This window comes from Scyliorhinus canicula, chromosome 6, assembly GCF_902713615.1.
Source record: "Scyliorhinus canicula chromosome 6, sScyCan1.1, whole genome shotgun sequence".
Classification (NCBI taxonomy): Eukaryota; Metazoa; Chordata; class Chondrichthyes; order Carcharhiniformes; family Scyliorhinidae; genus Scyliorhinus; species Scyliorhinus canicula.
Genome location: NC_052151.1, coordinates 222464110 through 222608288, shown reverse-complemented (window position 1 = coordinate 222608288; position 144179 = coordinate 222464110). Strand labels below are relative to the sequence as shown.

Sequence of the window (144179 nt, the reverse complement as noted above, 5' to 3'; positions counted from 1 at the left end):
TTATAGGACGGACGTGGAAGCTTTGGAACGGGTGCAGAGGAGATTCACCAGGAAGTTGCCTGGTATGGAGGGAAAATCATATGAGGAAAGGCTGATGGACTTGATGTTGTTCTCGTTAGAGAGAAGAAGGTTAAGAGGTGACTTAATAGAGGTATACAAAATGATCAGAGGGTTAGATAGGGTGGACAGTGAGAGCCTTCTCCCGAGGATGGAGGTGGCTAGCACGAGGGAACATAGCCTTAAATTGAGGGGTAATAGATATAGGACAGACGTCAGAGGTAGGTTTTTACGCAACGAGTGGTGAGGCCGTGGAATGCCCTACCTGCAACAGTAGTGAACTCGCCAACATTGACGGCATTTAAAAGTTTATTGGATAAGCATATGGATGATAATGGCATAGTGTAGGTTAGATGGCCTTTAGTTTTTGACTTCCCATGTCGGTGCAACATCGTGGGCCGAAGGGCCTGTACTGCGCTGTATCGTTCTTGTTCTATGTTCTATGTTCTGTGTCTGTGAGTGTGAGTATCTGTGTCTGGGAGTGGGCTAATCTGTCACCGTGTGTGGCAGTGTGTGTATCTGTGTATGTGTCTGGGAGTGTGTGTCTCTGTGTCTGGGAGTGTACGTTTCTGTGTCTTTCTCTGGGAGTGTGTGCATCTGTGTATGTGTCTGGAACTGTGTACATCTGTGTTTCTGTATCTGGGAGAATGCGTATCTGTGTCTCTCTGTCTGGGAGTTGTTTATCTGTGTCTGTACCTGGGAGTGTGTGTATCTGTGTCTGGGTGTGTGTATCTGTGTCTTGACTCTGTGTCTGGGAGTATGTGTTCCTATGTCTGTGACTGTGTGTATCTGTATCTGTGTGCCTGGCCGTGTTTGTATCTGTATCTCTTTTTCTGCGAGTGTGTGTATCTGTGTCCGGCAGTGTGTCTGTGTCTAGGTGTGTGTATCTCTGTATCTGTGTCTGGGAAGGTGAGTGTGTGTGTCTGGGATTGTATGAATCTGTGTCTGGAAGTGTGTGTATCTGTGGCTGTGTCGTGGGGTATGTGTATCTGTGTCTGTTTCTGGATCTATGTCCATCAGTGTCTGTGTCTGGGAGTGTGTCTGTCTGTGCCTGGGAGTGTGTATATCTGTGTCTGTGCGTCTGTGAGTGTGTGTTTCTGTGTCTGTGCCTGGGAGCGTGTGCATCTGTGTTTGGGAGTGTGTGTGCCTGTGTCTGCATCTGGGCGTGTTTGTATCTGTGTCTATGTCTCGGAGTGTGTCTATCTGTGTCTATGTCTGGGAGAGTGGGAACCTGTACCTGTGTCTGGGAGTGTGTGTCTCTGTGTCTGTGCGTCTGTGAGTGTGTGTTTCTGTGTCTGTGTCTGGCAGCGTGTGTATCTGTGTCTAGGAGTGTGTGTGCCTCTGTCTTTATCTGGGTGTGTTTGTATCTGTGTCTGTGTCTATGAGTGTGTGTATCTGTGGCTCTGTGGCTGAGAGTATATGTACCTGTATCTGTGAGTGTTAGTATCTGTGTCTGTGTCTGCGAGTGTGTGAATCTGTGGTGTGTCTGGAAGTGTGTGTATGTATGACTGTGTCTGGGAGTGTGCGAATTTGTCTCTGTGTCTGGGAATGTGTGCATCTCTGTCTAGACGTCTAGGTACCTGTGTCTGGGTGTTTGTGTCACTGAGACTATGCGTCTGTCAATGTGTGTTTCTGTGCCTGTGTCGTGGAATATGTGTATCTGTGTCTGTGTCTGGGACTGTGTGTGTCTGCATCTGTGAGTGTGTGTCTCTGTCTCTGTGTCTCGGAGTGTGTCTATCTGTGTCTGTGTCTAGGAATGTGTGCATCTGTGTCTGAGAGTGTGTGTACCTCTGTCTGGGAGTGTGTGTCTCTGTGTCTGTGTCTTGGAGTGTGTGTATCTGTGCCTACAGCTGGGTGTGTTTGTGTCTGTGTCTGGAGTGTGTGCATCTGGGTCTGTGCCTGGGAGTGTGCCTGTGAGTCTGGGAGTGGGTGTGGGTGTATCTCCGTCTGTGTCTGGGAATGTTAGTATCTCTCTCTGCATCTGGGAGTGTGTGTATCTGTGTCTGTGTGCCTGGGGATGTTTTTATCTGTATCTCTGTTTCTGGGAGTGTGTCTATCTGTGTCCTGGAGTGTGTGTATCTGTGTCTGTGTCTGGCTATGTGTGTATCTGTGTCTGTGTCTGGCTATGTGTGTATCTGTGTCTGTGTCTGGGAGGGAATGTATCTGCGTCTGTGTCAGGGAGAGTATGAATTGTGCCTGTGCCTGGGAGTGTGTGTGTCTGGGACAGTGTGTATCTTTGTAAGGCACACTCCCAGAAAGAGAGACACAGATACAAATACTCCCAGGCACAAAAACACAGATACACACACTCCCAGATACAAGAACTAGCATTCCCAGACCAGACGCAGATACACACACTCCCAGACACATAGTGTTTGTTTCATTGTCTGTGTATGGGAATGTCTGTATCTGTGCCTGTATCTGGTAGTGTGTGTAAATGTGGTTCTGTGTTCGATTGTATGTGTATCTGTGTCTCTGTGTCCGGAAGAGTGTGAATGCGTCTCTGTTTCTGGGTGTGTGTGTATTTCTCCCTGTGTCTGGGAGTGTGTGTATCTGTGTCTGGGAATGAGTGTAGCTGTGTCTGGGAGTCTGTGTATCTGAGTATCTGTGTATGGCAGTGTTTCAATCTACGCCTGTGTCTATCTGTGCCTGGGAGTGTGTTTAACTATGTCTGTGTTTGGCAGTGTGTGTATGTGTCTGGGAGTGTGTCTATTTGTGTCTCATTTTCTGGGAGTGTGTGTATCTCATTCTCTGTGATTCGGAGTGTGTGTAGCTGTGTCTGGGAGTGTGTGCAGCTGTGTCTGGGTGTGTCTTATCTGTGTCTGTCTGTTAGTGTTTGTTTGTGTGTCTGGGTGTGTGTGTATCTGCGTCTGGTCTGGGAATGTTAGTATCTGTTTTTGTATCTGGGAGTGTGTGTATCTGTGTTTTTGTGCCAGGGAGTATTTGTATCTGTATCTCTCTTTCTGGGAGTGTGCCTATCTGTGACCTGGTGTGTGCGTCTCTGTGTCTTTATCTGGGATTGTGTGCATCTTTGTTTCTGTGTCTGGGGGTGTGTGCATCTTTGTGTCTGGGAGTGTGTGTATGTGTCTGGGAGTGTGTCTATTTGTGTCTCTTTTTCTGGTAGTGTGTGTATCTCATTCTCTGTGATTCGGAGTGTGTGTAACTGTGTCTGGGAGTGTGCATCTGTGCCTGTGTCTGGGTGTGTTTGTATCTGTGTCTGTGTCTGGGAGTGTGTGTCTGTGTGTCTGGGAGTGTGTGTATCTGCGTCTGTGTCTGGGAATGTTAGTATCTGTTTTTGTATCTGGGAGTGTGTTTATCTGTGTTTTTGTGCCTAGGAGTGTTTGTATCTGTTTCTCTCTTTCTGGGAGTGTGCCTATCTGTGACCTGGTGTGTGCGTCTCTGTGTCTTAATCTGGGATTGTGTGCATTTTTGTTTCTGTGTCTGGGGGTGTGTGTATCTTTGACTGTGCCTGGGCGTGTGTGTATCTGTTTGTTTGTGTCTGGGATTGTGTTTATATATGTCTATGTCTTGGAGTGTGTGTATGTGTCTGGAGTATGTCTATTTGTTGTCTCTGTTCCTGGGAGTGTGTGTATCTGTACCTCTGTGTCTGGGAGTGTGTGTAACTGTGTCTGGGAGTGTGTGTACTTGTGTCTGGGTGTGTTTGTATCTATGTATATGTCTGGAGTGTGTGTATCTGTGTCAGTGCCTGGCAGTGTGTGTTTCAGTGTCTGTGTATGGGACTGTGTGCATCTGTGTCCGGCAGAGTGTGCATATGTGCCTGTGTCTGGTAGTGTGTATCCGTGTTTCTGTTTCTGAGTGTGTGTGTATCTGTGTCTCTGTGTCCGGGAGAGTGTGTAACTGGGTCTCTGTGTCAGGGAGAGTGTGTATCTGTGTCATTGTGCCTGGGAGTGTGTTTATCTATGTCTGTGTCTGGGAGTGTGTGTATGTGTCTCGGAGTGTGTTCATCTGTGTCTGTGCCTGAGAGTGTGTATCTGTGCCTGGGTGTGTGTGCATCTGTGGCTGTGTCTGGGAGTCTGTTTATCTATGCCTGTGTCTGGGAGTGGGTGTATGTGTCTGGGAGTGTGTCTATTTGTGTCTCTTTTTCTGGGAGTGTTTGTATCTCTGTCTCTGTCTGGGTGTGTTTGTATCTGTGTCCGGGTCTGGTGTGTGTGCATCTGTGTCTGTGTCTGGGAGTGTGTGTCTGTGTGTTTGATAGTGTGTATCTGTCTATTTGTGTCTCTGATTCTGGGGGTGTGTGCATCTGTACCTCTGTGTCAGTGAGTGTGTGTAACTGTGTCTGGGAGTGTGTGTATCTGTGTATGTGTCTGGGTGTGTTTGTATCTGTATCACTGTTTCTGGGATTGTGTCTGTGAGTATGTGTATCTGTGTCTTGTCTGGGTATCTGTTTATCTGTGTCTGTGTCTGGGAGTGTGCGTATCTGCGTCTGTGCCTGGCAGTGTGTGTTTCAGTGTCTGTGTCTGCGAGTGTGTGTGTCTGGGAGTGTGTGCATATGTGTCAGTGCCTGGCAGTGTGTGTTTCAGTGTCTGTGTGTAGGAGTGTATGTGTCTGTTTCTGGTAGTGTATGTATCTGTGTCTCTGTGTCCAGGAGGGTGTGTATCAGTCTCTGAGTCTCGGAGTGTGTGTAATCGGTGCCTGGGAGTGTCTGTATCTGTGACTGTGTCTGGGAGTGTGTTTATCTGCATCTGTGCCTGGGAGTGTGTCTCTGTGTCTGGGATTGTGTGAACCTGCGTCTGTGTCTGGGAGTGTGTGTATCTGTGTCTGGCAGTATGTGTATCTTTGCGTGTGTCTCGGACTGTGTGTCACTGTCTTTTTCTGGGAGTGTGTGCATCTTTGTTTCTGTGTCTGGGGGTGTGTGTATCTTTGACTGTGTCTGCGAGTGTGTGTATTTGTGTCTTTGTGTCTGGGAGTGCCTTTATCTATGTCTGTGTCTGGGAATGTGTGTATCTGTGTCTTTGTGCCTGGGAGTGTGTTTATCTATGTCTGTGCCTGGGAGTGTGTATATGTGTCTGGGAGTATGTCTATTTGGGTCTCTTTTTCTGGGAGTGTGTGTATCTCTGTCTCTGTCTGTGTGTGTTTGTATATGTGTCTGTGTCTGTTGTGTGTGCATCTGTGTCTGTGTCTGGGAGTGTGTTCATCTGCGTCTGTGCCTGAGAGTGTGTATCTGTGACTGGGAGTGTGTGCATCTGTGACTGTGTCTGGGAGTCTGTTTTTCTATGCCTCTGGCTGGGAGTGTGTGTATGTGTCTGGGAGTGTGTCTATTTGTGTCTCTTTTTCTGGGAGTGTGTGTATCTCTGTCTCTGTCTGGGTGTGATTCTATCTGTGTCTGTGTCTGGTGTGTGTGCATCTGTGTCTGTGTCTGGGAGTGTGTGTCTGTGTGTCTGGTAGTGTGTATCTGTTTATTTGTGTCTCTGTTTCTGGGAGTGTGTGTATCTGTACCTCTGTGTCTGTGAGTGTGTGTAACTGTTTCTGGGAGTGTGTGCATATGTGTCAGTGCCTGGCAGTGTGTGTTTCAGTGTCTGTGTATAGGAGTGTGTGTGTGTCTGTGTCTGGGAGTGTGTGTATCTGTGTTTCTGTGTCTGGTTGTGTGTGTATCTGTGTCTCTGTGTCCGGGAGGGTGTGTGTCAGTCTCTGTGACTCGGAGTGTGTGTAATCTGTGCCTGGGAGTGTGTGTATCTGTGACTGTGTCTGGGAGTGTATTTATCTGCGTCTGTGCCTGGGATTGTGTGTCTCTGTGTCTGGGATTGTGTGAACCTGCGTCTGTGTCTGGGAGTGCGTGTATCAATCAGTGTGTCTGGGAGTGTGTGAATCTGTGTCTGGCAGTATGTGTATCTTTGCGTGTGTCTCGGACTGTGTGTCTCTGTGTCTTTGTCTGGGAGTGTGCGCATCTTTGTATCTGTGTCTGGGAGTGTGTTTATCTGCGTCTGTGCCCGAGAGTGCGTATCTGTGCCTGGGAGTGTGTGTATCTGTGACTGTGTCTGGGAGTCTGTTTATCTATGCCTGTGTCTGGGAGTGTGTGTATGTGTCTGGGAGTGTGTCTATTTGTGTCTCTGAGTCTGGGAGTGTGTGTATCTGTGTCTGTACCTGCGAGCGTGTGTACCTGTGTCTGGGCTTGTGTGTATCTGTGTCTGCGTCTGTGAGTAGGTGTACCTGTGCCTGTGTCTGGCAGTGTGTATTTGTAGCTCTGCGTCTCGGAGTGTGTGTATGTATTTTGGTTGGGCACCACAATTTTTGGGTGGTCCCCGCATGTGTTGGGGCCATCTCGTTCCTCCAAATAAGACATGATATTCTGATACCGGCATTGGATTGGTGTGAGCACAGTTAGGAGTTTTACAACGCCAGGTTACAGTCCAACAGGTTTGTTTCAAATCACTAGCTTTTGGAGTACAGCTCCTTCCTCAGCAGTTTAGGTGTCGCTGTGTTGGTAATTAAGTCTGATTGACAGGAGAGTTCAATTATTCCTGGGATGGCCTGTGATTGGCTTTTTGCCGATGTTATTTGCATCAACCTATGAAATATGTTTATATCTGGAAAGCCAATTTTTGTAACTGTTCTGCAGCCTGCTTGTTCATAAAACCTGGCCACTTCTTCCAGCATTCCTTGATGGACACCATTACATGTGGTCACATATCCCTCCTTTTGATCCTGAACGCAAACTGTGATGTATCACATAGTGGAGGTCAATGTGTGCAGCACAGTAGCACAGTGGTTAGCACTGTGACTTCACAGCACCAGGGTCCCAGGTTCGAGTCCCGGCTTGGGCCACTGTCTGTGTGGAGTCTGCACGTTCTCCCCGTGTCTGCGTGGGTTTCTTCCGGGTGCTCCGGTTTCCTCCCACAGTCCAAATATATGCAGGTTAAGTGGAATGGCCATGATATAATTGCCCTTAATGACCAAAACGTTTAGCTGGTGTTACTGGGTTATGGGGTTACGGGGTTAGGGTGGAGGCGTAGGCTTGTGTGGTGCGCTTTCCAAGGGCGGGTGCAAACTCGATTAGCCGAATGGCCGCCTTCTTCACGGTAGATTTTATGTATGTGTATTTTACAGTCTTTGTCGACACTGCCTCAATCAATCTGATTTCGTCTTCCCCAGCCTGATATATAATGCCATTGTTTATTTCCCTTCCTCACAGTGAACCTCGTCACAATTGTGGTCCTGAAGAGAAAAAACTGTGGATTATCCAAATGTGTCACTTGTTACCTGGTGGCCATGGCAGTGGGGGATCTACTGGTCATTATTCTCGACCTGATATTGAGACAAATTCCGATTGTTTTTTATGAACAGTTTTATTTCCTGCAGTCCATCCCTGTGTGTAATATTCATGCCATCCTGCTTTTTTCAGCCACTGACTGTTCTGTCTGGTTCACAGTCACTTTCACCTTTGATCGATTTGTGGCCATTTGTTGCCCGAAGCTGAAAAGTAAATATTGCAGCGAGAAAACGGCGGCGGTGGTTCTGGGAACAGTGACGGTGCTGAGCTGTTTGAAGAACATTTCCTGGTATTTTATGTTCACAGGTGGATATCGGCTGTGGAACGCACCCTGGTTTTGTGAACTCAAAGTGGCTATTATGATGTCTCCGGTCTGGGGAACTATCGAGTTCCTCCACAACATTATAACCCCGTGTGTCCCATTTATCCTGATTCTGCTGCTCAATGTTTTCACCGTCAGACACATTGTCGTGAGCAGCAGGGCCCGCAGGAGACTCCGGGCTCATAGCAGTGCGGAGAGTCCCAGAGACCCAGAAATGGAGAGTCGAAGAAAATCCATCATTTTACTGTTTATTATCTCAGCAAATTTCATCCTGTTATGGTCAATATTAATGTTTTATTCTATATGGTATCGAATGTCATTTCTGGGTTATTACTCTGTTTTTTTGCATAAATTTGTTCTGGAATTAGGGTTCATGCTGCAGTTGCTGAGCTGTTGCACAAACACTGCGATTTACGCCGTGACACAGACTCAGTTCAGACAGCAGTTGAGGAATGTGTTGGCCTGCCGATGGCAGCCATGAGGTGAGCGAGCAGGAATACAATACAGTGTTAATGTAAGCCTACTTTTGACAATTAAAGATTATTATTATCAAACAAGTACAAAAATATGTACCACACTGTCACCACCCCAGCCGAACCCCTGCAAAGAGCATCGACGGGAAATAGAAAACATCAAAATAAAAAAGATTAGGGAAGGGGAAACTGCCCAGTAGAAAAGCCAGCCATCCTGAGGGGAGGGAAACCTCAGCTTCGGAGCCGGCGGCCACACGGGGTGACACGGAACCGGGAAGCAGTCATTCCGCAGAGTTACCAGCACAGAGCCAAGCGCTAATGGACAGAGGTATGGGCTTCACCATCACGGATGAGCTGGAAGAAGACCTCTTGCCGCTCTAAGGACTGGAGTGCAGGCCGAAACGGCGCCCATGAGGGACGCTCGACCACAATGCAGCAGCAGCTTATGGCCTAATTGTCGATGGCGAGAGACCACTTGAAGGCCGCCACGGACCAAGGTGACCACATCGCGGCACTCTAAGCCGATGTGGCGAGCCTAATCAAGGCCCAGAAGTGCATAGAAGACAAAGTTGACGATCAGTAGAGCAGGTCTCGAAGTAAACATCTCAGAATCGTGGGGCTGCCGGAAGGTATGGTGATGAGGATCCATAAGGAATTGGTATCGGCGATGCGCGGGAAACTGGTGGCCAAGGAGGTAGACGGCGCCCACAGGTCACCGCGGCAGCGGCCCAGAGCAGATGAACCTCCACAGGATATAATTGTAAAGTTCCCCAAGTTTCAGACAAATAGCAGATCCTAAGGTGTAGGAACGGAGCCCACCGCTGCTGAGAAACTGGGCCAGATCTGGCCCAGCGCTTGGCCGAAGTTAACAGCGCCAAAGCAGCCCTATACAAAAGCAAGGTGAGATTTGTCATACTTTACCCTGCCAAGTTATGGGTCACATACCAAGGGAAAGCGGAGCATTTCCACAACCTGAAGGAGGTCAACAAATTTGTCCATAAGAATGGACTGCGCCGGCGGTGATAGCTCACATGGCGAGAAGGCGAGTTGCGAGCGCCACGAGGGGCAGAAATAAATTTGGGCAGAGATGCGGTGTTGACGGGGGCGGGATGGGGAGTCGTGGGTGGGGGGAGGGGGTAAAAAGAGGAAAATGACCAAGAATGGAGCCACTGCACTGGCGAGTAAGCGGGGGTGTGGGTGAAATGAAGCAAGCGGCGGCGGTGCACCTACCGGGAGTTTAGGAAAGACAGAATTTCAGGGGAAACAATGGGAAAAAGAGGGTGGTATTTCTCGGGGGGATGTTGAGCTGGGAGGAGGGGGCAGGGAGGGAAAGAATGAGGATAATAGGAGGAAGGGAGGGAGGCAGATGGGCAGGAGGGGGTGGAGTGCTGGTTACAACAGACAACATGTGGAGATGATGCTAAATAGGAAGTATTCGGTGGCTAATATGAGAGGCCCGAAGCAATGGCAGGGACGATAGGACAGGGCCGGGCCCACGAGGTGAATATGGTTCACACCACAGGAGAGACGAGAGTACACGGCCCCCCGACCCCCTCCCCCCAAATCAGGACTGTCACATGGAACGTGAGGGAACTCAATTTGCCGGTGATGATATCCAGTGACCTCGCCCATCACAAGAGTCTGAGAATGGACGGAGCCGTCCTACAGAAAGCACACCTGAGGGAGAGAGGGATTGGCAGAGGGTAAGGAAGGGCTGGGAGGGACAGACGTTTTATTCGTTTTTCGACACTACATCAAGCGGGTGGGCATATTAGTTAGCAGCACCATTTAATTTCTGGGAACGTGTACAGTGACGGATCCAGGGAGGCGGTCGATGATTATCAGCGGGAACCTGGGTGGGCCCCTGGTAGTTCTGGTCAATATAAACGCCCCAAAGGCTTCTTCAAGGAAACAATTGTCAAAATCCAGGACTTGGACCTCCACCGTCTAATTATGGGAGCGACTTTAAATGTGTACATGACCCAACTTCAGACAAATCCAAAATCAGGACCGGACAGGGAGCATCTCAGGCATGGGGCGAGAATTGAACGCCTTTATGGATCATATGTGTTGGGTTGTCCCATCGAGGTTTCAGCACCAGAGAGAAAAATAATTCTCCTTCTTTCCCCACCTGCACAAGGCCATATTGATTATATCATTCCATATCTTTAACATGAATAATCTCATGCTTGGTGTACAGGATACAATTTGAAAGTTTGTGGATTGTATGAAACTTGGAAGTATTGTGAACTCTGAGGATGGTAGTGGAGAACTTCACAAGGACATTGTCCTTCCGAATCTTCTACCTGGAGAAAAGATAGCAGAGAGGAGAATAGGTCGAAGATTACAAGATCACTGTGTGGGTTGTGTGGCACACTGTGGAATGACCCAATCTCTGGGCCAGTAGCTCCGTGTTCAAGTCCACTTTCAGAACACGATGGCCTTGGAAGGTATCTTCAGAACGTGGCCAAACAAGTTAATTATTAATTGGTCGATCCTGCCAGTGTGTCTAGCGGCCGGTGGCGAGCGACGACTGCAAAGGCAGAACCACCAGAAGGGGACAGCAAACCACTCCAGTGTCTCGTAAAGCACAAACGTGTTGAACAAAATGCAAGTCCAAGGTTAGGACACGGTGCCCGCAGAGAGAGAGAGATTCAGGATCATGGATCTGGATTCTCCACTACCGGGTGACGGAGGATCCCGGCGTAGAGGAGTGCCGCCAACCACTCAGGGGTCGGGCATCCCCAAAGGTGGGTAATTCTCCCCACCTTTGGGGGCCAGTCCCACGCCGGAGCGTTTGGCACCAGAAGACTGGCGGAAAAAACCGGCGCCCCCGGCAGCGTGGTTGGCCGAAAGGCTTTCGCCGGTCGGCGCATGCGGTGAAGTCAGCGACCAGCTGCCGCTGACGTCACAACCGGCGCATGCGCGCTGTGGGTTTCTCTTCCGTTTCCACCATGGTGGAGGCCGTGGCGGCCGCGGAAGGAGAAAGAGTGCACCCAGGGCACTGGCACCGAGTCTGAGCGGGGTGCCCCGATTGCGGGCCTAGCCACCGTGGGGGCACCTCCTGGGATCCGATCGCCCCCGCCCCCCTCAGGACCCTGGGGGCCCGCTGATTCCGCCATTACACACCACCGCCACTTCCCGGGTGGCGGAGAATCTCTGCCACGTCGGGGGCCGGATTTTCGGCGACCCCAGGCGATTCTCCGACCCTGCTGGTGGTCGGAGAATTTCGCCCCAGATTGAAGCCGTCCTGCCCGCGGTTCGTCCTCTCCCCGGACTGAGTACACAGCCGCGATGTGTGGATCACAGTCGGCTATGACCATGAGGGGCGAAATTCCCCGCACCCGCGGAAAGTCGTAAAACCGTCGTAAAAATCGGGAGCGTTTTACGACGGTCGCGAAGGCTTCATTTCCCGACGGATTCACTTCCTGGAAATGGGCTAGTAGCGCGGCCGCGTCAATTACGTGCGTGATGACGACGGAACGCGACGACGACACGATCACGCCCACGTGACGCCGCCCGACGCCGTAAAAATGCGCGGGCGACCACAGAATCTGTCGGGCAGGATGTCGGAGCCGAGGAGAGCTGCTCCTCGCTTTGTAGATGCTGACGTCGAGGCGCTGCTCGATGCCGTGGAGCAGAGGAGGGGCATCATCCGCCCGCGGAGAGGGCATCGCCAACCTGCCAGCGCGGTACGCCAGGCCTGGCGTGACGTGGCTGCTGCCGTCAGTGCTGTGGGGCAACCCCTCGCTCAGCAGAGCAATGTAGGAAGAAGCTACACGACCTCACCAGGTCTGCCAGGGTAAGTGCCATGAGGGTGCCCCCTAGTCACAACCATCCCTCCCCCTTAACTTAAGCACCCCCCCCCCCGGCACGGGAGGGGGGGGGGAGAGGGATTGGGGCAGAGTTATTTGAGGGTGGTTCACAAAGTTGTCACAGACCCAGCGCTCTGGCCCCGAGGAGAGATGCAATCGTCTTATGACAACTTGCCCCCCCAAACTGTGCCAGTATCTGAACGGACTGCTGATACCTACCGTTTTGTAATGATCTACATATGTTCCCTCCCCCAACATGCCAAGGCCGCTCATAACCACCGTGAGCGGCACAAGACTGGAGGGGGTTCGCCCAACCTGCACCCCCTCAGCACCTTTGAACAGAGGGCCCTGGACCTTGTTGGGGGGTCTGCCACCCGCGATATCGCGCAATGCGAGGTTGGCGGAACTGCAGCAAGTGAGACAACCCTCCCTGACAAACACTCACCCCTCCCCCATCCTCTGTCCCTTCACACACCCTGCCCACTGGGATACCTTCCCCATCCTCTGTCCCTTCACACACCCTGCCCACTGGGACACCTCCCCCATCCTCTGTCCCTTCACACCCTGCCCACTGGGACACCTCCCCCATCCTCTGTCCCTTAACAAACCCTGCCCACTGGAACCGTCCAGCGGCCTGCCGAGCAAATCGAAATAACCCGTCTCATTCTCTTCCCTAGGACGTGATGCCGAACGACCAGGGCCGTCTGCCTCCAGACGGAGACAGGAATCTGCCGCCACCTCACCCGGGGCCTCACAACAGAGGGTGCCCGATCAGCGGGCAGCCCTATCCGCCCCAACCCAATCTGCGGACCAGGACGCACAGAGGGTTCGAAGTCCACCACCACCACCAGAAATGGCCAGGGACAACCCTCCTGTCGCTGAGCAGCCCCACACCCTGGAGGAGGCCCTAAACATTGAGAGCGTCGGGCTTGCGGCACTGCTTTCTCCCACAACATCCATCATCCCAGAGACACACACCCCGGCGGGCCTATTTAGTGATGAGTCTCCTGGGGCACAGTCTGGTTGGCACATCACAGCTGAGCAGGTACAGCAGGTGGAGGTCGGAGCAACAGAAGGCCCGGACTCGTGGAGGCCAGACCAGGCCCAGGATGCAGCTGGCTCCCAGACGTTTTCTGAGTTCCTGGAGTTTATCAACCCACCCGCACAGCCGATGCCTCAGGAAACCCAGGGAAACAATGGCGGGAGGAGGGCAGCCTTCCTGGCTCTGCAGACGCTGTTAGAGGAGTCGAACCGCGTCCAAGAGCAGGGAGTGGTGCCGCTCATGGCAGAGACCCAGTCCGACACCGCACGGGTGGCATCCGCGGTGGAGGCAACGGGTCAGGTTATGCAAGACGTTGGGGTTAATGTGCACGCGTCATCCTCGGCCCTGGACAGGGTTGCCCTCTCACAGGCAGCAATGTGCCAGAGCCAAAACGACATTGCCGGCGCCCTGCGGGCCATGGCCGAGTCTCAGCAGGTCATGGCCCAGTCGCAGCAGTCGGCCGCGGAGACCATCAACCGCCAGACACATGTGCTGGATGGCGTCGTGCACACACAGGTTGAGATCGCACAGTCCCTGGCAGGAATGTCTAACTCCCTGGACTCCGTCTCTGCAAACATTCGGATCCTGGTGGATACCGTTGCAGGCCTCCAGGACTGGCAGCGCCAGGTGTCGGTGGTGCGACGGGGCACTTCCCCGCTCGCACCTCTGTCCCAAAGTGAGGCCTGGGGGTCACCGGGCTCCCCGAGGGAGGAGGAGGTTTCGGGGCCCGTCCTATTAACTCCATCACGGGACGTCCCGGAATTCTCGGCCTCCCCCCGTCCCATCCCTGGTGCATCGGGTGGGCAGCAGGCAGAGCAGGGTGGCACAATGTCACCCGAGACGCCCGCAGAGCAGCCTGGCCCATCAAGGCCTGGTCGCCCCAGGAAACGCTTAGCCAAGGAGAAACGAGTCGAGGGGGGCGATTCGCAGCAATCCTCCTCCACTCCTGCTGTATCATCTGGGGAGTCACTTAGACGTAGTGGTAGGGCCCGTAAGGCAACTAAGATAGACACTGAGTAAGTTGGCACGGGTGAAGGGCACAGTTTAGTTGTAGGGGCTAGGGCACCTGTAAATAATTGTTAATATTAAACGCACTGTTCCACCTTACTTGTAATACCGTGTGATTGTTCCACAGCCACAGGAATCGTGATGGTGACCGAGTGTCGCTGGGGGTGACGGGTGAAACCTCGGTGCCGGGTGTGCAGTCCCTGCCCCTACCCCCACCCCCTCCCACAATTAGCCCACGCGGGCACGTGATGGAGTGTCAGTGACGAACTCAGCGGCCACCAAGGTGGATGGTTCAGCTATTGCCATGGGTCAGACTCTCTCTAACGATTCTGAGCTTACAGCTCTTCGCAGAGCGGGCTGTCATCATTCCACATGGCACTGATCACACCCGCTGACACAGCCATCAATGTTGTGCCATTCCGTCTGCACCCAGTGATAAGGGTCATGTCGAAGTGGAGCAGTGTACACTGAGGGGGGGGGGTTGTGGTGGTGGCAGTTGTGTGGTGACCCTCTGCATGACTAGCGATGCAGGTGGTGGTTTGGTGTTCATCGGGGACGTCACATGCGATGCGTGAACCGTGCTGCCACCAGGGCGTCGCGTGCCCGCCGACCTTGCCGGGTCCGTCGTGCCGCCTCCTGGACATCACCAGCACCTGGGTCGTGTCTGCGTTCTGCGCCCGCCACTCCGCCAGCCTCCTCCTCCTCCTCCTCCTCCTCCCTCGCCTCCTCCTCCTCCTCCTCCTCTGTGCTGGCACCACTGCCACTAGCTTCTCCCTCCTCCTCCTGCAACAGGTCATCTCCCCTCTGCATCGCGATGTTGTGCAGCGCACAGCAGACCACTACAATGCGAGCGACCCTGTCGGCCTGGTACTGCAGGGCCCCTCCGGAGCGGTCCAGGCACCTGAATCTCATCTTCAGGAGGCCAAGGCAGCGCTCCACTACACCCCTGGTTGCTGCATGGGCCTCGTTGTATCGTGTTTCCGCATTGGTCTGAGGCCTCCGTATAGGCGTCATCAGCCAAGACCTCAGCGGATAACCCCTGTCGCCTAGCAACCAGCCCCTCAGCCGGGGGGGGATGTCCCTCAAACATCGCAGGGATGAACGACTGCGCTAGTATGTAGGAGTCATGCACACTCCCTGGGAACCTTGCACAGACGTTCATGAACCTCATGTGGGGGTCGCATACCACCTGGACATTAATGGAGTATGTCCCCCTCCTGTTTGTGAACACTTCCTTGTCCACAGCAGGCGGGCGCATGGGGACGTGAACACAGTCGATTGACCCCTGAACCCTCGGTATCCCGGCCACACTGGCAAATCCACGGGCTCGTGAGTCTTGACTTGCTTGGTCCTCGGGAAAGGTGATGTAGCGGTCCGCGATGGCATAGAGGGCGTCGGTCACATCTCGGATGAACCTGTGCACCAATGACTGGGAGATCCCGGAGACGTCCCCGCTCGGAGACTGGAAGGAGCCGGTAGCATAGAAGTTCAGAGCGACCGTCACCTTGATGGCAACCGGGATCGCGTGTCCTCCCCCCGTTCCACGTGGGGCGAGGTGCGACAGGAGTTGGCAGATATGTATCACCGTCTGCCTACTCAGCCGGAGTCTTCTCCTGCAGGTGATGTCCGGCATTGTTAGGAAAGAGACCCGGACACGGTACACCCTCGGCTTTGGTCGTCGCCTCTGGCGCCGTGGCTGCACCCTCACTCTCTCCTCTTCCTCTTCCTCCTCCTCCTCCCCCCCATGCTGCTCGACGACTGGCAACTCCTCAGCCCTTCCCCTTGCTGCTGCAGCTGGCCCTGCAGCCACTGCGGGTTGTGGGTGTGGATGCTGCTGCATCTCCAAATCCAGTAGTGCGGCCCCAACCACTGCGCAGAACATCGCCGTTCTGTTCCCATACATCGTGCTAACCTACAGAAGGGTGGTGGGAGGCAAAGAAACGGGACATGTTAGACGGAGGTTAGTCGACACCTCGGCAGCCGCCAGCCATGGGATACCAGTGTGTCCCGGTGGCCTGGTCGCGCTGCTGACACGCGGTCAGCCTAACCCCTGGTCACTTTCTGCATCCAACGGCCAGTAAACTATGGCCTCCTCACGGGTGCGTCAGTGGCCTGTGTCCGGAAGCCACAGGGGAACCAGCGGCCGTGTCCTCGTCACCGGCACACCATGGCATGCTGGCAGACATATTGTTACGGGGTTGGACGGCTCACTCTCTACCTAACCCCCCCCCCCTCCGTCGCCCCCCACTGCCTCCCCCGTCTCCCCCACTGCCTCCCCCGTCGCCCCCCACTGCCTGCCCGTCTCCCCCCACTGCCTCCCCCGTCTCCCCCACTGCCTCCCCCGTCGCCCCCCACTGCCTCCCCCGTCGCCCCCCACTGCCTCCCCCGTCGCCCCACACTCCCCCCGCTCTGGACCCCCTCCCGTTCTCAGGGATGCCTTCCCCGTTGTGGCCAGACTCGAGCGGTGCGCTGAGCGGTGCGCTGAGTGGTGCCCTGACCTCCTCCAAGCTGTCATCAGCCAGGCCGACTGGTTGACGAATTTAAAAAGCAGGTGTGTTTCACGACGTGCAAACAGGGCGCCATGACGTCGGGACTTCGGCCCATCCGGGCCGGTGAATAGCGGGGGGGGGGGGGGGGGCTATCAGTGGCGATTCTGGTCGTGTCAGGGGCGGGAAGGAGGCGTTTGTCAGGAATGGCGACTCCGACATTTTGCGGGGTTCGGAGAATAGCGGGAGGGCGTCGGAACAGCGTCGCCGTAAAAATTTCCGACGCCCGCTATTCTCCGACCCGTCGTGAGTCCGGAGAATCTCGCCCACTATTTCTGCAGGTTGGAGAATCTCGGACTGGGTGCTTTAGTTTAGAAATTCCCGCAGGACATTTAGGAAGTGAAGTTTGGATTCACGAACATATGCAACGTGTCGTACAGATTGATTAATGTTTCAATGTTAAATTGCCTGATTTTATGTCTTTCAGAACTCATTTTATTATTTTGTCCCTCGGTCACTTTGTTTAAACCTGTGGGTCAATCTGTTTTTCTCTCCTCACAAACTCTGTAAACCCACATGCACTGGGCACCATTTTAATTGCTTCATGGTGGCTGATTTTCTTGCTCTCTCTCTCCCTCTATGGCTCGCTCTCTATTTCTCTCTCTCTGTGCATCTCTCTTTATCTCGCTCTCTCCCCCTCGCTACCCCTCTCCCTCCATCTCTGTCTCTGCTTCTCTCTCTCATTCTCTCTCCGCATCTCTCTGTCTCACTCCGTCTCTCACTCTTTAACTCTCGCTCTCGCTTTGTCACTCTCTCTTTCTCTCTCTCTCAAAATTGGCCAGGGCTTTCAAAGAGACCGTTAACAATGAATTGCCAGACATGCCCCGTCACGTTCTCCTCATCTCTCTCTGCATCTTTCCCCGTACCCCCTTCTGTCCCACACGCTCTCTCTCTCCCTCCCTTTCCTGCCTCGCTCTCTCGCTCTCAGTCTCTCTCGCTCAGTCTCTCCCTCTTTCTTGCAAAATTCATCAGCCTATCGAAACGGACCTTACGCAGTGTTCCGTGTTAGATGAACGATTCAGGTTGGGGAACGTGGAGACCGGGGCATATTGTCTTGATAAATGTTTAAAACCTGTGGCACCTTATCTCGATCCTTTCAGGGGTCGAAACAGGTCTGCGACGCTGGAGTGTGTTGGGGGAGAATGTTTTTCAGCTGCTGCAGCGTCGCGTCAATGACGCCGTCGTGTATCGGCGGCCGATCGGCGGCAGCTCCCTCGGGCACTTCCCATTGGGGACCCACGTGGCAATTTATATCTGGAACCTAAAGATATAAGAGACGTTTTAAATGAATATTTTGTATCTGTGTTCAGTGGGGATAACGATGACCAGTTATATAAATCAGCAGGGCGCACTGTGAGTTATTTGAACGATTTCACATTGATAGGGAGTAGGTATTAACAGTTTCACCACGTCTAAAAATTGAAAATCCCTGGGGCCAGATGAGATATTTCCCAGGTTGCTGAGGGAGTCAAGGGAGAAGATTCTGGTATCTCTGACAATAAAGTAATTTTGTTTCTGGCCACAGTTGAGGCGGCAGAGGGCTGGACAACTGCAAATACGGTTGGAATACTCAAGACGGGAAAGAGGAAGAAACAGTGATACTTCAATGCAAGGGAAACTACTAGAAAACATTCTGGAGACAGGATTAATCTCCACTCGGGGATGAAGGCATGAATAGCGTACATCCAGCATGGTTTTTTTAAATGGGGATGATGGCTTTCAAATTTGAATGCTTTTTTGAGGAGGTGATTGGCTGTGTAGATGAGGGTAGTGCTGTTGATGCAGTCTGCACCTTCCCCCGTGTCTGCGTGGGTTTCATCGGGGTGCTCCGGTTTCCTCCAACAGTCCAAAGATGTGCAGGATAGGTGGATTGTTCGTGATAAATCGCCCTGAGTGACCAAAAAAGACTAGGTGGGTTTACCGGGTTATGGGGATAGGGTGGAGATAGGGTGGAGCCGTGGCCTCAAGTAGATTGCTCTTTCCAAGTCCCGGTGCAGCCTCAATGGGCCGAATGGCCTCTTTCTGCACTGTAAATTGAATGATTCTAGGGCCCAATAGCTGCTTAGTAGTATGATTTGGAGATGCCGGTTACTAGTAAGAGGCAGAGGTTAACGCTTGAAAGTTGCTTTTGTGACTAGAAGCTTGCGTCATGCAATGTTTCGCAGGATCAATACTGAGTCCCATATTGTTTGCCGTATACATTAATGATCTGCATGTGAATATAGGAGGTATGACAGCTGACTCAAAAATTGGTGGTGTGGGAAACTATTAAATGCAAGACCTTAGGCTACAGGGCGTAATGGAAATTCTGGTTGGAAGGGCAGTGTAGTGACAAATGCAATTGAACCATGAAAGTATGAGGTAATGAATTTTGGGAGGACTAACAAAACAAGGGAATATACAATGAATTCGGACCCTAACATCAAAGAGGTCTTGGTTTCCATGCCCACAGAGGTTATCTTGGAGCTGAATTAAACGTTGTCAAGCCCCAGCTCAAATACTGTGTGCAAATCTGGTCACCACGTTAGAGGAAGGTACTGAGTGCACTGGGGAGAATGCAGAGGATATTCACCAGGTTGTGGCCTGGCCAGGACTGTCTCAGTATCAGGAGTGTCGGGATAGAATGGTTTCCCCTCCTTGGGTTGGTTTAGCTGAGTTGACTGGACAGTTAGTTTAGTTTATGATGCAGAGCGAGGCTAACAGCGCGTGTTCCATTCTCGTATTGGCTGAGGTTATTCATGGAGACATCGCCTTCTCAGCCTTCCCCTAACTGACGTGCGGTGATGGCCAGGTTAAATCACCACCTGTCAGATCTCCCCCTCAATGCAGAAGGCAGCCTATGGTCATCTGGGATTATTGCGACTTTATTCTTGCGTTTCCTTGGTCAGAAAAGGCTCGTGGTGTGGGGGGGGGGGGGGAATAATTGTGTTGTTTTAAATTACGGGGGACACAGATGAGATTGATAGGAAGGTTTATTTCTCCTTAGTGGAGGGATTAATAACGAGGGGACTAGGATTTAAGATAATGGGCAGGAGGTTAGAGGCGATCTTAGGGAAAGCATTTTAACCCACAGGGTTCGTCAAATATGGATGCCTAAAATCAACTTTTAAGAAGTATTTAGATGAGTACTTCAAATATCACAGTCTGCAAGGCGACAAAGAAATGGGATTCGATTCGGTGCTTGATCGGCGGCGCCAACACAACGGACCAAAGTGCTTTTTTTCGTGTTGAAAACACTCGATAACTCTTAATATTTCCATTTGCAGATGATACTAAGATTGGTGGAGTTGCAGATAGCGAGGAGGACTGTCAGAGAATACAACGAAATATAGGTAGATTGGAGAGTTGAGCAGAGAAATGGCAGATGGAGATCAATCCAGGCAAATGCGAGGTGATGCATTTTGGAAGATCAAATTCAAGAGCGGACTATATGGTCAATGAAAGGGTCTTGGGGAAAATTGATGTACAGAGAGATATGGGAGTTCAGGTCCATTGTACTCTGAAGGTGGCAATGCAGGTTGATAGAGTGGTCTAGAAGGCAGACAGCATGCTTGCCTTCATCGGATCGGACGGGGTATTGAGTACAAGAGTTGGCAGGTCATGTTACAGTTGTATAGAACTTTGGTTCGGCCACATTTGGAATACTGCGTGCAGTTCTGGTCGCCACATTACCAGAAGGATGTGGATGCCTTGGTGAGGGTGCAGAGGAGGTTCACCAGGATGTTGCCTGGTATGGAGGGTGCTAGCTATGAAGAACGGTTGAGTAGATTAGGATTGTTTTCGTTGGAAAGACGGAGGTTGAAGGGGGACCTGATTGAGGTCTACAAAATTATGAGAGGTATTTAAGAGGTTTATGAGAGGTTTAAGACATGGCAGGAGATCCCAGACCCGTGTCATGCTCCTCGTGTGCGACGTGGAAGCTCAGGGACACGTTCACTGTCCCTGGCTCTTTCACGTGCAAGAAGTTTGTTCAGTTGCAGCTCTTGTTAGACCGCTTGATGGCTCTGGAGCTGCGGATGGACTCACTTTGGAGCATCCGCGATGCTGAAGAGGTCGGGGATAACACGTTTAGCGAGTTGGTCACACCGCAGGTGAAAATTAATGAGGGAGATAGAAAATGGGTGACCAAAAGAAAGAGCAAGAGTAGGACGGCAGTGCAGGTGTCTCCTGCGGTCATCTCCCTGCAAAACAGATATACCGCTTTGGATACTGTTGAGGGAGATGGCTCACCAGGGGAAGGCAGCAGAGGCCAGGTTCATGGCACCGTGGCTGGCTCTGCTGTACAGCAGGGCAGGAAGAAAAATGGCAGGGCTATAGTGATAGGGGACTCGATCGTAAGGGGAATAGATAGGCGTTTCTGTGGACGACGCAATCGAGACTCCAGGATGGTATGTTGCCTCCCTGGTGCAAGGGCCAAGGATGTCTCGGAGCGGCTGCAGGACATTCTGGGGGGGGGGGGGGGATGAACAGCCAGCTGTCGTGGTGCACAGAGGCATCAACGATATAGGTAAAAATAAAACGGGATGAGATCCTACAAGCGGAATTCAGGGAGTTAGGAGTTAAACTAAAAAGTAGGACCTCAAAGGTAGTAATCTCAGGATTGCTACCAGTGCCACGAGGTAGTCAGAGTAGGAATGTCAGGATAGATAGGATGAATGCGTGGCTCGAGAGATGGTGCAAGAGGGAGGGATTCAAATTCCTGGGACATTGGGACCGGTTCTGGGGGAGGTGGGACCAGTACAAACCGGACGGTCTGCACCTGGGCAGGACTGGAACAGATGTCCTAGGGGGGGGGGGGGGGGTTTTCTAGAGCTGTTGGGGAGGGTTTAAACTAATGTGGCAGGGGGATGGGAACCGATGCAGGAAGTTGGAAGGTAGCAAAACAGGGACAGAAGCAAAAGGAAGTAAGGGGAAAAGTGCTCGGCAGAGAAGACATAGTCAAAAATATAAAAGGGCGACAGAACAAGGTACAGTGGCTGAGGGGAGCTCAGTGAATAGGCCCAGTAATAAAAAAATGAATAAAACTGGAGATGTTAAGATTCAAAACAGAGGTAAAAAAAACCCAACATAAGTGTACTTTACCTGAATGCTCGTAGTATTTGGAATAAAGGAAATGAGTTGATGGCACAAATCATCGTAAATGACTATGATTTAGTGGCCATTACTGAAACATGGTTAAAGGATGGTCACGACTGGGAGTTAAATATCCGAGGATATCAAACTATTCGGAAGGACAGAGTGGATGGTAAGGGAGGTGGTGTTGCTCTGTTATTTAAGGATGACATCCGGGCAATAGTAAGGGATGACATCGGTGCTATGGAGGGTAAGGTTGAATCCATTTGGGTGGAAATCAGGAATAGTAAGGCGAAAAAGTCACTGATAGGAGTAGTCTATCGGCCACCAAATAGTAAAGTTATGGTGGGGCAGGTAATAAACAAAGAAATAACTGATGCATGTAGAAATGGTACAGCAGTTCTCATGGGGGATTTTAATCTACATGTCGATTGGTTTAACCAGGTCGGTCAAGGCAACCTTGAGGAGGAGTTTATAGAATGTGCCGCGATAGTTTCCTAGAACAGTATGTAATGGAACCTCCGAGGGAACAAGCGGTCCCAGATCTTGTCCTGTGTAATGAGACAGGATTGATTCATGATCTCATAGTTAGGATCCTCTCGGAAGGAGCGATAACATTATGGTGGAATTTAAAATACAGATGGAGGGTGAGAAAGTAAAATCAAATACTAGTGTTTTGTGTTTGAACAAAGGAGATTACAAGGGGATGAGAGAAGAACTAGCTAAGGTAGACTGGGAGCTAAGACTTTATGGTGGAACAGTTGAGGAACAGTGGAGAATCTTCCAAGCGATTTTTCACTGTGCTCAGCAAAGGTTTATACCAACAAAAAGGAAGGACCGTAGAAATAAGGAAAATCGACCTTGGATATCTAAGGAAATAAGGGAGAGTATCAAATTGAAGGAAAAAGCATATCAAGTGGCAAAGAGTGCTGGGAGATTAGAGGACTGGGACATCTTTAGGGGGCAACAGAAAGCTACTATAAAAGCTATAAAGAAGAGTAAGATAGAGCATGAAAGTAAACTTTCTCAGAATATAAAAACAGACAGTAAAAGTTTTTACAAATATATAAAACAAAAAAGAGTGGCTAAGGTAAATATTGGTCCTTTAGAGGATGAGAAGGGAGTTTTAATAATGGGAAATGAGGAAATGGCTGAGGATCTGAACAGGTTTTTTGGGTCGGTCTTCACAGTGGAAGATACAAATAACATACCAGCGACTGATTGAAATGAGACTATGATAGGTGAGGACATTGAGAGGATTGTTATCACTACGGAGGGAGTGATGGGCAAGCTAATGGGGCTAAAGGTAGACATGCCTCCTGGCCCTGATGGAATGCATCCCAGAGTGCTAAAAGAGATGGCTAGGGAAATTGCAGATGCACTAGTGATAATTTGCCGAAATTCACTAGACTCTGGGGTGGTCCAGGTGGATTGAAAATTAGCAAACGTGACACCACTGTTTAAAAAAGGAGATAGGCAGAGCGCACGAAATTATAGGCCAGTGAGCATAACTTCGTTAGTAGGGAAGATGCTGGAATATATCATCAAGGAAGAAATAGCGAGGCATCTGGATAGAAATTGTCCCATTGGGCAGACGCAGCATGGGTTCATAAAGGGCAGGTCATGCCTAACTAATTTAGTGGAATTTTTTGAGGACATTACCAGTGCAGTAGATAACGGGGAGCCGATAGATGTGGTATGTCTGGATTTCCAGAAAGCCTTTGACAAGGTGCCACACAAAAGGTTGCTGCATTAGATAAAGATGCATGGCATTAAGTGTAAAGTAGTAGCATAGATAGATGATTGGTTAATTAATAGAAAGAAAAGAGTTGGGATTAAAGGCTGTTTCTCTGGTTGGCAATCAGTAGCTAGTGGTGTCCCTCAGGGATCCGTGTTGGGCCCACAATTGTTCACAATTTACATAGATGATTTGGAGTTGGGGACCAAGGGCAATGTGTCCAAGTTTGCAGATGACACTAAGATGAGTGGTAAAGCGAAAAGTGCAGAGGATACTGGAAGTCTGCAGAGGGATTTGGATAGGTTAAGTGAATGGGCTCGGGTCTGGCAGATGGAATACAATGTTGACAAATGTGAGGTTATGCATTTTGGTAGGAATAACAGCAAACGGGATAATTATTTAAACGATAAAATATTAAAGCATGCCGCTGTGCAGAGAGACTTGGGTGTGCTAATGCATGAGTCATAAAAGGTTGGTTTACAGGTGCAACAGGTGATTAAGAAGGCAAATGGAATGTTGTCCTTCATTGTTAGAGGGATGGAGTTTAAGACTAGGGAGGTTATGTTGCAATTGTATAAGGTGTTAGTGAGGCCACCTGGAGTATTGTGTTCAGCTTTCGTCTCCTTAATCGAGAAAGGACGTACTGGCACTGGAGGGTGTGCAGAGGAGATTCACTAGGTTAATCCCAGAGCTGAAGGGGTTGGATTATGAGGAGAGGTTGAGTACTGTACTCGTTGGAATTTAGAAGGATGAGGGGGGATCTTATAGAAACATTTAAAATTATGAAGGGAATAGATAGGATAGATGCTGTCAGGTTGTTTCCTCTGGCGAGTGAAAGCAGAACAAGGGGACATAGCCTCAAAATAAGGGGAAGTTGATTTAGGACTGAGTTTAGGAGGAACTTCTTCACCCAAAGGGTTGTGAATCTATGGAATTCCTTGCCCAGTGAAGCAGTTGAGGCTCCTTCATTACATGTTTTTAAGGTAAAGATAGATAGTTTTTTGAAGAATAAAGGGATTAAGGGTTATGGTGTTCGGGCCGGAAAGTGGAGCTGAGTCCACAAAAGATCAGCCATGATCTCATTGAATGTCGGAGCAGGCTCGAGGGGCCAGATGGCCTACTCCTGCTCCTAGTTCTTATGTATGGACAGGGTGGATACCAACAAGCTTTTCCCAAGAGTGGGGGTGTCAGTTACAAGGGGTCACGATTTCATAGTGAAAGGGGGAAAGTTTGAGGGAGATGTGCCTGGAAAGTTTTTTACGCAGAGGGTGGTGGGTGCCTGGAACGCTATACCAGCGGAGGTGGTAGAGGCGGGCACGATAGCATCATTTAAGAAGCATCTAGACAGGTATTTGAATGGGCGGGAACAGAGGGAAGTAGACCTTGGAAAATAGGAGACAGGTTTAGATAAAGGATCTGGATCGGCGCAGGCTGGGAGGGCCGAAGGGTCTGTTGCTGTGCTGTAATTTTCTTTGTTCTTGTTCCCTCAAATATGAACGTTTACTTCACCCTCTTTCTGTCTTTGCTCTGAAGGACTCCCGCCAACTCCGCGTTGCATCTCCCCACCCCCATTTATTTTGGCTGCAAATCAGTCTTCCCATTTCTGAAAAGCTTTACCTCTCCATCAGACATTCTGTCTGCCTCTATTACTCATTCTCACCGCTTAATATTTTACTCTCTCAATCACTTACTTGCTCTCTCCGCACACACGTATTGGCGTTTTATCTCACCCTCTCCCTTGATTGTGGTGCGTTTTGTGGGGCTGGTTTAGCACACAGGGCTAAATCGCTGGCTTTGTAAAGCAGACAGGCCAGCAGCACGGTTCAGCTACTATACCAGCCTCCCTGAACAGGCGCCGGAATGTGGCGACCAGCGACTTTTCACAGTAACTTCATTTGAAGACTACTCGTGACAATAAGTGATTTTCATTTCATTATATCCCTCTGAAACAGGATGTTGACAGAAATGTGTGATACTTTAATGCAATGTGTGCAAGACGTTTGGTGGATTGGCCACCCTAAATTACCCCTTAATTGGGAATGAAAAAGATTTGGGTACTCTAAATTTAAAAAAAAATCTCCCTGTATTAGAACTCAGCATCACTTTAGAAACATAGATCAGAATCAGCCAAATCACTGAGACAGGGGTGGGGGAATGCGCTATCTACTTGGGAACTCGACTTTAAGCGGAAATACGTTAACTCTGAGGGGTGGAGCCGCAAATTGCAAAACGTAGTGCGACTAATAAAACCAAAACTAATTTTGAGAGAGTTTTAAAACTCCTTGTGAATTATTCAGCGCTCATAAGTGATCAAGAGCGTGGAGCAGGGTATTTTATCAGATCGATTTGCATATTTGTGGGGAAGCGATGGCATCGCGGCATTATCTCTGAAGCAGTAATCCAGAGACTCAGGGTAATGATCTGGGGACACGGGTTCGATTCCCACCACGGCAGGTAATGAATTGTAAACACAATAATATATCTAATGCAGAATGATGACCATTAGTCGATGGGCATAAAAACCCTTCTGCGTCACAGACGTAACGATTCTTACCCGGTCTGGCGTACATATAGTTCGAGACATACACCAATGTGGTTGACTCTTAACTGCCCCTTCAAGGGGAAAGAGGTGGACAATAAACTCTGGACAGACTGCGAAGCTCACGTACCATTATGTTTTTAAGCTGAATCACTGGCTCACCCTCGCAATAGCAGATAAACCATATCGCCTGACATAATTACAAAAAGAGCAGGAAAGCAATTCCCGGGTTCCTGCCACACAATCTTCATTCCTCAAGCAACGTCACAAAAAAAGGAACCCAGACCTTCTGATCGCTGTTGTTTGACGGACTTTTCTGTGTTTCCCAAATTTGCATCTTTGGATCGGATCCTCATTTTCCTAGCAATTGATTCATTCAATAATAGACATTAATGTGTTTGATAAAGTACTGCCTTTGTTATCAACAAAAGAGGCAGCTGAAACAGCGACAACAACCAGGTATTTACTTTAACTGTCTTTAAACTATAAATATATTTCTCAACACATTATCAAACGAAATCTTAATCCGTTTGAAACAATCCAATAGTAATCACAGTCTCCCTGATTAACTAAACCCGGCTGTGTCTCCTTCATAGTGACAGGTATTAATGGAAATTTGTGTGTTCTTCAGGAAGGGCTGCTTGGCTTCTGTCGATTCCGCCCATGTATCCCGCAATAAAAATCTTAATGTCTCAACTTGGTAAACAGTGCAACTCTACTCCCAACTACAAGGGAGCGTCTGGAGCTTTAAAATGGAATTACACTCCAGCCAGACTTTTCAACACCCGAGAAACTCCATCGACCGCCGTTTGTCAATGTTGAACTGAGGTGCGCAGAACAACCACATTGCTTTGACGATCCCTGATCATGCAAAATTCAGAGTTACAATTAGATCCAGCAGGAGATTGCCAGGCGGATGGAGAAAAATGGAGTGCGAGAGAGAGTGAGAGAAAATGAGATTACAAGAGCATGAGGAAGAGAGAGAACAGAGTGGCGGAGAGAAATTGGAATGGGTTAATAGTGAGTGAATGAGTGACGGAGTGAATGGAGCAGGGAGACAATGCATGGGTGAGTGAATGGGGATCAAATGTGAATGGAAGAGAGACTTTGGGGCAGGACAGGAGAAAGGGAGGGAAGGAAAAGGGAGCGGGGCACTTGGTGAATGAATGATAGAAGTAGAGAGAAGATTAGAAAAGTGTTGACATTGAAATGGAAGGAAGGAGGAGAGAGGGATAACATGCGGAAATTAAGTAAAGAAATGTGGAAGAAGAGACAATGATTAAGAATGCGGAGATCATGGGAACAAGAGCAAATTAGAATTATAGAGTGGTTAGGAGAGAAGGAACAAACTTTAAAGGAAGTGAGAAAACCTGCACAAAGAAACTGATGCAGAGTTGGATAGACTCAGCAGGTGACAATTAGAGAGTATAAAAAGAACAAGGAGATCGAAGTGGAGGAGAATTCGAGCAAAGGCAGGAAAAGGTAGTGTGGGATAGAAAGGAAAAAGAAGGTGACATATAAAAGGCGTTCGAAGTGGAAGAGAAAGATAAGTGAGAAAATTATGCATAAAGCGTTTGATTAATTCAAGAGAACTGCGAAAGAAGAATTAGTTCAGTTTGCAGTGAACTCTTTAAACAGGCCTACAGAAATAAACGATAGGTGCGGCACGGTAGCACAGTGGTTATCACTATGCTTAATAGCTCCAGGGTCCGGGGTTCGATTCCCAGCTTGGGTCTGTGTGCGGAGCCTGCACGTTCTCCTCGTGTCTGCGTGGGTTTCCTCATGGTCCTCCAGTTTCCTCCCACAGTCCAAGGATGTGCAGGTTAGGTCGGTTGGCCATGATAAATTGAAGATAGTGTCCAAAAAAATTAGGTGGTGCTACTGGGTTTGGGGGAGGGGGGGGGGGTGCTGGGATTATGGTGGAGGTGTGGGCTTAGAAAAGGTGCTCTTTCCAAGGGCCGGTGGAGACTCGATGGGCCGAACGATCTGTCCTGTAAATTCTATGACGAAGAGCAGGGCACAGCTTTGGATTTCCTGGGAAACAGGAATAATAAACGTGATAGTGATTACCAATATTATAATATTAAAATGTACTATAGTAAAATAATTAATATAGTACTTCTAATTGTTATTTATAAGATAATAATAGTCTTTATTGTCACAAGTAAGCTGACATTAACACCGCAATTAAGTTACTGTGAAAATGCCCTCGTCGTCACACTCTGGCGCCTGTTCGGGTACACTGATGGAGAATTTTGAATGCTCAAGTTTCCTAATAGCACCTCTTTCGGGACTTGTGGGTGGAAACCGGAGCACCAGGAGGAAACACATGCAGACACAGGGAGAAGAGAACCACAGTAAGTACTACCCCAAAGAGTCAAGCGTATCAGGGAACTTCACTAAATTCGGAGAGTGGAATGTGCAATGGGATCGATATGTCGTGCGCACAGTCGCTGAAGGTAAGCATGTAGATACAGGAGGCGGAAACAATGGGATCTGGTATACTCACCTCTGTAGCGAGATGGTTCGAGCAAACGAGCCGGGATGTTTTGCTGCAATTTGGTGAGACCACAACTGGACTATTGTGTGCAGTTCCGGTCCACTTATATGAGGAAGGATGTTTGTGCGCTAGCGGGAATGCAGAGAAGAGTAATCAGGCTTATTTCTGGGTTGGCAAGAAAATAGCCGATGACTAAATTCCTCCTTCCAAATACAAGAAGGCTGCATTCGATGGTTGGGGTGTCTCGAACCAGCAGTACCGGTAATTTGGGACAGAGATGAGGAGCAATGCAATGTGTTCGGCCTGTGGAAACCGCTGCTACAGCAATCAGTTGAGTCTAAAACACTATGTTTTCAAGAAGCAGTAAGATGTCGCATTTGGGAACGTCAATAAAGCATATAGGGGAAGGCGGGGTCTGCCATGATCATAATGCATGACGGAGTAGGCTAGACATGCAGAATGGTCTAATCTTGTTCCTATTTTATTTGTTTCAATAGTATTACAGTCCCACTCACCACTGTGCTCCACAGGTATGTCATATCGACCAATCGTACTAATCCTCCAGATCTGACACTTCGACTTGGGAGGGATTTACCACAACTCTCTTTCCCATTTCCCGTCGGCAGTGAAGATAGACGTTGATCGGATGGGCGTAGGTCAGAGTTACCAGGACGATTAAACCGATTTTTAACTATATCAAAAGGGATCAAAAGTAAAGTGAAAGCTGCAATGCACGCAAAATCTTTCTTGAAAATCTTCTCATCGAATCAATGAAGGGACAGCGCAGAATCACTCGCACAGTCCATATGTCCAGTAGATTAATTTCCAAGATCTACTTAAGACCATAAGACATAGGAGCAGAATTAGGCGAGCGGCCCATCAAGTCTGCTCTGCCATTCAATCATGGCTGATAATTTTCTCATCACCATTCTCCTACCTTCTCCCTATAACGCCTGGCCCTCCGATTTAGGGACTGGTTTAGCACAGTGGGCTAAACAGCTGGCTTGTAATGCAGGACAAGACCAACAGCGAGGGTTGAATTACCGTACCAGCCTCCCCGAACAGGCGCCGGAATGTGGCGACATGGGGCTTTTCACAGTAAATTCATTGAAGTCTACTTGTTACAATAAGCTATTATTATTATTAGTAATAAAGAAGCTATCTCTGTTTAAAGAAACTCATATCTGACCCCCACAGATTCACCACCCTCTGGCTGAATAAAGTCCTCCTTTGCTCTGTCTCAAAGGATCGTCCCTTTAGTCTGAGATTGTGTCCTATGGTTCTGTTTTTTTTTCCGCAAGTGAAAACATCCTCTCCATGTCCACTCTATCCAGACCTCACAGCATCCTGTAAGTTTCAATAACATCCCCCGTTATCCTTCTAAACTCCAACGAGTACAGGCCCTGAGTCCTCAAACGTTCCTCATACAAAAAGCTCTTCATTCCTGGGATCATTCTTGTGAACCTCCTCTGGACCCTTCCCAAGGCCAGCACATCCTTCCTTTGATACGGGGCCCATAACTGCTCACAATACTCCAAATGGAGTCTGACCAGAGCCTTATACAACCTCATAAGTACATCCTGGTCTTGTACTTTAACCCTCTCGACCTGAATGCAAACATTATATTTGCCTTCTTAACTGTCAACTGAACCTGCACGTTAACCTTAAGAGAACCGTGAACAAGGACTCCGAAGTCCCTTCGTGCTTTTGATTTCCTAAGCATTTCCCTGTAGAGAAAATAGCCTCTGCCTAAAGTCCTCTTCCAAAGTGCATGACCTTACACTTTTATTCCATCTGCAATGTCTTTTCCCACACTCCTACCCTGTTCAAGTCCTTCTCGAATACTACTTCCTCAGTTTCGCTTCCTCAATACTATCTGTCCCTCTTCAGATCTTTGTATCATCTGCAAATACGCAACAGTACATTCAGTTCCTTCTTTTAGATCATTAATGTGGTGGCAACTGCCATCCTGAAAAAGACCACTTTATCCCACACTTTACCGTCTGCCATCAGCAAATCCTCTATCCATGCCAGGACCTGCCTTTACACGATGGGCTCTTAACCGAATGAACAGTCTCGTATGTGGCACCTTGTCAAATGCATTCTGAAAATCTAAATAAATCACTTCCACTGATTCTGCTTTGTCCAATTTACAAAGAACAAATAAATGTACAGCACAGGAACAGGCTATTCGGCCTTCCAAGCCTGCGACGACCATGCTGCCAGTCTAAACTAAAACATTCTACACTCCGTATCACTCTATTCCTAACCACATATTCCTAATATTTGTCAGGATGCCCCTTAAAACATCACTTTCGTCCATGCTTCCCCACCTCCTCCGGCAGCGAGTTCTTGGCACCCACTACTCATTCTGTAAAAAAAACCTGCCTCGTACATCTACTCTAAACCGTGCCCCTCGCACCTTAAACCTATGCTCCCAGTTATTGGTAGAGTGATTGAGTTCCGGAGCCATGAGGCCATGTTGCAGCTGAACAAAACTCTGGTACGGCCGCATTTGGAGTATTGCGGACAGTTCTGGTCGCCTCATTATAGGAAGGACGTGGAAGCTTTGGAACGTGTGCAGAGGAGATTTACCAGGATGTTGCCTGGTATGGAGGGAAAATCTTATGAGGAAAGGCTGATTGACTTCAGGTTCTTTTCGTTAGAGAGAAGAAGGTTAAGAGGTGACTTAATAGAGGCATACAAAATGATCAGAGGGTTAGATAGGGTGGACAGTGAGAGCCTTCTCCCGCGGACGGAGGTGGCTAGCACGAGGGGACATAGCCTTAAATTGAGGGGTAATAGATATAGGACAGACGTCAGAGGTAGGTTTTTTTACGCAAAGAGTGGTGAGGCCGTGGAATGCCCTACCTGCAATAGTAGTGACCTCGCCAACATTGAGGGCATTTAAAAGTTTATTGGATAAGCATATGGATGATAATGGCATAGTGTCGGTTAGATGGCCTTTAGTTTTTGACTTCCCATGTCGGTGCAACATCGTGGGCCGAAGGGCCTGTACTGCGCTGTACCGTTCTATGTTCTATGTTCTATGTATCAGGTCGCCCCTCAACCTCCGTCGTTCCAGTGAGAATAAACAGAGATTATTCAACCGCTCCTCATAGCTAATGCCCTCCATACCAGTCAACATCCTGTTAAATCTCGTCTGCCCCATTTCTAAAGCCTCCACCTCCTTCTGGTAGTGTGGCGGCCAGAGTTGAACACTGTAAGTGTGGCCTAACTAAGGTTCTATACAGCTGCAACATGACTTGCCAATTTTTATGCTCAATGCCCCGGCCAATGAAGGCAAGCAAGCCGTATGCGTTTGTGACGACCTTCTCCACCTGTGTTGCCCCTTTCAGTGACCCGTGGACCTGTACACCGAGATCTCTCCGACTGTCAATTGTCTTAAGGGTTCTACCATTCACTGTCCATTCACTGTACATTCCCTACCTGCATTAAACCTTCCAAAATGCATTACCTCATGTTTGTCCGGATTAAACTTCATATGCCATCTCTCTGCCTAAGTCTCCAAACGATCGAAATCCTGCTGTATCGTCTGACAGTACTCATCGCAATCTGCAATTTCATCAACCTATGTGTCGTCCACAAACTTACTGATCAGACCAGTTACATTTTCTTCCAAATAATTTATATATACTATGAATAGCAAAGGTCCCAGCACTGATTCCTGCGGAACACCACGTCACAGTCGTCCAATCAAAAGGCACCCTTCCATTGCTACTGCCTTCTATCGCCTAGCCAGTTCTGTATCCATCTTGCCAGATCACCTCTGATCCCGTGCGACTTCACCTTTTGTATCAGTCTACCATGAGAGACCTTGTCAAAGCCCTTACTGAGTATTTTGCATCGGTATTGGCAAAGGAGAGGGACACGTTGATCGGTGGTGCTTCAGTTGGATGTGTAAACACTTTAGCACAGATCATTATTGCGAGGGAGGAAGTGTTAGGTGCGTTAAAAAGCATTAAGGTAGAAAAATCCCCAGGTGCAGATGGCATCTATCCCAGATTACTGAGGGAGGCAAGAGATGAAATCGCTGGGCCTCTGACAGAAATATTTGTGTACTTTTTGTGAGGCCATGAAGAACCAGCACAAGTTTGTAGAATCAAAATAAATAACATTATTTACAATTACATATATACAACAGCAGCAGTACTCCCTCATTGCTCTCCTCTCTAGCTGGTTCCACACTGCCCAGCTCTATTTATGCAGGTGACTCTGATAATAATTTCTCCGGCCCCCTCTTTGGGGAAGCTCATCCTCACTATGGATTGTCGGATGGTCAATAGTCCCTAGGCAGTAATAATCAGGCAGATTATAACATCCCTTCCCCATCCCCAAAGTCCAAGGAATCCACCGCAGATCCTTGCAAAGGAGGGCATCGGACTGGTTTTGCCACAGGCCAGACACTACTTGCATGAGGCGCTGGATTGAGCGACGTGTAACGAGAAGGAAGAACGACGCTTCTGGGATGAACGGTGTAATGGTTGCACATCCACGGGTCGTGGAACCGAGGACTCCCCCTCGGAGGCGTCCTACATCTCCATCTCGGAGCCAGAGAACACTGCCTCAGTCATCTCGGCGTCCCTATCTCCACGTGGTTCTGCAACTTCCTACGCAAGTATTGAGTGTGGCGCCAGACGAAGATCGTGAGGAACAACCTTTACTCTGTCTCGTCTATGTGGCTGTAAAAGTGAGCTCTGGGGGAGAGGAATCTTTGGAGGACGTAGCCTTCTGTACCGAACGTCCTCTCCATGCTTGCACTGGAGACGACCCTGGAATTGTACCTTGTCAGAGATAGGGCCTGTTCGGCGAAAGATAACACCAGGGACCTACTGGGCAAAGTTCTGAATGAACAGCGGGTCACCAGGCGCAAACTGCCGAATGGACCGATGCCGAGAAAGGCCATGCCCCTTCCGTTCTTGAGTGTGGCGTACTTTTGCGCCAATGTCTGGGAAAACCCTGCTGAGGCGAGTGCAAAGTGTCCGGGCCATTAGTAGTTCCGCCGGAGTTACCAGAGTCACTGCATGTGGAGTGGTCCTGTGTGCAAAAAAAAATAATCAGTCTTTTCTCCATCGACCCGGATGGCTGTTTCTTTAGGCTTTGCTTGAATGTCTGCAATGCGCACTCCACCAACCCATTGGAAGCGGTGTGGATATGGCGTATGCTGCTTATCTTCTTGAAACTCGCACTCTCTTCATTTGTGAACGGAGTGCAGTTGTCTGTGACCACCACCTCGGGGAGGGCATGCATACTGAAAAATAAATGCATCTTCTCTTGTTGCGAAGGACGTTGTGCCATCATTCCTCCTTTTTACGAATTCAGTCTGGTACCCCATCCCCATCAGCCCAGGATGTTGTGCCTACAATCTTATGTACCTCTATCTATTTAGACTGGGCCTCGATTAATAGAAGGAACATGGATCCCTGAAAGGGGCCGCTGAAATCCGCATGCATGCGTTCGCCCAAGGCCGCCCTGACCATTCCCAGTGATGTTTGGTCTATAAGAAGGTGAATTTTGAATCAGCTTTAAACAAGGTTCTACTTGTACTTACTTGCAGCTGGAGCTTGTTAATTGGTGAATTGGATTAGGCCAGTTTTCAGAGGCTAGAGTCACAGTATAAATAGGAGCTAGTTACAGTGCAGACTTTGTTTGCGCTGAGTGCTGATCTTGTTGCATTTGACTGCTACAGTGAGAGTTTGATGACTGAGGGAGTATAAGGGTTCATTTATATTTAAAGTATAGTATTTCTTTTATTTAGTTAATTAACTTAAAAGTTGCTGTTTGGTCTATAAGAAGGTGAATTTTGAATCAGCTTTAAACAAGGTTCTACTTGTACTTACTTGCAGCTGGAGCTTGTTAATTAGTGAATTGGATTAGGCCAGTTTTCAGAGGCTAGAGTCACAGTATAAATAGGAGCTAGTTACAGTGCAGCCTTTGTTTGCACTGAGTGCTGATCTTGTTGCATTTGAGCGCTACAGGGAGAGTTTGGTGACTGAGGGAGCATAAGGGTTAATTTTTATTTAAAGTCTAGTATTTCTTTCATCTAGTTAATTAACTTAAAAGTTGCTGTTTGGTCTATAAGAAGGTGAATTTTGAATCAGCTTTATACAAGGTTCTACTTGTACTTACTTGCAGCTGGAGCTTGTTAATTATTAATTGGATTAGGCTAGTTTTCAGAGGCTAGAGTCACAGTATAAATAGGAGCTAGTTACAGTGCAGACTTTGTTTGCACTGAGTGCTGAGTTTGTTGCATTTGAGTGCTTCAGTGAGAGTTTGGTTACTGAGGGAGTATAAGGGTTCATTTTTATTTAAAATCTAGTATTTCTTTTATCTAGCTAATTAACTTAAAAGTTGCTGTTTGGTCTATAAAAAGGTGAATTTTGAACTAGCTTTAAACAAGGTTCTACTTGCACTTATTTGCAGCTGGAGCTTGTTAATTAGTTAATTGGATGAGGCCAGTTTTTCAGAGGCTAGAGTCACAGTATAAATAGGAGCTAGTTACAGTGCAGACTTTGTTTGCACTGAGTGCTGAGCTTGTTGCATTTGAGCGCGACAGTGAGAGTTTGGTGACTGAGGGAGTTAGGTGAGGAGGGAGTAAGGTGCTCCTTACATTTCATTTCCGATATTTATCAAAGAGCGTGAAGTGAGCCAGGAGTTTAGAGTACAGCTGACTGGAAGCAGAGTCGGAGGGCGGAGGTCCAGTTGGTCGACGGGACAGCTAATTCTGAAAAGTAAGAGGGGATGGCGGCTAGGGCAGTTGCATGCTCCTCCTGTAGAATGTGGGTGGTGAGGGATACCACTGGTGTCCCCGCTGACTATACCTGCGGGAAGTGCACCCAACACCGGCTCCTCAGAGATCGTGTTAAGGATCTGGAGCTGGAGCTGGATGAACTTCGGATCATCCGGGAGGCAGAGTGGGTTATCGAGATGAGTTACAGGGAGGTAGCCACACCCAAGGTACTGGGCAAGAGTAGCTGGGTTACAGTCAGGGGAAAGAAAACTAACAGGCAGACAGTGCAGGGATCCTTCGTGGCCGTTCCCATTCCAAACCGTTTTGGATGCTGTTGGGGGGATGACCTACCTGGGGAAGGCCCCAGCGGCCAGCTCTCTGGCACTGGTTCTGGCTCTGGGGCTCAGAAGGGAAAGTGGTAGCATAGAAAAGGAATAATAATAGGAGATTCAATGGTTAGGGGAATAGATAGGAGATTCTGTGGTCGCGAGCGAGACTCCCTAAAGGTACGTTGCCTCCCGGGTTCCAGGGTCAGGGATGTTTCGGATCGTGCCTTCAGGATCCTGAAGGGGGAGGGGGAGCAGCCAGAAGTCGTGGTGCACATTGGTACCAACGACGTAGGTAGGAAAAAGGGTGTGGAGGTAATAAACAAGTTTAGGGAGTTAGGCTGGAAGTTAAAGGCCAGGACAGACAGAGTTGTCATCTCTGGTTTGTTGCCGGTGCCACGTGAGAGCGAGGCGAGGAATAGGGAGAGAGTGCAGTTGAACACGTGTTTGCAGGAATGGTGTAGGAGGGAGGGCTTCAGATATTTGGATAATTAGAGCGCATTCTGGGAAAGGTGGAACCTGTACAAGCAGGACGGGTTGCATCTTAACCAGAGGGGCACCAATATCCTGGGAGGGGGGAGAGGTTTACTAGTACTCTTCGGGAGGGTTTAAACTAATTTGGCAGGGGAATAGGAACCGGACTTGTAGTCCAGCAACTAAGGAAGCCGATATTCAGGACGCCAAAGCAAGTAATGATGCAGTAGGGAAGGTAACCAGACAAAGGAGAGTACTTGCAGGCAAGGAGATGGGTTGGTGTGTATACTTTAATGCAAGAAGCATCAGGAATAATGTGGGTGAACTTAAGGCATGGATCGGTACTTGGGACTACGATGTGGTGGCCACCACGGAAACTTGGAGAGAAGAGGGGCAGAAATGGTTGTTGGAGGTCCCTGGTTATAGATGTTTCAACAAGATTAGGGAGGATGCTTAAAGAGGTGGGGTGGGGGGGGGGGGTGGCATTGGTAATTGGTGATAGTATAACAGCTGCAGAAAGTCAGAAATAGGAAAGTAGCAGTCACCTTGTTGGGAGTTTTCTATAGCCCCCCCCCCCCCCAATAGCAGCAGAGATGTGGAGGAACAGATTGGGAAACATATTTTGGAAAGGTGCAGAAGTCACAGGGTAGTCGTCATGGGTGACTTCAACTTCCCAAACATTGAGTGGAAACTCTTTAGATCAAATAGTTTGGATGGGGTAGTGTTTGTGCAGTGTGTCCATGAAGCTTTTCTAACACAGTATGTAGATTGTCCGACCAGAGGGGAGGCCATATTGGATTTAGTACTTGGTAATGAACAACGGCAGGTGATAGATTTGTTCGTGGGGGAGCATTTTGCAGGTAGGCACCACAATTCTGTGACTTTCACTTTAGTTATGGAGAGGGAGACCTGCGTGCAACAGGGCAAATTTATAATTGGGGAAGGGTAAATACAATGCTGTCAGACAAGAATTGAAGTGCAGAAGTTGGGAACATAGGCTATCTGGGAAGGACACAAGAGAAATATGGACTTGTGCAAGGAACAGGTACTGCGTGTCTTTGATATGTATGTCCCTGTCAGGCAGGGAAGAGATGGTCGAGTGAGGGAACCATGGTTGACAAGAGAGGTTGAATGTCTTGTTAAGAGGAAGAAGGAGACTTATGTAAGGCTGAAGGAACAAGGTTCAGACAGGGCGCTGGAGGATACACGATAGCCAGGAGGGAACTGAAGAAAGGAACTGTACTTTTGGGGTGCGAGAGATTGAGAGTAGAGAGGTCAGGAGCACAGATTTGACTTCGCAGGAGGGCGGCAGTGTTCAGGTAGGTGGTTTGAAGTGTGTCTATTTCAATGCCAGGAGTATACGAAATAAGGTAGGGGAACTGGCAGCATGGGTTGGAACCTGGGACTTCGATGTTGTGGCCATTTCAGAGACATGGATAGAGCAGGGACAGGAATGGTTGTTGCAGGTTCCGGGGTTTAGGTGCTTTAGTAAAGTCAGAGAAGGGGGCAAAAGAGGGGGAGGTGTGGCGCTGCTAGTCAAGGACAGTATTACGGTGGCAGAAAGGGTGCAAGATGGGGACTCTTCTTCCGAGGTAGTATGGGCTGAGGTTAGAAACAGGAAAGGAGAGGTCACCCTGCTGGGAGTTTTCTATAGGCCACCTAATAGTTCTAGAGATGTAGAGGAAAGGATGGCGAAGATGATTCTGGAAAAGAGCGAAAGTAACAGGGTAGTTGTTATGGGAGACTTTAACTTTCCTAATATTGACTGGAAAAGATATAGTTCGAGTACATTGGATGGGTCGTTCTTTGTACAATGTGTGCAGGAGGGTTTTCTGACACAATATGTTGACAGGCCAACAAGAAGTGAGGCCACTTCGGATTTGGTTTTGGGTAATGAACCAGGCCAGGTGTTAGATCTGGAGGTAAGTGAACACTTTGGAGACAGTGACCACAATTCGGTGACCTTTACATTAGTGATGGAAAGGGATATGTATACCCCGCAGGGCAAGAGTTATAGCTGGGGGAAGGGCAATTATGATGCCATTAGACATGACTTAGGATGTGTAGGTTGGAGAAGTAGGCTGCAAGGGTTGGGCACACTGGATATGTGGAGCTTGTTCAAGGAACAGCTATTGCGTGTTCTTGATCAGTACGTACCAGTCAGACAGGGAGGAAAGGGTAGAGCGAGGGAACCGTGGTTTACCAAAGAAGTGGAATCTCTTGTTAAGAGGAAGAAGGAGGCCTATGTGAAGATGAGGCGTGAAGTTTCAGTTGGGGCACTTGATAGTTACAGGGAAGCGAGGAAGGATCTAAAGAGAGAGCTAAGACGAGCAAGGAGGGGACATGAGAAGTCTTTGGCAGGTAGGATCAAGGAAAACCCAAAAGCTTTCTATAGGTATGTCAGGAGTAAAGGAATGACTAGGGTAAGAGTAGGGCCAGTCAAGGACAGTGGTGGGAAGTTGTGTGTGGAGGCTGAGGAGATAAGCGAGATACTAAATGAATACTTTTTGTCAGTATTCACTCAGGAAAAAGATAATATTGTGGAGGAGAATGCTGAGACCCAGGCTATTAGAATAGATGGCATTGAGGTGAGTAGGGAACAAGTGTTGGCAATTCTGGACAAGGTGAAAATAGATAAGTCCCCGGGGCCTGATGGGATTTATCCTAGGATTCTCTGGGAAGCCAGGGAAGAGAGTGCTGAGCCTTTGGCTTTGATTTTTAGGTCATCATTGGCTACATATATAGTGCCAGAGGACTGGAGGATAGCAAATGTGGTCCCTTTGTTCAAGAAGGGGAGTAGAGATAACCCCGGTAACTATAGGCCGGTGAGCCCAACATCTGTGGTGGGTAAAGTCTTGGAGAGGATTATAAAAGATACGATTTATAATAATCTAGATAGGAATAATATGATTAGGGATAGTCAGCATGGTTTTGTGAAGGGTAGGTCATGCCTCACAAACCTTATCGAGTTCTTTGAGAAGGTGACTGAACAGGTGGACGAGGGAAAAGCAGTTGATGTGGTGTATATGGATTTCAGTAAAGCGTTTGATAAGGTTCTCCACGGTCGGCTATTGCAGAAAATACGGAGGCTGGAGATTGAGAGTGATTTAGAGATGTGGATCAGAAATTGGCTAGTTGAAAGAAGACAGAGAGTGGTGGTTGATGGGAAATGTTCAGAATGGAGTTCAGTTACGAGTGGCGTACAAGGATCTGTTCTGGGGCCGTTGCTGTTTGTCATTTTTATAAATGACCTAGAGGAGGGAGCAGAAGGATGGGTAAGTAAATTTGCAGACGACACTAAAGTTGGTGGAGTTGTAGACAGTGCGGAAGGATGTTGCAGGTTACATAGGGACATGGATAAGCTGCAGAGCTGGGCTGAGAGGTGGCAAATGGAGTTTAATGTGGAGAAGTGTGAGGTGATTCACTTTGGAAAGAATAACAGGAATGCGGAATATTTGGCTAATGGTAAAATTCTTGGTAGTGTGGATGAGCAGAGGGATCTCGGTGTCCATGTACATAGATCCCTGAAAGTTGCCACCCAGGTTGATCGGGTTGTGAAGAAGGCCTATGGCGTGATGGCCTTTATTGGTAGAGGGATTGAGTTCCGGAGCCATGAGGTCATGTTGCAGTTGTACAAAACTCTCGTACGGCCGCATTTGGAGTATTGCGTCCAGTTCTCGTCGCCTCATTATAGGAAGGACGTGGAAGCTTTGGAACGGGTGCAGAGGAGATTTACCAGGATGTTGCCTGGTATGGAGGGAAAATCTTATGAGGAAAGGCTGATGGACTTGAGGTTGTTTTCGTTAGAGAGAAGAAGGTTAAGAGGTGACCTAATAGAGGCATACAAAATGATCAGAGGGTTAGATAGGGTGGACAGCGAGAGCCTTCTCCCGCGGATGGAGGTGGCTAGCACGAGGGGACATAGCCTTAAATTGAGGGGTAATAGATATAGGACAGAGGTCAGAGGTGGGTTTTTTACGTAAAGAGTGGTGAGGCCGTGGAATGCCCTACCTGCAACAGTAGTGAACTCGCCAACATTGAGGGCATTTAAACGTTTATTGGATAAGCATATGGATGATAAGGGCATAGTGTAGGTTAGATGGCCTTTAGTTTTTTTTTCCATGTCGGTGCAACATTGAGGGCCGAAGGGCCTGTACTGCGCTGTATCGTTCTATGTTCTATGTTCTAAAGGGTTTAGGAGAACTAATTGAGGGCATGAAAAATCTTCGGCAGGTAGGATCATGGAAAACCCCAAGGCCTTTTACACATATGTGAGAAATATGAGAATGACTAGAACGAGGGTAGGTCCGATCAAGGACAGTAGCGGGAGATTGTGTATTGAGTCTGAAGAGATAGGAGAGGTCTTGAACAAGTATTTTTCTTCAGTAGTTACAAACGAGAGGGGCCATATTGTTGGAGAGGACAGTGTGAAACAGACTGATAAGCCCGAGGAGATACTTGTCCGGAAGGAAGATGTGTTGCACGTATTGAAAAACTTGAGGATAGACAAGTCCCCCGGGCCTGACGGGATATATCCAAGGATTCTATGGGAAGCAAGAAATGAAATTGCAGAGCCGTTGGCAATGATCTTTTCGTCCTCGCTTTCAACAGGGGTGGTACCAGAGGATTGGAGAGTGGCAAATGTCGTGCCCCTTTCAAAAAAGTGAATAGGGATAACACTGGGAATTACAGGCCAGTTAATCTTAATTCGGTGGTAGGCAAAGTAATGGAAAGGGTACTGAGGGATAGGATTTCTGAGCACCTGGAAAGACAATGCTTTATTAGGGATAGTCAGCACGGATTTGTGAGGGATAGGTCTTGCCTTACAAGTCTTATTGACTTCTTTGAGGAGGTGACCAAGCATGTGGATGAAGGTAAAGCAGTGGATGTAGTGTACATGGATTTTAGTAAGGCATTTGATAATGTTCCCCACGTAGGCTTGTGCAGAAAGTAAGGAGGCATGGGATAGTGGGAAATTTGGCCAGTTGGATAACAAACTGGCTAACCGATGGAAGACAGAGAGTGGTGTTGGATGGCAAATATTCAGCCTGGAGCCCAGTTATCAGTGGCGTACCGCAGGGATTAGTTCTGGGTCCTCCGCTGTTTGTGATTTTCATTAACGACTTGGATGAAGGAGTTGAAGGGTTGGTCAGTCAATTTGCAGATGATACGAAGATTGGTGAAGTTGTGGATAGTGAGGAGGGCTGTTGTCGGCATCAAAGACATAGATCGGATGCAGAGCTGGGCTGAGAAGTGGCAGATGGAGTTTAACCCTGACAAGTGTGAGGTTGTCCATTTTGGAAGGACAAATCTGAATGCGGAATACAGGGTTAACGGTAGGGTTCTTGGCAATGTGGAGGAGCAGAGAGATCTTGGGGTCTATGTTCATAGATCTTTGAAAGTTGCCGCTCAAGTGGATAGAGCTGTGATAAAGGTCTATGGTGTGCTAGGGTTCATTAGCAGAGGGATTGAATTTAAGAGCCGTGTGATGATGATGCAGCTGTACAAAACCTTGGTCAGGCCACATTAGGAGTACTGTGTGCAGTTCTGGTCGCCTCATTTTAGGAAGGATGTGGAAGCTTTGGAAAAGGTGCAAAGGAGATTTACCAGGATGTTGCCTGGAATGGAGAGTCTGTCATACGAGGAAAGGTTGAGGGTGCTAGGCATTTTCTCATTAGAACGGAGAAGGATCGGGGCGACTTGATAGAGGTTTGTCAGATGATCAGGGGAATAGATAGAGTAGACAGTCAGAGGCTTTTCCCCCGGGTGGAACACACCATTACAAGGGGACATAAACTTAAGATAAACGGTGGAAGATATAGAGGGGATGTCCGAGGTAGGTTCTTTACACAGAGAAAAGTGGCGGCATGGAATGCGCTGCCTGTGGAAGTAGTTGACTCGGAATCGTTAGGGACCTTCAAGCGGCTATTGGATAGGTACATAATGGAGTGTAGATTAACTTATTCTTAAAGGCAGCACGGTAGCATTGTGGATAGCAAAATTGCTTCACAGCTCCAGGGACGCAAGTTCGATTTCGACTTGTGTCACTGTCTGTGTGGAGTCTGCACAACCTCCCCGTGTGTGCGTGGGTTTCCTCCCGGTGCTCTGGTTTCCTCCCTCAGTCCAAATATGTGCAGGTTGGGTGGATTGGCCATGAAAAATTGCCCTTATTGTCCAAAATGCTATGATTAACCTCGGACAAAAGTTCTGCACAACATCGTGGGCCGAAGGGCCTGTTCTGTGCTGTATTTCTCTATCTCTATCTATACCTCCAGGCCAACATTTTCATTTTGGCCATACCCGGATGCCCATGTACAAGTCCTTTCATACCAGCTCATGTCCTTTTTCCGGTGCAATCACATGCATCTCCCACAAGAGAATGACCTGTTCTGCGCTGTTCTAACGGCTTAGAGGAAAAGACCCGCAACTCGCCTGGGCCCTATCTATTATGCCCACCATACAGGACTATGTGCCGAACCTTTGACAGGACCGGCTTCGTCTGGGTCTATTCACGGATCTGCGATGCCATGACATTCAAGGAGTCCATAAGATTTAGGGTTACAACCACCTCACCGGTCGTGGGGGGTCGACATTGGGCCGGTTGACAAAGGCAATCGGCTCAGTGCATCGGCATTCGCTATCTGGGTCCCTGCTTTATGCTCCAGAGAATACTAATAGGCAGCGAGCAACAAAGTCCAGCGCTGGATCCGTGCAAAAGCAATGGACTGTATTGGTTTATCCTCCTGGAAAAGTTCAATCAGAGGCTTATGATCAATCGCGATAGCGAAGTGGCGGCAATACACATACTGGCGGGAGCGTTTGACTACAATGACCACTGTCATGCCCTACTTATCGATCTGCGAGTACCTCTTTTCTGCTGCAGTCAATGTGCGGGAGGCCAAAGCTATCGACCGCTTTCCTTCGATCTACATCTTGTGGGACAGGACGACCCCAGTACCATGCAGGGGTGCGGCACACGTGATGAGCAAAGGGTTTTCCGGATCATAGTGGGTTAGTAATCCAGATGATGACAATTGTTGTTTCACCCGCCGCAAAGCGGTTTCTTGCGGCAGACCCCAAAACCAGGTGTGATTCTTCTTTTGCAGAAGGTGCAACGGTGCGAGCGTAGTTGTCAGATTGGGGAGCAATTTCCTGCAATAATTTACGAGGCTGATAAAAGAATGAAGATGCAAAGTGTCAGTTGGGGCCTGAGCCTGGTGAATTGCGTGCACCTTCTCTGCGATAGGGTTCAAACCTTCGCGGTCCACCTGATAACCTAGGTAGACCACTTCCTTCGCCTGAAAGACACACTTTGTACAACGTAACTGGACTCCAGCGTTTGAGAGGCATCTAAGGACAGCCTCCAAATTTTCCAAATGCTCCTGCTCCGATGTCCCCATAATCAAAACCTTGACTAAGTAGACAGCGACACTGGTAAACCTCTCAAGATGCCATCCATGATACATTGAAACTTAGCGCAGGCAGAGGATACACAAAGGGCAACCATGTATATTCATACAGGCCCTTATGTGTATTAATAGTCACATATGGCCGGGAGGCAAAGTCCAGCTCCAACTGTTGGTAGGCGTGACATATCTAATTTCGTGAACGAGAGCCCACCTGCAAGCTTCGTGTAGAGATCTTTTATGCGAGGCATTGGATATGGGTCGAGTCAGGAAGCCAATTCACTGTAGGTTTATAGTCGCCACACAAGCGAGCCGCAGCATCCGGCTTCATTAAAAGGTACAATTGAAGCTGCCGAGTCAGCGAAATGGACGGCCTGATAATACCCAAGGACTCCAAACGAGTGAGCTCTGCTTCTACATTTTCGAGCAAGGCATAAGGCACCAGGCGATCCCGGAAGTTGCGCGATATGGCTCCTTGTTTCGACTTGGATACGGTGTACGGCCCCTTTAATTTTTCTCCAAACGAGGCAGGAATAAATCTGGGTATCGTCCGAGTACCTCTGTCAACCCTCCAGAACCTGTTTGAAGGATGTGCTGCCACTGCAGCCGCAAATGCCGCAACCAGTCCCGACCCAACATCCTGGGCCCGTGGCCACGCACCACGATCAGCAGGAAACACCCCTCCTGGCGTCCATAAACAAAAGGGGTCATCGTAGTTCCAGCAATATGCAATGGTTCCCCCGTTTTAGGTGTCCAACCTGGCATGTGTATCGGTTAATGAAAAGGTCTGTATACCCCGCTTAACGTGTTCGAATGTCCTCTGGCCGATCACGGAGACAGCTGCACCAGTGTCTACCACCATCTCAAGCAGGTGACCATTGACCCGTACTGTCACCTTAATGGGGGCCACATGGGAAGCTGCCCCACAATACAGCTGCAGGCAGTTTTCCTCCGTCTCCAAGTCCTCGGGAGTAGTCGCGGCAGGTTCATCCAAATGAAAGGTACGGCCCCTGGGCTGGACCCAGTTTCTGTTGGAACGACAGGGTCTCTAGCGTCCCCAGGACCAGCGTCCACGACGGGGTCGGCACAAATCCGACACTGACATGTCCCCTCATCCATTGGTTCTTCGGGGAGGAACGTCCGGCGGCCACTGACGTCGATCTAGATGCCGCTCCACCCCAGTACGGCATGGGTGCGGGGAGATGCTTTTGGACGGGAACTGGCATATTCTTGCGCATGTGCAGGGGTTTCCATAGCGGAGCACTACAAAGGGCAGCGAGGAGGAAAAGAGTGACCCTACTGCACAGGCCCGTCCGCAGAAAGATGTGCCCGGATCGCGGGCCAGGCCACCGTGGGGGCCCCCACCGAGGCCTGATCCACACATGCCCCCCCCCCCCCGAGGATTCCGGTAGATGGCCATTTAACCAGGTCCTGCTGGAGTGGATCATGTCGAATCCACGCCGGCGGGACTTGCACCTGCTACCGCCCCCGACCGGTGCGGCGTGATTCCCGCCCCGTCCGAATACTGGCGCCGGATGATTCTGCAGCTGGCATCGGAGCGGCGGGGCGGGATTCACGACACCCCCGATGATTCTCCGAACCGGCGGGGAAGTGTCGAAGAATCGCGCCCCGGATGGTTTTGTAAGAGGGAGGTCTGTCGCACTAAGTTAATTGAATGTTTTGAGGAGGTGACATAAATGATTGACGAGGGAAGGGTTGCGGATTTTGTCTGCATGGAGTTTAGTAAAGCATTTGATAATGTTCCTCATGGCAGGCTGGTACAAAAGATTAGATCACATGGGCTCAGGGCTGAACTAGCGGGATGGATTCAGAACTGGCTTGGCCACAGAAGATAGTGTATTAGTGGAAGGCTGTTTTTCCGAATGGGGGTCGGGAACTATTGGTATTCCGCAGGAATCTGTACTGGGACATCTGCTCTTTGTAAAATATATAAATGACTTGTAAGAAAACGTAGCGGCTGTGATTAGCAAGATTAGCAGATGATACTAAGATTGCAGGAGTTGATGAAGTTGTCAGAGAATACAACAGGATATAAATAGGCTGCAAAATTGGCCAGTGAAATGGCAGATAGAGTTTAACCCGGCCAAATGCGAAGTGATGCATTTTGATCGATCCAATTCATGTGGGAGCTATGAAATAAATAGCAGAACCATCAGGAGAATAGATACACAGATAGATCGGGGCGTGCAGGTCCACAGATTCTAAAAAGTGGCAGCAGAGGTGGAAATGTTGGTAAAGAAAGCATATGGGTGCTTAACTTCATAGGACGGGGTATCGAGTATAAAAGCTCGAATATTACCTTACAATTATATAGAACGGTTCTTAGGCCACATTTGGAATACTGTCTCCAATTCTAGTCACCGCCCTACCAGAAGCACCATGAAATCATAAGACACAGGAGCAGTATTAGGCCACTCGTCAGATCGAGTCTGCTCCGCCATTCAATCATTTTTTAAAAATGAAATTAGAGTACCCAATTCATTTTTTCCAATTGAAGGAAAGTTTAGCGTGGCAAATCCACCAACCCTGCACATCTTTGTATCCTGGGGGCGAAACCCACGCAAACACAGGCGAATGTGCAAACTCCACACGGACAGTGACCCAGAGCTGGGATTGAACCTGGGACCTCGGCGCCGTGAGACTGTAGTGCTTACCAATGCGCCACGGTGCTGCTCCCGTCATTCAATTATGGCTGATATTTTTTTCATGCCCATACTCCTGCCTTCTCCCCATAACCCCTGATCCCCTTATTAATCAAGAACCTATCTATCTCTGTCTTAAAGACACTCAATGGTTTGGCCTCCACAGCCTTCTGCGGGAAAGTGTAACACAGATTCACCACCTTCTGGCTGAATACATTCCTCCACATCTCTGTTGTAAAGGATCGTTCCTTTCGTCTAAGATTGTGACCTGTGCTGCTAGTTGTTCTGACAAGTGGAAACATCCTCTCCACGACCACTCTATCCAGGCCTCGCTGCATCCTGTAAGTTTCAATAATATCCTATCTCCTTCTAAACAACGAGCATAGACACAGAGTCCTCAACCGTTCCTCATACGACAAGCTCTTCGTTCTAGGTAGCCTGTACGTGGAGGCTTTGGAAAGACAGTAAAGAAAAGGTGTACCTGGATGCTGCCTGGTAAGAAGGGTATTATCTATAAGGAGTATGTGATTGTTCTGTCTGGTGAGACGGAGGCTCAGGGGCGATCTGATTGAAGCGTCTAAAATTATTAGGGGTATAGATAGGGTGAACAGTTGTAGCCTTTTTCCGAGGGCAGGAATGACAATTACAAGGGGGCACAGGGTCTAGGTGAGGGGGGAATGGATTCAGTGGATATGTGCGGGGGAAGTTTTTTACACAGAGGGTGGTTGCCTGGAATAAACTGCCAAGTGAGGTGGTCGAGGCAGATATGTTCGCGACCTTTAAGACTTACCTGGATGGGCACATGAACAGACGGGTTATAGAAGGATACAGGTGGTTGGTCTAGATAGTGCACGTGATCGTCGCAGGCTTGCAGGGCCGAAGGGCCCCTTCCATTGCTCTATTGTTCTTTCTACCCTCAGAGATCCTGTGCCTTCTGATCCTGTATGGGTCCTTGCTATCGATTTAACTTAATTTCTTACTAAGAATGCAACCCGCCGCCTTTGCCCATCTCTCTCCTTTCGATTGGACACATATCCTTGTATACTTAGATACCGGCCCTGATTTCCTTGCAGCTACGTCTCTATGATTCCCACAACATCATACCGAACCAATTTCAATGTGTGCACCAATCTCACTTACCTTGTTCAGTATTCTGCGCACATTGTGGCACAACACCCTCAGTCCTGCATTGACCACCTCCATTCTCACACTCGTCACCTTATTTGCTCTGCCTAAATGTGATGTTTTTCACTTATTGTTGTCCTCTATTTCCCCTTCGGTTATTACGCCTCCTTAGCGGCAGCACGGTGGCGCAATGGTTGCCACTGCTGCCTCATGGCACGGAGGTCCCAGGTTCGATCCCGGCTCTGGGTCGCTGTCCACGAGGAGTTTGCTCATTCTCCCCGTGTCTGCGTAGGCCTCACCACCACAACCCAAAGATGTGCAGGGTAGGTGGATTGGCCACACTAAATTGCCCCTTCATTGGACAAAATGAATTGGGTACTCTAAATTTAAAAAAAATACATGAACCCTTCTCAGCTAACGCTCTGTTTCTGAGCTAACGCTCTGATTCTAATCTAACGCACTGCATCCCTGATCCGAGCGCGTTCCTAATATACCTGCATTTTCCACATTCAATATTCAGCCTAATGTAACAGAGGAATCTGTAACAATGATGCAGTAGAATGTTCTTTCTTCACGTTAACTCTGGCGCTTTTCTACTTTATTAAATAATTACCTCTTGGTAATTGGCCTTTCTGTCAACAAAAATACTCTCTTTCCTATCTCTATCTGAAACCCTTCTCGTTTAGAACCGCTCTATCAGACCTTTTTTTATCCCTCTCGCTGCCTTGAGGAGAACTACCTCCAAATTATTGAAATCAAAGAACGACTCCAAATGTTGCCGCAGTGATATACTATTTAGGATTGGTAATAACTTCCTTCATTGTATGAAATGCATTTATTTATCAAGAGCAGTATGCACATCTGTGGTCTGCGTGACTGTGGATTTTGGTATTTTTGCAGTTGCAGACACTGAGAGGTTCATCGTTACAGACTTCATCTCGTTTACACGTGGGATGATCTGAACTGAACCTCAAGCCCAGAAAATGGTACCTCTTTCTCTCTGTATGTGACCCTCTATATCTCCCTGTCTCACTCTATTTGCGACTATCAGAAAGGCATAATCCTCCCAGCTAATACTCACATATAAAGGATGGTTTTGTAGAGGTCCCTGGATTAGAGCCAAGCAGGGGTACTGTAGTAGAGTGACACACGCCGAAATAGCAAAAGTCAGACCAAGAATCTTTCCAAAGTAGCATGCAGGGAACCTGCAGAAAACAATTCAACAAACAAGATGTTTCACCGAATTGCAGAGTCGGCAGCACAGCTGACCATTGAGAAAACAGGCACAGCTGGTTTTCATATTCATATATTAACATTTCCCCCAAGCTTCCCTCCATCGGGTATTCAATTTTACAAAATTGATCTATGATCATCTTTCCACAGATTTTTGTGGCGTGAGTTCCAAATTATCACCACTTGTGACGGCATCAGCGTGTATTTGGAAATACCAAATGACGCTGTGTCCCACAATCCCGGATCCAATAGTCTCCAACGGTTCAAGTGGGTCAACCGAATTCCTTCACGGGATAGTTGAGTTTTGATAAATGTTTCTGAAATCCAAACCTTCTGCCTGCGATTGACTTACGCGATGGTGATGAAGGCGGAAGCTCCACCAAACAGGAAAGAGCGCGTGATGACTTGCAGGGCGAAGGTTACATACTGCACTTCCAGCACCGGAATTGCAGCGAAGATTGAGAACAAGACACCCAGAGTCACCGTGATGGCGAGAGACAATACGGCAGATGCCATGTCAGCCAATCTCTGGGAACTGGCAGTAACTGAGGATGAAGGAGAAATAACCTGATTTAAAACAGTCAATCTGAATTGTTGGGCAAAATTCACTGGCCCAATAAATGCACAGAGAGAGCTGCGGGACGGGAGGGGGAGTGGCAGGTGTGGCGGATGGTGTGGGGATGGGGAAATGTAATCAACCATCTCAACTCCAGAGAGCAAAGCATCCATCCAATGATGTGGTCGATTACCCACGTCTGACGGTAGCACAAAAATTATACCAGATTTGCTAAAAGTGGAAGGAATTTGAGCGCTCACACTGTAAAACCAGGATCAGGAGTGAGTTTACTGCCATTAATTTAGCTTGAGCAGCCTCTGAGGTCTCACACTGGATTTCCTGATATTGGGAAATGGTTGAATATTCACACGTCGGGCAGTACGGTGGCACAATGGTTAGCACTGCTGCCTCACGGTGCTGAGGACCCGGGTTCGATCCCGGCTCTAGGTCACTGTCCGTGTGGAGTTTGCACATTTTCCCCGTGTTTCCGTGGATTTCGCACCACATCGAAAGATGTGCAGGGCAGATGGATTGGCCACGCTAAATTGCCCCTTAATTGGAAACAAATGAATTGGGTACTTTAACATTTATTTTAAAAAGGGACGAATTGTGACAGGGAGGAAGCTGACTATTAATAGCTGGGCTACATGTGGTTGTGTGCTTAACTCGGCTCGCTGTGACGGATCGTGATCGAGTGTTCATGCGTCTTCATCTCTGGATTACATATGACTGGGCGGTAGATTAGTGTTCACATCCATAGTTCATGTGCCTGTGAGGGAGCTGGTCAATAAGCTCCAGATTACCAGTGACTGGAAGATAGATTAATTTACTACCATGAGTTAATTGGGATTGGGATAGAGCTTCGTGTTGACACCTGTACAGAAAATGAGTGGGAGTGAACTGAGCCTTCACAATTGGTTAACTGGTTGCGAGGAGGGAGTTCACCACTGGATTACCTGTTACTAGATGGAATAAACTTCGCGAATGGATTACTTGTAACACGTTGGGAACATTTCTTTCACAGCAAGATTACATATGACGATGAGGGAACCGAATGTTCATAATATGATTATCTATAATTTGGTATTCACAAGTAGATTATATGTCACTGGGATGAAGCTGCTTGTTCGGAGTTAAGAGGGAGGTAAAAATTACATCTAGCTACGAGATAACTGAGTCTTCATACTGGAGTTTCTGAGAGCGGGAACAGACGAGTGCTTGAAAGAGAGCTGAATGAGCACATTTGGATTACCTTTGAAACTGGATGACGATATTGTTCTGCGTCTGTGCCGGTCCAGAATCAAACCGTTCCAAGGTGCAATAAAAATGCCAAAGAACTGAGTGAAAGCAAAGGCGTTTGTCAACCTGCTAACTAAGAGAGAGAGAGGGAGGGAGAGAGAGAGAGAGGGAGAGAGAGAACATTCAAAACAAATAACATTTTTATTTTTTCGATTCAGTTCTCCTATGGGGCTTCTTTATTTGCGAAATTAATTTTGAGATCGTGTTTAGTCATTCTTTCAAGCTGTTTGTGATTGGGATATGTAGTTAGATGTGGATTGAGCTATCAGGCTCTGTGTGGACAGCTCTGTGAGCCTCGCCGTGACCTACTGCATGGGTCTCGCTGTTGGGTGGAGTATGTGTCTCATTCTTGACTAGGCTACGAACCTCCATGTTGACTAGGTTGTGAGTAAAGATGTAATTTGAGATATGTGTCTCCGTACGGAACAGTCTCGCTGTGGGCTGCTGTATGGGTATCGGTATTGGGTGGAGTACGTACCTCAGTGTGGATTGGTGTATGAGCCTCGCTGTGGGCTGCTGTATGGGTATCGGTATTGGGTGGAGTACGTACCTCAGTGTGGATTGGTGTATGAGTCTCGATGAGGCCGGAATATGAGTCTTGGCGTTGTGTGGGGTACATTTCTTTTTGTGTACAGCTACATGCATCCACGGGCTCTCTCTGTCTATTCTCTCTCCACCTTTCCTCTTAATCAGCATTCGCTGTCCCTCCTCAATCCCGTCTCTTCAGCTTGCATCTCACTTTTTTCTCTTTTGCCCTCTTTGCAAGCACTCTATATTATCGTGCGATCATTCCCAGCACTCGCACTCTCTACTCGCTCATTCACCTTTTCCTGGGAACTTGTTCATCTCTTTATCTGTACTTTCACTTCCCACTTAAAGTCTCAAAAGATGTGTCCTCGCTCCCAACTGACTCTTCCCTCCCGTATCGTCTGCTTCGCCAGTGAAATCTTTCCACAGCGAAAGGCTGTCCCATCATTCAGTTCTGTTGGACACTACCTATTTCATCTTCATTGTCTCACTCTAACCTTCACCCGTTCTTCACTCTCTGCTCACGTCGATCACTCATATTGTTCTCCTCTGCGCCAAATTTATCTGCCTGCCCTTCATATCTCCCCTCCATTCCCTTTCTATCTCATTCCTCTCTCCTTTCCCTAAATCCCTTAGCATCACTCCTGTCATCGCTCTCTTTGCTTTTCTTCCCACACCAAGGAACGATTAATTTCCATCTTCACCCTCTGTCTCTCTTCCACTCATCGAAATGCCATTACATTTCTCCCCCCTACCCGCAGTTTCCAGGCGGCAAACTATTTTCCTTAATTATTCCCTGATTTGTCACTTTTCCCACACATTATCCAGCTGATATCTACCCCTCGCTGAGACCTATTCACATCCAGCTTCCTTTTCACACGGCCCATTGCTGTCTATCCCCTCTGTCTCCATGTCTCGCTGTCTCGCAAACATCTACCTTGCTGTTTCTCATGCAGGAATTCCCTTACCTTTCCCTCATGTAATGTTTGGCCCGCTGCCTCTCCCTAAGCAACCGACATTTATTATTTTATCAGGTCTCCTTCGATACCCATATATCTTTCCGCCACGGTATCTGCCCTGATGCCTTTCATCCAAACTCTTCATCAATCGATCCCCTATCGCCCGCTCCATCGCTCTGTCCTTCCCCAGCTCAACCCCTTCATCACCATCTGTTTCTTCTGTCTCAAAATCTCACTGACCTCTCGCTCTCACTACCTTCCATTCGCTCACACTTCCTCTGCCCATTCTCTTCACTCTGTTGGTCACCCGTATTGGTACCCCCTCCACCCTCAGCAAATGTCATTTACTTCTCAGTGCTCAGTACCTTGCACAGAGTCACCGCCGGTGGCCTGGGTGAGCATGGGGTTTAGGGTACCAATGAATAAAGCCATTTGCAGCTGCATGATGGAGAGCCAGAACAGCTGGGTGAGGAATATTGTGGAGAAGATGCAGCTTCTGAAGGTAGGAATCTGTTCCTCATGTCCTGCTGAACCTGCAGCGGTGGGGCAGAAGAAACAAAGAAGACAGGGTTGTGACCAAAAGACCCCCACTATCAACATGCTGCGTGTTACCAATGTTCTGATACTGAATTGCTTCAGCCATATGAGAAATGTTGCTACACCAGCAGATCAGAGACTGGGGTTTCTGGGCGAGCATTTCACCTCCTTAATCTCATTTATCTCTGTCCAACATCTAAAGGACATAATTCCTGAGTGTGAAAAAGAAATACTCGGAGGATAGCATATTCGAGGAAACTCGGGAGAAGCACAGAAAAGGGACAAAACAGCATGAAAACATAAGTAAATGATTATGGAAAGAAAATGTGGCTCTATCACAACCGAATTCTCCCGAACCTCTAATGGGGAAGAGGGAACTGACAAATAAACGAGTCGAATACTTGGTGCTTGTGGATGTGGAGAAAAATTGGACAACCTCCCAGAATTAATGGTGAACAAGATAGCTGACAAGGCAAAAAACCAAACAAGTTAGTGTAAATTAAGGACAAGAAGACCAGTTTAAAACTACTGTGGGAATTCCTGTCTCTTAAAATAGATAAGAGCCGCAATTTGCAGATCAACATTGTTGGCTGTTGTGTATAATGGCTTCAGAGAGAACAGTGCCATTGCTTGTAATCTTTCTAAATTTTACCCATTTTGGAATGGTATCTGTTGATTGAAAGGTGGCAAATGTCAGACTCCTCTTTGAGAAAGACGGGAAATAGAAATATACTTGTTCCTCTGATCACAGTGGACAAAAAAATGCTTGAGTTTATATTAAACAACGTTACAACAGGAATCGTACAAAATAACTGCAGGATTTGACAGTCAACATGTTTTTTTATGAAAAGCTTGATTAACAAAACGATTGAAGAAATTATGAGGAAGTAGCAGTACAGCTGATGAGTCACCAGTGGAAGTGGTACATTTATATTTTTAGAAAGCGTTTATAAAGGTTCGCAGGAGAATTCAGTGAACAAGATTAGAACATCGGAAAAGTAGCAGCAGATGTGGAGGAACATAACTGGAAATGCCGGGTAGAGGAGAATGAAGAGCGGATGGACAGTAATGCTGGACATTTCTGAAGAGATAGATAGAAAAAATAAAGGCAAGGGAGGTAAATGAAGAGGGATGCCACTAGACAGGAGGGGGAGGAGGGAATCTTACCTTCGGTTGCATTAGGGGTGACAGCACCAATCATGTCCATCTCTTCCTGCATCTCACCATTCCCTCCCTCAGTGTTTTTCGAGCGAGAGAGAGAGCTTCTTTCCTTTTCTACCTTTCTCTCTCCGCCGTCTGCTTCCATATTCCCGTGTCCGTGTCCAATATCTCCTTCCATTTCATCATGTGTCCCGTCTTTCTCTCCAATATTTCCTTCTGTTCTGTGGTCTGGTTCCACCTGGCCTGACGTGGATTCTTCAAGGCTGAATGATGGCAGTGCCAGCGTATTACAGCTGATTCTGTCCGACCAAAGCAAACAATTCCTGGTTACAGTAAGAGGTCCAACATGTTCATTTCAAACACTAGCTTTCGGAGCACTGCTCCTTCCTCAGGTGAAAAAGCAGGCATGTATATTTCCACAACAATTACTGGTTAACCACAGGTTCTGCTCTGATGCAACTTTCGGCGCATGCTTTTTTTAAATGAAACAGGCGGGATATGCAGGAGATATGTCAACTATTCATACAAGTTGCAACGGGGGGGGGGGGGGGATTAATCAAAAGTCAAAGAGAACGGAGCTGAGGGGCAAAAAGAGCTGGAGGATAAACAACAGAAACAACTTGAGCAGATAATTTCTCATCGGGCACACAGAGCACCGAGTGGATACACCCAGCAGGGGAAAGAGCGTCAATGCATACACTGCAGCGCAGTAAAGGAAAGGACATTCACCTCCATATACTGGCCTGGTCTGTATTATGGACCAAAACCAGACAGGAACAGTGGCCCGGACACTGGACAGACACCTAGATATTTTATATTAATTTAGTGATATGGGCCAGGGTTTAGAAAGCCCCAAAGTGTATCATGGACTTCATCTGACCCACACCTTTGAATAGATTGTGGTATGGGGAGTACACGAGCATACCTTACAGGTGTGGTGCACCAGGAATCTGCAGTACTTTTAAATTAAAACAATGTTTATTTATGAAACCAGTTAACACTTTATAAACCCACAGTGAACATCTTAACTGTCAACACGAATAAATCCCCCAACGAATACAGTACTCTATATGTAACTCTTAATCTTACCTTCAAGAACCATGATGTGAAAATGCCGGCGTTGGACTGGGGTGAGCACAGTAAGAAGTCTTACAACACCAGGTTAAAGTCCAACAGGTTTGTTTCAAACACTAGCTTTCGGAGAACTGACTCATTCACCTGAGGAATGAGCAGTGCTCCGAAAGCTAGTGTTTGAAACAAATCTGTTGGACTTTAACCTGGTGTTGTAAGACTTGCAACATCCATGAGACAAAAATAACCCTTTTTAAAGAAAGACATCAGGTTTAAATCCTCTACTGAGAACCGTCTACACGCTGAATTCACCAAATGATCTAAATAGGCTTTAGATGGCAGAGAGATCAAAATTACTCATTCTTTGGCTGGCTGCAGCTCCAACACCAAAACAAAACTAAGAAACACAGACATCCTCGCTTTTCCTCAAAGCGAAGCTTAAAAGCAGAGCCAGAGCTCAGCTCCACCCACACTCTGATATCACTGCAGCTACTTGAGCAGACACAACTTCTCTTAAAATGATATTCCCATGACAATTGTAGGAATGTGACGTAAGGCTACCTCTCTACAGGAGTGATATTACAAATAAATAGTGCTTTGGTATATTAAAACAAACGCATTATCAACGGAGTTTTAAACATATCGTTAACATCACACCTGAAATTAGCTTACAATTGCCTCTTAACCAATATAAATTAATAGCGACTACTGTAACCCTTAACTGACATCCTTATTCCCACACAAACAACCATAAAACATCTCAGTTCTCAAGACACTGCTGAAACAGTTATTACTCGGGAATACCTGCTTCAGAGAGATTCTACTTGTGAAAGAGAGAGATTTTCACACTGTTTTGGAGTAGACCTGAATCCTCTCAGAACCAGGCAGACACTGACTGCCTTTCTTCAAAAGCTGTTTTAGCTTCTTTCCACTCAGATACACTCCTTGTCGGCGTGGAAATGAACTGTTAATATGGCTACATGTATGTATTCTAGTTAAACTGAGATGTTTGTCGTCTGCCAACACGATAAGCCAACTCTCGACCGTCCTTCTTTTCTGTAAAATGTCTGATAACTGAGCTACTTATTAACTAAATCATTTTAACAAGCTGAAATCCAATTATCTCTGCCGGGAATCATCATTAATACAAACCAAACTGCATTCGATCAAACTTTTCCGATACCTTTAGTACACCCTCGTTCCCAAAATCCTTTAATCAGGATAATTTTAACACGTGACTTCAGCAGTCAAATACTAACCCAGACCTTTAACCCTGACTCCCAATAATGCTGAAAATGCAACATATCTGGAATCCACAGGTTCATCACATCTACACGAGACTTGGGACCAACAACATGATTTTGTACACTTCACTGCTCCCTGAAATGACACAGTAATGCCAGTTCATGGGAACAAAGGAATGGATGACAAATGCTGGACTTTCAATGAAAGACTAAGGAAACTGAGACCTCTTAGCTGATGTGAAATCGTTTCCGAGGCTCCCCAATAAAGAAACAAAAAAGAACGGTGGCCATTTAAACAAATTGAATGGTATAAGATCCAGAAGGGGCTGGAAATTGTGGATACACCGAGGTTGTTCCCACTTCCAGGAGTATCTAGACCTAGGGAATCACTTTTTGAAAATAAGTGATACACGATAAAAGCGGAAATCAGATGAAGTTATCCGCTCAACCTGTCGTGTGATGAATGTAGTAATTGTTATCAATTATATTTTGTTGTGGTAATGTTAAAACCAGCCCAGTGCTCAAATATGAGCAGTGACTCCGCTACAACTGTAACTGAGGTATCGTAGAAGAGAGATAATCCTTGACGTTAAGCAATTCTTTGCTCCATTACTTTTGTTTTTGGAGGTCACTGGATATTGATAATTAATGAATGAAGGTGTTTATTCCTAGCTAAGCAGGTCATGAGATCTATTTGTGGGATAGAGATGACGACATGATTTGGAGGAGCCAGGTCTGACTGAAGTTTTTAGCAATTTTGCCCTGGGATTTCAATCCGACAAACATAAGGGTTTTCAGGTTGTTTCTGAAAGTATCTCTCTCCAATGTTGCATATAGAGAACAGCAGAAACCCCTGATTGCCAATTTTATTTATGAGAGGATTTTGAAGTGTACTCTGCTTTGTTGGAGTATATTTAGTGGCAGATGCAGGTTGAGTTTAATATTTTTATTATTTTTAAGAACTGCTCAAATGATAATTGTGAACCAATTTATCTGATGTAAATATTTTTTTTCTGTTTAAATTAAAGTTTGTTGGAGGCATAAGATATACCTATTGATGAGAACCGTTACTCCTGGGTTGAAGTATCCCTTCCTCAGAATTTCACAAATAGCAACATGTTTGCGGATTCTCGAAAGTAACTTAACAAAAATTAGGATCTGGTCCAGTATCGTCATTGTCGTAAGTCTTTGGAACTCTCTCACAAAAACTTTGGTAGAAGCAGAGTCTTGAACATTATAGGCAGACTCGGATAGAATCTTACTGATAAAGGCGGTAATAGATTAGCACAGGTAGGTTAATGCACATTTGATGTTGCCAAATGACCAGGCATGATTATGTTAAACAGTTAAAAGTACTCTAGGGGCTGAATGACCTCCTTCTGCTCCTTGTTCCAATGTTCACATGCTCGTGCAGGATATTTCAGAATACTTATAAAAAGTGCGTTTATGCACTCAAGACAAATGTCAATAAATGTCCGATCATTCGTATTGAAGTAGAGAAGTTAGTGAAACGGCCAAAATTGACGGAAAAAACAAATAACTGGGCAAAGATGAGTGGCAGATCAGATGATTTCTCAGAATAGAAAGAACTGCATCGTATGAATAGCTTGTTAATGAGGATAAATATATGAGAGTATGAAGGAAACTTTATTGGTGTGTACTGATGGATCGCACCAGGGTTTTTCAGGTGTTTAAATGGGAAGGTGATAGCTAGAATTTATATTGGTTCCCCAGAGAGGGAGAACTTCATATTATTGGGAGCTAATACGGAAATGCCGAATTGAATGGACACATAATATACTCACAGCTTCAATATTAATCTGGCAATAACTGTAAATTAGGAGTAGTTGAGCAATTTTGTGAAATTACACTCACTATAGAAGTGGTGCTGAGCAATTTGAAGGAGCTGCCAGCTGACAATATCCAGGCCCAGATGGAATTCATCCAAGGTCATAAACATGTGGCTAATGAGTTAGTCGATGTGTTGTTGTTAATTTACCAAATATCCCTTGATTAGCATTAAGTTCCATCTGGCTGGAAAATGGTGAATATAACCTATGTAACCGAGAAACAGTCACAATGAAATAAAAAAAACGTTCGCTTCAAAACATTTCTTTGCGGGGGCGGGGGAGGTGAGAATCGATGTTTAATAAGATTGTAGCTAGACACACAGAAGGAAAAAACACTCAATTTATTCAGAAAGTGTCAGCATGGTTTGTGAAATTAAAACCGGGTTTTGCCAATTTCCTGGTGATTTTGGAAGGAGTACATCAGTCATATAGATAGAGGAGAACCTGGTGCATGAGATTTCCAGAAAATATTTAACTATGTACAATTTAACAATAGGTAATTACACAAATAAAAGTTCATTACAATGCCTCCACTATATTCGCCTGGGCAGAGATTGAATATTGGACAGAAAATAGATGGTATGGCTAAAGGTGTTGTTACCTCATTGACAGAATGCGACCCCTGAAGTCTTTGCAATTAACATCACTTATTTAGATGATGGAAGTAAAAGCATGATAAATTCTCAGTCGACAGAATGGTAGTCAGGAAAGTATTGTTTGAAGTATACATGCGATTGCAGATGCAAACTGTCAGTGTATGTCAGTGGAAAACACCTGCCGGATACAGTATAACGTGTAGAAGTGTGAAGTTGCTCAGTTTGGATGGAGGCAGCAAAAAGGACAAAGTATTACTAAAACGGGGAATGACTGAAAACGCGAAGCTGCAGAGTGATTTAGGTGTTCTCGTGTACGAGTTACAGGACGCTTGCATGTCGGCGCAGCATTCAAATCAACAGGCTAATTGAATGCACTATTTTGTAAGGAGAGAGTTGGTACATAAACAATCAGATTGGCATACCTCAGATATTTAAGGCATTGTTGAGATGGCACCACGAATACTGTTTCCTTGATGAAGGAATTAAGTAAATGCATTGGGGTTCAAATGACATTTACGAAATGAATTCCAGGAATGTGACTTGCCTTATCAGGATAGGCTAATCTGGATTGGTTTCTGCTGGAATGCAGAGGACAGGGACTGACTTGACTAAGGTTGCTGAATTCCGGAATGGTATTGACAATCTGAAAGTGGAAATAATCTTCCCTCTTCTCAGTGAATGCAGAAATAGATAGAAATATCGGAGGATATTTGATTCTCTATAAGTCTGGGAGACTTCTGGACTTCTTCAGAAAACCTTGCAAACAAGGTCATTGAACAGTTTCAGGCAGAGGCGGAATGAAATATTCTTCAGCGATCTAACCAAAGATTATTTCGTGTTATTATGAATGAGGAATTCAACAGGAACAATTTAGCTCTCATTTTATTCCATAATAGAGCAGGTTCGAGGGGCTGAATGGCCAACTTCTTTATCGAGTTTGCATGTTTGTACGTTCACAGGGTTCAGATCAACTAACCTCTGCTCGGAGACATATATCTATGACATGATTTTGTTTCTGGTGTGGGTGGTGTTACTCCATAACGGGAAAGTGCAGAACCAGCATTTACATTCAACATCAGGAAAATAATGTCATTGGGTCATACAGTCATCCAACGCAGAAAAGGCCATTCGGCCAAGAGGCTCTTCGCCAGCAATAGCTACCCTTAATCTAACGCCCAACTCACTGGAACGCACTTGCCCTAATATCCTTGCATGTGATTGAATTATGAGCGCCCATCCACGTACTTTTCAAAGGTTGTGAGAGATCCAGCTACCACTAACTTTCCAGGCTGTGCATTCCAGATTCCCACCATCCTCTCGATTATTTATTATATCATGTCCCCTCGGTGTCTCCCGTCCTTAGACTAAAACTATGCCCGCTTGTGATTGACCTCTCAACCAAGAGAAACAGCTGCTTGCTATTTCAACCTCCAAAACTCCTCGCCATCTTTTACACCTCAATTATATCCCACCTCAGCCTTCTCTGTTCTAAGGAAAACAATCCAAGCCTATCACCCCTCTCCCCACAGCTCAGATGCCTCATCCCCGGCAACATGCTTGTGAATCTCTTCGGTACCCCATCGAGTGCAATCACCTGTTTTAAATAGTGAGGTGACCAGAACTAGACACAGCCCTCCAGCTGTTGCCTTACCAATGTACTGGAGAGCACCAACAAAACATCCTTCCTCTTAAATTCTAAGACACTACTGTTGATACAAGTGCCTTCTGAGCTATAATATTCAAATTCTCTGTCACCTTCAGGGATCTATGAACAAATATGTCAAAATCCATCTTTTCGTCTGAGCTTCCTAATGTCCTGCCTTTCAATAGATACTACCTTCCCCTCTTTCACCTTCCAAAGTGCATTGGCTCGCGCTGTGCAGGGTAAAACACCATTTGCCAATTCTCGGCCCACCTGGCAACTACATTTTCCTGCAACCTCAGACCCTTTTCTTCATTGTTAACCATCCTACTGATCTTGGTGTCATCTGCGATCCTTGTCATTATCCCCCCCCCCACCATGCTCTCGTTTATATCATTTAAATGTGTAACAACACTAAGAGATGCAACACTGATCCGTGTGGTACGTGATTGTACACCGGACTCCACCACCCTGTGTCCAATTACTAAGCTTGTTTAGGATGAATCTTGGCAAGATTCCTTGAATTCCACGTGCTTCAAAATTCTCAATCAGTCTCCCATGTCGCCCTCTAAGTGTGCAGACCAACCAGCAAGCATAAATTTCCAGAGTCACACTGTCGACTGATTATTTAAGAACGACTGCCAGTCGTAATTAGTGCAGTCGGGATCATTACGTAAGTGACACCCAATCGAAGCATCACATCGAAATACGAGGGATACGCTGGTAGGGTGGTTAGCACTGTTGCTTCACAGTACCTGGGACACCGGTTTGCTTCCGAACTTGGATGATTGTCCCTGTGGAATTTATACATTCTCTCTGTCACCGTGTGTTTGCTCCGGGTGCTCCCGTTTATTCCCACAGTCAAACGATGTGCAGACTAATTGGGCTGGCCATGTTAAATTACCACTAAGCGTTGAAACGTAAGGTGGGATTTCTGGGGCTAGGTATGGTGGTCTTGTGAAGTATGGGTGCAGATTCTATGGGCCGAAATGCCTCGTTCTGCACTATATTCAATGATGCCATTAATTGTTCTCCATCTGTAGCATTCACACACCTCACATTAATTACAGGTAGTAACTTACTTCCTAGCATATGTTACTCTGCAGAGAATTTTGATGCGATTCCACTGAAACTCTACTGCATTTCTATCACTCCAGGAAGAAGCAAGTTTGATCCCTCAATTTAATTGTATTATGGATTTTAGTGTTTTTTTGCCAGTTCCAGCTCTCACTCTACATAAAGGAGACACATCCATATGATGTTAATACATCCAGCAATTCTCTCTCAGCGCTGTGTTATTCTATCTATAAGGTACACAGAAACTTTTACAATTTCAAGCTGCAATTGACGCCTGCCCATCAGCTATTGAGTGTCTAAACTCAGTGGACAACGTGGATTATATTCCAATCTCGAAATCACTCCCAGACAACTATATGTAAACAATTCGAATCCATCGACGGGAGAAAGTTTGTAACTCATTTTCGGGTTTATGTATTTCCATATATACTCCACCCCACAAGAAATTTGCTTTCAATCTCGGAGGAGCTTCCTCTTGTGTGTTAACCTAAATGCCGTGAAACTGTGAACGTCTCCATTGCTTCCCATCCATTAACTCACCATTTGTCCATTTTGCATGTTATTCAATAAATGTACCAGCCAAGCACTGAGCTTGGCTTGCAACATTTAACTCTCTGTTAGCTGTTATTCAACATGTAAACCACATCTGGATCCTTGACAGAAGACAAACATATATATATATATATATAAAACCTCTCAGTCCACAGATTAGATTCCATTCAGTATGTTATTTCTCAGTTACTGAGTTATCCGTTTCTTTCGACCTCTCTGATGAGCCCATCAATAGCTTGATATTCCAGTCTGTATCGAGCCAGTTTCTAACATTGATTCAAATGTAAGAAACTCGCAGCCCCTCGATTAACTTTGATTTGTGTCTCTGTTGCTTGATATATTTTCACCCCCATAACCGCCTCCCAACTCCCGAAAAGCGTGATTGAATTCCAGCCTGTAATCCACTAAAAAAAGCTTAAATCCAGAGCAATATTTTAGATTTTAGCCGATAAACAAATCAACTGACGATAATGATGATAGTCATTGACATTGTACTCTTAATTGTTCATTCTGCAATTCTGATGTTTTATTCGATTCTAGTTTCTAACTTAAACTAAGTTACCTGCTCCTCGCCATGTACACTTCGATCAGGTACTGGCCTGTTATACGTTCCCAGCTCTGATTATGTAGATCACCACCAGACCCCAGGATGCACATTCAACGCTAAACACACTCGCTGGGTAATGACTTTATGCACATCAAATCATAAAATGACTTCATTACATTCTAAATTGTTGTATGCAATACGTTGCCGAGGGTATACTAACTATATTATGCATTAACACATTACCCTAGCCAGCAAGTGAAAGCCTACAATTAGATTGCAGCCTGTGGCTATCTCCGAGGAAACTGCCATTCAAAGTTCAAAGCATTTTATAAACCACTGACAGACTTCTAGCGTGTAATTCATTCCTGTGTAATTAATCTTAAATACAGATCTCGCATATGCACGCCATAACACTTCACTAGTCACCATTGAGTAAATTGATCCTGGGTATCTCTTGTTCCGTGCATATCCCAAAAACATCTCGGGAGATTACAGCAAATTACTGTGGATGCTGGAATCTGAAACAAAAAGAGAAAATACTGGAAAATCTCAGCAAGTCTGATTGCATCTGTGGAATGGAGGGAAAGGGGAGTTAACGTTTTGAGTCTGGATGACTCTTTGTCAAAGAGACTCTTTGTTAACGCTTTGTCAAAGCTTTGACAAAGAGCCCTCCAGATTCGAAATGCAGGCTCCCTTTTGCCGCCACAAACGCTGTCAGACCTGCTGAGATTGTCCAGTATTTTCTGTTTTTGTTTAGGGAGATTACAACTTGGAACTCGCTTCTTAGTATATTTAATTATATATCTGATCCAGACAAATGCCTGGATTTTGCTGAAAAGTAAACCTCCTCCTCTCCTACTTACCCAAAGGTGTATCGCTCTGGTAGTGGATACGGAATGTGTGTCCGAGGAAGCAGAAATAATGTCCGCAGGATGTGAATGGTGCTGAGCGAGGCAATGAACAAGAACATGGACATTAGGGAAAAACCAGCTTCGTGCAAAACCTGCAAAAAAGAGATACGGGGTAAAATTAAACAGGAACAAAGAGCAATACAGCACAGGAACAGGCCCATCGGCCGACGAAGCCTGCGCCGACCATGATAGCTGCCTAAATTAAAACCGTCTGCACTTACGGAATTAATATCATTCCATTTCCACCCAATTCATAAATATGTCTGGATGTCCCTTAAATACCGCTATCGTACCTGCTCCCACCACCGCCCGAGGCAGCGCGTTCCATTCATTTACCACCCTCTGTGTAAAAAACTTTCCCCCACGCACTTTATACCTAGGCCTAACTACGGTCCTGTACAGCTGCAACATGACTTGCCACATTTTATGTTCAATGTCCCGACCGATGAAGGCCAACATGCCGAATGGCTTCCTGACCGCCTTATCCACGTGCATTGCCACTTTCAGTGATAGGTGGACATGCACACCCAGATCTCCCTGCCGGTCAGTACTCACAAGAGTTCTACCATTTATTTTGTAATTCCGACATGCATTGGACCTTCCAAAGACCTCACACTTGTCGGTATTAAACTCTATCTGCCATTTCTGCTCAGTTGATATCCTGTTGATATCCTGTTGTATCCTCTAACAATCCTCTTCACTATGCGCAAGCCCAGCAAATTTTGTGTCGTCTGGGAACTTACCAAACAGACGAGCTACATTTTCTTCCAGATCAGTTATATACACCACGAACAGCAAAGGTCCTGGAACTGATCCCTGTGGACCTCCGCGAGTCACAACTTTCCACTCAGAAAAACACTCTTCTACTGCTACCCTCTGCATTCTTTGCCCAAGCCAGTGCTGTATCCAACTTGCCAGCTCTCCTCTGATCCCGTGTGACTTCACTTTTTGTACCAGTCTACCATGAGGTACCTTGACAAAGGCTTTACTGAAGTCCATGTAAACAACATCTACTGCCTTTCCCTCATCTATCATCTTTGTCACCTCCTCGAAAAATTCAATCAAATTAGTGAGACATGACCTCCCCTTCACAAAACCATGCTGTCTATCACTCATAAATCCATTCGTTTCGAAATGTGAGTAAATCCTGTCTCTAAGATTTTTTTTCAAATAATTTCCCAACCACTGACGTAAGGCTAAGCATCATATAATTTCCTAGATTATTCCTGCTGCCTTTCTTAAACAAAGGAACAACACTGGCTACTCTCCAGTCTTCTGGAACTTCACCTGTAGCCAATAAGGATACAAATATTACTGTCAAGGCCGCAGCAATTTCCTCCCTTGCCTCCTTCAGTTTTCTGGGGTAGATGCCATCAGGCCCTGATGACTGATCTCCTTTAATGCTTTTGAATATGCCCAACACCTCTTCTTTATTAATATCAACATGACTCAGGAGATCTCCACACTTAACCCTATACTCCTTATCCACCAATACCTTCCCTTTGGTGAATATTGAGGCAACGCATTCATTTAGTATCTCGCCCATTTCCACTGGTTCCATACATAGACTCCCACCAATATCTTTGAATGGACCAACCCTTTGTCTGGATACACTTGCTCTTTACAAATGTATGAAAAGCCTGAGGGTTTTTCTTAATCCTGTTTGCCAACGACATTTCATGATCCCTTTTAGCCTTCGTTTTATGATCTTTTATTGTCACACATAGGCTCACATTAACACTGCAATGAAATTACTGAGAAAATCCCCTAGTTGCCTCATTCCGACGCCTGTTCAGGTGCACAGAGGGAGAATTCAGCATGTCCAAATTACCTAAAAACACGACTTTCGAGACTTGTGGTAGGAAACCGGGGCACCCGGAGGAAATCCACGCAGACACGGGTATAACGTGCAGACTCCACACAGACAGTGACCCAAGCCGGGAATTGAACCGGGGACCCTGGAGCTGCGAAGCAACAGTTCTAACCACTGTGCTACCATGCCGCGTTTTCTAACTCCTACCTTAAGTTCCTTCCCACTTGCTATATATTCTTCAAGGGCTTCATCCGTCCTAACATTTTTAGACCTTACGAATGCTTCCTTTTTCTTTTTGACAAGATTCATAATATCCCTCATTATCCTGAGTTTGTTATACTTGCCACCCTTATCTTTCATCCTCACAGGTACATGCCGGTCCTGAATTCTAATCAACTGACATTTGACAGCGCCCCGCATGCCAGATGTTGATTTTCCCGCAAACAGCCTCGCCCAGTCAACATTCTCCAGATCCTGCCTAATGCTGTTGTAATTAACCTTCCCCCAGTCTAACACATTCACCTGTGGACTACTCTTGTCCCTATCCATAAGCAGCTTAAAACTTACAGCATTATGACCACTACTCCTGAAATGATCGCTTACTGAAACTTCGAATACCTTCGGTCAGCAGTGAGTGTTAAGAACTGATCACGTCTGACCCAATGCTGCATTACTCTCTAGTATTCTTCCCCAGCAGCTGTTACTTTATTCTCTCTTCTCCTCTTGCCGCCGTGACCTGCATGCAGATATCTCTTTCTCTCGCGCTGTCGATCATTTCCCCTTTCAAACCATCTATCTCTCTTCACTAGCTCCCCTTTGATCCCCTGACTCTGACTCAGCAGTACTGTCCTGCAAGCCAAACTGTTCTGCATTTCCTTTCTTCCCTGGTCCTTCAAGAGTGATGTCTGGCCCTTTCCATCTCTGCCTTTCGTCTATACCGCTTCGAAGTTGCCCCTCTTTCCCCAGTATGCACGCTGTTTCTTCTCCCTCTCTATCTCCCTCAGTGTCAACAACCCTCTGCGCGCTATCTCCGTGCCGATCTATTCACTCCTTCGCCCTCATGCACGCGAACCCTGTGGTGTCTCTATCTCCAAAGGAAGGATCCTCTCTAATGGAACCCCCGATTCCCACCAGTAAGAACCGATGGCCGAAACACGTTTTTGCTAACGTGGAAATGGCGTGCGGTGAGACTTTGACCTCTCATCGATTGAGTGGGGCGACACAACACTGATATCTTACAGCACAGCGGAAACACGCTCAATTAAGTCCTAAGGTGATTGTGTGGAGTTTGATATTCTTTCTGTGTCTGCGTGGATTTCATCCGGAAGTTAGAGTTTCCGCCAATAGTCCATATGTGTGCAGGTTACGTGGAGTTCTGGGGCAACAGGTAAATGGCGGAGCACTAGGTCTACACAGAGTGATTTTTCTACGGGATCTGTGCCGACTCGATGGGCAGAATTCCCTCCTTTTGCACTGTAGGAATTCTGTGGTTCCATATGTTCGACGCCCGCTGAGCTATTTTACAAGATGTTTGAATTCTCTTGCCTCAATCTGTTTTCTGAAACAGTTTTCGTCTCCTTTCTCAGAAACCACAGCATATAAAAATGCTATTTTCCCATTGTGTCTGTGGCAGCAATTTTAAAGAGCGACCCTATTGTCCTGTTTTCACCCTTTGAATGTTCCCTCTTGCGAGTTGGTCGAAAACCGCTTACAAATCACCTTAACCAGTAGAAACACGACTGATGAGGAATCCAGTGCTCCATTGTACAGTGTGATAATCGTAGAGCGTCTGTTTGTAAACAAATTTGCAATCTGCGAATGAGATCAAATTATAATATTATTAAGACACGTTCCATTGAGCATTAGGCCACTTTGCGGGTCCTGTTCTCTGGATTGTACGAAGAGCTTCCAAGACCATTCCTGAACCTGCAAATTAGGATTGCGGGTAAGACACATGTAATATACAAGCAGGTACTTAGCTAAAGTAGAGTTAGATTCAGTTACGAACATTCTATGCCCTGAGTAACAAAATTTCTACCACCCTATGGGGAAAATAAATTGATGTTCCCTAATCCCTCTAATTATTCTGTCTTTTTAAAAAATTGACTTATTATTGTCACATGTATTAGTATACAGTGAAAAGTATTGTTATTTGCCAATGGACAAAAGTATTGTCAATTATTTTCAATCAATCCCGGAGACTTTATTAGCACTCAGCTGCTATATGTCCTCCCTATCTATTCCAGTTGGCCCCACATAATTCTCCAGTTCTCGATTAAATCGTCCCTAATTTTCTCTACTCCAAAAAAAAGCAAACTCACTCTAATCAAATGTTCCTCCCAACTATTTGTTTGCCATTGCTGCCCACATCTGCCTAAATGTCCTCTCCACATTCCCCAGGGAAATCATGTATTTATTTGTCCGTGGAGAACACAATTCGATGAAATCTGAGGCTCTGCTCTAATCAATATAACATACAGATCCAGCATGACATCTGTGATCTTCATTGCCACGTCCCGGCGGGTATGTGAACTGTGTCATGCAAAGAGTGGCATAGGTGTGCGTGAGAATGAGAAACACGTCTCATGTACCCCTACTGCGATGTCCCGCCCAGTATGCACGTAATGAGATTGAATTCAATTTTCCACTCAATTATCCAATCACTTAGTGCAGATCTAGCCTGATTGGGGCTGTTTAGCACACTGGGCTAAATCACCGTATTTCAAAGCAGACCAAGGCAGGCCAGCAGCAAGGTTCGATTCCCGTAACAGCCTCGCCGAACATGCGCCGGAATGTGGCGTCTAGGGGCATTTCACAGTAACTTCATTGAAGCCTACTGGTGACAATAAGCGATTTTCATTTTCATTTCATCTCATCACAGATTGTGTGCTACAAACTTGGGTTCGGTCGCTGTCTGTGCGGAGTCTGCACGTTCTCGCCGTGTCTGCGTGGGTTTCCGGGTGCTCTGCTTTCCTCCCACAAGTCTCGAAAGATGTGCTGTTCGGTGAATTGGATGTTCTGAATTCTCCCTTAGTGTACCCAAACAGGCGCCAGAATGTGACGACTCGGCGACTTTCAATAGTACAGATTATACTGAGGAATAATCAGCCTGTCGGGTGGATAACCGAATTGGATATTTGTGACATTAAGCTTGACACAAGGAGTAACAAAGCCCAACGTCCCCTGACTCAAATGTCGCCCATGTTCCTTTCGCCTCAGCTCACACTCGTTGTACCACTGAACGCCAGGTGGAAAGGGGGAATTGGCCTCATTTCCGGCTGTCCTGTGTTGGCGAGAATGCACCAGCTGTGATGTGGAAACCCAGGATTTCACAGGAGGATAGTCTCAACTTGTAACAGGCATCACCAGTCTTTCTATTATATCATTATGCAGTTCCCCACAATTTTCGACACACTTTCGGTAAACCGTTTGTGTATTAAACAGACCAAGCCCCATATTACAATAACATTTCCATTCAGAGCTTCTTTCTTCATTTCCGGATTTGCTAAAGTGCTTCACGACCAGAGAAGGAGGATTTGAAATATACGCACTATCGGATGTTGAAAACACTTTAGCTAATTTCAACAGAGCAAATCTCGACAGACGACTTGATTACTGTCAAATTAACTGTTTTTCTGTGCGGTGATGTGCATCAATGTATACACACAAGTGGTTAATGTAAACACACTACAACTAAATAAACACTAGAGGGAGCACCGGAGATGACATGACATGCAGCCACACAGCTAATGAACACACAGAATAGGACACGACCAATGGGCAGTCAAGACACCCAGAGGTGACACTACAACAGGGTGTCATTACACAACCCATATATAAGGAGAGAGCTCACATGCCCTTCCTCTTCCCACAGGCGACACTTAGAGAGTAGGACAGGGGCATTTCAGAAGCATCACACCCACCATGTGGCTTAGAGCAGACTGGTTAGTTAAACTGAGTTACTATAGCAAGATTAGCAGGAGAGTTGAACTCATAGAGAACTGTGGTAAAGATTCAATAAATCACATTGAACTTGCTTCAAAGTCTGGAGGATATTTTGGTCAAAGCTGCATCGAGTTACATGTTACCCCAGAGTACATAATAAAACAGTCTGATGCTGATTGAGATTCAGAATTAACATCCTGGCTCGGCAGAGCACTTTTCACCCAACAGCAGTGGTGACGATTCATGTTCCTCAGTGGGAAATGGAGACTCGGTTTAATGGTTTCACCGAAAGTTGGTAACTGGCAGTGCATCCCTTCCAATGTGTGTGTTCATTCAGTTCTGAGTCCGAGTGTACTTGGCTGTCAGATTATATTTCAGAAACACCATTGTCCAATTCTTCACTGTTTTGTGTCACATTTGTTGCTGTTTCCTCACAGAGTTGAATGTTGCCTTTTACATCGATAATGTTTCTTAGCAATTGCAAAATTCTCCATCGACCTGATCTCGGACAGTGCAGTGCTCCCTGATATTGCAGGGCTCCGAGACAGTGTAGAGCTCCCGGACAATGCAGCGATCCATGACACTGCAGGGCACCTAGACGGTGCACCGCGTCCTGGCACTTTAGTGCTTCCGGACAGTGCAGCGCTCCCGGACAGTGCAGCGCTACTGGAAAGTGCCGCGCTCCCGGACAGTGCAGCGCTCCGAGAAAGTGCAGCGCTCCCGGACAGTGCAGCGCTCCAGGAGAGTGCAGAGCTCCTGAACAGTGCAGTGCTCCCGGTCAGTGCAGCGCTCCCGGACAGTGCAGTGCTCCCGGACTGTGCAGCGTTCCTGGACAGTGCTGCTCTCCGAGACAGTGCTGCGCTCCTGGACAGTGCAGCGCTCCCGGACAGTGCTGTGCTCCCAGAGAGTACACCGGTCCCGGACAGTGCAGCGCTCCCGGACAGTGCTGCGATCCTGGACAGTGCAGCGCTCCCAGGCAGTGCAGCGCTCCCAGACAGTGCAGCGCTCCCAGACAGTGCAGCGCTCCAGGACAGTTCAGTGCACCTGGACAGCGCACCGCTCCCGGAAAGTGTGGCGCACCCGGACAGTGCGGCGCTCCTGGAAAGTGCAGTACTCCAGGATCGTGCAACACTAACGGACAGTGCAGCGCTCTCGGACCGTGCCGTGCTCCGGACAGTGCAGCGCTCACGGACAGTGCCGCGCTTCCGGACAGTGCAGCGCTCCCGGTCAGTGCAGTGCTCCCGGACAGTGCAGCGCTCCCGGACAGTGCAGCGCTCCAGGACTGGGCAGCGCTCCCGGACAGTGCAGCACTCTCGGAACGTGCCGCGCTTCCGGACAGTGCAGCGCTCTCGGACAGTGCCGCGCTTCCGGACAGTGCAGCGCTCCCGGTCAGTGCAGCACTCTCGGACAGTGCAGTGCTCCTGGACAGTGCAGCGCTCCCGGACAGTGCAGCGCTCCCGGACAGAGCGGCGCTCTCGGACAGTGCAGCGCTCTCGGACAGTGCAGCGCTCCAGGACAGTGCGGCGCTACTGGACAATGCAACGCTCCGGGACTGTGAAGCGCTCCCGGGCAGTACAGTGCTCCCAGACAGTGTGGCGCTCACGGACAGTGCAGCGCTCTCGGACAGTGCAGCGCTCCAGGACAGTGCGGCGCTACTGGACAGTGCAACGCTCCGGGACTGTGAAGCGCTCCCGGGCAGTGCAATGCTCCCGGACAGTGCGGCGCTCACAGACAGTGCAGCGCTCTCGGACAGCGCAGCGCTCTCGGACAGTGCAGCGCTCCAGGACATTGCGGCGCTCCTGGACAGTGCAGCGTTCCGGGACTGTGCAGCGCTCCCTGGCAGTGCAGTGCTCCCGGACAGTGCGGCGCTCACGAACAGTGCAGCGCTCTCGGATAGTGCAGCGCTCTCGGACAGTGCAGCGCTCCAGGACAGTGCGGCGCTCCTGGACAGTGCAGCACTCCCGGACAGTGCAGCTCTCCCTAAAAGTGCATTACTGCTGGACAGTTCAGCGCTCTCGGACAGTGCAGCGCTCCCGGAGAGTGCGGCGCTCCTGGACAGTGCAGCGCTCTCGGACAGTGCAGCGCTCTCGGAGAGTGCAGCGCTCCCGGACAGTGCAGCGCTACTGGAAAGTGCCGCGCTCCCGGACAGTGCAGCTCTCCGAGAAAGTGCAGCGCTCCCGGACAGTGCAGCGCTCCAGGAGAGTGCAGAGCTCCTGACCAGTGCAGTGCTCCCGGTCAGTGCAGCGCTCCCGGACAGTGCAGTGCTCCCGGACTGTGCCGCGTTCCTGGACAGTGCTGCTCTCCGAGACAGTGCTGCGCTCCTGGACAGTGCAGCGCTCCCGGCCAGTGCTGTGCTCCCAGAGAGTACACCGGTCCCGGACAGTGCAGCGCACCCGGACAGTGCTGCGATACTGGACAGTGCAGCGCTCCCAGGCAGTGCAGCGCTCCCGGACAGTGCAGCGCTCCCAGACAGTGCAGCGCTCCCAGACAGTGCAGCGCTCCTGGACAGTTCAGTGCGCCTGGACAGCGCACCGCTCCCGGAAAGTGTGGCGCTCCCGGACAGTGCGGCGCTCCTGGAAAGTGCAGTACTCCAGGATCGTGCAACACTATCGGACAGTGCAGTGCTCTCGGACCGTGCCGTGCTTCCGGACAGTGCAGCGCTCTCGGACAGTGCCGCGCTTCCGGACAGTGCAGCGCTCCCGGACAGTGCAGCACTCCCGGACAGTGCAGCACTCCCGGACAGTGCAGCGCTCTCGGACAGTGCCGCGCTTCCGGACAGTGCAGCGCTTCCGGACAGTGCAGCGCTCCCGGACAGTGCAGCACTCCCGGACAGTGCAGCGCTCCAGGACTGGGCAGCGCTCCCGGACAGTGCAGCACTCTCGGACTGTGCCGCGCTTCCGGACAGTGCAGCGCTCTCGGACAGTGCCGCGCTTCCGGACAGTGCAGCGCTCCCGGTCAGTGCAGCACTCTCGGACAGTGCAGTGCTCCCGGACAGTGCAGCGCTCCCGGACAGTGCAGCGCTCCAGGACAGAGCGGCGCTCTCGGACAGTGCAGCGCTCCAGGACAGTGCGGCGCTCCTGGACAGTGCAGCGTTCCGGGACTGTGCAGCGCCCCCGGGCAGTGCAGTGCTCCCGGACAGTGCGGCGCTCACGAACATTGCAGCGCTCTCGGACAGTGCAGCGCTCTCGGACAGTGCAGCACTCCAGGACAGTGCGGCGCTCCTGGACAGTGCAGCACTCCCGGACAGTGCAGCTCTCCCGAAAAGTGCAATACTGCTGGACAGTTCAGCGCTCTCGGACAGTGCAGCGCTCTCGGAGTGTGCGGCGCTCCTGGACAGTGCAGCGCTCTCGGACAGTGCAGCGCTCCCAGACAGTGCAGCACGCTCGGACAGTGCAGCGCTCCCAGACAATGCAGCGCTCCCGGACAGTGCAGTGCTCCCAGACAGTGCGCCGCTCCTGGACAGTGCAGCGCTCCTGGGCAATGCAGCGCTCTCGGACAGTGCAGCGCTCCAGCTCAGAGCGGCGCTCCTGGACAGTGCAGCGTTCCCAGACAGTGCAGTGCTCCCGGACAGTGCGGCGCTCACGGACAGTGCAGCGCTCTCGGACAGTGCAGCGCTATTGGACAGTGCAGCGCTCCAGGACAGTGCGGCGCTCCTGGACTGTGCAGCGTTCCGGGACTGTGCAGCGCACCCGGGCAGTGCAGTGCTCCCGGACAGTGCGGCGCTCACGAACAGTGCGGCGCTCTCGGACAGTGCAGCGCTCTCGGACAGTGCAGCGCTCCAGGACAGTGCGGCGCTCCTGGACAGTGCAGCACTCCCGAACAATGCAGCTCTCCCGGAAAGTGCAGTACTCCTGGACAGTTCAGCGCTCTCGGACAGTGCAGCGCTCTCGGAGAGTGCGGCGCTCCTGGACAGAGCAGCGCAACTGGACAGTGCAGCGCTCTCGGACAGTGCAGCCCTCGCAGACAATGCAGCGCTCCCAGACAGTGCAGCACTCCTGGTCAGTGCGGCGCTCCTGGACAGTGCAGCGCTTCCGGATAGTGCAGCGTTCTCGGACAGTGCGCCGCTCCTGGACAGTGCAGCGCTCCTGGGCAATGCAGCGCTCTCGGACAGTGCAGCGCTCCAGCTCAGAGCTGCGCTCTTGGACAGTGCAGCGTTCACGGACAGTGCAGGGCTCCCAGACAGTGCAGCGCTCCCGGACAGAGCGGCGCTCTCGGACAGTGCAGCGCTCTCGGACAGTGCAGCGCTCCAGGACAGTGCGGCGCTACTGGACAATGCAACGCTCCGGGACTGTGAAGCGCTCCTGGGCAGTGCAGTGCTCCCAGAAAGTGTGGCGCTCACGGACAGTGCAGCGCTCTCGGACAGTGCAGCGCTCTCGGACAGTGCGGCGCTCCTGGACAGTGCAGCGTTCCGGGACTGTGCAGCGCTCCCGGGCAGTGCAGTGCTCCCGGACAGTGCGGCGCTCACGAACAGTGCAGCGCTCTCGGACAGTGCAGCGCTCTCGGACAGTGCAGCGCTCCAGGACAGTGCAGCGCTCCTGGACAGTGCAGCACTCCCGGACAGTGCAGCTCTCCCGAAAAGTGCAATACTGCTGGACAGTTCAGCGCTCTCGGACAGTGCAGCGCTCTCGGAGTGTGCGGCGCTCCTGTACAGTGCAGCGCTCTAGGACAGTGCAGCTCTCCCAGACAGTGCAGCACTCTCGGACAGTGCAGCGCTCCTGGACAGTGCAGCGCTCCTGGGCAATGCAGCGCTCTCGGACAGTGCAGCGCTCCAGCTCAGAGCGGCGCTCCTGGACAGTGCGGCGCTCACGGACAGTGCAGCGCTCTCGGACAGTGCAGCGCTATTGGACAGTGCAGCGCTCCAGGACAGTGCGGCGCTCCTGGACTGTGCAGCGCTCCGGGACTGTGCAGCGCACCCGGGCAGTGCAGTGCTCCCGGACAGTGCGGCCCTCACGAACAGTGCGGCGCTCTCGGACAGTGCAGCGCTCTCGGACAGTGCAGTGCTCCAGGACAGTGCGGCGCTCCTGGACAGTGCAGCACTCCCGGACAATGCAGCTCTCCCGGAAAGTGCAGTACTCCTGGACAGTTCAGCGCTCTCGGACAGTGCAGCGCTCTCGGAGAGTGCGGCGCTCCTGGACAGAGCAGCGCAACTGGACAATGCAGCGCTCTCGGACAGTGCAGCGCTCCAGCTCAGAGCTGCGCTCTTGGACAGTGCCGCGTTCACGGACAGTGCAGGGCTCCCAGACAGTGCAGCGCTCCCGGACAGAGCGGCGCTCTCGGACAGTGCAGCGCTCTCGGACAGTGCAGCGCTCCAGGACAGTGCGGCGCTACTGGACAATGCAACGCTCCGGGACTGTGAAGCGCTCCCGGGCAGTGCAGCGCTCCCAGACAGTGCAGCACGCTCGGACAGTGCAGCGCTCCCAGACAATGCAGCGCTCCCGGACAGTGCAGTGCTCCCAGACAGTGCGCCGCTCCTGGACAGTGCAGCGCTCCTGGGCAATGCAGCGCTCTCGGACAGTGCAGCGCTCCAGCTCAGAGCGGCGCTCCTGGACAGTGCAGCGTTCCCAGACAGTGCAGTGCTCCCGGACAGTGCGGCGCTCACGGACAGTGCAGCGCTCTCGGACAGTGCAGCGCTATTGGACAGTGCAGCGCTCCAGGACAGTGCGGCGCTCCTGGACTGTGCAGCGTTCCGGGACTGTGCAGCGCACCCGGGCAGTGCAGTGCTCCCGGACAGTGCGGCGCTCACGAACAGTGCGGCGCTCTCGGACAGTGCAGCGCTCTCGGACAGTGCAGCGCTCCAGGACAGTGCGGCGCTCCTGGACAGTGCAGCACTCCCGAACAATGCAGCTCTCCCGGAAAGTGCAGTACTCCTGGACAGTTCAGCGCTCTCGGACAGTGCAGCGCTCTCGGAGAGTGCGGCGCTCCTGGACAGAGCAGCGCAACTGGACAGTGCAGCGCTCTCGGACAGTGCAGCCCTCGCAGACAATGCAGCGCTCCCAGACAGTGCAGCACTCCTGGTCAGTGCGGCGCTCCTGGACAGTGCAGCGCTTCCGGATAGTGCAGCGTTCTCGGACAGTGCGCCGCTCCTGGACAGTGCAGCGCTCCTGGGCAATGCAGCGCTCTCGGACAGTGCAGCGCTCCAGCTCAGAGCTGCGCTCTTGGACAGTGCAGCGTTCACGGACAGTGCAGGGCTCCCAGACAGTGCAGCGCTCCCGGACAGAGCGGCGCTCTCGGACAGTGCAGCGCTCTCGGACAGTGCAGCGCTCCAGGACAGTGCGGCGCTACTGGACAATGCAACGCTCCGGGACTGTGAAGCGCTCCTGGGCAGTGCAGTGCTCCCAGAAAGTGTGGCGCTCACGGACAGTGCAGCGCTCTCGGACAGTGCAGCGCTCTCGGACAGTGCGGCGCTCCTGGACAGTGCAGCGTTCCGGGACTGTGCAGCGCTCCCGGGCAGTGCAGTGCTCCTGGACAGTGCGGCGCTCACGAACAGTGCAGCGCTCTCGGACAGTGCAGCGCTCTCGGACAGTGCAGCGCTCCAGGACAGTGCGGCGCTCCTGGACAGTGCAGCACTCCCGGACAGTGCAGCTCTCCCGAAAAGTGCAATACTGCTGGACAGTTCAGCGCTCTCGGACAGTGCAGCGCTCTCGGAGTGTGCGGCGCTCCTGTACAGTGCAGCGCTCTAGGACAGTGCAGCTCTCCCAGACAGTGCAGCACTCTCGGACAGTGCAGCGCTCCTGGACAGTGCAGCGCTCCTGGGCAATGCAGCGCTCTCGGACAGTGCAGCGCTCCAGCTCAGAGCGGCGCTCCTGGACAGTGCGGCGCTCACGGACAGTGCAGCGCTCTCGGACAGTGCAGCGCTATTGGACAGTGCAGCGCTCCAGGACAGTGCGGCGCTCCTGGACTGTGCAGCGCTCCGGGACTGTGCAGCGCACCCGGGCAGTGCAGTGCTCCCGGACAGTGCGGCCCTCACGAACAGTGCGGCGCTCTCGGACAGTGCAGCGCTCTCGGACAGTGCAGTGCTCCAGGACAGTGCGGCGCTCCTGGACAGTGCAGCACTCCCGGACAATGCAGCTCTCCCGGAAAGTGCAGTACTCCTGGACAGTTCAGCGCTCTCGGACAGTGCAGCGCTCTCGGAGAGTGCGGCGCTCCTGGACAGAGCAGCGCAACTGGACAATGCAGCGCTCTCGGACAGTGCAGCGCTCCAGCTCAGAGCTGCGCTCTTGGACAGTGCCGCGTTCACGGACAGTGCAGGGCTCCCAGACAGTGCAGCGCTCCCGGACAGAGCGGCGCTCTCGGACAGTGCAGCGCTCTCGGACAGTGCAGCGCTCCAGGACAGTGCGGCGCTACTGGACAATGCAACGCTCCGGGACTGTGAAGCGCTCCCGGGCAGTGCAGTGCTCCCAGACAGTGTGGCGCTCACGGACAGTGCAGCGCTCTCGGACAGTGCAGCGCTCTCGGACAGTGCGGCGCTCCTGGACAGTGCAGCGTTCCGGGACTGTGCAGCGCTCCCGGGCAGTGCAGTGCTCCCGGACAGTGCGGCGCTCACGAACAGTGCAGCGCTCTCGGACAGTGCAGCGCTCTCGGACAGTGCAGCGCTCCAGGACAGTGCGGCGCTCCTGGACAGTGCAGCACTCCCGGACAGTGCAGCTCTCCCGAAAAGTGCAATACTGCTGGACAGTTCAGCGCTCTCGGACAGTGCAGCGCTCTCGGAGTGTGCGGCGCTCCTGGACAGTGCAGCGCTCTCGGACAGTGCAGCGCTCCCAGACAGTGCAGCACTCTCGGACAGTGCAGCGCTCCTGGACAGTGCAGCGCTCCTGGGCAATGCAGCGCTCTCGGACAGTGCAGCGCTCCAGCTCAGAGCGGCGCTCCTGGACAGTGCGGCGCTCACGGACAGTGCAGCGCTCTCGGACAGTGCAGCGCTATTGGACAGTGCAGCGCTCCAGGACAGTGCGGCGCTCCTGGACTGTGCAGCGCTCCGGGACTGTGCAGCGCACCCGGGCAGTGCAGTGCTCCCGGACAGTGCGGCGCTCACGAACAGTGCAGCGCTCTCGGACAGTGCAGCGCTCTCGGACAGTGCAGTGCTCCAGGACAGTGCGGCGCTCCTGGACAGTGCAGCACTCCCGGACAATGCAGCTCTCCCGGAAAGTGCAGTACTCCTGGACAGTTCAGCGCTCTCGGACAGTGCAGCGCTCTCGGAGAGTGCGGCGCTCCTGGACAGAGCAGCGCAACTGGACAGTGCAGCGCTCTCGGACAGTGCAGCCCTCCCAGACAATGCAGCGCTCCCAGACAGTGCAGCACTCCTGGACAGTGCGGCACTCCTGGACAGTGCAGCGCTTCCGGATAGTGCAGCGTTCTCGGACAGTGCGCCGCTCCTGGACAGTGCAGCGCTCCTGGGCAATGCAGCGCTCTCGGACAGTGCAGCGCTCCAGCTCAGAGCTGCGCTCTTGGACAGTGCAGCGTTCACGGACAGTGCACGGCTCCCAGACAGTGCAGCGCTCCCGGACAATGCAGCGCTCCCGGACAGTGCAGCACTCTCGAACAGTGCAGTACTCTCGGACAGTGCAGCGCTCCTGGACAGTGCAGCGCTCCTGGGCAATGCAGCGCTCTCGGACAGTGCAGCGCTCCAGCTCAGAGCGGCGCTCCTGGACAGTGCGGCGCTCACGGACAGTGCAGCGCTCTCGGACAGTGCAGCGCTATTGGACAGTGCAGCGCTCCAGGACAGTGCGGCGCTCCTGGACTGTGCAGCGCTCCGGGACTGTGCAGCGCACCCGGGCAGTGCAGTGCTCCCGGACAGTGCGGCGCTCACGAACAGTGCGGCGCTCTCGGACAGTGCAGCGCTCTCGGACAGTGCAGTGCTCCAGGACAGTGCGGCGCTCCTGGACAGTGCAGCACTCCCGGACAATGCAGCTCTCCCGGAAAGTGCAGTACTCCTGGACAGTTCAGCGCTCTCGGACAGTGCAGCGCTCTCGGAGAGTGCGGCGCTCCTGGACAGAGCAGCGCAACTGGACAGTGCAGCGCTCTCGGACAGTGCAGCCCTCCCAGACAATGCAGCGCTCCCAGACAGTGCAGCACTCCTGGACAGTGCGGCACTCCTGGACAGTGCAGCGCTTCCGGATAGTGCAGCGTTCTCGGACAGTGTGCCGCTCCTGGACAGTGCAGCGCTCCTGGGCAATGCAGCGCTCTCGGACAGTGCAGCGCTCCAGCTCAGAGCTGCGCTCTTGGACAGTGCAGCGTTCACGGACAGTGCACGGCTCCCAGACAGTGCAGCGCTCCCGGACAATGCAGCGCTCTCGGACAGTGCAGCACTCTCGAACAGTGCAGTACTCTCGGACAGTGCAGCGCTCCTGGACAGTGCGGCGCTGCTGGACAGTGCAGCGCTCCCGGACAGTGCAGAGCTCTCGGACAGTGAAGCGCTCCCGGACTGTGCAGGGCTCCCAGACAGTGCTGCGCTCCTGGACAGTGCAGCGCTCTCGGACAGTGAAGCGCTCCCTGACTGTGCAGGGCTCCCAGACAGTGCTGCGCTCCCGGACAGTGCAGCGCTCTCGGACAGTGAAGCGCTTCTGGACAGTTCTGCGCTCTCGGACAGTGCCATGATCCCAGACAGTGCAGCGCTCTCGGACAGTGCAACGCTCCCGGATAGTGCAGCGCGATAAATACCTGGATGTTTGTAATGAAGAGTATTGATCCACCAACAGCCAAGAGAATGAGCGCAGGAAAGAGCAACACTGCGGAGGCTGCAAAAATGAGGGAGTCAATGTAAGAAATCTGAGTCATCTTCAGAAGCAATCAATAATTGAGTGAAAAAGGGAGACCAGCCCATCGCGTCTTCACCGACACATGGGAAGCACCTACCCCTTTATCCCATCCCATTTGCCAGCAAGAGGCCCATTGCCTTGAATGTTACAGGGCACCAATTACTCCTCTTTTTAAAATCTGTCAAGCAACCCGCTTCAGGCACTCCATTCCAGACCGTCACCACTCTAAATAAAACCATTTTTTTGTCAAAAATCCCCCAAATCTCCTGCCCCTCAAGTTCACAGTGTGTCTCCTCGTACTAAAAGGAACATCTACTTCCTCTCCATGACCCTCGTTATCTTGTCCACCTCCATCAGGCCACCCCTTCAGCCCTCTCTGCTCCAGAGAAAACAAACCGAGCCTATCCAACCTCTCTTCGTAACTGAAATGTTTCATTCCAGATAATATCCTGATGAATCTGGCTAATTTACCTTTATTGTCCAAAAAAGATTAGGTAGGATAACTGAGTTAGGGGGATAGAGTGGGCTTATGTCGCGTGCTATTTCCAGGGATCAGTGCAGACTCGATGCGCTGAATGGCCTCCTTCTGTACTGTAAATGCAAACTTCCTAAATGTATTCACCGCAAACAGAGTAGGATATTTTTTCAAAGTATCTTCCTTCATTCAATATGAAAACCCAGGCAGACAGTTTCAGTGAAGATGGTCAAAGCAAGTATTTTTCTAAAGAACCGCCCAGAGCTTTAATGGTTCAGATTCTCCTATGAGCGATTAGGCCAAGGGGATAGCCACAGATGTGTTAAAGGCAGTGCAATAACGTCTCTTTAGCCTTTCCAACCGAAGCATTGTCGGAGACAGGGCGAGGAATAGTTGTTGCAGGTGCCGGGGTTTAGATATTTCAGTAAGCTCAGCGAAGGTGGTAAGAGAGGGGGAGGGGTGGCATTGTTAGTCAAGGACAGTATTACGGTGGCTGAGAGGACATTTGATGAGGTTCGAATACTGAGGTAGTATGGGCTGAGTTAAGAAACAGGACTGTAGAGGTCACCCTGTTAGGGCTTTTCTATAGGCCTCCGAAAAGTTCCAGAGATGCAGAGGAACATAGATAAGCTGCAGAGCTGGGCTGACAGGTGGCAAATGGAGTTTAATGCAGAAAAGTGTGAGGTGATTCATTTTGGAAGGAATAACAGAAAGGCAGAGTACTGGGCTAATGGTAAGATTCTTGGTAGTGTGGACGAGCAGAGATATCTCGGTGTCCATGTCCATAGATCCCTGAAAGTTGCCACCCAGGTTGAGAGGGATGTTAAGAAGAAGTACGGTGTGTTAGCTTTTATTGGTAGAGGAATTAAGTTTCGGAGCCATGAGGTCATGTTGCAGTTGTACAAAACTCTGGTGCGGCCGCATTTGGAGTATTGTGTGCAGTTCTGGTCGCCACATTATAGGAACGATGTGGAAGCATTGGAAAGGGTTCAGAGGAGATTTTCAACAATGTTGCCAGGTATGGAGGAAAGATCATATGAGGAAAGGCTGAAGGACTTGAGGCTGCTTTAGTTTGAGAGAAGAAGGTTAAGAGGTGACTTAATTGAGGCATACAAGATGATCAGAGGATTAGATAGGGTGGACATCGAGAGCCTTTTCCCTCTAATGGTGATGTCCAGCACGAGGGAACAGAGCTTTAAATTGAGTGGAGGTAGATATAGGAAAGATGTCAGAGGTAGATTCTTTACTCAGAGAGTAGTAAGGGCGTGGAATGCCCTGCCTTGCAAAAGTAGTCGACTCGCCAACACTAAACGCATTCAAATGGTCAGTGGATAGGCATATGGACGATAAGGGAATAGTGTAGAGGGACTTTAGAGGGGTTTCACAGGACGGCGCAACATCGAGGGCCGAAGTGCTCGATGTAATGTTCTATGTTCAATGTATTGTGTCCCACGGCGAGCGGGCAGCCACCCTCACGTGTACGGTTAGCAAGGAAAAGGAATGGTGACATCTCCAAACCTCATGATGTCATCAGCTCCAATCGCTACCTTTACCGTCACCATGCTGGCTGAAATAACTTTTGATTTTTTTTGTACAGATTATTTTTATATAATTGAATATTTGAGCATTTTTATTTTTATTATCAATTTGTGCTGGTGTATTGATGATGGGGTGGCTTTGATTCGTTGTCGGTTGGCAAATTGCCCGCTTTTGGTGATATGTTCTTTCTTGAGATGGACTGACATCAGGTGAATGTCGTCAGGGTTGCAAACGAGGCGGAGGGAATTCAGGGAACATAAATATCGGTAGGGATAGTGAGGATGGTTTCAATGTGGGTTGTGAGCATTGTCCAAATAGGATGCAGTGTTTGGTAGTAGATGGAAAGTATTCCGCATGCAGGTCGGTGACCAGTGGTGTCCCGCAAGGATCTGTTCTGGGACCTTTGCTCTTTGTGGTTTTCATAAATGACTTGGATGAGGAAGTGGAAGGATGGGTTAGTAAGTTTGCCGATGACACAAAGGTTGATAGAGTTGTAAATAGTGTTCAGGGGTGTTGCAGGTTACAACAGGACATTGACAGGATGAAGAGCTGTGCTGAGAAGAGGCAGATGGCGTTCGACCTAGAAAGATGTGAAGTCATTCATTTTGGGAGGTCGAATTTGAATGCTGAATACAGGGTTAAATGCAGGATTCTTGGAAGTGTGGAGGAACAGAGATATCTTGGTGTCCACGTACATGGATCTCTCAAAGTTGCCACCCAGGTTGATAGGGTTGATAAGAAGGCGTAAGGTGTGTTGGCTTTCATTAACTGAGTGATTGAGTTTGAGAGCGGCGAGGTGTTGCTGCAGCTTTATAAAACTAATTAGACCACACTTGGAATATTGTGTCCAGTTCTGGTCGCCCCATTGTAGGAAGGATGTGGATGCTTTGGAGAGAGTACAGGAGATTTACCAGGATGCTGACTGGACTGGAGGGCATGTCTTACGAAGAAAGTTTGAGGGAGCTAGGGCCTTTCGCACTGGAGCGCAAAAGGCAGAGAGGTGACTTGATAGAGGTGTACAAGGTGATGAGAGGCATGGATAGGCAGAGACATTTCCCCAGAGTGCAAACGGCTGTCACGAGGGGACATAATTTTAAGCTAATTGGAGAAAGGTATATTTGGTATTTCAGCGGTAGGTTCTTTACATAGAGAGTGATGGGTGTGTGGAATGCACTACCAGCAGAGGTGGTGGAGTGAGTGTCATTAAGGACATTGAAGCGACTCAGCCAGGCACATGGACAGCATTAAATTGACGGGGTCTAGGTTAGGTTGATCCTAGATTGCGATAAATGGACGGCACAACATCGTGGGTTGAAGGGCCTGTACTATGCTGCACTGTTCGATGTTCTATGTTTGGATAGTGGATAGTGTAGAGCGTGTGTAGGTGGGAAATGTGGGTCGCTGGGGCTGGGTTTTGGCAAGTACTGTTGGACGGTGAGTACACTTTGGGACCTGTTCAGATAAATATCCAATTCCATCTTGAATGTATCAATCCCAGAGGCAATCATTGGACTTGTACTGAAACACATGTCATTCCTGACCGGATCTGCCCACTTCGTGAACGTTTTTACTCAGGTTGTCATAGTTTCTGTTCCAAATGCCTTAAATCTGTGACCACTTCTTTTTAGATATATATAAATTTAGCGTACCCAATTCATTTCTCCAACTAAGGGGCAATTTAGCGTGTTCAATCCACCTAGCCTGCACATCTTTGGGTTGTTGGGGCGAAACCCACGCAAACACGGGAAGAATGTGCAAACAACACATGACAGTGACCCAGAGCCGGGTTAGAACCTGGGCGCCGTGAGACTGCAGTGCTAACCACTGCGCCACCGTGCTGTCCCTCAATCTGTGTCCACTTCTTCACGATCATTCCACCACTGGAAACAGATTATTTCTATGTACTTTTTATAGCCCTCATTATTTTGAATAGCTCTCAACAATTTCCTCCAAATAATATTTGCTGCAATCTTTCCAATCGATCTGCTCTGCGGAATTCCTAATTCCCTCAGTCATTTTGGTGAATGTATTGATGCTCACTCTGTTCACATATTTCTTTAAGTGTGGCGCTAAGGTTTGGAGATGGAATTGCAGTTGAGGCTGAACCTGTATTTTGTATATGATATGATGTTGGATGTCGGGGTTGGACTGGGCTGAGCACAAAAATATGTCTGGCGACGCCAGGTTAAAGTCCAACAGGTTTGTTTCAAATCAGTAGCATTCGGAGCACTGCTCCTTCCTCAGGTGAATTAAGAGGTAGGTTCCATAAATATTTATATAGACAAAGTCAATGATGCAAGCCGATACTTCGCAGATAATTAAGTCTTTACAGAGCCAGAGAGTGGGTAACCCCAGGTTAAAAAGGAGCGAATTATCTAATAATAATCGCATATTGTCACAAGTAGGCTTCAATGAAGTTACTGTGAAAATCCCCTAGTCACCAAATTACGGCGCCTGTTCGGGAAGGCCGGTACGGGAATTTAACACGCGCTGCTGGCCTTGTTCTGAATTACAAGCCAGCTATTTCGCCCACTGTGTTAAACCAGCCCCTTGAATCGACCGGTAGTTGGCAGAATCTGTCTGTCTATCTGTCTGTCTCTCTGTCTGTCTAGCAATCTATATATCTATCTATCTGTCTATCTGTTTATCTATCTATCTATCTGTCCATCTGTCTGTCTATCTATCTATCTGTCTATCCATCTATATCTACTTATCCATCGATTTTGTCCATCTATTTATCCACCGTGTCATGTAACATTCTGCTTTTATCAATCTATCTATCTCCTGCTTCCTCTCCTCCAAATGGATCAGATCATTGTTTTCTCATTTCCATCATGGAAGTTACTGAATGAAGATGGACTCACCAGCGGTTGAGAGGGCGATCATCAGTGCGGCTGCGGTATAAAATGTTCTGGAGAATTAAGAAGAAATTTGCTTTAAACTGCATCATTTGTGCCGTCCCTTCTCCTTCCCATCACGCCCCTCCCACTCCGCCCACGAATGGAATACCCATAAATTCCTAGTTATGTTGTTCCTCTATCGCTTCGGGAATTACCAAAGTTCTTCACAGCCAATGACAGTGAGAAACAAGGATACGTAATGCAGAAACCAGCTGAGCAATATTTTGTGAATGTCGCTGTCGATCTGAATATATGTATTGTCTCTGAGCACTCCATTGGGAGGCATGCGGGCATTAGAAACATAGGAATGAGGAAAGTATTCCTCAAGGTTCCCGAGAGATGTGAGAGGAGAGTTGCCTGAATTGCCCCAGGGACGATGGACTTCATTTGATGTGGAGACAATCGATGATTATTCTGAAAGCGTGGATGGTTCTGGGTAAATTGAACCGAAGTGAAAACAAGCAGAGGGAGTTTTGATGGAATATGGAAACTGCAGCCTCTTAGCTTCCTCTTCAGCGAATATAGGGACTGCCAATCCAGGATGCGTCCCCACCCACAGCACGTTTTTCTCAGCACAGAGTTGAACTTGGTACTACTAAATACCCTCTGAAGGAGGCTCTCGCGACATGTAAACTAAAATAATCAGGAAAAACTTACATGGCCAGGATCCTGGTCACCATGGTCCCGATGAAGTCAAACAGAACACCGCTGGGAAAAGCAAAGAAGCTAAAAGCGAAGGCGGCGATGGTGAAGATAAGTGTGAAACGATCGGCCTGCAGATCGCAGCCAATTGAGTGAGGATTAATAGGAACTGGAGGGGGATAGAAAGCAATTGAAAAATTAAGAAAATAAAATTTTTAAAAAATAAAGTTAGAGTACAATATTTTTTTCAGTTAAGGGGCAATTTAGCGCAACCAATCCACCTGCACTGCACATCTGGGGCGAAATTCTCCGACCCCACGCAGGGTCGGAGAATTGGCGGGAAGCGGCGTTATTTCCGCTCCCGCAGGTTTTCGAATTCTCCCGCCGGTAAAAAACCGGCGTTGTGCAAATCCCGCCGGCAGCCTGTGAAAACAGCTGGCGCCGGCGGGATTTCATTTTTTTTGCACTGACCTTAAATCTCCGGCCCGGATGGGCCGAAGTCCCGCCGACGTGGCCACGGGTCACGTCGGCGAAAATCACAGTTGATTTAAAACGGCGTCAACCATTGATAATGGTTGACGCCGTTCAGTGTCGGGGGTGGGTTGCGGGATCGGGGGGGGGGGGTTCCGGCATCGGGGGGGGGGGGTGGGTTGCGGCATCGGGGGAGTGGGTTTCGGCATGGGGGGGGCATCGGGGGGTGGGTTGCGGCATCGGGGGAGTGGGTTCCGGCATCGGGGGAGTGGGTTGCGGCATGGGGGGGCATCGGGGGGGGGGGTGGGTTGCGGCATCGGGGGAGTGGGTTGCGGCATCGGGGGAGTGGGCTGCGGCATGGGGAGGCATCGGGGGAGTGGGTTGCGGCATCGGGGGGTGCGTTGCGGCCATCGGGGGGTTGCGGCATCGGGGGGGGTGGGTTGCGGCCATCGGGGGGGGGGGGCATCGGGGGGGGGGGTGGGTTGCGGCATCGGGGGAGTTGGTTGCGGCATGGGGGGTGCATCGGGGGAGTGGGTTGCGGCATCGGGGGTGGATTGCGGCCATCGGGGGGTTGCGGCATCGGGGGAGTGGGTTGCGGCATGGGGGGGGCATCGGGGGTGGGGGGGTGGGTTTCGGCATTGGGGGGGGGGTTTGGGGGCAGCGGCGTGCAGCGAGGGGGGGCGACGGATGCCCGGGGCCAACGCACCGTCGCCCCCCCCTCTGCACGCAGCTGCCCCTACCCCAACCCCCTCCCCTCACCACCCCTACCCCCCTCCAACGCCGCACCCCCCCCACCCCCCACCCCCCACTAACGCCGCACCCCCCCCCCACTAACAGAGGAAGGAAGGGGGGGAGGAGGGACGGAGGGAGGGGGGAGGAGAGAGAGGGGGGAGGAGGAGAGAGGGGGGTGTGGGTACCGGCGTTGGGGGGGGGACCCGGCGTTGGAGGGGGGTAGGTGTGGTGGGGAGGGAGGTAGGGGTGGTGGGGTTGAGGTAGGGGTGGTGAGGGGGGGGGGTTGGGGTAGGGGGCAGCGGCGTACAGGGGGGGGGTGTGCGACGGTGCGTTGGCCCCGGGCATCCGTCGCCCCCCCTCTCTGCCCGCCGCTGCCCCCAAACCCCCCCCCCCCCCAAATGCCGGAACACACCCCCCCCCACCCCCCAAAAGCCGGAACACACCCCCCAAATGCCGGAACACCCCCCCCCCAATGCCGGAACACACCCCCCCCCAAATGCCGGAACACCCCCCCCCCCCCAATGCCGGAACACACCCCCCCCCAATGCCGGAACACACCCCCCCCCAAAATGCCGGAACACACCACCAACCCCCCCACCCCCCAAAATGCCGGAACACACCACCAACCCCCCCCCCAAAATGCCGGAACACACCACCCCCCCCAAATGCCGGAACACCCCCCCCCCAAATGCCGGGTCTGTCTCTCTCCTCCTCCTCCTCCAAAATACGCCGGGTCTCACCACTCCCGCAGCTGGAGAAACTGACACGTATAGCATCAGTCAGCTGCTGGCCCCTCCGGGAACGGAGAATAGCGGCCTTAAAGAAGGCCCCGACGCCGGAGTGAGTAACACCGATTTTTTTCGCAGGCAACCCGCGTAACGAAGGGCCACGGAGAATCCAGCCCCTGGGTTGTGGAGGTGAGACCCATGCAGACAATATGCGCGTACCTGAGGGTGGGATCGAAACCATATCCTCGGCGCCGTGAGGCAGCTGTGCCACCCACGAAGAAAACAATATCTTTACCAAACCTATGATGACCCAAAGGTCTTTACTGCCGACGCAATATATTTGACCTGTAATCACGGTTATAGGAATTCAAACACCCCTCTCCTCTCTCTCTTCATCCGCTTAGATCTCTCTACATCAATCCCTCCTCTCGAAAACCTTCTTCTCACCCTCTCTATCCGACTCTCCTTCTCCTCTTTCTCCGATTAGCTAATCTAACTTTCTCACCACACCCTCATTGGTTTCACGATCTTTCTCCACCTGGTTAATTTTTCCGCTCTCTCCCTCTCTCCTCTCCCACTCTCCCTATTTGTTCACTTCTTAACTCTCGCCCCAAACCCTCCTGCGCGACCCTGGTCTCTCTCTTTATCGCCAAATCACATTCTACCTTCAGTCCCTTACTGCTCGACTACCTTCACTCTCTCCTTCTCTCCTATGTGGAGAGTGAACATAGAATAGGGAACAAGAGAGGGTTGGTTCTCTGTTCTTGCCCCATTCTCACCTTCTGCTTTGTCCCCATTTCTACCCCCTCTATCGCTTTCATCTCTTTCCTCTTTCATTGCCTTCCACTCCTTTCCTGGGTCTCTTACTTTCTCTTTTCCTCAAAATATCTCCATTGCTCCTGCTCCCCATCCTTCTCATTAACACAATCCCCACTACCATCCCACCCTCTCTTGTTCTCTATTCTCTGCTCACTCTCCCTCATTCTCTACCCCTTCATTCCTCCACCATATCTTTTACCATACGCTTCATTTACTTTACTTGCCTCCTTCACCATATTACTACTTTGGGTACTGTTCACCTCTCAACCCTCATTTGCTCTTTCTCTCATCTCCCAATCCACTTCCTTTCGTTATCCCCTACTATCTCTCTAAAATCTCACCATCTCTCTTCCTGTTTCTTCTCCTCCTCCCCCCTCCGAAGTATCATTCATTGCGCTTTCCCCCTCTCTCACCACCGGAACCTCCTTCTCTCCATTCACAATTATTATTTCACCCCTTTACCTCTTTCCCATTTTCATTTCTGCTTCCCTTATGCTTTTACTTCTCTAAATTTCCCCACCACCTTCTTTATATTTAATTCTTCTATCCTGCCACTTACCTGTCTCATGTTCTCCCTATTCCTCTGTTTCTCCTTCTTACTCTTATCCTTATCTCTCACTCTGACATTTGCATCCTCGCCTCGGTTTCTACTCGCCCTCTCGGTTTCTATACCACTTTGTACATTTTTCCCACTTCATGTCATTCCCTGCCTTTGAACTTGCCGCTCTCTCCATCTTACCCTGCTCCCTTCATTAATGTTGTACCCTGCTTTCGTTCCTATTTACCTTTACATTCCATTCGCTGACCCTTCTCATCTTACCTATCCACGGTCTTTCAATCATCCGTTATTTATTTTCCACCTCCCTCCTGCTCTCTTCCCATCTGATGACAAGTCCTCAGGACCGGATGGGATCTATCCCAGGTTACTGAAGGAAGCAAGGGTCGAAATAGCTACGGCCTTAACAAATATCTTTGCAGCATCCTTCAGCACGGGTGAGGTCCCGGAGGACTGGACAATTGCTAATGTTGTCCCTTTGTTTAAGAAGCGCAGCAAGGATAATCCAGGGAATTATAGACCTGTGAGTTTGACGTCAGTGGTAGGCAAACTGTTGGAGAAGATACTGAGGGACAGGATCTATTCACATCTGGAAGAAAATAGATTTATCAGTGATAGGCAGCATGGTTTTGTTCAGGGAAGGTCATGTCTTATAAACCTAATAGAATTCTTTGAGGAAGTGTCAATGTTAATAGATGAGGGAAGGGCTGTAGATGTCATATACGTGGACTTCAGTAAGGCGTTTGATAAAGTTTCCCATGGCAGGTTGATGGACAAAGTGAAGTCGTATGGGATTCAGGGTGTACTAGCTAAATGGATAAAGCATTGGCTGGGCAACAGGAGACAGAGAGTAGTGGTGGAAGGGAGTGTCTCAAAATGGAGAAGGTGACTAGTGGTGTTCCACAGGGATCCGTGTTCCGACCACTTTTGTTTGTGATATACAGAAATGATCTGGAGGAAGGTATAGGTGGTCTGATTAGCAAGTTTGCAGATGATACTAGAACATAGAACATAGAACATCACAGCGCAGTACAGGCCCTTTATCCCACGATGTTGCATCGTCCTGTGAAACCCTTCTAAAGTCCCTGTACACTTTTCCCTTATCGTCCATATGCCTATACAATGACCATTTGAATGCGTTTAGTGTTGGCGAGTCCACTATTGTTGCAGGCAGGGCATTCCACGCCCTTACTACTCTCTGAGTAAAGAATCTACCTCTGACATCTTTCCTATATCTACCTCCACTCAATTTAAAGCTCTGTTCCCTCGTGCTGGACATCACCATTAGAGGGAAAAGGCTCTCGATGTCCACCCTATCTAATCCTCTGATCATCTTGTATGCCTCAATTAAGTCACCTCTTAACCTTCTTCTCTCAAACTAAAACAGCCTCAAGTCCTTTCAGCCTTTCCTCATATGATCTTTCTTCCATACCAGGCAACATTGTTGAAAATCTCCTCTGAACCCTTTCCAATGCTTCCACATCGTTCCTATAATGTGGCGACCAAAACTGCGCACAATACTCCAAATGCGGCCGCACCAGAGTTTTGTACAACTGCAACATGACCTCATGGCTCCGAAACTTAATTCCTCTAACAATAAAAGCTAACACACCGTACTTCTTCTTAACATCCCTCTCAACCTGTGTGGCAACTTTCAGGGATCTATGGACATGGACACCGAGATATCTCTGCTCGTCCACACTACCAAGAATCTTACCATTAGCCCAGTACTCTGCCTTTCTGTTATTCCTTCCAAAATGAATCACCTCACACTTTTCTGCATTAAACTCCATTTGCCACCTGTCAGCCCAGCTCTGCAGCTTATCTATGTCCCTCTGTAACTTGTAACATCCTTCTGCACTGTTCACAACTCCACCAACTTTAGTCTCATCTGCAAATTTACTCACCAATCCTTCTACACCCTCCCCCAGGTCATTTATAAAAATAACAAACAGCAACGGCCCCAAAACAGATCCCTGTGGCACACCACTAGTAACTGGACACCAGTCAGAGTATTTCCCATCAACCACCATTCTTTGTCGTCTATCAGCTAGCCAATTTCTGTTCCAAACTGCTAAATCACCCTGAAACCCATGCCTCTGTATTTTCTGCTATAGCCTACCGTGGAGAACCTTATCAAACGCTTTACTGAAATCCATATACACCACTTCAACTGCTTTATCCTCTCCACCTATTTGGTGACCTTCTCGAAGAACTCAATGAGGTTTGTGAGGCACGACCTACCCTTCACAAAACCATGTTGACTATCTCTAATCAAATGATTCCTTTGCAGATGATTATACATCCTACGTCTTATAAACCTTTCCAAGACTTTTCCCACAACAGAAGTAAGGCCCACTGACCTATAGTTACCGGGGTTATCTTTACTCCCCTTCTTGTACAAACGGACAACATTTGCTATCCTCCAGTACTCTGGCACTATTTCTGTAGACAAAGATGACTTAAACATCAAAGCCAAAGGCGCGGCAATATCCTCCCTAGCTTCCCAGAGAATCCTAGGATAAATCCTACCCGGCCCAGGGGACTTATCTATTTTCACACTTTCCAGAATCGCTAACACTTCCTCCTTATGAGCCTCAAACCCTTCTTGTCTAGTAGCCTGTATCTAAGTATTCTCCTCCACAACTCTGTATTATTCCTGTGTGAATACTGACGAAAAATATTCATTTAGCACCTCTCCTATCTCCTCGGACTCTACGCACAACTTCCCACTACTGTCCTTGACTGGCCCTACTCTTACCTTAGTCATTCTTTTATTCCTGACATACCTATAGAAAGCTTTAGGGTTTCCTTGATCGTACCTGCCAAAGACTTCTCATGTCCTCGCTTGGCTCTTCTTAGCTCTCTCTTTAGAGCCTTCCTAGCTAACTTGTAACTCACAAGCGACCCAACTGAATCATCACGTCTCATCTTCACACAAGCCTCCTTCTTCCTCTAGACAAGTGATTCAACTGCTTTAGTAACCCATGGTTCCCTCACTCGACCACTTTCTCCCTGCCTAACAGGTACATACTTATCAAGGACACGCAGTAGCTGTTCCTTGAACATGCTCCACATTTCCATTGTGTCCATCCCCTGCAGTTTTCCTCTCCAGGCGATGCATCCTAAGTCTTGCCTCATCGCATCATAATTGCCTTTCTCTCAGCAATAACTCTTGGCCTGCGGTTTATACCTATCCCTTTCCATCGCTAAAGTAAACGTAATCGAATTGTGGTCACTATCACCAAAATGCTCACCTACCTCCAAATCTAACACCTGCCCTGGTTCATTACCCAGTACCAAATTCAATACGGGCTCGCCTCCTGTTGGCCTATCTACATACTGCATCAGGAAACCCCCCTGCACACATTGGACACAAACGGATCCATCTAAAGTACTCGAACTATAGTGTTTCCAGTCAATATTTGGGAAGTTAAAGTCACCCATAACAACTACCCTGTTATTTTCGCTCCTATCCAGAATCATCTTTGCAATCCGTTCCTCTGCATCTCTGGAACTTTTCGGAGGCCTATAGAAAAGCCCTAACAGGGTGACCTCTACATTCCTGTTTCTTAACTCAGCCCATACTACCTCAGTATTCGAACCTCATCAAATGTCCTCTCAGCCACCGTAATACTGTCCTTGACTAACAATGCCACCCCTCCCCCTCTCTTACCACCTTGCCTGAACACTGGAATATCGAAACCCCGGCACCTGCAACAACCTTTCCTCGCCCTGCTCTATACAAGTCTCCGAAATGGCCACAACATCGAAGTCCCAGGTACTAACCCATGCCGCAAGCTCACCCACTGTATTCCGGATGCTCCTCGCATTGAAGTAGACGCACTTTAGACCACATTCCTTCCTGCCTGTACACTCCTGCAACTTTGAAACATTACTCATGACCTCACTACTCTCAGCTTGTTGTGTACTGGAGCTACAATTCAGCTTCCCAATCCCCAGCTGAAATAGTTTAAACCCTCCCGAAGAGCATTAGCAAACCTCCCCCCGAGGATATTAATACCCCTGGTCCAGGTGTAGACCATCCCGTTTGTAGAGGTCCCACCTAACCCAGAATGAGCCCCAATTGTCCAGGAATCTGAAACCCTCCCTCCTGCACCATCCCTGCAGCCACGTGTTCAACTGCTCTCTCTCCCTAATCCTCGACTCACTAGCACGTGGCACGGGTAACAACCCAGAGATAATAACTCTGTTTGTTCTAGCTCTAAGTTTCCACCCTAGCTCCCTGAATTCCTGCCTTACATCCGTATCCCTTTTCCTAAGTATGTCATTGGTACCTATGTGGACCACGACTTGGGGCTGCTCCCCCTCCGCCTTAAGGATCCCGAAAACACGATCTGAGACATTGCGGACCCTGGCACCTGGGAGGCAAGATGGTGGAGTTGCAGATAGCGAGGAGGACTGTCAGAGAATACAGCAAAATATAGATAGATTGGAGAGTTGGGCAGAGAAATGCCAGATGGAGTTCAATCTAGGCAAATGCGAAGTGATGCATTTTGGAAGATCTAATTCAAGAGCGGATCATATGGTCAACGGAAGAGTCCTGGGGAAAATTGATGTACAAAGAGATCTGGAGTTCAGGTCCATTGTACCCTGAAGGTGGCAACGCAGGTTGATAGAGTGGTCAAGAAGGCATATAACATGCGTGCCTTCATCGGACGGGGTATCGAGTACAAGAGTCGGCAGGTCATGTTACAGTTGTATAGGACTTTGGTTATGCCACATTTGGAATACTGCGTGCAGTTCTGGTCGCCACATTACCAGAAGGATGTGGATGCTTTAGAGAGGGTGCAAAGGAGGTTCACCAGGATGTTGCCTGGTATGGAGGGTGCTAGCTATGAAGAAAGGTTGAGTAGATTAGGATTGTTTTCGTTGCAAAAACGGAGGTTGAGGGGGGACCTGATTGAGGTCTACAAAGTTATGAGAGGTATGGACAGGGTGGATAGCAACAAGCTTTTTCCAAGATTGGGGATGTCAATTACAAGGGGTCACGATTTCAAAGTGAGAGGGCGAAAGTTTAAGGGAGATGTGCATGGAAAGTTATTACGCAGAGGGTGGTGGGTGCCTGGAACGGTTTGCCAGCGGAGATGGTAGAGGCGGGCACGATAGCAGCATTTAAGATGCATCTAGACAGATATATGAACCGGCGGGGAACAGACGGAAGTAGACCTTGGAAAATGGGAGACAGGGTTAGATAAAGGATCTAGATCGGCGCAGGCTGGGAGGGCCGAAGGGCCTGTTCCTGTGCTGTAATTTTCTTTGTTGCTTTGTTCTTTGTCTGAATCTCATTTTTTCCACCCTCTACATCTATGTGTCTCCTCCCTGTCTGTTACTCTATGCTCTCTCTTCTTCCATCTCTTCTACCCCCTCAGCATCTCCACTTTTAAATTCCTGTCTCTACTGCCTCTTCCCACAGACATCCCTCTGCTCTTCTACCACATTCCCCACCCGCTCTCGATACCTCCTCCTCTGTCTCTCCATAGGAAACTCATACGATCCCTCTTTCTACATTTCGCATCATAATCTCCCCAACTCTCTCCCTCTTCACCACTTCCTCTTCCACCAGCTCTCCCATTTACCCTCCTGCCTTCAGCCAGTATTCTGGCTTCACCCCTTTTTCCTGCTACGTTCTCCTTTACTTCCTCTCCACCCCACATTTCTCTTCTTTTTGTGTCTGATCCTTTCACCTGTCAGACTTTATCTCCCTCGATTCCGTTCACTCCACTCCACAATTAGAAATATTGATGCAATTTCTCCCACTCTTTCCTTCCAGCTCCTGACTTTCTATTTCCCCACTCCACTGATCTGTGTTCTGAAGTTTACTGATGACTGTGTACTCTTTGCCTTTCCCATTTCTCTCTCTCCTAATTCACTCTTTCATTTGGTTTCTTTAGCTGTTTCACGTCGTCGAGAGCTTTACTCGATCGTCGTCTCTATCACCTTTGATAATTGACCTTCCTGCTTGCTGAAACTGCTGACCTTTCCTTTCTCTCTCCAATACCTCAGATGTTTGCACACCTCAATCAGCTCTACACCTAAAAGCCTGAACGGCCTGCACTTCACTGCAGTTGTTTACCACTGCATAATCTAACTAAATCTCCTTTGACATTGACCAACCCAGCTCATTCTTTCCAGAGGGCGGCGCCCAGTATTAGGAAAAGAAATCCAATTATTGCCAAAGCAGTATTTTATACTGGTTTATATTCACCTTTTGCATTGTACTTAATTCCCTGATTGAAAAAGAAAAGTGTGCGTATCACCGTCACGATTGCATGTGGAATGGGGGATTATTTGAAGACCCAGACACTGATGGAGTGGTTTTTGCTAAATGAAACCCAAATTTAATCTAACATGGAGTCAACCACTGCACAGTTGGAAGCTTTGTCTCTCTGCCCCTCGGTCTCTATTCCCTCTTTCTTTGCGTCTCTCTCTCTCTGTTCCATCCCTGCTCGCCCGGCCCACAGTACAACCAATCTGCAGACATCCGCACATTGCTGCACAAACTTACTGGAGGCATTCTTTGCTCCGCCACTGCTGGTGTTGTGGAGTGTGTCACAGAGGTCGAAGAAATATATATCCTCTTTCAGCACGAAGACGAGTGAAGCCCATCCGTAGATCACCCCTGTGAAGCACAGACATTCGAACAGCCCTGTGGCAAAGCACAAGTACAATTTGCACCTCTCTCCCAGAGACTGCATCCGGCCGAACTCGTGGTGAACACCCTTTAGGACAATAGAAACGTTTGATTACTCTGACTGAAAGGAACAGAACGTCCCATTTACACATCTGTCACCACGACATGACATCGCAAATAGTTCAGCAGAGAGTGCAGGGCATTCCCCTAGTGAAATTACTGAAATGAGATGGAAATGAAATGAAAATCGCTTATTGTCACAAGTAGGCTTCAAATGAAGCCTGTTCAGGGAGACTGGTACGGGAATTGAACCATACCGCTGGCCTGCCTTGGTCTGCATTCAAAGCCAGTGATTTAGTCCTGTGCTAACTCAGGCCCTAATTGCAGCACCCAATTTGTACAAAACCCCGACTCCACACGTTGCACGAATAAAATGTGAGATAATCTGATTCACATTAGTCTAGACAAGTGAGGAATAATGTGGCCTGGTTACCTGCAGAGAGCTCCACCTTGCTCTCCTCATTTGGGACCGTGGGATATTATACTATAACTCACAGGACACTACAGGTAAGGGTTAATTCCTATCTGGGCAGCACTCCATCAGTCTCGAGTCTCAAGTGTGTTGCTCCCACAGTGCTCTACATACAAAAGGTAATCAGTTTCAGCCCTGATCTTCAGCTCTGCACTGAACATACTCGATAATCGCGTTTCCTTGACCCTGAACCATTCAAATATAGAGCATTCCTGTACTGACCATTAAACCGTGCAGCGGTCCTTCAGTTCTGAAGCTCAGACTGTGCAGCTCACCTAAAGACCTCCGTGACCAATAGTCCAGAACTCACTAAGTATTGACCGTCCGCTGCTGAGGTGCGGAAAGCTCTCCCTGTGAGCTAGACCGTCGAATGTTCAGCCTCCTGCGCTCTAAATCGCGGACTGTGTAAAACTATCTCAGCAGAAGCATTCTTGAGCGTGGGTTGGCAAAGTCACTGGAGTGTCAGCCAATCACTCTGAGAAATCACTCTCACAAACGGAAAGTTGAGATTGTGGTTCACGTAAACGTGCGCCAACATCAACATGAGGCATACAACAGGCCTGCAGGTACCTACTGAGCCGCTGTAATGTGTGAAGCAGAGGAATGGAGGAGAGGGCTGAGAGAAGAAAAGAAGAGAGAATAGACCAAGAAAATGATAGAAAGAGAAGGGCGTGACGGTTGTTTGCATTTGCAAAGAGCCTGTAATAGTGCCTGGCATCCAGAAACTGTACAGTATGTGGAACGCAACCCCTCCTCCTCCGAAGAACCGTCCCTACTTCAACATGGAAATGTAGTCGTCATTGTTTGCAAAGCAAGATTACACAATCTGCTCACATATATTACCTGGCAATCTGGTCTGGAACATTGTTGCTTCAATGTTGAATGTTATAGCAGAGGGCATGTAAGCACTCCCTCTGTTCTTGTTTCAATGTAACCCAAGGGTATATTTTAATCACACATGGCAGACTTACCGAAATTAGGGAAAAATCTTCATTTATGTCCTGTCCAGAAAAAAACCCAGGATAAATCCAATCCGATAATGTGTTGCCCTGTGAAGATGCTTCTGATTGACAGACAATTGCTCAAATGTTTATTGACAATGTTAATCTACTGTGAAAGTTAAGAACAAAGAAGAAAAATACAGCACAGGGACATGCCCTTCGGCCCTCCAGGCCTGTGCCCTAACCCGAATATGGTACCAGAGGATTGGAGAGTGGTGAATGTCGTGCCCCTGTTCAAAAAATGGAATAGGGATAACCCTGTGAATTACAGGCCAGTTAGTCTTACTTCGGTGGTAGGCAAAGTAATGGAAAGGGTACTGAGGGATAGGATTTCTGAGCATCTGGAAAGACACTGCTTGATTAGGTATAGTCAGCACGGATTTGTGAGTGGCAGGTCTTGCCTAACAAGTCTTATTGACTTCTTTGAGGAGGTGACCAAGCATGTGGTTGAAGGTAAAACAGTGGATGTAGTGCACATGGATTTTAGTAAGGCGTTTGATAAGGTTCCCCATGGTAGGCTAATGTAGAAAGTAAGGAATGGGATAGTGGGAAATTTGGCCAGTTGGATAACGAACTGGCTAACCGATAGAAGACAGAGAGTTATGGTGGATGGCAAATATTCAGCCTGGAGCCCAGTTACCAGTGGCGTATCGCAGGGATCAGTTATGGGTCCTCTGCTGTTTGTAATTTTCATTAACGACTTGGATGAGGGAGTTGAAGGGTGGGTCAGTAAATTTGCAGATGATACGAAGATTGGTGGAGTTGTGGATAGCGAGAAGGGCTGTTGTCGGCTTCAAAGAGACATAGATAGGATGCAGAGCTAGGCTGAGAAGTGTCAGATGGAATTTAACCCTGACAAGTGTGAGTTGGTCCATTTTGGAGGGACAAATATGAATGCGGAATACAGGGTTAACGGTAGGGTTCTTGGCAATGTAGAGGAGCAGAGACATATTGGGGTCTATGTGCATAGATCTTCAAAAGTTGCCACTCAAGTGGATGGAGCTGTGACGAAGGGCTATGGTGTGCTAGCGTTCATTAGCAGAGGGATTAAGAGCCGTGAGGTGATGATGCAGCTGTACACAACCTTAGTCAGGCCACATTTGGAGTGCTGTGTACAGTTCTGGTCACATCATTTTAGGAAGGATGTGGAAGCTTTGTAAAAGGTGCAAAGGAGATTTACCAGGATGTTGCCTCGAATGGAGAGTAGGTCTTACGAGGAAAGTTTGAGGGTGCTAGGCCTTTTCTCATTAGAACGGAGAAGGATGAGGGGCGACATGATAGAGGTTTATAAGATGATCGGGGCAATAGATAGAGTCGACAGTCAGAGACGTTTTCCCCGGGTGGAACACACCATTACAAGGGGACATAAATTTAAGGTAAATGGTGGAAGATATAGGGGATGTCAGAGATAGTTTCTTTACCCAGAGAGTAGTGGGGCATGGAATGCACTGCCTGTGCAAGTAGTTGAGTCGGAAACGATAGGGACATTCAAGCGGCTATTGGGTAGGTATATGGAGTAGGGTAGAATAATGGGGTGTAGATTAATTTCTTCTTAAGGGCAGCACGGTAGCATTGTGGATAGCACAATTGCTTCACAGCACCAGGGTCAAAAGTTCGATTTCGACTTGGGTCACTGTCTGTGTGGAGTCTGCACATCCTTCCCGTGTGTACGTGGCTTTCCTCCGGGTTCTCCGGTTTCCTCCCACAGTCCAAAGATGTGCAGGTTGGGTGGATTGGCAATGATAAATTGCCCTTAGTATCCAAAATTATATGATTAACCTAGGACAAAGTTCGGCACAACATTGTGGGCCGAAGGGCCTGTTCTGTGCTGTATTTCTCTATATCAATATCTATTTGTCCTATCTAGACCAACCGCTTGATTCCTTCAAGACCCCGTCCGTTCAGGGGCCTATCCAGATAAGTCTTAAAGGTCGCTAAAATATCTGCTTCAATCAGCTCACTTGGCAGTGTATTCCAGGCCAGCAACGCTCTGTGTAAAAAACCTCCCCCCACACATCTCCACTAAACATTTCCCTCCTCACCATGAACCTGTGGCCCCTTGTAATTGTCATTTCCGCCCTGGGAAAACGCCTCCAACATCTATACACCTAATAATTTTATAACCTTCTAGCAGGTCATCCCTCAGCCTCGGTCTCTCTAGAGGACAATCCCAGTTTATTCAATCTCTGCTCATAGCTAATACACTCCATACCAGGCAACATCCTGGCCAATCTTTCCTGTACTCTCTCCAAAGCCTCCACGTACTTCTGGTAGTGCAGTGACAAAATTGGACAGAGTATTCCAAATGTGGCCTCACCTACGTGATATATGACTGCAACATAATCTTCGACCTTTCTGAAGTAACTTTCACATTGATGCTTAGTGTGGGCTCCACCAGGACCATTTAAGCCCTTATTCCAACATTGTTGGTCCCAACGAAGTCAGGAGAGCTGATTTCAAGAGGCAACATTAGATTTACTCTGATTCACCAGAACATCAACAACATGAACAAGTGTTCTGGAAATTGAACTCAGCAAAACTGAAGTCACTGGTAATCATAAGGAAACTTGCACTAGTTTGGGGAAAAGTAAACACAAATGCAATGTTTTTGGTTCTTAGTGTTCAGTAATTTATCCCAGAACATCGCTGCAGCAGTTCCTCAGCTTAAACAACCCACGGACTCTGCAGGTGCTTTATTAATTACCCTCACTTCAGAATAAACTAAAATTTGATAATGTTGACTCACGGTTCCAGTGTTCAGTATTGAAGAGAAAATAAAGAATGTAGGGCAGTAGGGTGGCGCAGTGGGTTGGCACTGTGGCCCCACGGCCCTGAGGTCCCAGGTTCGATCCTGGCTCTGGATCACTGTCCGTGTGGAGTTTGCACATTCTCCCCGTGTCTGTGCGGGGTTCGACCAACAACTCAAAGATGTGCAGACTAGTTGGATTGGGCACGCTAAGTTGCCCCTTAATTTTGAGAAAATGAATTGAGTACTCTAAAAAAAAAAATTTTAAAGAATGTTGTGCCGAACATCCAGGTTTCTGTAAAACATAAATGGTCTCACTTGAACAGCACTCACTTCCCAATAGAGGTGCATGGAGAAATAATTGTCTTCCCTCTCCAAGGTGAACTGCAGGTACTCGGCAAGTCCTCTATGACAGCACCATTCAAAGGCGGGAGTCTGAGTTTGGAGGTTTCGAAACGTGTGATACACGTGACGCCAACGGGAGATGGTCAGATTTTCTGTTGTTTGAAATAGTAATTTCTGAAATTCCGATGGCGTAAATTATATTTATCAAGTGACAAGTGTTTACCGTATTTGCGAGGGTCTCACCTCCAAACTCAAAGATGTGCATTGTAGGTGGATTGGCCGCACAAAATTGCCCATAATTTGAAAAAAGAATTGGGTAACTTAAGTTAAAATAAAACAAAGTCATCGAGTTTTACAGCTGTAAAATAGGATCCACGCCCATCGCGTCCAGGTGAATATAAAGCACCGATCTACGAGAATCATGGTTTCTAGTACTTGACTGTAGATTTGTATGCCTTGGTATTTCAAGCCCCCAACTAAATACTTAATCTAAGTTGTTAGGATTCCCAGCTCTACCACCTTTTCAGGCAGTAAGTTTCAGATTCCAACCACCCTCTTGGTGTAAAAGCTTTTTCACTCACGTCCTCGAAGCTCCTTCCCATGACCTTAAATCTATGTCCTCTGGTTATTAACACCTCAACTAAGGGGAAAGGTACCTTCCTGTCCACCCCATCTGTGCCCCTCATACTTTTCTCCATCTTAATCAGCTTCCCCCCTCAGACTTCTATGCTCCAGGGAGAATAACACCATCCTATCCAGTCTCAGCTGATACCTCAAGTGATGCAACACAGGCAATACCCTGGTGAATGTACTCTGCACCCCTTCAGGTGCAATCACTTAATTTATATAATGTGGTGACCAGAACTGCACACATTCCTCCAGCTAGGGTCTGACCAGCAATTTGTGCAGGTTCAACAAATCCTCCCTGCTCTTATATTCAATGTCTCGGTTAATAATGCCAAGAATTCCATTGGCCTTCACAACAACCTTATTTCCCTGTGCTGTTGACTTCAGACCAACCTGCATTTGCACATTAAGATCCCTTAGATCCTCTGTACTTTCTATCGGACGACCATTCATTGAATGTTGCTTCTCCTTGTTCGCCCTCTCCAAATACAGAATCTCACAATTGTCATGGTTAAATTCAGTTTGCCACTCATAGACATAGTCATAAAATTTACAGTGCAGAAGGAGGCCATTCAGCCCATCGAGTATGCACCGACTCTTGGAAAGAGCACCCTACCCAACGTCAGCACCTCCACCCTTTCTCCATAACCCAGTAAACCCACCCAACACGAAGAGCAATTTTGGACACTGAGGGCAATTTTTCATGGTCAATCCACCTAACCTGCACATCTTTGGACTGTGGGAAGAAACCAGAGCACCTGGAGAAAACCCACGCACACACGGGGAGGATGTGCAGAGTCCCCACAGCCAGTGACACAAGCAGGAATCGTACCTGGGACCCTGGAGTTGTGAATCAATTGTGCTATGCACAATACTACCGTGCTGCCCTGATGTCTATCTAACCAGTCCATCTATATCACCTGTAATCTCAGACAGTCATTTTCAAACCCAGGGTTGTGACCAGCGGGTGGGTCCCAGGTGACTGTCGGAAGGATCTCGGGGCCTGGCGTTCCCAATCTCGTGGCCATATGTCGCGGCATTCCCGATCTCCGGGCCATGATTCGCAGCGTTCCCGATCGTGGGTCATGCGTCGAGGTATTCCAGATCACGTGGCCATGGGTTGCGGTGTTCCCGATTGTGGGCCATGCGTCCCAACGTTCCCCAAGTAGTGCCAAATGGCATTCCAGGTTTTTTAAAATTACAGCCGTGACTGGCTTTCAGAATGCGGCCTTTCTCTGCATGCATGCCACCTCAGGAATGTGCAGGCAAATCCTACGGTCATACTAGCGTGAAAACGCCCGATCCCGCCTGATCTCCGAAGGAGTGAGCAGGCCTTGAGACCAGCGAGGTAGAGCTTCTCCCCCTGATGTCAGCGACCTAACCCAAGACTGGATTTCAAAATGACTGGAGTCTTCGTACCTGGAGCAATGGCAGAGAGCAGGTCACATGTCCCGAACACTAACGTCACGTGTCCTGGTCGCTCAAGGGAGACCCCTCTTTGTGTAGCTGCATCAGTACTGCTGAAAGCTTCAGGTCCTCTGGTGAAGTAGCAACAAAGCAGGAACAAAGCAGCATAAAAGCGATCAGTTGAGGTATGGATTATTCAACGTGCCACTACAAATCAGAATGCAAACTTCATGCGTGTTACATGCATGGAAGCACTGGCAAATGAACGATTAAAATTCTCAAAACTGCAAAGGCATCATAAGATTGAACATGGTGAGTTGGAGGGCAAACATTTTGATTATTTATTCAAATGGATGCAGTGAGATTTTATCTCATCAACTGAAGTCATTATCAGAAATGTAACTGAATAACAAAGCAATTGCGATCGTCAGGACCACGCAGGCTCACCTCTCACATTAAATATAAGGTAATATGCTTAGTCACGAAGTTCAGGGGGTGTGGGTGATGAAGGTTGGCCCAGTGGGTCGCGAAGTTTCAACGGCATGGGTCACGAAGTTCAAACCATGTGGGTCATAAAGGTTGGCCGATATGGATCACGAAAGATGGCCTGTTGGTAAAAATGTGTCCACGACAAAAAAGTTTGGAAAACATTTGTTTAAGATGCAAATCCCTGGCAACATTTGAAAGCATATTAACACTTTCATGTACAAATTGCTGTCAACTATTACTGTCTAAGCAGCACGGTAGCATGGTGGTTAGCATAAATGCTTCAAAGCTCCAGGGTCCCAGGTTCGATTCCCGGCTGGGTAACTGTCTGTGTGGAGTCTGCACGTCCTCCCAGTGTGTGCGTGGGTTTCCTCCGGGCGCTCCGGTTTCCTCCCACAGTCCAAAGATGTGCGGGTTAGGTGGATTGGCCATGCTAAATTGCCGGTAGTGTCCTAAAAAGTAAGGTTAAGGAGGGGTTGTTGGGTTACGGGTATAGGGTGGATACGTGGGTTTGAGTAGGGTGATCATTGCTCGGCACAACATCGAGGGCCGAAGGGCTTGTTCTGTGCTGTACTGTTCTATGTTCTCATGCCCCAGAGACAGGATTTACATTTACATGTCGATGATTTGTGTTATTTTTGAAATATGTTTTTCTCCTCCTTTTTCACATTTTCTCCCAAATTTACACCCAACAATAAACAAAAATCAGTAACGAATGTAATGTCAGCCCCATATCAATAACAACGATCCCATCCTCACACCAAACTCCAAGCATTAGCTCGCATGTTAACATAAAGAAATGCCAAAAAGGAATGAGGAATCACCCATAGTCACTATTAACACATACAGTCCCCCCAACCCTCCCAACCCCCCTAATCTACGATGTAATCCAATTCTCAAACGTGCATAATGAATAACAAACATGAATTGTACAACCCCTCCACCCTTCCCGAAGTTCAAATTTAACCTTTTCAAGCGTCAAGAATTCTAGCAGGTTCCCATATCACGCCAGGGTGGAGCGGTTGATCTCCACCCTAACAGGATCCGCCTTCGGGCGATCAACAAGGCGAAGGCTACAACTTGCCTCCGCGCCCGTTTCTAACCCCGGCTGGTCCTACACCCCGAATATACCTCCCGAGTACCCAGGTCCAGTTTCACGTGCACCACTTTAGAGATTACCCGAAAAACCTCCTTCCAGAAATTATCCAGTTTTGGACAGGACCAAAACCGATGAACGTGGTCCCCCCCTTCCCCGGCAACGTTCACACACACCTTCTATCCCCTCAAAGGACCGGATAATCCTTGCCCTTATGAGGTGAGCCCTGTATCCCAACTTCAGCTGTATCAGCCCCAACCTCGCGCAATAGGTGGAGGCGTTCATCCTCCGCAGCACCTCACACCAGAACCCCTACACCATACCGTCTCCCAACTCTGCCTCCTACTTCGCCAGGATCCCTTCTAGCGGCGCCTTCTCCTCCTCCAAAATAGCCTCGTAAATCACCGATACTACCCCCTTCTCCAGTCTCCTTGTAATCAGCACTTCCTCCAGCAATGTGCATGCCGGCTCTACTAGGAAGCTGTGTATCTCCTTCCTAGCAAAGTCTCAAACCTCCATCTATCTAATCATTTCCCCCTGCTCCACTCCGTACTTCGCTCCCAGCTCCTTCAATCCCACAAACCGACCCCCAAGAAACAAATCTTTTAGTGTCCTAATTCCTCTCTCCTCCCACCTCTAAATATTTTAATCCCACTTCCCTGGCTCAAATCTATGGTCCCCCGAATTGGCATTTCCGTTGACCCTGCCCCCAACCTGAAGTGCTGTTGAAATTGCCTCCAAATTCTCAAAGAAGCTGTTACTAGCGTACTTTCTGATTATCTTCCTGGTGCCATTGGAAGCAGCGCTGTCGCTAGTGACTTCAATGCTGGTCGATCATTTGTGTGACTCGTATTCAACAATAAGCAGACTTCCCATCCTTTGGCTGAAATAAACAACGTATTCATTTTGCATCTCTGACCAAGATTTTGTGAAATGCAGTTTTTATTATACTGCAGAAACCTAACATCCATTTCGACAAACTCCAGATCTACAAATATAATTATTATAATGGAATATAGTCTGTTTTCCCGGAATATGAATGGAAGATAGATATTAGAGCATTGATCGTCTGTTTATCTTCCACTGTGGGAAGGGTAGAGTCTACATGAGCGGTTAGGCAAGTCTGCTTTTAATCAAGAATTATAAAGACAGCATTTCCAACAGTGCAGCCTAATTCGGCTCTGGCCACACAAACGTGCACAATTGCCTCTATGCTGAAAGTACAATCGTTCAGCTCTACCTCAGTTCTGACCCACTGTCTATTCAGCGCTCCTGTTCTATGGGTGCCAATAAAATGCAGCTCTCCCTTAATCCTGATGTTGAGCTTGCCGAGCGCTGCCTCAATGCTGAACAGGCAGCTGTTTGGACCATCCTCTGGACTAACGTTCTGCCAATTCAGCAGCAACGCAGTACTGACCGGAGACAACTTTGGCAATATTGTACGGTCAAGAGAAAATTGAGAGATAGCTTTGTGCATGAAACTTACACATCTTTCCTCGGGTATGGCATGGATGGCACCGAGCAGTTTGGATTTCAAAGCTCAATATTGTACAATTGTTGATCAATGAGCCATTCAGATGCTTTCGCATCTGAGGAGGTAGAAATTGATCTGGACTCTATGGAAACCTGAGGGAACTTGGCAATGTGATAGCATTCCCCAGTCACACTTTCACCGTCGTTGCCTCCACTCTCTACCTCTCCGTCCGTTCTCCATTTATACCCTTCCCTCTTGAACATTAGCTCGTTGAGCAGAACACCTGGACACACACATCGAACAGTGAATCAGGAGGAGGCCACTCTGTTCATCGAGCCTACCTCCCCATCCATTATGATGATTGCTGATCATCAAAATCAATAGTCAGATATTCGCCCCACTGAAACCCACGTATCCACCCTATACCCGTAACCCAACAACCCCCCCCCCCCCCCCCTTAACCTTACTTTTTAGGACACTACGGGCAATTTATCATGGCCAATCCACCTAATCCGCACATCTTTGGACTGTGGGAGGAAACCGGAGCGCCCAGAGGAAACCCACGCACACACGGGGAGGACGTGCAAACTCCGCACAGACAGTGGCCCAGCCGGGAACCGAACCTGCGACCCTGGAGCTGTGAAGCATTTATGCTAACCACCATGCTACCGTGCTGCCCTAAACGTTTTGACCTCAACTATAAAAATAATATGATAATCTTTATTGACACAAGTTGCCTTACATTGACACTGCAATGAAGTTATTGTGATAATCCCCCAGTCGCCACATTCCGGCGCCTGTTCGGGTACACAGAGGGAAAGTTCAGAATGTCCAAATGACCTAACAGTGTCTTTAGGGACTTATGGGAGAAAAGCGGAGCTCCCGGAGGAAACCCACCCAGACAAGGCGAACATGCAGACTCCGCACAGACAGCCACCCAAGCTAGGAATCGAACCTGAGACGCTGAAGCTGTGAAGAAACAGTGATACCCACCGTGCTACTGTGCCTCCCCACTATGTTCTCTGGTAGCGAAGTCTATATATTCATAATTCTCAACATTGAGATATATCTCCTCACCTCAGTCCGAAAATGTTGACACCTTATCCTCACCCTATGCCTCCTAGGTCTGGACTCCCCTATCAATGGGGACATTCTTTCTCAATCTCGTCGGCCTTATCTTGTTAGAATCGTCTATGTTTCTGCGACATCTCTTCTCACTCTTCTAAACTCCAATGAATATAATCCTAACCGATTTTGTCTCTCCTCATATGACGGTCATGTAATCCCAGGAATCAGCCTGGTAAATCTTTGCTGCACTCCTTCATTGTAAGAACATCTGTCCTCAGGTTATGACTTCAAAACTGCACATAACGCACTAGATGTGGTCTCACCAATGCCCTATACAGCATTAAAAAATTGTCATTGAATTACTCAAATCCTCTCGCTATGAAGGTCAACAAACTATTTGCCTTCTTTACTACCTGCTGTACCTGCACACTTACTTTCAGCGACTGGTGCACGAGGACACCAAGGTCCCATGTGTACGACTGATTATCCACTTCTCTCAATTTAAACTTATTAAAAAAGTAATCAGTTTTCCTACAGTTTCTAATTCTCTCGTCCAAATCATTAATATATATTGTGAACAGTTGCAGCCCCAGCACAGATCCCTGAATTACCCCACTAGTCACTGCCTGCCAATCGATTAAAAGACCCATTTCGCCCAAATGTTTGTTTCCTGTCTGCTAAGCAACTTCCTAACTATGAGAAAAATAACCTGCAACTCTTGCACTTTAACATTACAGTAATATACGATGTGAGACCATTTCGACAGCTTTCTGAACGTTCTGCTTGCTCATCTAAATTCGTCACAGCTTCATTTAATACTGGTAGATTTGTCAAACACGATTTTCTTTTTGTAAATCCATGCTGAGTGTGTCTGATTATACTGTTGCTCGTTATGCTTTCCCTTGATTTGCTCTGTTTTAATTACCTTTGCTCAAGAGTCGCCAGGTATCTTTCTGATACCACTCCAGGGTTCAAGGCCAAGTACTGATCAATAACTCGATACACCAGTTAGTAAGTTTGAAATCAATGCACATTTATTTACACACACAGTCAATTATTACTCATGCATAAACTCTACTCGCTAAACTACAACTACAACTAAAAGCCTATACTTAGCTTAGAGTTGCCCACTCAGTCAGAGGAACAATGGCCGCTGTCCGCTTCTGATACTGCTGGCTTCGAACTAATACGGCATAGTCGCTCGGAGCGTCTATCTGGTAGCGGGCGTTGACCTTAGACTTACTTGGTTGGTGCTTGGCGGCCTCTCGTCGCTGAGAGCCAAATGCCAAGTTCAAGATGGAGAGGAGTCAGGGTGAGAGAAGAGAGCGAACTGACATTGGAGACTCTGTTTTAGAGTCCCCAGGGGTTTCGCGACCTTCTGCGCGGACCCCGAACTTGTTCCCAATTAATTAGACTATGTCCCAATCGTTCGTATTGATTTTCTCCAATACTGGAGTTGTTCCCTGATCGTTGGGCGGGCCCAATCTGGCCGTTGGCCTGCCTTTGTTTTATCTCTCACTGGCGCCGGGGCGTCTGTCCTGGTCTCGATTGTTTCAATGTTTCCTTTTTGTCTCCGTAGATAGCTCATTAATATGTTAATATGTATTGGTTTCAGTTCTGTCTGGGTTCTGCAAATCTTAATGCACAGGAAACCTTGCACATGCTTGTTTTCCCTACTGCTGTCCATTATTCCCTGCACTCTTTGCCGGCATCCATTTTGGAATCGGGACGTGGACACCCCAGGTGGTTACACTCCCTCCTTGTGATCCTAAACGCGAAGCGTGAAGGATCACACTACTGCGATGTCTTCGATCCCTGACCAAGCGGGTACTAATGACTATGCTCTAGCATGATCCTAACTATGCAACATATCTTTAACTAAAGAATTTTACATGACACGTCACAAAAACAATATGGGGGCGTGAAGTCATTTAGGGCATGCATTACAAAACAAAAGAACTGGAACCTCTAACTATCCTCAATAAACTATCCTCTCTTAAACCACTCAAAAACATACTAACTTCTTAACTGTACAAAAATAGCAGCATTCAAATCACCCCTGGTTGGGCAGTCAAACGCAGAGTTCAGATTCCTTTATTCACCAAACGATCACATTTCTTTATTCAACCAACGAACACACAAACAACTAAACGAATGTATTTTATTCCATGTCAAGGGGTCCAAGCGCCTGGTGGAAACCGAAAATAGGGGATGTTATTCTGTATACCGGGGCGCGAGAGAGGCCGGCTCTCCTTTGCCATTTCTTCATACGAATCGTCTGCACGATACTGAAAAGTATTGCCAGTACTAAAAGTGCTTCAACGACATACGAGTGGGAAGACCATGTGATATCACACCATGTCGGGGTACTGTTGACTGTTACTGGGCTCTGTTTACTGTGGGGGAGTGAATCGTTGACGGCCTGTGGGGTTGTGGGTGAGGGGGTTTGCGTTCGCGCACAACCAAAGGGATTTTGCTATTGTCCAGAGAACAAAATGGAGGGCATCTTCATCTTTCCTTCTCTTCTCATTTTTCCTCTCTTCTTGTGTTCTTTGAGCTTCTGGAATCCTGTAAATACAAGCATAATATCTGTTATTATCTTGCTTAAGGTCTCGAGTGTTTGTCTGTATGTCCTTTCGTGCCAATTACCCGTTATAATTGGTCACCATCTGTGACTCCCTCATTTTTCTTTTAAACCGAATTTCTGGACAAGATATTCTTGAAAAATACTGACAGTGCGAGCCGTCTCGTGGCATGTGCAATTTACCATCCCAATCTTTGAGGGTGTAAATAGCATGAGGGGAAGCAACCGAAGGGTTACTATAAAACAAAACAATAAAAATTTGAAACAAAATAGCCAAAATGAGGTGCGTATAGGCCGCGGCGGGTAAGAATTGGATGTAATCGCCGGGTAGGGCGGGCTGTGCTGTCCCCGAGCTTAGCTGACCAGAGGGGGGTCCTCAGACAGGGCGGGGGTAAGTGCCGTTTCTCCACTGCCTGAGTAACCTGCGAGAACGGGCAAGAACGTAGTCGTGGTGGTGGTTTCAGTACTGCCTCTCCTAACCTCAAATTAGAAGAGCAGTTACGAAGTGTTTTCGGGCAATTTCTCAGTGGTTTTGGCAGATAAGCTAGCTGGCACGTTATCAGAGGTTTCTGCGGAAAAACTAGGCGTCTGGCCGTGAACAAACTTGTTCCATTAACTACCAGGGGGCGTTAAAGGAGTGGTGGTGTGGGGCTGTGAAAACCGTTTTAAATTTTAAACATTGAACATGAAACAAACACAAACAAAGAATCATGCAACGAATATCGTGCAGGTTCCATCAGTAAGGACACCGTATCTCTCTAGCGGTTCCTTTTAAACATCATCTGGACACCTCAGTTTTCAGTTGCGAACAGGGTCGCAAATGGATTCGAGTGGTGGGAGTCAGACTCAATGACATCATATTCTCCCGGCTGCCATACGCTTGACTGTACAAGTCTTGCCAAAGCTGCGTGGTGTGACTTGGGGTTCATCTCATCGTTCCGGATGAGCCTGAATGAATTGTCGCGGTGCCAGAATCGTGAGTCTAGTTTGGAGGTACTGGGGATGAGGTCCGTCATCGTCGGGCGGTGGGTCTGGGTCAGGGGCTTTAATGTATGTGATCTAGAAGGGATCACTTGAATTGTTCGCGGAATCACTGGGAGTGGGGCCTGTTGCAAGGGCATAGTATCGTGTTGTGCTGTGGCTGTCCTCAGTGCTTTCGCAGTCACTGTTGTCGTTGCTGTCTGGGGGTGGGGAAAGGCAGAGTCGTGTGTCAAGGGGGCGGAGTCGAAGATGAGTCCGTGGATGGGTTGGACTGGCTGGGGGAGGGTAGCAATGCGTTTTCTGTGGGTGGGGCGAGCTCGTCTGCTGCGGCGAGCAGGATGTGGTGCGTGTGGTTACTCTATGAGCTATAAGCCTTGAGCTGGTTTATATGAAACCACGCAGACTTTCCATTTGGATACTTTATTTTGTAGACCGAGGGGCTTACTTTGTCCGAAATGGAGTACGGACCTGAGTACTTAGGTGACAGGAATGTGCTGGGGTTGTAAAGGGAGAGAATTACGTGATGCCCTACTGAAAACTCAGTGGCATGCACTGTCTTGTCGAAACAAGCATTGCTTTGTTCCTTCCTTGTGCCCATTCTTACTGCGGCTGCGAGTTGTGCCGTTTTGACATTTTCTATTAACTGTTGTACAGCGTGCTCGTGAGTGAGGGCTGTCAGTGCGGGGCTGGTCAAATCTAATCCTAACAAATATTCTGGTCCTTTCATGGGGCGTCCGGTCATGAGAGTGTGGGGGGTGTATCCTATGGACATGGATACCGTGTTTCGTAAAAACATGAATGCAAATTGGAGTCCCAGGTGCTATTGTTCTGCTGAACCATTTTCCTAAGGGTGGCTTTTTGTGTCGGATTCATTCTCTCGACAATACCACTTGACTGGGGGTGGTACGCGATATGAAACTTTTGACTAATTCCAAAAATTGCGAGGACGTTTTTCATAACTCGTCCTGTGAAATGGGAACCTTGATCGGACTCTATACTGCAGGGGAGTCCCCATCTTGTAAAGATGTAGTGGGTTAGTACTTTAGCTGTGGTATTTGCCGTGTTAGTGCGCGATGGAAATAGTTGCACCCATTTTGTGAAGGTGTCGATGACGAACAGCACATACTTATATCCGTTCCTGCAAGGGGGTAAGGCCTATAAAGACGATCTGGAGGTTAGTCCATGGGCTAAGTTGAGCCTCCTTTGCGTATCTGTCCGTAATGTTCTGGGCACAGATCAAGCAATTCTCAATGTAGTGCGTGACGTCGTTTTCCAAATTTGGCCACCAACAGAGCGGTCTGAGGTGGGCTAAATTGGGTTCAATTCCCTGATGTCAATGATTGTCATGGAACAAACAAATGAGTTGGCTCCTATCCTGGTCTGGAACTACATAAAGGCTGTCTTTAAGAATCACACCGTCATGTGTGGTTATAGAATTCTTAAATTTGTCATAAGGGGCTGGGAAGGTTCCCTTAAAACTTCCCGGAGCTTCTCGTCATGTTTCTGTGCCTGTGTTAAATTTTGTATGCTGGTCTGTGAGACCTGAACTGCGTGTACTGGTGCGCATTCGGGGGGGGGGGGGGGGGTCCAAAAATAACCATGCCTAGAAACTGCTTTAGCTAGAGCGTCAGCTTTAATATTCCCAGATGGGGATGAACGGTGGTGACAACGAACTTTCACAATGCCATATTTCCTGTCCTTTGCCTGCTTCAAGATATGGCGGAGTAATGGGGCTGATAGTAGGGGTTTTCCGTCCGCCGAAACACATCGTCATGTTTCCCACATGGGTAGGAATTACGTTAAGTTGTTACAGACATACAGGCTGTCTGAGTAGATGTCTGCTGGGGTGGGGAACGAATCGGGCTGGTCTACAATATAAGCAATTGCTGCCAGTTCTGCTGCCTGCGAGCCGAAGTGTCCTGGCAACTTTAGGGAAACCTCTTTTCGGGCGCGCCCCTGCGCAACCTCTACATAAATACCGCATACTGTTATGCGTTTGCCATCTAAAACTGTGGAGGAGCCATCCACATAGATTTTCAGGGGTGCGCACGTGTCTGTGGGCCGGGGTCTCTGGGGTGAACTACCTATCTTCCTGGGAAGTGTCCTTGGAATGAATGGGTCTGTGTTGTGCTGTGTGGAGATAATCTCACATTCATGAGGGGTGGCTGGGTATTGTAAATTGTCTGCGAGGAATGTGTGTGTATTTGTTCTTTCAACTGTGATGTCCCGTCCCTGTAAAAGAAGGGTCCAATGGGCTGCTCGGATTTGGCTGACTGTGCCATCTTTAAGTCAGCCGTCTAATAATAACTGTGTTGGGGTGTGTTCTGTGAGGATGGTGATGGGGTTGAGTCCTGTAATGTACTAAAAGTACTGAACAGCCCAAAAACTGTGAACAGGTGCCTTTCACAGGCAGAAAATCCTTGCTCGACGGGGTCTAATACTCTTGAGGCGTATGCCACGGGTCTTATCTGTTCATGTCGTTCCTGTAGGATCACGGCCGAAAGGGTTCGGTCGGTGCTTGGTACTTCAATAGCGTAGGGGGAGAGTGGGTCTGGGACCTTAGTGCGGGGGGTGAGCTGAGTGCTCTTTGTAAAGTATTCACGGCATCTGTGTGCTGCGGAAGCCATTCCCAAGGTGCATTTTTCATAAGGTCGGATAGGGGCGCTGATTAGTGGTGAAACCGTCGATGTGGTTTCGGCAGTAGCCAACGAGTCCTAAAAACGACCGGAGGGCTGAGACGTTGTGGGGAAGGGGCAATTTCACAATCGAATCAATCTCGATCTCGCGCTTACCGTGCGTGATAACTTCCCAAATATATCACTTTTTCTTCCAAAATCTGGGCCTTTTTGGGTTAACCTTACATCCAATTTCTTTCAGGAGTCCTAGGAGTTCTGCTAGAAACGAGATGTACTCTGCCTTTGTGTCTGTCTGTAGTAGCAGGTCGTCTGCCTACTAGACCAGACATTCGTGGCGGGAAAATTAGCTAATCCATTTGCCAGCTGTCTGTGGAAAATGGAGGGAAAGTTGTGGAATCCTTGTGGAAGGCACGTCCACGTATACTGCTGTCCTTTAAACGTGAAGGCGAATTTGTACCGGCACGCTATAGCCAATGGAATGGACCAGATGCCATTACTAATGTCCAAAACCGTAAAGAATCGTGAATGGTGTCCCTGCTTGAGCATGGTCTCGGGACTTGTGGCTACGGTGGTGGCTGCTGCTGGGGTGACTTTGTTCAGTTCCCGGTAATCAATGGTCAGTCGCCATGATCCATCCGGTTTCCTGACGGACCAAATTGGGGGCATTATTAGTGGAGGCTACTGATTTCAGTACGCCCTGTTCTAACAAGCTGTCTATTACTTTCGAGATTTCTCCCTCTGCTTCCTGGGGAAATCCGTACTGTTTCTGGGGTCTGGGATCAGGACCTGTAATCTGCACAGAGCCAGCCATTCTGCCGCTGTCGTGCTTGTGCTGTGCAAATGCTGCTGTGTGTTCTTACAGGACTGCCCTAACCTGTTTGTCTGCGCTAATTGTCCTCGGAGCAAACCAATATTCTCCTACTGAGCTGATCCTATTTGCATAATCTCCTACTGTGTGCGTGGCGCGGGCTCTTGCTGCTTTTGCCATTCTCCAGACACATTTGTTGACTGAATCAAATGAAAGATTGGGGGAGCTCATAACATCGATTCCAAAAATGTGTTCTGCGGTGTCGGGTGGATCAACTAACACGATGGGGTGCTTTGTGGTGATATTGCCGATTTGTATGGATACAGGGGCTGTGATGTGTCCCTGCTGTGAGTGGCCTGTGAAGTCGCTGAGGGTGATGGTGTCTGTAGTGGTTCATGTGTCCTTCTGAAACATAGTGGAGGAATTTAGTGTGGTGCGGGACCCTCCTGTGTCCCAAAGAAATTCAACAGGCTTGCCCCTAACTTTGGCTGCTACGACCGGTCGGCCGGTTCATGTCTCCATGGTCTGAACGGGCGCTAACACTGTTACATAGAACATAGAACGATACAGCGCAGTACAGGCCCTTCGGCCCTCAATGTTGCACCGACATGGAAAAAAAACTAAAGGCCATCTAACCTACACTATGCCCTTATCATCCATATGCTTATCCAATAAACGTTTAAATGCCCTCAATGTTGGCGAGTTCACTACTGTTGCAGGTAGGGCATTCCACGGCCTCACCACCCTTTGCGTAAAAAACCCACCTCTGACCTCTGTCCTATATCTATTACCCTTCAATTTAAGGCTATGTCCCCTCGTGATAGCCACCTCCATCCGCGGGAGAAGGCTCTCGCTGTCCACCCTATCTAACCCTCTGATCATTTTGTATGCCTCTATTAGGTCACCTCTTAACCTTCTTCTCTCTAACGAAAACAACCTCAGGTCCATCAGCCTTTCCTCATAAGATTTTCCCTCCATACCAGGCAACATCCTGGTAAATCTCCTCTGCACCCGTTCCAAAGCTTCTACGTCCTTCCTATAATGGGGCGACCAGAACTGTACGCAATACTCCAAATGCGGCCGTACTAGAGTTTTGTACAACTGCAACATGACCTCATGGCTCCGGAACTCAATCCCTCTACCAATAAAGGCCATCACACCATAGGCCTTCTTCACAACCCTATCAACCTGGGTGGCAACTTTCAGCGATCTATGTACATGGACACCGAGATCCCTCTGCTCATCCACACTACCAAGAATTTTACCATTAGCCAAATATTCGGCATTCCTGTTATTCTTTCCAAAGTGAATCACCTCACACTTCTCTACATTAAACTCCATTTGCCACCTCTCAGCCCAGCTCTGCAGCTTATCTATGTCCCTCTGTAACCTGCAACATCCTTCCGCACTGTCTACAACTCCACCGACTTTAGTGTCGTCTGCAAATTTACTTACCCATCCTTCTGCTCCCTCCTCTAGGTCATTTATAAAAATGACAAACAGCAACGGCCCCAGAACAGATCCTTGTGGTACGCCACTCGTAACTGAACTCCATTCTGAACATTTCCCATCAACCACCACTCTCTGTCTTCTTTCAACTAGCCAATTTCTGATCCACATCTCTAAATCACCCTCAATCCCCAGCCTCCGTAATTTCTGCAATAGCCGACCGTGGGGAACCTTATCAAACGCTTTACTGAAATCCATATACACCACATCGACTGCTTTACCCTCGTCCACCTATTCAGTCACCTTCTCAAAGAACTCGATAAGGTTTGTGAGGCATGACCTACCCTTCACAAAACCATGCTGACTATCCCTAATCATATTATTCCTATCTAGATGATTATAAATCGTATCTTTTATAATCCTTTCCAAGACTTTACCCACCAAAGATGTTAGGCTCACCGGCCTATAGTTACCGGGGTTATCTCTACTCCCCTTCTTGAACAAAGGGACCACATTTGCTATCCTCCAGTCCTCTGGCACTATTCCTGTAGCCAATGATGACCTAAAAATCAAAGCCAAAGGCTCAGCAATCTCTTCCCTGGCTTCCCAGAGAATCCTAGGATAAATCCCATCAGGCCCCGGGGACTTATCTATTTTCACCTTGTCCAGAATTGCCAACACTTCTTCCCTACTCACCTCAATGCCATCTATTCTAATAGCCTGGGTCTCAGCATTCTCCTCCACAATATTATCTTTTTCCTGAGTGAATACTGACAAAAAGTATTCATTTAGTATCTCGCTTATCTCCTCAGCCTCCACACACAACTTCCCACCACTGTCCTTGACTGGCCCTACTCTTACCCGAGTCATTCTTTTATTCCTGACATACCTATAGAAAGCTTTTGGGTTTTCCTTGATCCTACCTTTTAAAGACTTCTCATGTCCCCTCCTTGCTCGTCTTAGCTCTCTCTTTAGATCCTTCCTCGCTTCCCTGTAACTATCAAGCGCCCCAACTGAAACTTCACGCCTCATCTTCACATAGGCCTCCTTTTTCCTCTTAACAAGAGATTCCACTTCTTTGGTAAACCACGGTTCCCTCCCTCTACCCTTTCCTCCCTGTCTGACTGGTACGTACTGATCAAGAACACGCAATAGCTGTTCCTTGAACAAGCTCCACATATCCAGTGTGCCCAACCCTTGCAGCCTACTTCTCCAACCTACACATCCTGTCATGTCTAATGGCATCATAATTGCCCTTCCCCCAGCTATAACTCTTGCCCTGCGGGGTATACTTATCCCTTTCCATCACTAATGTAAAGGTCACCGAATTGTGGTCACTGTCTCCAAAGTGTTCACTTACCTCCAGATCTAACACCTGGCCTGGTTCATTACCCAAAACCAAATCCAAAGTGGCCTCACCTCTTGTTGGCCTGTCAACATATTGTGTCAGAAAACCCTCCTGCACACATTGTACAAAGAACGACCCATCCAATGTACTCGAACTATATGTTTTCCAGTCAATATTAGGAAAGTTAAAGTCTCCCATAACAACTACCCTGTTACTTTCGCTCTTTTCCAGAATCATCTTCGCCATCCTTTCCTCTACATCTCTAGAACTATTAGGTGGCCTATATAAAACTCCCAGCAGGGTGACCTCTCCTTTCCTGTTTCTAACCTCAGCCCATACTACCTCGGAAGAAGAGTCCCCATCTTGCACCCTTTCTGCCACCGTAATACTGTCCTTGACTAGCAGCGCCACACCTCCCCCTCTTTTCCCCCTTCTCTGACTTTACTAAAGCACCTAAACCCCGGAACCTGCAACAACCATTCCTGTCCCTGCTCTATCCATGTCTCTGAAATGGCCACAACATCGAAGTCCCAGGTACCAACCCATGCTGCCAGTTCCCCTACCTTATTTCGTATACTCCTGGCATTGAAATAGACACACTTCAAACCACCTACCTGAACACTGCCGCCTTCCTGCGAAGTCAAATCTGTGCTCCTGACCTCTCTACTCTCAATCTCTCGCACCCCAAAACTACAATCCAGGTTCCAATGCCCCTGCTGAATTAGTTTAAACCCCCCCTCCCCAAAGAGTACTAACAAATCTCCCCCCCAGGATAATGGTGCCCCTTCGGTTCAGATGTAGACCATCCTGTCTATAGAGGTCCCACCTTCCCCAGAAAGAGCCCTAGTTATCCAGAAATCTGAATCCCTCCCGCCTGCACCATCCCTGTAGCCACGTGTTTAATTGCTCTCTCTCCCTATTCCTCGTCTCACTATCACGTGGCACGGGCAACAACCCAGAGATAACAACTGTTTGTTCTCGCTCTGAGCTTCCATCCTAGCTCCCTAAAGGCCTGCCTGACATCCTTGTCCCCTTTCCTACCTATGTCGTTAGTGCCAATGTGGACTACGACTTGGGGCTGCTCCCCCTCCCCCTTAAGGACCCGAAAAACACGATCCGAGACATCACTTACCCTTGCACCTGGGAGGCAACATACCAAACGTGAGTCTCTCTCGCTCCCACAAAATCTCCTATCTGTGCCCCTGACTATTGAGTCCCCAATTACTAATGCTCTGCTCCTCTCCCCCCTTCCCTTCTGAGCAACAGGGACAGACTCCGTGCTAGAGTCCCGCACCCCATGGCTTACCCCTGGTAAGTCCCCCCCCCCACAAGTATCCAAAACGGTATACTTGTTACTCAGGGGAACGACCGCAGGGGGTCCCTGCACTGTCTGCTTCTTCCCAGTCCCTCTTACAGTTACCCATCTATCTCCAGTCTTTGGTGTAACTACTTCCCTGAAGCTCCTATCTATGACCACCTCTGCCTCCCGAATGATCCGAAGTTCATCCAACTCCAGCTCCAGTACCATAACTCGGTCTTGTAGGAGCTGGAGCTGGCTGCACTTCCTGCAGGTAAAATCAGCAGGGACACTAACAGCATCCCTCACCTCAAACATCCTGCAGGAGAAACATTGCACTACCTTCCCTGCCATCCCACTTAATTTCAACCAAGTTCTGGTAAACAAATATAAAACAAATAAAAAAAAATAATAATATAATATAGCACTTACCTGCTCACCCCAATGGGTGTTATTATTAGGTTAGAGGAGGAGGGCGGGTGGGAGACACTACACGTGTAGTGTCTCGGGTATCCTCTCCACCACAATTTATTGGCCAGGAGAAAATCCTTCCCAGAAGTCCGCGGGTCGTACTTCCGGTTCCCGCCTTATATTATATTTGCTCCCACTGGCACCCCGCCGCTCTCAATGTGTCCCCTCCCGCTCTTTTCAATGTCCTGGCTGTCTCTCCTCCCGCGCTGTTTTCAATGTCCTGGCTGTCTCTCCTCCCGCGCTCTTTTCAATGTCCCGGCTGTCTTACCTCTCGCGCTCTTTTCAATGTCCCGGCTGTCTTACCTCTCGCGCTCTTTTCAATGTCCCGGCTGTCTCTCCTCCCGCGCTGTTATGAATGTCCCGGCTGTCTTACCTCTCGCGCTCTTTTCAATGTCCTGGCTGTCTCTCCTCTCGCGCTGTTTTCAATGTCCTGGCTGTCTTACCTCTCGCGCTCTTTTCAATGTTCAATAGGCGTTGTCCTATTCCTATTCAGGGTGTCTGTCTATTGGGCTGTCTGTGCTTTCTGTGGGGCATTGCATACTCGTGCAAAGTGTCCTAACTGACCACGGTTGTAACACACCTATGATTTGGTCTGGAGTGGGCTGTTTCTACTTTCATTTATCCATGCGGGGTTCTGGTGCGCTTTAATTGCATGCATATCTGCATCTGCCTGCTCTTCCACGGGTTTCTTAAACTTGGTCTTGTGTACGGATTGCTCCCAAGCGCGGGACAACCTTTTTAAAACCCATTTCTCGCTGTGGGCCTCATCTGAGGGGTCATAATTTGCGCAAGCACTCTGTCCTGCTTCTGTTGCATGAGAGATCAAGATTCGAGTCCGTTTTGCCATGTCATTTGGGGACAAATAGGCGCGGGCTAATTCTTCAAAAACTGCAGTGAAATGAATCCACAAGCGTCCAGCAAACGCTGTGGGGTGCTCTGTCTTCTTTGGCCTGCATCTATTCAGGCCTTCTGGGTCGGGAAGGGCTGCGACGGCTGAAGGATCTAGGGTCAAAACTGTCAGCTTTACCTGCTCTCTTTCGTCCACGCCGTACATAGTGGCCTGTTGTTTAACTTTCGCAAAGAATTGGTGGAGGTCTGAAGTGGGGAGGAATGGTTTGATTTTCTCGCACTCGTCCCTTAATTGGTCACGGTAAAGGGGGTCGTATACATGAAATTTGTGTCTCCGTCTGTTGCGGCTCTGCGGTCTGTGGTTACCGGATTCATGGGGGTGTGTTCTGCCTGTTCAATGGGGTTTGGGGTGCTCTTCTTTTCTGGGGTTTCTTCTGAGCACATGCTCCATGTACGTATCTATGGGCTGTTCCGTTTAATTCCTGCCAATCGGGGTCGTTTTCCTCATTCAGCTGGGATCCGAATTTGCTCTGAAAGCCATTCTGAACTGAAAGCAGGGATTGCAATTCGGCAATTTGCTTCCGGCACTTTGCGTGTTCTACCGAGCTCTGCCTTTGTTCCATTGTGGACGCATGGAGTGCTCGTAGGGCTGTCTTTAAATCACTGCACTGCTTCTGCAATGCTTCTACCTGCTGTTCTGTTTCTTGTCTTACCAGGATCGCACGTTGTGTGGACTGGTAGGCCTTGTCGTACTGGGTCTGGAAGCTGCTTCAGTGCGCCAGACAAGACTGTTGTGCCGTCTTGGCATCATCCACCTCTCTGTCTTTTGCTGCTAACCTCCCTTTTTTCTCTCTTCTCTCTCACTATCTCGCTCACATCTACCTTACTCATCTATCTCTCGACGGAGCGTCCTAACGACTACCTCTGTGTCTCGCAATTGTGCCAGACAGGACACGATTGCCATCGGCTTGCGAGCTTTTCCCAAGCTCTTCTTGTCAATGTCTGCCAGGTTCTCCCACCAAGTATGTCCTATAGTCCAGGGACCTGTTTATTCATTCGCGCAAAATTCGCTCCAAAGGGTCCATCATTTCCCTTTGAGGTACTTCCTAATTTCTTCTTCCCAAACTGGACACTGGTGGCCACTGCGACCTCGAATTCCTGGGGGTTCATAAGGCGTTCCATTGCCTTCATTGCCATTTTTCCTATCTGTTCTCTCTCTTAAATTTCGAACCGGGGGTGATAAAGCGGTGATGTAAATATGGGTACAGCTCACGCTAATTTCCGGCCTACAAAACTCCCGACAATTTTACGCAACAAAATCTCTCAGGTTTGCCTTATATCCCTGTTAGTACGTATGCATTAACACTCTTCCAAATTCTGGAGGATTGATCAGTACTGCTTAAACTCTTGTGGTTCTTTCTGTTTCCAATTAGACTTCTAATTCATATTTTGGCTTCTCTCGGAGTGGGGGGGGGGCTTCTAAGTCGAGTCCCACCAGAGTTGCCAGTAAATGTTGCTCGTTATACTTTCACTTACGTTGCTCTGTTTTAATTACCTTTGTTTAAGAGTCGCCAGGTATCATTCTGATACCACCACAGGCTTCAAAGCCAAGTACTGATCAATGACTCAATACACAAGTTAGTAAGTTTGAAATCAATACACATTTATTTACGCACACAGTCAATTATTACTCATGCATAAACTCTACTCGCTAAACTACAATGACTACTAAAATCCTATACTTAGCTTCGAGTGGCCCACTCAGTCAGAGGAACAATGGCCGTTGTCCGGTTCTGATACTGCTGGCTTCGAACTAGTACCGAATAGTAGCTAGGAACGTCTATCCCGTAGCGTGCATTGGCCTTAGACTTATTTGGTTGGTCCTTGGCGGCCTGTCGTCGCTAAGTGACAAATGCCAAGTTGAAGATGGAGAGGAGTCAGGGTGAGAGAAGAAAGCGAACTGACCTTGGGGACTCTGTTTTATAGTCCCCAGCGGTTACCCGCCCTTCTGGGCGGACCCCGGACTTGGTCCCAATTAATTGGACCATGTCCCAATCGTTCGTATTGATTTTCTCCAATACCAGAGTTGTTCCCTGATCGTTGGGCGGGCCCTATATGGCTGTTGGCCTGCCTTTGTTTAGGCTCCCACTGGCGCCGGGGAGTCTATTCTGGTCTCGATTGTTTCAATGTTTCATTTTTGTCTCCGCAGATAGCTCATTAATATGTTAATAGCTATTGGTTTCAGTTCTGTCTGGGTTTTGTATATCTTAATACACAGGAAACCTTGCACCTGCTTGCTTTCCATAGTGCTGTCCAATTTTCCCTGCACTCTTTGCAGGCATCCATTTTGGAATCGGGACGTTGCCACCCCAGGGGGCTACAATACCACTGTTTTCCAGGCCGTGTGCTATGAGATCGTTGAAAATGGACTCCAGTAACTGTCCGACTCCTGACTTTTGGCTCACTAGTCTATAGTTCCCTGTCATGTCTCGACCTATCTGTTTGAATAGCGCGGTTATATTAGCTGCATTCAGGCATTTCTTTCTCCCAGTTTTGAATTCCCTCGTTTCTGACTGTAAAGCTTTAATCAAGCTTTTTCTCTTCACCGAACTAGAGAAACATTTACAGTTAGTTTTTATGTTCCCCGCTAGTTTACTTTCATGTTCTATATTTTCCTTCTTAATCACTCACTAGATCCTCCTTTGCTATCTTGGAAGTTGCTCCCAATCCTTAGGTCTAATGATTTTTCTTTTTAATTTGTATTCCTCTTATCTGAATCTAATACTATCTTAAAGATCCTTTGTAAGCGATGGTTTGACCGCAGCAACCTTGTTAATCTTGCACCAAATAAGAATAAGTAACTTTTGGAGTTCACTTATTGGTTCCTATTGAGGGAGAGATTGTTGGTGTAACGACAACAATATCTCCATCAATGCCAGCAAAACTAAAGAGCTGGTCATCGACTTCAGGAAGCAAAGTACTGTACACACCCCTGTCAGCATCAACGGGACCGAGGTGGAGATGGTTAACAGTTTCAAATTCCTTGGGGTGCACATCACCTAAAATCTGTCCTGGTCCACTCACGTCGAGGCCTTCACCAAGAAAGCACAACAGCGCCTATACTTCCTCAGGAAACTAAAGAAACTCGGCATGTCGACATTAACCCTTACCAACTTTTACAGATGCACTATAGAAAGCATCCTATCTGGCTGCATCACAGCCTGGTATGGGAACTGCTCGGCCCAGGACCGCAAGGAACTTCAGAGTCGTGAATACCGCCCGGTCCATCACACAAACCTACCTCCCATCCATGGACTCCATCTACACCTCCCGTTGCCGGGGGAAAGCGGGTAGCATAATCAAGGATCCCTCCCACCCGGCTTACTCGCTTTTCCAACATCTTCCATCGGGCAGGAGATACAGAAGTCTGAGAACACGCACGAACAGACACAAAATCAGCTTCGTCGCCACTGTCACCAGACTCCTAAATTACCCTCTTATTGACTGACCTCATTAACACTACACCCTGTATGCTTCAACCGATGCCAATGCTTATGTAGATACATTGTACATCTTGTTTTGCCCTGTTACGTATTCTCATGTATTTTCTTGAATTTTGTTTAATTCCCTTTTCTTCCATGTACTGAATGACCTGTTGAGCTGCTTGCAGAAAAAGACTTTTCACTGGAACTCGGTATACGTGACAATAAACAAATCCAATCCAATCTAATCCTTGAATGGTGCCATCGCCAGTCCATGGTCCGTTCTTTCAGAAATGTTTTCTAATCCATCATAGCCAGCTCATGCCTAAAAGTATCATAGTTACCTCGATTGAGGTTTGGGACTCTGGTCTCACAATCAACTCCCCCACTCACCACCTTCATAAAGAATTCTACCATATCATGGTCACATCCCCAAGTTTCGCTCACAACTAGATTGCCAACTAATCATTTCCCATTGCACCAGTTGAAGATGGCCTGTTCCCTTGTTGGTTCCTCGACGTACTAGTCCAGATAACCATCTGATATGCACTCCAGATATCGCTCCTCGATTGCATGTGAATAATTTGACTCACATAATCTATATGCAGATTAAAGTCACCATTAAGCGCAGATGTTCCTTTCTCACATGCGCGTCTGATTTCCTCTCCAACGGCATTCCCAGCATTAACACCATGCTTTCGCGGTCGGTGTTCAAGGCCAACGAATGTCTTTTGTCCTCTGCTATTTCGTAACATCACCTGTTCTAATATCTTTCCTCAATTTTATCTGAATATTGTCTTTAAAAACAATGTTACTTCACCATTTTTTTATTTTCTGTTTATCATTTCTAAAAACTGAATATCCCTCACTGATTAATTCCCATCCTTGATCACCTGAAAAGAGGTCTCCGAAATCCAACCTCTATCATATACCTTTACATCGATCTGCGCAACACATTGGTCCATGTTACTTCGAATTCACCGTGCATTTAGGTGCAACACATTCAGGCTAGTCCATTTATCGTTCCATATCCTTCCCCCACATTTCTTTTAACTATCATTATCTGACACCACTCCTTGATTTATTTTCCTTGCTGTATTTTTCCCTTTTTCGTGATCAAAACCCTCTCTGATTCATGACATAGGTTCCAATGACCCTGTCATATTAATTTTGAGCCTCGGCAACAGCCCTGCTCCAACCACCCCCACCCCGCCACAGACACATACACAAAGATATCACTACCGGTCCTACCCAGGTGTAACCCATTCAGTTTGCACAGGTCACAGCTCCCCCAGAGACGGTCCCAATGCCCCAGCAATCTGACACTCTCCCTTGAAAATCTCTTGAGCCAGGTATTCATCCAAAATAATCATGCGATTTACACTCTGACTAGCACGTAACACTGGCAGTAATCCTGAGAGAACGACCTTTAAGGTCCAACTTTTTTCAGGCAGTAAGTTCCAGATTCCAATCACCCTCTTGGTGTAAAACCATTTTCTCACACCTCCTCAAAGCGCCTTCCCATGACCTTAAATCTATGTCCCCTGGTTATTAACTCCTCAACTAATGGGGAAGGTACGTTCCTGTCCACTCATAATTTTCTGCACCTTAATCAGGTTCGCCCTCAGACTTCTGTGCTCCAGGGAGAATAACAGCATCCTATCCAGTCTCAGCTGATAACTCAAGTGATTCAACCCAGGCAACATCCTGATGAATCTACTCTGCACCCCTTCAGGTGCAAGCACTTCATTTCTATAATGTGGTGACCAGAACTGCCCACATTACTTCATCTGGGGTCCGACCAGCATTTTGTCCAGGTTTAGCAAATCCTCCCTGCTCTTATATTCAATGTCTCGGTTAATAATGGCAACAATTCCATTGGCCTTCTCAACCACCTTATCTCACTGTGCTGTTGACTTCAGACCAATCTGTATAAGCATATTAAGATCCCTTAGATCCTCTGTACTTTATATCGGCTGACCATTCATTGCATGTTGCTTCGCCTTGTTCGTCATCCCCAATACAGAATCTCACAATTGTCATGGTTAAGTTCCGTTTGCCACTCATAGACATAGTCATAGAATTCACAGTGCAGAAGGAGACCATTCGGCCCATCGAGTCTACACCGGCTCTTGTAAAGAGCACCCAACCCAATTTCAACACCTCCACCCTATCGCAAGAACACAGTAACCCCACCCAACACGAATTTTGGACACTGAGGGCAATTTATCATGATTAATCCACCTAACCTGCACATCTTTGGACTGTGGGAGGAAATCGGATCACCTGGAGGAAACCCACGCAGACACGGGGAGGATGTGCAGACTCCACACAGACAGTGACCCAAGCAGGAATCGAACCTGGGACACAGGAGCTGTGAATCAATTGTGATATCCACAATACTACCGTGCTGCCCTAATGTCCATCGAACCAGTCCATCCATATCACCTGTAATCTCAGACAGTCATTTTCAAACCCAGGGTTGTGACCAGCGGGTGGGTCGGAGGCGAATGTCAATCTCGGGGCCATGAGTCGCGGCATTCCCGATCTCCGGGTCATGATTCGCAGCGTTCCCGATCGTGGGCCATGCGGCACGGCATTCCCAATCTCGGGGCCATGAGTCCCGGTGTTCCCGAAAGTAGTGTCAAATGGTATTACAGGTTTTTAAAAATTGAAGCCGTGACTGGTTTTAAGAATGCGGCATTTCGCTGCATGCATGCCACATCAGAAGTGTGCAGTCCAAGCCTACGGTCATACTAGCCCGATAACGCCCGATCCCGCCTGATCTCGAAGGAGTGAGCAGACCCTGAGACAAGCGAGGTAGAGCTCCTCCTCCTGATGTCAGCGAGCTAATCCATGACTGGATTTCAAAATGACTGGAGTCTTCGTACCTGGAGCAGTGGCAGAGAGCAGGTCACATGTCCCGAACACTAACGTCACGTGTTCTGGGCGCGCAAGGGAGACCCCTCCATTTTGTAGCTGCCATCAGTACTGTTGAAAGCTCCAGGTCCTCTGGTGAAGTAGCAACTGAAAGCAGGAACAAAGCAGCATAAAAACGATCAGTTGAGGTGTGATATATTAATTGTGTCAATGCAAATCAGGATGAAAATTCATACGTGCTCCATGCAGGGAAGGACTGGCAAATGAACGATTAAAACCCTCAAAACGTCAAAGGCATGATAAGATTGAACATGGTGAGTTCGAGGGCAAACATTTTGATTTTTTTTAATGGATGCAGTGAGATCTTATCTCATCAACTGAATTCATTATGAGCAATGTAACTGAATAACAAAGCGATTGAGGTCGTCAGGACGATGCAGGCTCACCTCTCACATTAAATGTAAGTTAACATGCTTAGTCACGAAGTTCAGGGAGTGTGGGTCATGAAGGATGGCCCAGTGGGTCGCGAAGGTTCAACGGCATGGGTCACGGTGTTCAGACCATGTGGGTCGTAAAGGTTGGCCAATGTGGGTCTTGAAAGATGGCCTGTTGCTAAAAATGTGTCCCGGACAAAAACGTTTGGAAAACATTTGTTTAAGATGCAAATCCCTGGCAACATTTGAAAGCATATTAACTCTTTCATGTACAAATTGCTGTCAACGATTGCTGTCTAATGCCCCAGAGACAGGAATTGGTGTCATACCTCCTACATTCACATGTCGATGATTTGTGTTATTTTTAAAATATTTTTCGTTCTCTTCCTTTTTCACATTTTCTACCAAACTAACACCAATCAATCAACAAAAGCAGTAAAGAATATAATGTCAATCCCCCCACCAATAACAACGATCCCATACTCCCACCAAACGCCAAACATGTGGCAGGGGGATGGGAACCGATGCAGGAAGTTGGAAGGTAGTAAAACAGGGACAGAAACAAAAGGAAGGGAAAAAGTGCAAGGCAGAGAAGACATAGTCAGAAATCCATAAGGACGACAGTACAAGGTACAGTGACTGAGGGGAGCACAGTGAATAGGCCCAGTAATAACAAAAGGAATAGAACATAGCACATAGAACAGAGAACGATACAGCGCAGTACAGGCCCTTCGGCCCTCAATGTTGCACCGACATGGAAAAAAAACTAAAGGCCATCTAACCTACACTATGCCCTTATCATCCATATGCTTATCCAATAAACTTTTAAATGCCCTCAATGTTGGCGAGTTCACTACTGTTGCAGGTAGGGCATTCCACGGCCTCACCACCCTTTGCGTAAAAAACCCACCTCTGACCTCTGTCCTATATCTATTACCCTTCAATTTAAGGCTATGTCCCCTCGTGATAGCCACCTCCATCCGCGGGAGAAGGCTCTCGCTGTCCACCCTATCTAACCCTCTGATCATTTTGTATGCCTCTATTAGGTCACCTCTTAACCTTCTTCTCTCTAACGAAAACAACCTCAAGTCCATCAGCCTTTCCTCATAAGATTTTCCCTCCATACCAGGCAACATCCTGGTAAATCTCCTCTGCACCCGTTCCAAAGCTTCTACGTCCTTCCTGTAATGGGGCGACCAGAACTGTACGCAATACTCCAAATGCGGCCGTACTAGAGTTTTGTACAACTGCAACATGACCTCATGGCTCCGGAACTCAATCCCTCTACCAATAAAGGCCATCACACCATAGGCCTTCTTCACAACCCTATCAACCTGGGTGGCAACTTTCAGCGATCTATGTACATGGACACCGAGATCCCTCTGCTCATCCACACTACCAAGAATTTTACCATTAGCCAAATATTCCACATTCCTGTTATTCTTTCCAAAGTGAATCACCTCACACTTGTCTACATTAAACTCCATTTGCCACCTCTCAGCCCAGCTCTGCAGCTTATCTATGTCCCTCTGTAACCTGCAACATCCTTCCGCACTGTCTACAACTCCACCGACTTTAGTGTCGTCTGCAAATTTACTTACCCATCCTTCTGCTCCCTCCTCTAGGTCATTTATAAAAATGACAAACAGCAACGGCCCCAGAACAGATCCTTGTGGTACGCCACTCGTAACTGAACTACATTCTGAACATTTCCCATCAACCACCACTCTCTGTCTTCTTTCAACTAGCCAATTTATGATCCACATCGCTAAATCACCCTCAATCCCCAGCCTCCGTATTTTCTGCAATAGCCGACCGTGGGGAACCTTATCAAACGGTTTACTGAAATCCATATACACCACATCAACTGCTTTACCCTCGTCCACCTGTTCAGTCACCTTCTCAAAGAACTCGATAAGGTTTGTGAGGCATGACCTACCCTTCACAAAACCATGCTGACTATCCCTAATCATATTATTCCTATCTAGATGATTATAAATCGTATCTTTTATAATCCTCTCCAAGACTTTACGCACCACAGATGTTAGGCTCACCGGCCTATAGTTACCGGGGTTTTCTCTACTCCACTTCTTGAACAAAGGGACCACATTTGCTATCCTCCAGTCCTCTGGCACTATTCCTGTAGCCAATGATGACCTAAAAATCAAAGCCAAAGGCTCAGCAATCTCTTCCCTGGCTTCCCAGAGATCCTAGGATAAATCCCATCAGGCCCCGGGGACTTATCTATTTTCACCTTGTCCAGAATTGCCAACACTTCTTCCCTACTCACCTCAATGCCATCTATTCTAATAGCCTGGGTCTCAGCATTCTCCTCCACAATATTATCTTTTTCCTGAGTGAATACTGACAAAAAGTATTCATTTAGTATCTCGCTTATCTCCTCAGCCTCCACACACAACTTCCCACCACTGTCCTTGACTGGCCCTACTCTTACCCTAGTCATTCTTTTATTCCTGACATACCTATAGAAAGCTTTTGGGTTTTCCTTGATCCTACCTGCCAAAGACTTCTCATGTCCCCTCCTTGCTCGTCTTAGCTCTCTCTTTAGATCCTTCCTCGCTTCCCTGTATCTATCAAGCGCCCCAACTGAAACTTCACGCCTCATCTTCACATAGGCCTCCTTTTTCCTCTTAACAAGAGATTCCACTTCTTTGGTAAACCACGGTTCCCTCGCTCTACCCTTTCCTCCCTGTCTGACTGGTACGTACTGATAAAGAACACGCAATAGCTGTTCCTTGAACAAGCTCCACATATCCAGTGTGCCCAACCCTTGCAGCCTACTTCTCCAAACTACACATCCTAAGTCATGTCTAATGGCATCATAATTGCCCTTCCCCCAGCTATAACTCTTGCCCTGCGGGGTATACTTATCCCTTTCCATCACTAATGTAAAGATCACCGAATTGTGGTCACTGTCTCCAAAGTGTTAACTTACCTCCAGATCTAACACCTGGCCTGGTTCATTACCCAAAACCAAATCCAAAGTGGCCTCACCTCTTGTTGGCCTGTCAACATATTGTGTCAGAAAACCCTCCTGCACACATTGTACAAAGAACGACCAATCCAATGTACTCGAACTATATCTTTTCCAGTCAATATTAGGAAAGTTAAAGTCTCCCATAACAACTACCCTGTTACTTTCGCTCTTTTCCAGAATCATCTTCGCCATCCTTTCCTCTACATCTCTAGAACTATTAGGTGGCCTATAGAAAACTCCCAGCAGGGTGACCTCTCCTTTCCTGTTTCTAACCTCAGCCCATACTACCTCGGAAGAAGAGTCCCCATCTTGCACCCTTTCTGCCACCGTAATACTTTCCTTGACTAGCAGCGCCACACCTCCCCCTCTTTTGCCCCCTTCTCTGACTTTACTAAAGCACCTGAACCCCGGAACCTGCAACAACCATTCCTGTCCCTGCTCTATCCATGTCTCTGAAATGGCCACAAGATCGAAGTCCCAGGTACCAACCCATGCTGCCAGTTCCCCTACCTTATTTCGTATACTCCTGGCATTGAAATAGACACACTTCAAACCACCTACCTGAACACTGCCGCCTTCCTGCGAAGTCAAATCTGTGCTCCTGACCTCTCTACTCTCAATCTCTCGCACCCCAAAACTACAATCCAGGTTCCCATGCCCCTGCTGAATTAGTTTAAACCCCCCCAAAGAGTACTAACAAATCTCCCCCCCAGGATATTGGTGCCCCTTAGGTTCAGATGTAGACCATCCTGTCTATAGAGGTCCCACCTTCCCCAGAAAGAGCCCCAGTTATCCAGAAATCTGAATCCCTCCCGCCTGCACCATCCCTGTAGCCACGTGTTTAATTGCTCTCTCTCCCTATTCCTCGTCTCACTATCACGTGGCACGGGCAACAACCCAGTGATAACAACTCTGTTTGTTCTCGCTCTGAGCTTCCATCCTAGCTCCCTAAAGGCCTGCCTGACATCCTTGTCCCCTTTCCTACCTATGTCGTTAGTGCCAATGTGGACTACGACTTGGGGCTGCTCCCCCTCCCCCTTAAGGACCCGAAAAACACGATCCGAGACATCACTTACCCTTGCACCTGGGAGGCAACATACCAAACGTGAGTTTCTCACGCTCCCACAAAATCTCCTATCTGTGCCCCTGACTATTGAGTCCCCAATTACTAATGCTCTGTTCCTCTCCCCCTTCCCTTCTGAGCAACAGGGACAGACTCCGTGCTGGAGTCCCGCACCCCATGGCTTACCCCTGGTAAGTCCCCCCCCCCACAAGTATCCAAAACGGTGTACTTGTTACTCAGGGGAACGACCGCAGGGGGTCCCTGCACTGTCTGCTTCTTCCCAGTCCCTCTTACAGTAACCCATCTATCTCCAGTCTTTGGTGTAACTACTTCCCTGAAGCTCCTATCTATGACCACCTCTGCCTCCCGAATGATCCGAAGTTCATCCAACTACAGCTCCAGTACCATAACTCGGTCTTGTAGGAGCTGGAGCTGGCTGCTCTTCCTGCAGGTAAAATCAGCAGGGACACTAACAGCATCCCTCACCTCAAACATCCTGCAGGAGGAACATTGCACTACCTTCCCTGCCATCCCACTTAATTTCAACCAAGTTCTGGTAAACAAATATAAAACAAATAAAAAAAATAATAATATAATATAGCACTTACCTGCTCACCCCAATGGGTCTTATTATTAGGTTAGAGGAGGAGGGCGGGTGGGAGACACTACACGTGTAGTGTCTCGGGTATCCTCTCCACCACAATTTATTGGCTAGGAGAAAATCCTTCCCAGAAGTCCGCGGGTCGTACTTCCGGTTCCCGCCTTATATTATCTTTGCTCCCACTGGCACCCCGCCGCTCTCAATGTGTCCCCTCCCGCTCTTTTCAATGTCCTGGCTGTCTCTCCTCCCGCGCTGTTTTCAATGTCCCGGCTGTCTCTCCTCTCGCGCTCTTTACAATGTCCCGGCTGCCTCTCCTCTCGCGCTGTTTTCAATGTCCTGGCTGTCTTACCTCTCGCGCTGTTTTGAATGTCCCGGCTGTCTTACCTCTCGCGCTCTTTTCAATGTCCCGACTGTCTCTCCTCTCGCGCTGTTTTCAATGTCCCAGCTGTCTTACCTCTCGCGCTCTTTTCAATGTCCTGGCTGTCTCTCCTCCCGCGCTGTTTTCAATGTCCCGGCTGTCTCTCCTCTCGCGCTCTTTTCAATGTCCCGGCTGTCTCTCCCCTCGCGCTGTTTTCAATGTCCTGGCTGTCTTACCTCTCGCGCTGTTTTGAATGTCCCGGCTGTCTTACCTCTCGCGCTCTTTTCAATGTCCCGACTGTCTCTCCTCTCGCGCTGTTGTCAATGTCCCGGCTGTCTTACCTCTCGCGCTCTTTTCAATGTCCTGGCTGTCTCTCCTCCCGCGCTGTTTTCAATGTCCCGGCTGTCTCTCCTCTCGCGCTCTTTTCAATGTCCCGGCTGTCTCTCCTCTCGCGCTGTTTTCAATGTCCTGGCTGTCTTACCTCTCGCGCTGTTTTGAATGTCCCTGCTGTCTTACCTCTCGCGCTCTTTTCAATGTCCCGACTGTCTCTCCTCTCGCGCTGTTTTCAATGTCCCGGCTGTCTTACCTCTCGCGCTCTTTTCAATGTCCTGGCTGTCTCTCCTCCCGCGCTGTTTTCAATGTCCCGGCTGTCTCTCCTCTCGCGCTCTTTTCAATGTCCCGGCTGTCTCTCCTCTCGCGCTGTTTTCAATGTCTTGGCTGTCTTACCTCTCGCGCTGTTTTGAATGTCCCGGCTGTCTTAACTCTCGCGCTCTTTTCAATGTCCCGACTGTCTCTCCTCTCGCGCTGTTTTCAATGTCCCGGCTGTCTTACCTCTCGCGCTCTTTTCAATGTCCTGGCTGTCTCTCCTCTCGCGCTGTTTTCAATGTCCTGGCTGTCTTACCTCTCGCGCTGTTTTGAATGTCCCGGCTGTCTTACCTCTCGCGCTCTTTTCAATGTCCCGACTGTCTCTCCTCTCGCGCTGTTTTCAATGTCCCGGCTGTCTCTCCTCTCGCGCTCTTTTCAATGTCCCGGCTGTCTTACCTCTCGCGCTCTTTTCAATGTCCTGGCTGTCTCTCCTCCCGCGCTGTTTTCAATGTTCCGGCTGTCTTACCTCTCGCGCTCTTTTCAATGTCCTGTCTCCTGGCTGATGGTGGAACAGAATAAAACTGGACATGTTAAGATTCAAAACAGAGGTAAAAAAAACAACATAAGTGTACTTTACCTGAATGCTCGTAGTATTCGGAATAAACTAAATGAGTTGGTGGCACAAATCATCGTAAATGACTATGATTTAGTGGCCTTTACTGAAACATGTTTAAAATATGGTCACGACTGGGAGTTAAATATCCGAGGGTATCAAACTATTCGGAAGGACAGAGTGGATGGTAAGGGAGGTGGTGTTGCTCTGTTATTTAAGGATGACATCCGGGCAATACAAAGGGATGACATCGGTGCTATGGAGGGTAAGGTTGAATCCTTTTGGGTAGAAATCAGGAATAGTAAGGCGAAAAAGTCACTGATAGGAGTAGTCTATCGGCCACCAAATAGAAACGAGATGGTGGGGCAGGCAATAAACAAAGAAATAACTGATGCATGTAGAAATGGTACAGCAGTCATCATGGGGGATTTTAATCTACATGTCGATTGGTTTAACCAGGTCGGTCAAGGCAACCGTGAGGAGGAGTTTATAGAATGTATCCGCGATAGTTTCCCAGAACAGTATGTAATGGAACCTACGAGGGAACAAGCGGTCCCAGATTTGTCCTGTGTAATGAGACAGGATTGATTCATGATCTCATAGTTAGGGATCCTCTCGGAAGGAGCGATCACAATATGGTGGAATTTAAAATACAGATGGAGGGTGAGAAAGTAAAATCAAATACTAGTGTTTTGTGTTTAAACAAAGGAGATTACAAGGGGATGAGAGAAGAAGTAGCTAAGGTAGATTGGGAGCTAAGACTTTATGGTGGAACAGTTGAGGAACAGTGGATAACCTTCCAAGCGATTTTTCAAAGTGCACAGCAAAGGTTTATACCAACAAAAAGGAAGGACGGAAGAAAGAGGGAAAATCGACCGTGGATATCTAAGGAAATAAGGGAGAGTATAAAATTGAAGGAAAAAGCATATAAAGCGGCAAAGATTGCTGGGAGGTTAGAGGACTGGGAAATCTATAGGGGGTAACAGAAAGCTACTAAAAAAGCTATAAAGAAGAGTAAGATAGAGTATGAGAGTAAACTTCCTCAGAATATAAAAACAGACAGTAAAAGGTTTTACAAATATATAAGACAAAAAAGAGTGGCTAAGGTAAATATTGGTCCTTTAGAGGATGAGAAGGGAGTTTTAATAATTGGAAATGAGGAAATGGCTTAGGTTTTTTGGGTCGGTCTTCACAGTGGAAGACACAAATAACATGCCAGCGACTGATAGAAATGAGGCTATGACAGGTGAGGACCTTGAGAGGATTGTTATCACTGAGGAGGGAGCGATGGGCAAGCTAATGGGGCTAAAGGTAGACAAGTCTCCTGGCCCTGATGGAATGCATCCCAGAGTGCTAAAAGAGATGGCTAGGGAAATTGCAGATGCACTAGTGATAATTTACCGCAATTCACTAGACTCTGGGGTGGTCCCGGTGGATTGGAAATTAGCAAACGTGACGCCACTGTTTAAAAAAGGAGGTAGGCAGAAAGCAGGAAATTATAGGCCAGTGAGCTTAACTTCGGTAATAGGGAAGATGCTGGAATCTGTCATCAAGGAAGAAATTGCGAGGCATCTGGATAGAAATTGTCCCATTGGGCAGACGCAGCATGGGTTTGTAAAAGGCAGGTCATGCCTAACTAATTTAGTGGAATTTTTTGAGGACATTACCAGTGCAGTAGATAACGGGGAGCCGATGGATGTGGTATATCTGGATTTCCAGAAAGCCTTTGACAAGGTGCCACACAAAAGGTTGCTGCATAAGATAAAGATGCATGGCATTAAGGGTAAAGTAGTAGCATGGATAGAGGATTGGTTAATTAATAGAAAGCAAAGTGTTGGGATAAATGGGTGTTTCTCTGGTTGGCAATCAGTAGCTAGTGTTGTCCCTCAGGGATCCGTGTTGGGCCCACAATTGTTCACAATTTACATAGATGATTTGGAGTTGGGTACCAAGGGCAATGTGTCCAAGTTTGCAGATGACACTAAGATGAGTGGTAAAGCGAAAAGTGCAGAGGATACTGGAAGTCTGCAGAGGGATTTGGATAGGTTAAGTGAATGGGCTCGGGTCTGGCAGATGGAATACAATGTTGACAAATGTGAGGTTATCCATTTTGGTAGGAATATCAGCAAACGGGATGATTATTTAAACAATAAAATATTAAAGCGTACCGTTGTTCAGAGAGACTTGGGTGTGCTAGTGCATGAGTCACAGAAGGTTGGTTTACAAGTGCAACAGGTGATTAAGAAGGCAAATGGAATTTTGTCCTTCATTGCTAGAGGGATGGAGTTTAAGACTAGGGAGGTTATGTTGCAATTGTATAAGGTGTTAGTGCGGCCACACCTGGAGTATTGTGTTCAGTTTTGGTCTCCGTACTTGAGAAAGGACTTACTGGCGCTGGAGGGTGTGCAGAGGAGATTCACTAGGTTAATCCCAGAGCTGAAGGGGCTGGATTATGAGGAGAGGTTGAGTAGACTGGGACTGTACTCGTTGGAATTTAGAAGGATGAGGGGGGGATCTTATAGAAACATTAAAAATTATGAAGGGAATAGATAGGATAGATGCGGGCAGGTTGTTTCCACTGGCGGGTGACAGCGGAACTAGGGGACATAGCCTCAAAATAAGGGGAAGTAGATTTAGGACTGAGTTTAGGAGGAACTTCTTCAACCAAAGGGTTGTGAATCTATGGAATTCCTTGCCCAGTGAAGCAGTTGAAGCTCCTTCATTACATGTTTTTAAGGTAACGATAGATAGTTTTTTGAAGAATAAAGGGATTAAGGGTTATGGTTTTCGGGCCGGAAAGTGGAGCTGAGTCCACAAAAGATCAGCCATGATCTAATTGAATGGCGGAGCAGGCTCGAGGGGCCAGATGGCCTACTCCTGCTCCTAGTTCTTATTTTCTTATGTTCTTATTAGCCGGCATGTTAACATAAGCAAATGACAAAAAGGAATGAGGAATCACCCATAGTCACCATTAACACATACAGCCCCCCCCCCCCCCCGACCCTCCCAACCCCCCTAATTTACAATGTAATCAAATTCACAAAAGTGCATAATGAATAACGCCCAAGAATTGTAGAACCCCTACACCCTTCCCCGATGTTCAAATTTGACTTTTTCAAGCGTCAAGAACTCCAGAAGGCCCTCCCATCACGCCAGGCAACAGGGTGGAGACGTTGATCTCCACGCTAACAGGATCCGCCTTCGAACGATCAATGAGGCAAAGGCTACAACCTGCCTCCGCGTACATTTCTAACCCCGGCTGGTCCGACATCCCGAAAATGGCCTCCCGAGGACCCGGGTCCAGTTTCACGTGCACCACTTTAGAGATTACCCGAAAAACCTCCTTCCAGTAATTCTCCAGTTTTGGACAGGACCAAAATAGATGAACGTGCCACCCCCTCCCCACCCCCCCCCCCCACCTCCCCCCACCCGTCAACGTTCACACACTTCATCTACCCCCTCAAAGAACCGGCTCATCCTCGCCCTTGTGAGGTGTACTCTGTATACCAACTTCAGCTGTATCAGCCCCAAACTCGAGCACGCGGTGGAGGCGTTCATCGTTCGGAGCACCTCACCCCAGAAACCCTCCTCCATACCGTCTCCCAACTCTTCCTCCCACTTTGCCTGGATCCCTTCTAGCAGCGCCTTCTCCTCCAAAATAGCTCCGTAAACTGCCGATACTGCCCGCTTCTCCAGTCCCCCTGTCATCAGCACCTCCTCAATCAATGTGGAAGCCGGCTCTACTAAGAAGCTCTGTATCTCCTTTTCAGTAAAGTCTCAAACCATGTATCTAAATATTTCTCCCTGCTCCAGCACATACTTCGCTTCCAGCTCCTTCAGCCCCGCAAACCGACCCCCAAGAAACAAATCATTTAGTGTTTTTAATTCCTCTCTCTCCCACCTCTGAAAATTTCCATCCCACTTCCCTGGCGCAAATCTATGGTCCCGCCGAATTGGCCTTTCCCTTGATCCTGCCCCCAACCCGAAGTGCTGTTGAAATTGCCTCTAAATTCTCAAAGAAATTATTACTACCGGACATCCTGATTATTTTCCTCGTTACGTCGGGAGCGGCGCTATCGCTAGCGCCTTCAATCCCGGTCGATAATTTGTGTGAATCGTATTCCCCCTCCCTTTGGCTGAAATAAACAACGTATTCCATTTGAAATGAAATGAAAATCGCTTATTCTCACGAGTAGGCTTCAATTAAGTTACTGTGAAAAGCCCCTAGTCGCCACATTCCGGCGCCTGTCCGGGGAGGCTGGTACGGGAATCGAACCTGGCCTGCTTGGTCTGCTTTAAAAGCCAGCGATTTATCCGAGTGAGCTAAACCAGCCCCTTTGCATCTCTCACCAATATTTTATGAAATGCAGTTTTTATTATACTGTAGAAACCCAACATCCATTTCGACAAACTCGAGATCTACAAATAGAAATATTATGATGAAATATAGTCTGTTTTCCCGGATATGAATGGAAGATAGATATTGGATCCTTGATAATCTGTTTATCTTCCACTTTGGGAAGGGTAGACTCTACATCAGCGGTTAGGCAAGTCTACTTTTAATCAAGAATGATAAAGCACTTCCAACAGTGCAGCCAAATCTCAGCTCTGGTCATATAAACATGCACATTTGTCTCTATGCTGAAAGTACCATCGTTCAGCTCTCCCTCAGTTCTGACCCTCTGTCTATTCAGCGCTCCTGTTCTATGGGAGCAAATAAACTGCAGCTCTCCCTTAATCCTGATGTTGAGCTTGCCGAGCGCAGCCTCAATGCTGAACAGGCAGCTGTTTGGAGAGGCAGTTATCTGTCAATCACCTGAGGCCTGTTTAGGGGCACATTGTATTCTTCTCTTTGAAGTTAAGGTATTTTTTGAGTCATCGGTTAGCTGAGGTCTGTATAAAAGACAGACAGACAGCGCACACAGTAAGTTAGCACTTTTCCAGGAGACACATCCGGAGTGAGAGTCATTCAGAGTGGGGATTGAAACTTGGTAATTTGGTGCAGTGAGGTAAATCGGCAAAGGTAAGTGGAACATTTAATTCTGCTGTTTTTCAGTTAAAAGTGCAGTGTGGATCTTAGTGTCTGATTGGTTGAAGCTGCCCCCACCCTAATTGCTGAGAGGCAGTTATCAGTCAATCACCTGAGGCCTGTTTAGGGACACATTGTATTCTTCTCTTTGAAGTTAAGGTATTTTTTGAGTCATCGGTTAGCTGAGGTCTGTATAAAAGACAGATAGACAGCGCACACAGTAAGTTAGCACTTTTCCAGGAGACACATCCGGAGTGAGACTCATCCAGAGTGGGGATTGAAACTTGGTAATTTGGTGCAGTGAGATAATTCGGTGCAGAGTGTGAGGAGGTGCTTTTCAACTCTGGTAAGTGACTGGTAAGTAGCCTCTCTTTTTCTTTTCATTGTCTAATTTATTTATTTTTATTTTGAAATTCTAGTTGTTTAAGTTTACCAAGGGTTTAAGACATGGCAGGAGATCCCAGACCCGTGTCATGCACCTCGTGTGCGATATGGGAGCTCAGGGACACGTCCACTGTCCCTGGCTCCTTCACGTGCAAGAAGTGCGTTCAGTTGCAGCTCTTGTTAGACCGTTTGACGGCTCTGGAGCTGCGGATGGACTCACTTTGGAGCATCCGCGATGCTGAGGAGGTCGTGGATAGCACGTTTAGCGAGTTGGTCACACCGCAGGTGAAGGTTACTGAGAGAGATAGAAAATGGGTGACCAAAAGAAAGAGCAAGAGTAGGAAGGCAGTGCAGGTGTCCCCTGCGGCAATCTCCCTGCAAAACAGATATACCGCTTTGGATACTGTTGAGGGAGATGGCTCACCAGGGGAAGGCGGCAGCAGCAAGGTTCATGGCACCGTGGCTGGCTCTGCTGCACAGCAGTGCAGGAAGAAAAATATAAGGGCTATAGTGATAGGGGACTCGATCGTAAGGGGAATAGACAGGCGGTTCTGTGGACGCAATCGAGACTCCGGGATGGTATGTTGCCTCCCTGGTGCAAGGGCCAAGGATGTCTCGGAGCGGCTGCAGGACATTCTGGGCGGGGGGGGGGGGGAGGGTGAACAGACAGCTGTCGTGGTGCACATAGGCACCAACGATATAGGTAAAAAAACCGGGATGAGGTCCGACAAGCGGAATTCAGGGAGTTAGGAGTTAAACTAAAAAGTAGGACCTCAAAGGTAGTAATCTCAGGATTGCTACCAGTGCCACGAACTAGTCAGAGTAGGAATGTCAGGATAGATAGGATGAATGCGTGGCTCGAGAGATGGTGCAAGAGGGAGGGATTCAAATTCCTGGGGCATTGGGACCGGTTCTGGGGGAGGTGGGACCAGTACAAATCGGACGGTCTGCACCTGGGCAGGACTGGAACCGATGTCCTAGGGGGGGTGTTTTCTAGAGCTGTTGGGGAGGGTTTAAACTAATGTGGCAGGGGGATTGGAACCGATGCAGGAAGTTGGAAGGTAGTAAAACAGGGACAGAAGCAAAAGGAAGTAAGGAGAAAACTGCAAGCAAAGAAGACATAGTCAAATATCTAAAAGGGCGACAGAACAAGGTACAGTGACTGAGGGGAGTTCAGTGAATAGGCCCAGTAATAACAAAAGGAATAAAACTGGAGATGTTAAGATTCAAAACAGAGGTAAAAAAACCAACATAAGTGTACTTTACCTGAATGCTCGTAGTATTCGGAATAAAGTAAATGAGTTGATGGCACTAATCATCGTAAATGACTATGATTTAGTGGCCATTACTGAAAAATGGTTAAAGGATGGTCACGACTGGGAGTTAAATATCCGAGGGTATCAAACTATTCGGAAGGACAGAGTGCATGGTAAGGGAGGTGGTGCTGCTCTGTTATTTAAGGATGACATCCGGGCAATAGTAAGGGATGACATCGGTGCTATGGAGGATAAGGTTGAATCCATTTGGGTGGAAATCAGGAATAGTAAGGCGAAAAATTCACTGATAGGAATAGTCTATCGGCCACCAAATAGTAACGATATGGTGTGGCAGGCAATAAACAAAGAAATAACTGATGCATGTAGAAATGGTACAGCAGTTATCATGGGGGATTTTAATCTGCATGTCGATTGGTTTAACCAGGTAGGTCAAGGCAACCTTGAGGAGGAGTTTATAGAATGTATCCGCGATAGTTTCATAGAACAGTATGTAATGGAACCGACGAGGGAACAAGCGGTCCTAGATCTTGTCCTGTGTAATGAGACAGGATTGATTCATGATCTCATAGTTAGGGATCCTCTCGGAAGGAGCGATCACAATATGGTGGAATTTAAAATACAGATGGAGGGTGAGAAAGTAAAATCAAATACTAGTGTTTTGTGTTTAAACAAAGGAGATTACAAGGGGATGAGAGAAGAACTAGCTAAGGTAGACTGGGAGCTAAGACTTTATGGTGGAACAGTTGAGGAACAGTGGAGAACCTTCCAAGTGATTTTTCACAGTGCTCAGCAAATGTTTATACCAACGAAAAGGAAGGACGGAAGAAAGAGGGAAAATCGACCGTGGATATCTAAGGAAATAAGGGAGAGTATCAAATTGAAGTAAAAAGCATATAAAGTGGCAAAGACTGCTGGGAGATTAGAGGACTGGGAAATCTTTAGGGGGCAACAGAAAGCTACTAAAAAAGCTATAAAGAAGAGTAAGGTAGAGTATGAGAGTAAACTTGCTCAGAATATAAAACAGACAGTAAAAGTTTTTACAAATATATAAGACAAAGAGAGTAGCTAAGGTAAATATTGGTCCTTTAGAGGATGAGAAGGGTGTTTTAATAATGGGAAATGAGGAAATGGCTGAGGAACTGAACAGGATTTTTGGGTCGGTCTTCACAGTGGAAAACACAAATAACATGCCAGCGACCGATAGAAATGAGGCTATGACAGGTGAGGACCTTGAGAGGATTGTTATCACTAAGGAGGGAGTGAAGGGCAAGCTAATAGGGCTAAAGGTAGACAAGTCTCCTGGCCCTGATGGAATGCATCCCAGAGTGCTAAAAGAGATGGCTAGGGAAATTGCAGATGCACTTGTGATAATTTACCGAAATTCACTAGACTCTGGGGTGGTCCCGGTGGATTGGAAATTAGCAAACGTGACGCCACTGTTTAAAAAAGGAGGTAGGCGGAAATCAGGAAATTATAGGCAAGTGAACTTAACTTCGGTAGTAGGGAAGATACTGGAATCTATCATTAAGGAAGAAATTGCGAGGCATCTGGATAGATACTGTCCCATTGGGCAGACGCGGCATGGTTTTGTAAAGGGCAGGTCATGCCTAACTAATTTAGTGGAATTTTTTGAGGACATTACCAGTGCAGTAGATAACGGGGAGCCGATGGATGTGGTATATCTGGATTTCCAGAAAGCCTTTGACAAGTTGCCACACAAAAGGTTGCTGCATAAGATAAAGATGCATGGCATTAAGGGTAAAGTAGTAGCATGGATAGAGGATTGGTTAATTAATAGAATGCAAAGAGTTGGGGTAAATGGGTGTTTCTCTGGTTGGCAATCAGTAGCTAGTGGTGTCCCTCAGGGATCCGTGTTGGACCCACAATTGTTCACAATTTACATAGATGATTTGGAGTTGGGGACCAAGGGCAATGTGTCCAAGTTTGCAGATGACACTAAGATGAGTGGTAAAGCGAAAAGTGCAGAGGATACTGGAAGTCTGCAGAGGGATTTGGATAGGTTAAGTGAATGGGCTCGGGTCTGGCAGATGGAATACAATGTTGACAAATGTGAGGTTATCCATTTTGGTAGGAATAACAGCAAACGGGATTATTATTTAAACGATAAAATATTAAAGCATGCCGCTGTTCAGAGAGACTTGGGTGTGCTAGTGCATGAGTCACTGAAGGTTGGTTTACAAGTGCAACAGGTGATTAAGAAGGCAAATGGGGGCGGCACGGTGGCACAGTGGTTAGCATTGCTGCCTACGGCGCTGAGGACCCGGGTTCGAATCCCGGCCCTGGGTCACTGTCTGTGAGGAGTTTGCACATTCTCCCCGTGTCTGCGTGGGTTTCACCCCCACAACCCAAAGATGTGCAGGTTAGGTGGATTGGCCACGTTAAATTGCCCCTTAATTGGAAAAAATGAATTGGATATTCTAAATTTATAAAAAAAAAGAAGGCAAATGGAATTTTGTCCTTCATTGCTAGAGGGATGGAGTTTAAGACTAGGGAGGTTATGTTGCAATTGTAAAAGGTGTTAGTGCGGCCACACCTGGAGTATTGGGATTCAGTTTTAGTCTCCTTACTTGAGAAAGGACGTACTGGCGCTGAAGGGTGTGCAGAGGAGATTCACTAGGTTAATCCCAGAGCTGAAGGGGTTGGATTATGAGGAGAGGTTGAGTCGACTGGGACTTTACTCGTTGGAATTTAGAAGGATGAGGGGGGATCTTGTAGAAACATTTAAAATTATGAAGGGAATAGATAGGATAGATGCGGGCAGGTTGTTTCCACTGGCGGGTGGCAGCAGAACTAGGGGAAATAGCCTCAAAATAAGGGGAAGTAGATTTAGGACTGAGTTTAGGAGGAACTTCTTCACCCAGTGAAGCAGTTGAGGCTCCTTCATTACATGTTTTTAAGGTAAAGATAGATAGTTTTTTGAAGAATAAAGAGATTAAGGGTTATGGGTGTTCGGGCCGGAAAGTGGAGCTGAGTCCACAAAAGATCAGCCATGAACTAATTGATTGGCGGAGCAAGCCCGAGGGGACACATGGCCTACTCCTGCTCCTAATTCTTATGTTCTTATGTTCTTATGTATCTTTCTGATACCACTACAGGGTTCAAGGCCAAGTACTGATCAATAACTCGATACACCAGTTAGTAAGTTTGAAATCAATGCACATTTATTTACACACACAGTCAATTATTACTCATGCATAAACTCTACTCGCTGAACTACAACTACAACTAAAAGCCTACACTTAGCTTAGAGTTGCCCACTCAGTCAGAGGAACAATGGCCGCTGTCCCCTTCTGATACTGCTGGCTTCGAACTAAGACGGCATAGTCGCTAGGAGCGTCTATCTTGTAGCGGGCGTTGACCTTAGACTTACTTGGTTGGTGCTTTGTGGCCTCTCGTGCTGAGAGCCAAATGCCAAGTTCAAGACGGAGAGGAGTCAGGGTGAGAGAAGAGAGCGAACTGACATTGGAGACTCTGTTTTAGAGTCCCCAGGGGTTTTGCGACCTTCTGGGCGGACCCCGAACTTGTTCCCAATTAATTAGACCATGTCCCAATCGTTCGTATTGATTTTCTCCAATACTGGAGTTGTTCCCTGATCGTTGGCCGGGCCCAATGTGGCCGTTTGCCTGCCTTTATTTTGGCTCCCACTGGCGCCGGGGATTCTGCCCTGGTATCGATTGCTTCAATGTTTCCTTTTTGTCTCCGTAGATAGCTCATTAATATGTTAATGGCTATTGGTTTCAGTTCTGTCTGGGTTCTGCAAATCTTAAAACACAGGAAACATTGCACCTGCTTGTTTTCCCTAGTGCTGTCCAATTTTCCCTGCACTCTTTGCAGGCACCCATTTTGGAATCGGGACATGTACACCCCAGGTGGTTGCACTCCTTCCTTGTCATCCTCAACGCGAAGCATGAAGGATCACACTACTGTGATGTCTTCGGTCCCTGACCAAGCGGGTACTAATGACTATGCTCTACCTTGATCCTAACTATGCAACATATCTTTAACTAAAGAATTTTACATGCGCACATCATCAAAACTCTATGGGGGCGCTATGTAATTAACAAAAAAACTGGAACTAACTATCGTCAATAAACTATCCTCTCTTAAACCATTCAAAAGTATACTAACTTTGGCACTGTACAAAAATAGCAGCATTCAAATTTCCTCTGGTTTGGCAGTCAAAAGCAGAGCTTACATTCCTTTATTCACCAAACGAACACATTTCTTTATTCAACCAACGAACACACAAACAAAATAACGAATATACTTTATTCCATGATAAAGGGTTCGGGGGCCTGGTGGAAACCGATAATAGGAGATCTTATTCTATATACCGGGGCGCGAGAGCGGCAGGCTCTCCTTTGCCATTTCTTCACACGAATGGTCTGCACGATACTGCAACGTATCGCCGGTGCTAAAAGTGCTTCAACGACATATGAGAGGGAATACCATGTGATAAACCTATCACACCATGTCGGGTTATTATTGACTGTTACTGGGCTCTGTGTACTGTGGGGGAGTGAATCATTGACGGCCTGTGGGGTGGCGGTGAGGGGGTTAGCGTTCGCGCGCAGCCAAAGGGATCGTGCTATTGTCCAGAAAACAAAGATGGAGGTCGTCTTCATCTTTCCTTCACTTCTCTTCTTTCTTCTCTTCTTTCATAGAATTTACAGTGCAGAAGGAGGCCATTCGGCCCATCGAGTCTGCACCGGCTCCTGGAAAGAGCACCCTACACAAGGTTCACACCTCCACTCTATCCCCATAACCCGGTAACCCCACCCAACACTAAGTGCAAATTTGGACACACTAAGGGCAATTTATCATCGTCAATCCACCTAACCTGCACATCTTTGGACTGTGGGAGGAAACCGGAGCACCCGGAGGAAACCCACGCACACACAGGGAGGATGTGCAGACTCCACACAGACAATGACCCAAGCCGGAATCGAACCTCGGACCCTGGAGCTGAGAAGCGATTGTGCTATCCACAATGCTAACGTGCTAATCTCTCTGAGATTCTGGAATTCTGTAAATACAAGCATAATATCTGTTATTATCTTGCTAAAGGTCTCGTGTGTTTGTCTGTCTGACCTTTAGTGCCCCATTACCCGTTATAATTGGTAACCATCTGTGACTCCCTCATTTTGTTTTTAAACCTAATTTCTGGACAAGACATTCTTTAAAAATACTGACACAGTGCGAGCCGTCTCGCAGCCTGTGCGATTTACCATCCCAATGTTTTAGGGTGTAAATACCATGAAGGGAATCAACCGAAGGGTTACTATAAAACAAAACAAGACATTTTGAAACAACAGAGCCAAAATTAGGTGCGTATAGGCCGCGACGGGTAAGAATTGGATGGAATCCCCGGGTAGGACGGGATGGGCTCCATCCGGGCTTAGCTGATCAGAGGGGTGGGTCTTCAGACAGGGCGGGGTAAGTGCCATTTCTCCACTGCCTGAGTAACCGGCGAGAACGGGCAAGAACGTAATCGTGGTGGTGGTTGCAGTACTGCCTCTCCTAACCTCAAATTAGAAGAGCAGTTACGAAATATTTTCGGGAAAATTCTCAATGGTTTCGGCTGAAAAGCTAGCTGGCAGGTTATCAGAGGATTCTGCGGACACACTAGGCGGAATCGGAGTGGGGCGAGGAGGAAAACGGCAGTATCTCCCCTGGAGAAGCAGGGGAAGGTGGACACAATGGCGGCCGGTGGAGCCCCTGAGGAGTGGAGGCAGTGGGGGAAGGGCAGCAGGCGGACCTTCTGCGCTATTTTACGGAGCTGAAAGGGGAGTTGTTGGAATCCCTGCAGGTGACGACTAGTAAGCTGCTGGAGATCCAGACAACCCAGGGTGCAGCGATACTTGCGTTGCAGCAGCAGGCCTCTGCGCGCGAGGAGGAGGTTTCTGCCATAGTGGGGAAGGTGGAGATACATAGGGTTAAGGTTAGGGTTAGGGTTAGGTTGTTAGGTTGTGGACAGATGGGGGTTACCCGTATTTCTGCACCCAATAAGGGATACAGCGCTGAAGCGTCTGCCTCTTTGCTGGCGCACGTTCAACATTATTTTCCGCATAGACTTTGCGTCATCTCTCTTTCTCTCGAATCCAACCACGTATTTTAGAAATAAGACAAATGGAAAGTAGGAAAAATAGACAGTGAGGAGCAAAGATTAGACAGTAGTTGTATTAAGAAGAAAATTGGTAATACCCAGGTTAGGGTCAGGGACTGGGTGCGAGTTACCATTCCTCTCCGTACCCAAACAGGGACACAGCTGGTTTAGGGTAAGGGTTAGTATTTTTAGGAACCAGGAAGGGATTACCCTTCTTTTCCGTACCCAAACAGGGACACAGCTAGTTTAGGGTAAGAGTTAGGGTTAGGGACAAGGGGGGGGGTTACCCATCCTTTCCGTACCCAAACAGGGACACAGCTAGTTTAGTGTAAGATTAGGGTTAGGGTTAGGGTTAGGGTTAGGGTTAGGTTGTTAGGGTTAGGTTAGGGTTAGGGTTAGTGTTAGGGTTAGGTTGTTAGGGTTAGGGTTAGGGTTAGGGTTAGGGTTAGGGTTAGGGTTAGGTTGTTAGGGTTAGGGTTAGGGTTAGGGTTAGGGTTAGGTTTTAGGGTTAGGGTTAGGTTAGGGTTCGGGTTCGGGTTAGGGTTAGGGTTAGGGTTCGGGTTAGGGTTAGGTTGTTAGGTTCTGGACAGATGGGGGTTACCCGTATTTCTGCACCCAATAAGGGATACAGCGCCGAAGCGTCTGCCTCTTTGCTGGCGCACGTTCAACATTCTTTTCCACATAGACTTTGCGTCATCTCTCTGTCTCTCGAATCCGACCACGTATTTTAGAAATAAGACAAATAGAAAGTAGGAAAAATAGGCAGTGAGGAGCAAAGATTAGACTGTAGTTATATTAAGAAGAAAATTGGTAATACCCAGGTTAGGGTCAGGGACTGGGTGCGCGTTACCCTTCCTTTCCGTACCCAAACAGGGACACAGCTAGTTTAGGGTAAGGGTTATTTTTTTAGGAACCAGGAAGGGATTACCCTTCTTTTCCGTACCCAAACAGGGACACAGCTAGTTAAGGGTAAGAGTTAGGGTTAGGGACAAGGGGGGGTTACCCAAATTAGGGTTAGGGTTAGGGTTAGGGTTAGGGTTTAGGGTTAATGAAGAAAATTGGTAATAGTATTCTGAAAATTATAAACATTATTTAACAAGGGTTTTAAATTACGATTAAACTAAAAGCCTAATTTAAAAATTCCATAAATTAAAATATCCATTAAATTATATAACTTTTTGAAAAAAAATTTTCTTTTTGTGCCAATCAAAGTAGGGAGAACAGACCTTTCTGTGGGCTACTAAACCCAATTTGTGGTAAAAAATGG

At 48.2% G+C, this 144179-nt stretch overlaps 1 protein-coding gene across 1 annotated transcript; it reads right to left on the bottom strand.

Moving 5' to 3' along the window:
* Window positions 1-28806: 28806 nt before the first annotated feature.
* LOC119968046 (solute carrier family 43 member 3-like) lies at window positions 28807-94815 on the bottom strand. The gene is made up of 13 exons (XM_038801144.1): window positions 94631-94815; window positions 93751-93964; window positions 83931-84084; window positions 83238-83284; window positions 78262-78338; window positions 66382-66474; window positions 62802-62941; window positions 53366-53658; window positions 52027-52194; window positions 50128-50247; window positions 48672-48864; window positions 48168-48291; window positions 28807-29032 (listed from the first exon to the last, which is right to left on the bottom strand). The coding sequence occupies exons 1-13, from the start codon at window positions 94631-94633 to the stop codon at window positions 28895-28897; spliced, it is 1764 nt and encodes a 587-aa protein (XP_038657072.1). The 5' UTR covers window positions 94634-94815; the 3' UTR covers window positions 28807-28894.
* Between the last annotated feature and the right edge of the window lie 49364 nt (window positions 94816-144179).

Coding starts and splice junctions, on each gene's coding strand:
- LOC119968046 (XM_038801144.1), bottom strand. Junction 78,339..83,237: donor GATCGCCCTCTCAACCGCTG/GTGAGTCCATCT, acceptor TCATTTTTGCAG/CCTCCGCAGTGTTGCTCTTT. Junction 52,195..53,365: donor CACCCCTAATGCAACCGAAG/GTAAGATTCCCT, acceptor CCACCGCTGCAG/GTTCAGCAGGACATGAGGAA.